This window comes from Dipodomys spectabilis, unplaced genomic scaffold (assembly GCF_019054845.1).
Source record: "Dipodomys spectabilis isolate Male_0828 unplaced genomic scaffold, ASM1905484v1 ptg000163l, whole genome shotgun sequence".
NCBI lineage: Eukaryota > Metazoa > Chordata > Mammalia > Rodentia > Heteromyidae > Dipodomys > Dipodomys spectabilis.
Window position 1 is genome coordinate 6,537,074 of NW_024870840.1, and position 120,907 is coordinate 6,657,980.

General features: G+C 41.5%; 1 long non-coding RNA gene and 1 pseudogene across 1 annotated transcript; both read right to left on the bottom strand.

Moving 5' to 3' along the window:
* Nucleotides 1–31,516: 31,516 nt before the first annotated feature.
* LOC122119118 lies at nucleotides 31,517–104,734 on the bottom strand. Its single transcript, XR_006149509.1, has 3 exons — nucleotides 104,702–104,734; nucleotides 48,634–48,761; nucleotides 31,517–31,664 (listed from the first exon to the last, which is right to left on the bottom strand). It is a non-coding gene; the product is annotated as an uncharacterized LOC122119118 (long non-coding RNA).
* Nucleotides 51,997–52,503, bottom strand: LOC122119117 (annotated as a pseudogene).
* Nucleotides 104,735–120,907: the final 16,173 nt, after the last annotated feature.

The following is a 120,907-nucleotide window of genomic DNA, read 5'->3' on the forward strand; positions in this document are numbered from 1 at the left end:
CAATTCAGACATCTCAGATGGGCCATGCTAGCTCAGAGCTCCCATGTGGGACTAGGTAGGGACTCTAGTACTATCATATGACAAGTCCCCATGCATGCAAATCTGATTCTTTCCATGTGATCCAACTGCTGAGGCTCTACCTGAACAAGTCACTGAATGATCTAGACAAAGTGGAGATGAGGGGGACCAGCCTTACCCATGTGCCCCACAATGACAGAAGGTTGGCTGGAATAGGTCTTAAGACATAACTGTACTGTTTGCTATATAATGCAACATGCTCAGTGATTTAAAAAACAGAATGAGCAACAAACATTACTGTCTGATTGGTGTGATATTGATGTAGAGAAAGTGGGGAAGGGGGAAGCAACCCTCTACATCTAGAAATAATCACAACTAGATCTCAGTATTCTAAGCCTGTCTGACATGCATTGCCCCATCCTTTGCTTCTCCTGTTGGACAAGAGAAATCTCACCATCTACTAGCCTAAGACAAGCTTACTCTACACCATGATAAAAAAAAATTTTTTTAAGCAAAGCAAACTCAATTCTTCTTCTCTAGGCACAAAAACAAAGGTCACTTTGCCACCTGCTAGATCCTCAGTCATAAAACTACCTGGTTTTCTGATGGCATCCAATCTAAATCAAAGCTCCAATTTCTTTTTTTAATATATATATATATATATATATATATATATATATATATATTATTTTTTGGGTGGGTCCGGTCATGGGGCCTGAACTCTGGGTTTGGGCGCTGTCCCTCAGCTCTTCAGCTCAAAGTTAGTGCTCTACCACTTGAGCCACAACACCATTTCCGGCTTTTTTTCTTTTTGCTTATGTGGTACTGAGGAATCGAACCCAGGTCCTCATGCATGCAAGGCAAGCGCTCTACCACTGAGCCACCTTCCCAGCCCCCAAAGTTGTAAAGTTCGTTTTCAACATAGTGTCTTTTACATCTCATTATTACAATGGGTCAATCTGTATTCTTACTTCAGCTTTTTCTTATTTCCCTTCCCCTCCCCAAATTAGAAAAATGTATTTATAAGATGCAGGGCACCAGAATCAAATACAGTGAAAACAGGGGTTATACCATGGGGGTAGAACATGGAAGAGAAACAAAAAAAATCACATAGTATATTATAAGTACATTAAAAACAACAGCAACAAAGATAAAACCTCTTGTTGGGGTTCATTTCGCTTAGCATCATCTTACATGGTCATACAAAGCTCCAATTTTTTACAGCCTTCCCAAATCACCCCACCAAAACCTAAAACTTAGAGTAAGTTCCTAATTGTTGCTAATACAGTGTCTGCATTCATCAGGAGGAATGAAATAACCTCCTTTTGGTTCGGTGCTCCAGTGGCAAATGCTGAAGAGCACGGATGGCCCTTCAGGAGTGTTCGTGCAGAGAATAGTTGAGTGTACAAACACACATGCTGCTGCTCATGCTGGAGAGGCCTCATCTTTAAGAGGGATGGAGCTTTTCCAGGCAAAGCAAGATCAGAAAAAAAGTATTTCCAGGCAAAGGAAGTTATGTGTATTCAGTTAGCATCATAGGCATAAGGGTTGAGGGTCCATGGAGTTGGGGATGGGATAGACTAAATGAAGCTATGATCAAATGTGAAGATCTTTGCAGCTCACCATCCTATAGATTAAGAGGACAAAGAAGTAGGAGATAAAACTTCTAAATATGTAATCTAGTTGAAATTCACAGAGTAGCCAAAACTTGTATTTTTTTCTAAATTGTTTTTGTTTGGTTTGTGTGTGCTTCTCTTATTGGTTGTTTTTGAGGTTTTGTCTGTTTTGAGGAGGGATGATAGGAAAAGAAGGAAAGACTTGCTTTAACCTAAATCAAAACTGCATATTTGTGTTGTCCCAGTTTTTCCAACCTGGATGGACAACACTGAATCCTGAACACTGAATTCTGGGAAGACATTGTGGCTTTCTCTGCCTGACTTAGTAACTAGCACTTCGCAGCAGAATTCCTCTGTGCTCTTGAGAATGAAGAGCAAATTGGTTAGTCACTTCCTCTATAGATTGTAACTAAATAGCTTGTCATATGTTCCTCAACCAAATGAGTCTGCCAGATATCCTGACAGGGAATGCTAACATCTTCCCAATTCCTTGGAGGAAAGGAGTGACTGAAGTGTTGACGTCACAGGAGGCTTAATGCAGTCTCTCTGTGGGCCTTGGCCTGCTCCCACGGACATGTTGGCCTTTCTTTAACTCTCAGTTAGTGGTCCCTTCCTGACATTCTTCCTCAGGAAGTTACAGTTCTCATAGCTCCCAGACAACAGGACTCTGAGATCCCTCTTTCTGTGTCCAAGTCCTGCTTGTCTACACTAACCTTTCCACCCTATGGAGTTCCTGTTTCCTTCTGCTTGCTTTGCTGTGCCCTGCCACAAACACTGGCACATTTCATATTATCTTGGCTTGCCATGCTTTTGTGAGGACTGTGTTCATTAATTCAGGTCTCTTGCAAATAGAATGCATCAGAAAAAATGGACATAGGTTAAATGAGATGTCCCCACTCTTGCAAGTTCTCCAGAGTGCCACCCTAGACTCTTCCACCCTTATGCAGAGTTCTGTAAATACTTATTATATCTATGCTTTATCTCATATAAGTGGCAATATACTACAGAAGTATTATTTTTGTGCCTGTATTATAGATAGTACCATAAGGTTGTATCATTTTATTATATACTTTCTATTGGTTTTTCTATTGAGCTCTATTGTTAATATATGCAAAGCACATAGAAGAATATCATAGCCAGGCGCCAGTAATCCTAGCTACTCAGGAGGCTGAGATCTGAGGATCACAGTTCAAAGCCAGCCTGGGCAGGAAAGTCCATGAGACTCTTATCTCCAATAAACCACTAGAAAACCAGAAGTGGCACTGTGGCTCAAGCGGTAGAGCGCTTGCCTTGAGCTAAAGAGCTGAGGGATAGCTCCCAAGCACAGAGTTCAAGCCCCACAACCGACAAAAAAAAAAAAAAGAATATCATATACACACTAGCTATTTTTATTTGCATTATTATTAATATGCAGATTTATATCATTTCTTCTAATTAGATTACAGTAATCTTTCATGGATCATATAACATTTTGCTTATTCCTCTGTTGGTAGATATTTGGGTTATCCAATTGTTTTGCAATTATAAACAAGAATATCTTTAAACATGCCATGGTCATATTTTTTTCAGGAGTTGGTATTTTCTGGAGCTGGTGGCTCAGGCCTCCTAGCTATTCAGGAGGCTGAGATCTGAGTATTATGATTTGAAGCCAGCCCAGGCAGGAAAGTCTGTGACACTCTTATCTCCAATTAATCTCCAAAACTCCAAAAGCCAAGCTGTGGCTCAAATGTCATCCTTGAGTGAAAAGCCAGGAAAGGATGGGAGATCTTGCATTCAAGCTCCAGTGTCAACACCTGCACATGCATGAACACACACACACAATTGTTATTTATAATTGTTAGACATTGGACTTGCTCAGTTATGAAGAGATAATATATGTTTTGCTATAAGTTGTCAACTTGCACCCCAAAATGTCTGTCACCAGTACAAGAATTCCTGTTTTCCTACATTTTTGCCAACCACCACTGACTTTCCCAAAAAATTTTACATAAAAAATGAGCACCTTGGTTTCACTTGTACTTCTCTGTTTACCTATAAACAAGATTGGACTTTTTATACATATCTGCTGCCATGTACCACTGGGCCCAATGGCTGGGCATGGTGGAGCGTGCTTTGTTTATCCTATGTACAGTGGGAGCACAATGGCATGCACCTATCATTCTCAGCAACATGGGGAAGCAAGGATCGCAGCCCAGGCTACCTCAAACATAAAGCAAGACCCTACCTCAAATGGTACAGAATCTGCCTTACAAGTGTGAGTCTCTAGGCTCTTCCTTAGTCTTTTTATTCTCCTGTCGTTCTGGAACAAAGAGTAAAATCACCAAGTTCAATACACAAAGGCTATATTGCTTTCGGATGAATGCTGTAGCTACTTCGAAACCCGGGGCGGAGCTATGATTACAGACACACCTTTTGCCTCTCACCTCCTCAGCTGGGAGTCTCTGTGAGGAGATAACAGAGCAGCAGCATGTGATACAAAAGAAAACACAGAGGAAAAGAAAAAAAGTATGAAATTCTAAGCTTTGCAGGAAATGCTTCATAAAAGCTTCATCTTACTAAATATGAACAGCTTTTGTTTGGAATGGTTTGTGTTTCTAATTTTATTACACGAAAGGAGCTCTTTTTTTTTTCCTCTCTGCCAGATACTTGATTCTTTTGTGAAACGAATGAAACAAAGTTAGTTTCATTTCAGATACAAAGTCACATAAATGCCTCTGTTATAAGATGAAGAAAATTGATTACCTCAATTGCAAATAAGATAGTTTTGTTTTTAAAAAGCTAGTCCTAAGGAAGCCTTGAGCAGAGAAATTCCAGACCATTCTGAGAGAGGTTAAGAAGTGTGGCATGCTGGTGATGATGATGTTACACATTCATACACATTAACCCCCCCTTTCTTTTTCAGCCTACAGATGTCAGGAGTTAATACTTGTTTTTGACTCAGTCACATGCAAATGTGTTCCTCTGTGAGCTGTTCACTGCCAGCATCCTCTTGAACCTTTGATGGCACTCAGCTCCACGAATGACGCCAGAAACAAGAATCAGGATCCCTTTTAGGACTTCAGAATGACTCACTGGGTAACTTCAGTCTGGTAACAATAGAAAAATGACTCAGTTACTCTGTCTGTGAAACTGGGGCAGTAATGCTGGCTGACTGCCTCACCAAGATGAGACCTGGGCCAGGCCTTTGAGATGATCAGGGCCTCTGGAGTATGGGTGGTACTTGGGGGAACATTAGGGTGGACACCCTGACCCAGAACTGAAGGAGGTCTCTGCGCCCTGGGTGTGGACAGTACATGAAACTGAATGAAGTCAACTTCTGTCACTTGTCTTTCTAGAGACTATCTTTCTACTGACATGGGTTACTCATAGGTTTAGAGCACAAATGGGGCACACAGTCTTTCTGAACCTTTCTTGTGCTCATTATCTTGTTCATTTGACCATATCATGCTTCTCATCCTCTAAAATTTCAAATTCCAGACTGTATGTTCATTAAAGGCAAGAATTATGTGTGAGGACTGGGGATATAGATCCTGTGGTAGAACACTGGCCTAGCTCATGCAAGTCCCTGAGTTGAGGGAAAAAGAGAGAGAGACAGAGACAGAGAGACAGAGACAGAGAAAGGAAGGGAGGAAGAAAGGGAGAAAGAGGGAAAAGAAGGATAGAAGAAAGGATAAAGAAAAGAAAGAAAAGAGAAAGAGAGGAAGAGAGGAGGGGAGGCAGGAAGGCAGGCACGCAGGCAGGCAAGAAGGAAGGCAGGAATCAGGAAGGAAGGAAGGAACGAAGGAAGGAAGGAAGGATTGAAGGTAGAAAGAAGGAAAAAGGAGAAGGGAAAAAAGAGAAAAAGGAAAGAATTATGATTGACAGATGTACGTATACATGTGTCTGCCTAGTAAGATGCCTGACACTCTCTATATATTTTATATTCATTTATTATATATTATTTTTATTTATTATTGTCTATTATTTAAATAATGTTTATTATATATTATTATATATTATTCATTTATACTATATAAGTATGTGGACATATATGTATGTATGTATGTATGTGTGTGTGTATATATATATATATATATATATATATATACATATTGTGTGGACTGAATAAATGAATTCTCACATGCAAGATAAACCACACATACACACTTTAAGTCCATATTTTTCCAGGACTGAAGACAAAAGGAGAGGATTTAAGCTGTATAGACACTTTGGCTGCTTTCATTCTTGTCTAGGTTATAGACAAATTTCAGTCACAGAAACTGAGAAACCTTATGATTTAAGTCTGGTTTTCAGCTCAGAAGAGGCCAAGGCACACTTCCTTCAGCCATCTGGAATCTGGTTTGATCTCACATCAACCACCTGCACCATGCAGTCCAAGCTGAATACAAGGATATCAAAGTCTATATCTGAGGTACATCGATGTCACTGTCAGTGACATATCTGCCCTGGACCCCAAGATCTGTCCTCCTACGTCTGTCTCCAAAACAGGTTAGAGATGGCATCACCAAGATAAAAGGCAACTAGATGCTCTGAGGATTACAGGGATAAATGACAATTTAGATCACTCAGGCCCCAAAGGAAGTGGCTCCTTCTGCCTCTTCCCTCATCATCAGAGTCCTCAAGGAACCACCAAGAGAAAAAAAAAAAAAAAAAAAGCAGAACAGCAGTGAACACAGTGAAAACAACATTAAAAAATTTAAACACAACAACAAATCTTAGTCAGATGCCAGGGACTCATGCCTGTCATCTTACCGATTGAGGAAGCTGAGATGTAAGGATCACAGTTCAAAGCCAGTCAAGAGCAGACAACTGCTTAAGATATAACTTCAATTAATGAGCAAAAGGCCAGAACTAGAGGCATAACTCGAGTGGTAGAGTGCCAACTGTTTGTGAAAACACTGAAAGACCAAGATCTTAAGCCCCAATACCCACACTCATGCACGTGCATGCACACACGTGCGCACGTGCGCACACACACACACACACACACACACACACACACACACACACACACACAAAATCATTGAAGATAAGAAAAACAATTCCTACAGGATTGACTTTTCCAGAACGCTGTGGCTACAAAATGCACATAGCATTCAATGGGATACTCATAGCATTCAATGGGATACAGCGTTTTTCATGAGATTTTCAACACTCCCCTATGAGTATGGCACAAATCTTTAGTAAGGTAACTTTCTAGAACCATTAAAGAGAGCTTGGGGGAGGGACTACAGGCTGCAGGCTGTTATGTGAATGGGGTGATGTCATCATAGATATTTTTATGGTTTGTAGATGAAGTAAATGCTTGATCCCCATCTGGGAGCATCAGTTTTGGAGGTTCTAGAAACTTTAGGAGGTAGGACTTAAAGGGAAGAAGTATGTTACTGTGAAAAGGTCCTTGTAGATATCCCTGTGTTCTATATCCTCTCTCTCTCTCTCTCCCATCCCCTCTCCATATTTCTACCTCTCCCTCTCCCCCTCTGCTTCCTGTTCACAATGAAGTGAAGAATTTCCTCTCCCACATGCTCCTGCCACCATGATGTTTTTCCCAAGTGCACACAACGAAAAAATCAAGGGACTGAACCCTTGGAAATGATAAACAACATAAATTTCTCCTTCTATAAGTTGGTTCTAGCTGGGCACCGGTGGCCCACGCCTGTAATCCTAGCTACTCAGAAGGCTGAGCTCTGAGGATCACAGTTCAAAGCCAGCCCAGGCAGGAAAGGCTGTGAGACTTATCTCCAATAAACCACTAGAAAACCAGAAGTGGCGCTGTGACTCAAGTGGTAGAGTGCTTGCCTTGAGCTGAAGAGAGCAGGGACAGCACCCAAGCCCAGAGTTCAAGCCCCATGACTGACAAAAACAAAAACAAAAAAACCTTGTTTCTTTCAAGTATTTTGGCCTCAGTGTTATGAAAAGTATCTAATAGACTGCATCAATAATGTTGCCATGGCATACCCAGCTAGTTAAAAAGTACTAGATCTGGTAGAGAGCTTGCCTTAGGCTAAAGAGAGCAGGGACAGCGCCCAGGCACGGAGTTCAAGCCCCACGACCGACCATGAAAAAAAAGTACTAGAGAAAATATTCTAATAAAATATCACCTACAAAAATAGCAATTAGTTGTCATCATCATTATTATTATAAGTGTACTTAAGAAAAACACATGTGGCATCATTCCCAAAATAGAAACCGAATAGAAGCCCAATAACTTATACCTTGAGCAAATCAATGTTTCTTTTAACAGATCCCTTAAGAATATCTGCCATCACGGGCTGGGAAGGTGGCTCAGTGGTAGAGCGCTTGCTTTGCATGCCTGAGGCCCTGGGTTCGATTCCTCAGCACCACATAAAAAAAAGCCGGAAGTGGCGCTGTGGCTCAAGTGGTAGAGTGCTAGCCTTGAGTTGAAGAGCTGAGGGACAGTGCCCTGGCCCAGAGTTCAGGCCCCACAACCAAACCCCCCCCAAAAAAAAAAATATCTGCCACCTAATAGAAATGGTTAATATAGCCGGGCGCTGGTGGCTCACATCTGTAATCCTAGCTACTCAGGAGGCTGAGATCTGAGGATCACGGTTCAAAGCCAGCCCGGGCAGGAGAGACTGTGAGACTCCTATCTCCAATAAAACCACACCAGAAAACCGGAAGTGGCACTGTAGCTCAAGTGGTAGAGCTCTCGCCTTGAGCTAAAGAGCTGAGGGACAGCGCCCAGGCCCAGAGTTCAAGCCCCATGGCCAACAAAAAAAAAAAAAAAAAAGAAATGGTTAATATAAATAATTATATTATTAGATGTTGCTGTGCTTCAAAATTTGATACTAAGAGCTTGCACTATAAAAAGTGTTGCTTAATCCATGTTAACTTGTCACAGGAATTTAATACCCCTCTGCCTGGTGCGTATCTATGTTCCCTGTGGAATTTCACTTCTATTAATAAGTTTGTTTACTGGACTACTTTTTTGCTCCCAACATTTTGTGTGGTCAGTTTAAAATCTGACACCAGTGGAATCAAGTCATTAAGTTCTCAACCTGCCTCACCACGTGCTAATTAAACTCCAAGGTGAGTGATCCTAGGATCCATCCATCCTTCACAAATTCATTCTTAAAAAGAAATCCCTTGTCCCTGAGATACATAACTTATTGTTGTTGGTTTTTTTTAAAGAGAGGTGGAATTTTTCTCCCCAGAAATTTCATGTGAAATTTCCCTTGAACTCTGAGTGTTCATTATATGGGCAGATGAGATTCCTGCTAAGTTAGTATATACAGAGGCTTAACAAGCCACAATACTACAGAAGACAAAGGGATTTTTTTACTCACTTATGAGGTTTTTTCTTAAAGGTTGATTCCTCAGATGCCTGTTTGTCTTATTGTTTTGTTGTTGGAGCAAGCCTTTTCTCTACAGCTAGCTCTCAAAGCCCAGCTTTTCTTCTTCTGCAGAATTAGAAAGAATTAGGCATTTTCTATTACGAGAAGTGGCCAAGGGCTCCAAAGACCTCACTACATCTCTAGTCTGGTGAGACCCTAAGTCTAGAAACAATGACAGCACTATCTCAGGTGTGTCTGCAAGGCTACCTGGAGTGTTTTCTGGGAGAAGACTCACAGGCTGTCAGATTTACAGAAAAATTCAAAGAACTGCCTAGTGAACAACCATAAATCTTTCATCTACATTAACCGGTAGTTAACATTTTTCATGTTCCAAAGAACACTTGCTTCCTCTTTCCATGTATGTCTCTACATACCTGTACACAAGGAGGTATGCGTGTATATATTTATTGAATCATTTGAAAGTTACAGAAATCATGATATTACAATCCTAAATACTTAAACTTCCATCTCCTTAAAATTCAAGGCTGTTGCCAGGTTCACACCAATAACTTTTGCTACTTGGGAGGCAGAAATTAGGAAGAATGCCATCTGAGGCCAGCCTGGGGAGGTGAGGGGAGCACAACTTCACAAGGTATCAGCTCAAGCAATGGCTTGGAACAGTGGCATGTATCTGTCATCCCAGCAAGTGTGGCGGCTGAGATCAGGAAGACTGAAATTCTAAGTCAGCCTGCGCAAAAACAGTGTTAGAAACCCCATCTCAACAGAGAGAAAAAAGCTGGTATAGTGACATACTCCTCATCCCAGTTACAGCAAGAAGCATAAATAGAATGATCATGGTCAAGACCAATGAGTACAAAAATCAAGATCTTATCTCAAAAATAATACAAAAGGGCTGGAGATGTGGGTCCAGCAATAAAGCCCCTACCTGGCAAACACAAATCCCTGAGCTCAAACTCCAGTACTACCAAACAAACAAACAAAAAAAGAAATGAAGGGTATTTCCCTACATCTCCAATTGTCCCATCATATATAATATCTATAATATATAGTTCAGTTTATTTCTCTTATGGAAAGGAACAGGAAGTGATCTATAGTCACTCAGAGTTCATGGGTTGCATTGAACTTCCATGTATCTTTTATTCTGTGTCTACTTGCTCCTAACCCTGCCTTTTTTGGGTTTTGCTTTGTTTTTTAAGTCTTTGAAGAGTCTAGGGCAGCTGTTATGTGAATGTGTCATATTCTTGGTATCTGATTGTTGCCTTGTGATTCAATTCCACTTAAGCAATTTTAAGCATTTTTCAGGAATGGTACATTAGGATGCTGTTCCCATGAACTTTGAACAAACTTGAGAACAAGCAAGTTACCAAGCCTCAGTGCTCAGATTCAAAAGAGGCAAAAAAAAACCAACCTATCATTTTAAAAATGGGTATTCAGTATATACTGCTTTTCACAGAAAGATGAGTTGTCCAGAGCAAAATGGAGCGTCCAAGATTAGTGTCTCAGATTATTAATAACTTGTGCATGATTGAAAGAGGCCCTTGTGATGCCAATTCTAACAACCTTTGTTGAATCATCAGAATTGAAATTTGGGCAGGGCCAGCTTCTGCCCTTGCAAAGTGGATAATTGCTAACTTGGTAGGACTTCAGGAATGCAAGAGGCCACCCTTCTCCACTCGGCTACACTGCCTCTATTGTGTGAGTGGTGGGACCCAGCTACTAGCATTACTCATCAGAGCCCTTCTTTAACGAATGCCTCCTATACATCCTGCCTCTTACCTGATGTTTTATCTGTTCCCTACAGCAACCTTACAAGATGAACATTATGTCCATTTATAGGTAGAAAACTGAAGCTTAGCAATGTACTACTCCATGGACCCAAAGGGCTAATGTGAGACTTATGAACTAAAATCTGTCTCAGGAACCAGAGTTCTAAGATATATATATATATATATACATATATATATATATATATATGTATATATATATACACACACACACACACACATATATATATATATGCTCCTCTCTTCCTTGGTCTCCCTCCATTTCTCAAGTGCCTCTTTTCTCTTCTTAGACCATCCGTTGTACTAGACATCTAAGAACTTCACTCTATGTCAACAGATCCTTCTAAAAATTATAACCATTATTTTTTTCTGCCATGTTTGTTTTGGGCTAGGCACCTTGTTGAATATTCTACACCTAATCTCACTGACTCTTCCCAGGAACTACATCAAGAAGATAGGCACTAACAATGTCCTGTGGTCACCCAGCTAGGAGATGACAGAATGAGGTCCTAAACTGTATCTGACCTCAGCCTGATCTCCTGACCATGATACTTCTCAGCCTGGTGGTAGGACTAATATGGCAACGACCAAGCCAGGAGCCTGGATCCCTACATGTAATAATGAAGGCTGAAGCATTGACTCACTAAGCTTTGAACTCCTTTGACCCCATGCTGCCAGCAGCATGGCCACAAAAGAGGCTGCCCATATATATCCCTCGTGGTCACTGACTCACTGAGGCCTGTGAACAAATCACTGCACAAAACTCCTCCCCAAAGGGAGACTTTGATCCTCCTGTCTTCAGAAAGAACCAAGAGCCAGGGTAAACAAGGCAACACAAGAATACACACAACAATGACTATATTTGTTATTTCTTCTATACAAACTCCTGGTGGTGGTTGAGTTTAATAAAAAGATGTTTCTCTGTAGATAAAAAGAGGAATTTTTCCAAACTAAAAAACAAAATACAGTATGACCATGACTGCTGCCCTTCAGCAAAGATGTCCTGAGAAACAGACAACAAAAATAAAATCACAACAACAACCCAGCTTGCTTGCTGGCATTTTCCTACCTCTTCTAATGATCAGGAGTTTCAGAAGGTAAGGAAGGTGGTCACTCTAGTGAACACCTCTTGGAGTACTTTCCTTCCCTGTGTCCTATCCTACAACTGTGGCTTACCCATGACTTCACCTCCCTGCCCACATTGGTGGGAGCAGGAACACATTTGTGCCTGTTAGGGGACCTTTCCTAATACTCTCCTACCAATTGAACCTTGGGAATACTTATTACTAGGCTCTGAACCTAGAACAAATGAAAATCCAGGAGGAAAAGCTAGTCTTTGCAAGGTGAAAGTAGAAAGCAGAACAAGGCAGACTGACAGAGAAATGAAATGAGAAACTCATCCTAACTATAAATCTCCGTACTGACCAGTGATCCTACTACATGTTGCTGGTATCTGCCTCCCTGTCCCCAAACTGTACATCTTGCTCTCTTCAAGCATGGGCCTTTCCATCCCCACTCAATCATCTTCTATTGCCTTCTCATTGACTTGCCACACCCTTTTGCCTGGATCATTCATGAACAGTTAGTATGCGCATGCCTAGCTTCAGAAACTAAAATTTCTCCCATTCCCATATATTCCTTCCCAGCCTCCACTTTGCTTCATCTACGTACTGCCTCCATTTTTTTCTTTTTCTTTTTTAAAATTTAATTGATAGTATAAAGATGATAGCCAGCACCTATGGCTCACACCTGTACCTAACTATTCAAGAGGCTAAGATCTGAGGATCATGGTTCAAAGCCAGCCTGGGCAGGAATGTTCGTGAGATGCTTATCTCCAATTAAAAAAAAAAGCCAGAAGTGAAGCTGTGGCTCAAAGTAGTAGAGCACTAGACTTGAAGAAAAAAAACTCACAGAGATCACCCAGGCCCTGAGTTCAAGCCCCACAACTGACAAAAAAAAATGATGATATACAGAGGTGTTACTGTTACATAAGTAAGATAAAAAAACTAATTTCTTTTTGGACAATGTCACCCCTTCCCTTTTCCTCCATCATCATCCACAAGTTGTATATTTTCAACATACTTTCTATTGAATACTACTGCTGTATTTGTTCACCTTTTTCCTTTTAATCTTATAGTCTCTCTTCTGCCTATATTTGCCACACTTCCTCCCCTATCACCCAACCAAAACTGCCCTCCTCTAGGTTCCTAATGTTATCTGTGTTTACCAAACCTAAATGTCACTCCCCTAGTCTTACTTGGCCTGGGCAACATTCTATACAGATGAGAATCACCTTGGCACAGTTTCCATGTTGTTCCTTTCTCCTGGCCTTCCTTACCCTCTGCTCTCTCGGTCTCCATCGTCTTTGCTGGATGTCTTACTCTCCTGTTCTCCAAATACTAAGGGAAAGGAAAATGCTATTTGAATGTGGTATGCGCTCCAAAGCTTTGTGTGCTGGAAGTGCTTAGTCCCAGTGTGGCGGTGTTAGAGATAGTGGAAACTTGAGGGAGGACTTAATGAAAGGTGATTAGGTCACAGGCTGCCACTCTTCAAAGGGATTAATGCTAGAGGTACAGAGTGAACAAGTGCTCAGGATAACAGGATGGCATAAAGCAAAGCCACCCCACTGCTATCACCAGTACCGGTGAACAGGAGCCTTCAGCAGGACCTGGCCGCCCTGCTTTGGGACCTCCAGAGCTATAAGATAAATGAACCTCTTTTCCTTATAAATACCCAACATCAACTATTTTGCTAGAGCAACACAAAATTCACAAGCACAGATAGTGATGTAGGAAAAGAAGGAAAGTAAATGCAATGAGGCATGGCAGAACTGTCTTCTTCTACGGGTTTCTTCAAAAGCCATATAAATAACTGCATCTCAGGACTGGCCATCCAAGAAGGACTGGCCATCCAAGAAGAACTGGCCAAAGTTTTTCTCCATGAGCTATTAACTCCTCATTTTTCAGGTGCTTCTACCTAAGCACTGAGCCTAACAGGCACTTCTCCTCTATAACTAATATCCCAAGGTAGAAAATAATAGCTGTGTAGTCAAGCAGTATTTGTCATGGTACACACACAGAAAGTCAATAGGAGCCAACACAGAGGCAAACGTAAGCAGGGCTGCTGAGTCAGCAGCCTGAGCACCCGGAGCGCTGCGTAAGAGACATCTAACACACAGCCTGTCCTCTCTATGCGACTCCAGACTTGCCTACTTGACATTTCTACATGAAGAGCTAATGGGCATGTGAAGTTTAACATGGCCAAAAGAGAATGTTTCTTCCTACTTCCCTCTATACATCCCCTCCACACACCTTCCCTATCTTGATCAATAACATCTTAAGCCAACCAGTTACCAACCTAACATTTCCTCCACTCACTAGTCTCTCTGTCCTGTTAACTCCAGCTACAAAATGTCTCCCCAATGTATCCACTTCTGTTTACGATGTCTAGTCTAACCTCCCCATATCACTAGATCTAAGGTAAATGAACTCCTGGGCCTCCCTAGCTGCCTGTTCCTCATTCCTCCACAAGGTACTCTCCACATAGCCAAAATGATCCTTTTAAAAGTCATTTAAAATATTCAAAAATATCCAAAAGTAATAGAAAGAATAGTAAACAAAGCCCTGTGTACCCACCATGAGAAAGTATGCAATCCTCCTCTCCCTCTGTTTCACTCTCCTCTTCCCCTCCCCCCTCCCTCTCCAGGGTCTGGCTACGAAGCTCAAGATAGCCTTCAACTTTCAATCCTCAATCCTCCTGTTTTGCCCTCCTGAGTTCTGGGATTACAGATGTGTGCCACCACACCCAGCTCCTGTTTCATCTCTAATTATGTAGTAAAATCTCAGATATCATTATCATTTGGTCTATAAATGGTATGGTTCTGCATAAGTTTGCATCTCTCAAAGGTAGGAACTTTTTAAAAGTCATTCTCAAGAAAAGTGCAGTAAAAGAAGATAATTTTTTGAAGTCACAAACATACAACATTGCAGACTGACATCTAAAAGAGTAAAGCAGGTAATCACTTCTTTGATGAAAGCCTTCCAGTGGCTTCTAATCATACTCTGAATAAAGCCAGACTCCTTAAGATCTGACCTTACATGGCCTCTATGTCTCTGGTCCCATTCCCAAAAAGTTCTTTCCTGTCCGTTGCCAGACTGGCCTCCTGTCTGTTCCTCAAACGCTCCCAGCTCCTTCCCTCTGGGGAGCCCTGCTCTAGTTGTTCTCTATCTAGAAGGCTCTTCCCAGTCATCTTCTGTGCTTGGCTCCTTCTCCTCATTCAGGTCTCAGCTTACATGAAGCTACCTCTTCCCACCAGTCTCAAGTAGCCATCCAGCCCTTACCACCTCCTATTCCAACTCTCTCCCTTTTGCCTGTGACCTTTCTAGTGTGTGCTGGACAGTTTGACACTTATTGTCAAGCATGACTGTTAATAACCCCTCAATCACTTTCAAAAGTGGGCAGTAGGGCTTGCTGTGTAGCACAGTGGTACTGTACTTTTCTAGTCTTCATTGGGTCCTAGGTTTGACCCTCTATGTCACACAGATTGTAATGGTCAATCTCTTTAAAGGATATTAGTTTCATTTGTTCAGCTTTAGTCAAAGGCATGTTGTTTTTTTACCTCTTTTAAGAAAATATAAGCTCCTGGGCTTGGAATGTAACTTAGTGGTAGAGTGCTTGCCTAGCATGCATGAAGCCCTGGGTTCAATTCCTCAGTATCACATAAACAGAAAAAGCTGGAAGTGGCCCTGTGGTTCAAGTGGTAGATTGCTAGCCTTGAGCAAAAGCAGCCCAGGGACAGTGCCCTGGGCCTCCTGAATTCAAGCCCCAAGACAGGAAGGAAGGAAGGAAGGAAGGAAGGAAGAAAGGATGGAAGGAAGGAAGGAAGACTTCTGATACTTTCATATAAGTATTTGATATATATATATTTTTTTTTTTTTTTTTTTTTTTTTGGTCAGTTGTAGGGCCTGAACTCTGGGCCTGGGCACTGTCTCTCAGCTCTTCAGCTCAAGGCTAGCACTCTGCCACTTGAGCCACAACACCACTTCCAGGTTTTTCCGCTTATGTGGTGCTAAGGAATCAAACCCAGGGCCTCATGCATGCAAGGCAAGCACTCTACCACTGAGCCACCTTCCCAGCCCGATATATCTTTAAAAAAAAAAAGTCAGTTGTGGGGCTTGAACTCAGGGTTTGGACTCAGGGCCTTGGTGCTCAAGACTAGCACTCTACTACTTGAACTACAGCCCCACTTCTAGTTTTTGAGTGGTTAATTGGAGATAAAGTCTGTATAGGGACTTTTCTGCCCAGGCTAGCATCGAACTGTGATCCTGAGTAGTTAGGGTTACAGGCATGATACACTGGCACCCAATCAAGCAAATTTTTAAAGTATTTCGTTCTTTAAATGAGACGCACATGGGAAGTTTCTGTGTGACAAAGTTATGGTGACACCCTTCTGTCACTCTTCCTTATCCTATTGCCACTGTTTTCAGAGCTGTCGATCAAACCCAAATCCTCACACACAGTATGTGTGCTCTACTTCTGAGCCACACTCCTAGCCATAAACCAGGCAACTCATAGCCATAACCAGGCAATTCTCAGCAACTCATGAGTTCCTTTAAGAAAATGTTCAACTTCCCCTTCATATTATACTTTATTTCCAATGAATTGTTTTCTCTAACAAGAAAAAGGAAACTATTATTGCAGCTATTCTTCTAGAACAAGTAAAATTTTGTCTTTTTATTAACTATAAGCCACTAATCAGAGCAGCATTACAAACAAGCAATCCGAATAAAAGTTAGACTGCAAGTAGTGTCTGCCTACCAAATAAAAGGTAATTATTTATGCTCCATGATCCACACTAAGTATCAGTAATAACTGCCATACAGTTTTAGATCATGAATATGCCTGGATCCATTTTTACAAAAACATCACAGTGGAAGATATAGGTATATAACAATAAATCCTTGAAGTAAGATTCAGGTTGTTTTGTTTTTTGTTAATCAAACATGTAATGCACGTGTACTGTTATGGCCATTTCATTTCAGGAAATCCATGCTGTGTATGTGTGTGTGTGTGTGTGTGTGTGTGTGTGTGTGTGTGTGTGTGTGTGTGTGTGTGTGTGTGTGTGTGTGTGTGTGTGGTGTGTGTGTGTGTGGTGTGTGTGTGTGGTGTGTGTGTGGGTGTGTGGGTGTGTGTGTGTGGTGTGTGTGGGTGTGTGGGTGTGTGTGTGTGGTTGGTCATGGGGTTTGACCTCTGGGTCTGGGCCCTGTCCCTGAGCTCTTCAGCTCAAGGTGAGCACAATATCACGGACTTTCCTGCCTGGGCTGGCTCTGAACTGCAATCCTCAGATCTCAGACTCCTGAGTAGCTAGGATTACAGATGTGAGCCACTGACTCCTGGCAATCATGCTTTAAATAGTCACTGTCAAATAATAGCCATTCTATAAGTAAGAGTTGATGCATTTCATTTAAACAAAACAATCTAAAGAATTTTGGGGGATGGGGAATAGGGGCTGGGAATTGTCTCTGAACTTCAGAGAACAGATATTGCTAGGAATGTGGATTGACAGGCCCATAACAAGGAGAAAATTGCCAAATAACCATAATAGTCTTTGAACAAAGAATGAGGCAGTCAATCATGAAAAGAGATGAAGTTTGGCCAAGAAAATGTGACCTGGGTCACTTCTCCTCCAATCTCCTATCTACGATTGTTCCCTAACTCTCTCTCTCTCTCTCACACACACACACACACACACACACACACACACACACACACACACAATGAGTTTTAATAAATCAGAGAAGACAGAAGCTACCAGCACTGGATACAGGCCCTGGCTTCCTTTAGGTAGCCTATTCCCATGAGGTACAAATGTCATTCTGTGACAGAGATTCATTCATTCTTGGAAGATGTATTGTCCTGAACTATGCTAGGATTTGGGAAACAAATGTGAGTAAAATGGACAAAATCTCTTCCTCCAGGGGTCTTACAGTCTGTAGAACCCTTAGAAATATGAATGCCTACACTTTCTCTTTTACTTTATATTCAGGGACAGCATTACATGTACACTCTGGGCCATCAAAAGGCCTGAGTTCAAGTCTTGACTTCACAGCTTAGCAGCTATGTAAACTCAGATTATTCTGTCTCTCTGTACCTGTGTTTCCTCTTGGACAAAATTAGGTTAAATACAGTGTCTCATGGAATTGTTGGGAGGGTTAAATGATTCAAAGCAATTAGATTAGTACCTGACACACACTAAATGATATGTGAACGTCTGCCATTTCTATTATCACTATATCAAGAATGGGGTTGGCTGAGAAGTCCTGGATTTGGAATGCATAGTCAATGAGTTTTAGGCACCCGAACATTCTTAAACACAGTTCCTGTTAGCCAGCATCTTCCCCTCACATCCCCTTGCAAAAAAAAAAAAAACAAACAAACAAAAAACTGACTGGAATAATGAGGTTTCTTATCTGAAGAAACTGAATTTCTCCAGAGAAAGGAACTCCACAGAACAGCTTTTAGAAGTCTCCTAGCATTCAAACCAACTCCCTGATAAGTATCCTATAAAATAAATATATTCAGAGTATAAAGCATTCCCATTCCACCTTCGAGAATCTCATGCTGAGTTATGAATGAAAAGCTAGATGTGGACAGCCTTTAATAATAGAGAGAGACAGCAAGAAACCAAATAGACAATGGCTCTCCACAGGACAAAGAATATACAGGAAACTGAGGAAAAACTTGTAGTCCCTGAATGATTATGGAAGATATCACCTTTACAAAACAAGATAAAAATATATACAGAAAAGGAAAATAAAAAGCAGAGAACCAAAAAAAATTACTGAGAAGTTAAAAATGAAGTTGAAAATTCAATGAAACAGTTGGAAAATGAAGTAAAAAAGCATACATTCATCAATCCTGTCCCCTTTCCTCAATAGTAGCATTAAAATCTATGTTCTTTTTCTTTTTCTTTTTTTTTGTGCTAGTTCTGGGTCTTGTTCTTCAGGCTTGGGCACTGTCCTTGATCTTTTTTGCTTAAGGCTAGTGCTCTACCACTTGAGCCACATCTCCACTTCTGATTTTTTTGCTGGCTAATTGGAGAATAAAGTTTAATGAATTTTCCTGCCCAGGTTGGCTTTAAACCACAATCCTCAGATCTCAGCCTCCTGATTACCTAGAATTACAGGCATGAGCTTCCAGCTCCCTGCTAAAAGCCTATATTCTTACCTCATTTTCCTTCCATGTCCCATGCTCTAGGCTACAAGGAAGGGAGTTTGACACTAGAAACATTGGTTTCTCAAAGCTGCTGGTATGTGAAATGGGAAAATATCCAATGAGTAAAGGAAAGAATGAGTGCTGGCAAAAGGGATCCCAATATTGTCCTTGCCAACCCTGGCTCAATTTCCATGGCCCTCACCCCAGAAACTCTTGCCCCTATGCATGGACAGGATGCTTGGCAAAGGTTTTAAGTCTATGAACACTGGCCTTGGATTCCACAGGTTGGTTATGTGTCCAGGCTCTGCCATGAAGCTTCCAAAGAGCCAAGTCATATCCATGAGACCATCTACTGGTTTGCAAACTTCTTGTCACCACTAGTCAAAAGGAACGGGTCTTTGCCAATGTTGTTGGTCTGAGAAAATAAGGCATGAAATAATAATGAATAAATCATGAATTACTATTAACATATAATAATAATAATGCATGTTATTGTAAGTTTTAATACATAAAATGTGAATATAAAACAAATGATAAAAATGGGTATTATGAGCAAGGAACACCTGAAGTTTCAGCTACTTAGGAGGTCAAGTAGGAAGCTATATGATCTCAGAAGTTCAAGACCAGACTGGGCAAAACAGTAAGACTATCTCAAATAGAAAACAAAACAGGAATTTATAAAAAATAAAATAAACTATGTAAAGGATCTAAAATATCTAGTAGAAGTTTTATTTTTCTGTTTGGCTGAGACCAAACACATGACACAAACAACTTCAAGGAGGCAGAATTTAGTTTGGCTCATTGTCTTGGAGGGTTGTCATTGTTTGGCCTCCTGTGCTTGAGAAAATATCATAGGATTAGGAACATGTGATGGAAGAGCTTCTTTACCACATGGCAAACAGGAAGCAGAGAGAAAGAAGGAGGGGAATGAGAACCAGGTATAACCTTCAAAGGCATGTCGACAATGACACATCCTCCAATGACACCTCACTTCCTAAACTTTATAGGACCTCCCAAAATAGCTCTAACCGATGGAACTAAGTGTTCAACACATGAGCCTTTGGTAAAATTTCACATTCAAAAGCATTTTTTCATAACAGAATGTTTGAAAGAGAAAACAAAAAGGATAACATAATCAAATGTTATAAGAAGATTTTTCCAAAGTTTAAATTTTAGTTCATAAAACCAAATACCACAAAATGACATCATGAAATTCCAGAACAACAGACATAAAGAAAAGAAATACAATCCTTACCTCACATCAAACCCCAAAAGTGATACCAGACTAATTCAAGATTTAAAAGCAAATGTCAAAACCTGAATTATTTTTAAGAATGTAGCATATCTGCTAGGCACCGGTGGCTCACGCCTATAATCCTAGCTACTCTGGAGGCTGAGATCTGAGGATCGCAGTGCAAAGCCAGTCTAGGCAGGAGCATCTGTGAGACTCTTACTCCAATTAACCACCAGAAAACCAGAAGTTACACTGTCTCAAGTGGTAGAGCACTAGCCTTGAGCTGAAGAGGTCAGGGACAGTACCAGGCTCAGAGTTCAAGACCCACAACCAACAAAAGAAAAAAAAAAAAAAGAATGTAGCATATCTTTACTTGGGATAGTTATTTTTTAAATACAACACCAAATGAATCATTTACAAAGAAAATGAATAATGCATTTGACCACATAAAGTTTAAAACTACCATTAATCAGAGGAGGTCCCCTAAAAGGCTACCTGATTGTCCCTGTTTCTTCTGTCCTCTTCTCATATTCCATCACACTGACTTTCAGCCTATGTGTGTGTGGCTATGGTGTGGCTATGGGCTTGGGATAGCATACTATCCAATGAAATGCAACCTTTGGGACTTCTGAAAGATATATGTATAGCACTATCAGTATCCAAGATACGTGAACCATTGGCTTTGAGCCCTGAATGAAAGTAGTTACAAGAGAGAACTGGCTCTCATTTGTAGTAAAGGGCACTACACTGAAGTCACCCAGTTTTTGTTTGTTTGTTTGTTTTGGGTCCGGTCATGGGGCCTGAACTCTGGGCCTGGGCGCTGTCCCTCAGGTCTTCAGCTTAAGGCTAGCGCTCTACCACTTAAGCTACAGCGCCATTTCCAGCTTTTTTTTTTCTTTTTGCTTATGTGGTGCTGAGGAATCGAACCCAGGGCCTCTGGCATGCAAGGCATGCGCTCTACCACTGAGCCACCTTCCCAGCCACCCAGTTTTTGTAATACACTAGTTGGCCATAAGCAAGTTATCTCATCTTTCTATCCTTTATTTTCATCAGTATAATATGAAATATAGCAAGGGCTATCACATGCAGATATTGTAAAGTTTCAATGATATATAACAAATGTTTAAACATCTTGATGTTTTGGTTAGGATTGAATTCACAACATGAATGACACAACGAGAGGGAAAACAAAGTACTAAAATGACTTTGTCACTAGTTAGGTGCCTAGTACACAGTAGGTATTCAAAAACATTAAACAACAAATGGATAAATATTAAAGTAAGTATTAAGGACAATGCTGTGTAGTCTAAAGTCATCAGAACAGACATGAGACTTTCAGTGTTATTCAGCAATTTTGTTCAGCATTTCTCAGCCCCACTCATATTTATTATCACTTTGAAAGTTTAGAAAATACCAATAACTAAAGTCCAACTGAAATCAATTACACCAGAAACCCTGAGATGAGAAGCAATTATTTAGCATTCTTTTTGTTTGTTTGTTTTTAGTACAGGGGATATTCTCAGTGGATAAGCGCTTGCCTGGCATGCATGAGACTCCTAGGTTCCATCTCTAGCACTGTTCAAAAAACAAAACAAAAACCACAAGCAATTCTGTAATGCATCATGACTCCTTTCCACTTTTCCATTGTAACCATTCTCGAAATCCTTCTTCAGGCCTCCATCTCTATTCCTTGGAGAATCTTTGGTAAATGCCTATTTGTCACCTCTCTACCTTATAACAGTACCCTTTCCTGCTCTTTCCATTTCAAAAAAAACATAAGTGTCCTCAGATTCCTTCATTATTCCATTCTGACTAGCAACTTCCCATTTTTCCACTACTGTAGTATTGCTATAGACTCAATGACACATCTGCATACTCTCCAACTAGAACTCCCCACAGCCAGATTCATTCATCTTTTCAGTCCTTCTATGCAGAATGGGGACAATATGTTCCCACAGACATCAGGGAAGAAAAGCCAATGCTCAGTACATGGTAGATGGAGTATGTATCTGTCTGTCTGTCTGTGTCCGTGTCTGTATGTGTCTGTGTACGTCTGTGTCTGTGTCTCTGTCTCTGTTACTAGGAAGTGAAGCTGGGGTCTTGATCATGCCAAGAAAGCACTCTGGAGGATGAGTTATACCCTCAGCTTCTTAAATGTCACTGAGTGGGCAAAAAGGATCTTTATCAAGACCGCCAAGGACCAAAGTAGAAAAAAGAAGGGCGGGAATTTTGGCAGCCTTAGACACTAAAAATTAGCATTTAACTGTTCATAGAACTTTCTAGGAACAGCCAACCATAAATTCAACAACATATATGTATCATGACTACTTCACATTAAAACTCTCATGATTGCAGATCAAATAGTGCTAGTTTTTCCCCCCAGCCAGTCCTGAGGCTTGAACTCTGGGCCTGGGTGCTGTTCCTGAGCTCCTTTTGCTCAAGGCTAGTGCTCTTTCACTTGAGCCACAGTGCTACTTCTGCCTTTTTCTGTGATTAATTGGAGATAACGAGTCTCACAGACTTTCCTGCCCAGGCTGGCTTTGAATTGCAATCCTCAGATCTCGGCCTCCTGAGTAGCTAGGATGAGAGGGTAGTGGCATGAGCCACGGGCCCCTAGCCTGTAAGTAGAAATTTAAAGTGATAAAAATGGATAAAAATTTTTAGGGAGAGCTTTAGAAAGTGCTTTCTGAAGTTCAAGAGTTAATAGAAATTCAGAAAAATACTGCTGAGAGAAAAAGAGAAACTAAGAGATAATTAAGTTCATACACAACGTATTTTCCAATGAGGAGTGAATATTGAAAATTCCTTAGCCAGGAAGCCGTTCCTCAGTGTCTACATTTATAAACTAGAGATGATGATATATCTTCCCTATAGAATTGTTGTGGTGATTAAATGTGTCAAAAGTTATGAAGTGCTTAAAACAGTGTCTGACATATAAGTAGACACTAAAAGTATTTCATATAAAGTATTTTTATAAATGTTACTGCTTTCAGTCCTTCATCAGGGTAGAAAAGGGAGATGGGGTGGGAGAAGACGGGGAACATACGAGGTGCCAGGCACTGTTCATAGACATCTGACTTGAATCTTTCCTACAAAACTATAAATTGGACAAGACTGTGCCCATTTTATTAAGGAGGACACAGAGGCTCTAAACCACACACTTCAGGAATACTTTCATTCTACAGTAACACCAGTGCATTTGCCCTCAGACAAGCTCTCTTTGCTTCCCAAAATATTAAGCCCACTGACATAGTCCCATAATAGGGTGCTAGAGGTCTTTAAAGCTATTCACTGGTAGAGCACTAGCCTTGAGCTGAAGAGCTGAGGGACAGCGTCCAGGCCCAGAGTTCAGGGTCCACGACCGGACCCTCCCCCACACACACATCAAAAAAAAGCTATTCACGCGTGCAAAATGGCATCGTAATAAAAATGTGAAAATCACCCTCTGTCCTCTCATTGCCAAAGAAAGTAATTACAGATCTTTCAATTTTTCACCACAGATGGCATTTTCCCAGCATTTAGTTACAACCCCTTCTCTCCATAGGCCTGAATCTCAGAGCAGGCTAGGAGAAACTGTCTTGCTTGTGTCCATCAACCCACATGTCCGGCCCTCTTTCCCTGTTTCTTTGTGGCAGCTATACAAATAGAAGCAAGATTGTCTAATGTTGGTTTTCTCAAAGAAGCAATTTGCCATTTTGTCTTTGTTTACTTGCCTTTTGTCTTTGTTTACTATTTTACTGATGATAAGTTTTTTTTTAATATTGATGTACATCTACATCTCTACATAGGCTAAATTTTGCACTGCTTGGTGTACAATTTTAGACAGTTGTACACAATTACATAACCACCACTGGGAAGATTTGGAGCATTTCAATTATTTCAAAAGGCTTCCTTACAGGCCTTTGTGGTCAGCTCCTTTCCTCACCTTCACCCTTGACAGCCACACATTTCCTGCCTTTCTAGCTTGCCTCTTCCAGAATGTCATATAAATAGGATCATGTGGCATGTAGCTTTTTCAGTCTAGACTCAGGTCTGGAGGTACCATTTGTAGCTCTGAAGGACTGACCTGATTGGCTGAGCACTGGTGCTAATGCAGTCAGGAATCAGTAAATTCCTGAAAGAAGAGGGTCAGGGGGCAAGGGAGGAAGAGAGATGCCCTGGTGCCCATCAGGGAGACTCAATATGAACTGAGGACTGATTCTGCTGCAACATCCGGATTCCTCGTGTGTTTGGATCAATAGAAAGCTTTTTACCTGGGAAAGGCTTAGAGCAAGGAATCGGCTCCCAAGGTGCTTCTGAAAAGGCAACAGATTAACTTTGCAAAAGCCTCCACAAAGGATTTAAAAAATAGTTCCATACCTAAAAAGGGGGGCAAAGATGAGGTTCTATCCTAATAAACTACATCTAAGTGTTAAGGACAACGTTAGAAAGACAGAAGTCTAACTTCTATTTCATGCAAACATTCATATGCATTATGAGTTACAATTATATCATATAAACTATAGTTATATAATTTATTGTGATATGAGGACTATAATTGTATATTATAAAAATATAATTAAAGCATTTTTTGGGGGGGGGGGTTCAGTCGTGGGGCCTGAACTCTGGGCCTGGGCGCTGTCCCTCAGCTCTTCAGCTCAAGGCTAGCGCTCTACCACTTGAGCCACAGCGCCATTTCCAGCTTTTTTCTTTTTGCTTATGTGGTGCTGAGGAATCAAACCCAGGGCCTCAGGCATGCAAGGCAAGCGCTCTACCACTGAGCCACCTTCCCAGCCCCTAATTAAAGCATTTATATGTATGTAAGTATATGTGCAATCACTGGCTTTTAACCCTGAACAAAAAGTTCAAAATAATCCTGAAATTTCTGAGTCTATACTAACTTTCTTTCTATCTTTTCTTTCTTTCTTTCTTTCTTTTGTTGTTGTTGTTGTTGTTGTTGTTGTTGTCAGTTGTGGGGATTGAACTCTGGGCCTGGGCGCTGTCCCTCAGCTCTTCAGCTCAAGGCGAGCGCTCTACCACTTGAGCTACAGCGCCACTTCCGGTTTTCTGGTGGTTCATTGGAGATAGGAGTCTCACAGTCTCTCCTGCCCGGGCTGGCTTTGAACTGAGATCCTCAGATCTCAGCCTCCTGAGTAGCTAGGATTATAGGCGTGAGCCACCAGCGCCCGGCTTGAACTAGGATCCTTAAATATCAGCCTCCTGAAGATTACAGGCATGAGCCATCAGTGCTAGCTTGTACCAACTTTCTTGACTTGAGGATATATTATCATTTTGAAGTACCAAGCATCTCAGAAATTAAAAAAAAAAAAAGACAACTACAAACTATTCAATCTTTTTGGAAGGAACATAAGTAGTCTATTTTCACTTCCCTTTTCTTAGGTCAAAATATACTGTAATACAATAAGGGCAGCTTCCCATTGGCACAGACAATGCCAAATTGCTGATGCCCTAGTAAGGTACTACCTGTCTTGACCTCTTCAGCTTTTCTGCTTTCCACATCACTTTAGAGTCTGTACTTAATGACCGGCATTTCCATATGGCAAGCCCCACACTGTGGCATTCTGTGCAAGATGACTGCTTCAGAAAACACATCCGCAGAAGTCATCAGTTCTAATGAGTAGATTAACCCAGAGCGGCCACAGAGTGATCCGCCAAAGGTACAGTTGACAAAGTCTTCATCAGTCAGTGCTGATATAAATACCATCCTCCTCCTCAAGGGATCGTTTGCAATGTGTCCCTCCAAGCTAAATCAGTACACTAATTGCAACATCAGTTATGGGCCCTTTTGGTGATGAGAGGGACAAAGATACAAGGATGTTCTTAGGCAAAGCTATTTATACATGCCTCAAGGTCCTTAATTATCGTCAGGAAGGGAAATGGGAAGAGGCAGCAAGTTGACAAGACTGAAAATTGAATCTTCCCACTGCCTGCTGTACAATTCAAGCAAGAGAAAAGGCCCTCCAGGTGCTTGGTTTCCAAAAGGAAAAAGTAGAAAACATGAAATTCTGTGCAAGTACTAACTTCTCCGTGGACAAATAATATTTCACTGTTAATGATCCTTTTTACAGTGTGTATCTTATATCATTCAAGACTCAAGGGCTGGGAAGGTGGCTCAGTGGTAGAGTGCTTGCCTTGCATGCCTGAGGCCCTGGCTTCGATTCCTCAGCACCACATAAACAGAAAGAAAAAAAAAGCCTGAAATGGCGCTGTGGCTCAAGTGGTAGAGTGCTAGCCTTGAGCTGAAGAGCTGAGGGACAGCACCCAGGCCCAGAGTTCAGGCCCCATGACCGGACCCCAAAAAAAAAAAAAAAAAAAGACTTCAACAGATTAAGACTAAACGAAAATTCAAGTTTGATAGGCCCGAAATTTTAATAAGATGTTTCAATAAAAATTCTTTTGATCCTTAAGAGTAGGAAAAAAGTCATGGAATAGAAAACTAGTTACTTAGAAGTTTTCTCAATTATAAAATCCAGACTTTGACCCATAAAAACTTCCTGTAGGGCTTGGTGATGTCTGCTGTAATCTCAGCTATTCAGGAAGCAAAGGCATGGAAGTGGCGCTGTGGCTCAAGTGGTAGAGCGCTCCCCTTGAGCTGAAGAGCTGAGGGACAGCGCCCAGGCCCAGAGTTCAGGCCCCACGACCGACAAAAAAAAAAAAAACTATACAGGAAGCAAAGGCAGGAGGATTCTAGTCCACGACCATCCCTGGCAAAAGCATAAAACCGTATCTGAAAACTAACTGGAAGCAAAACGTCTGGAAGTATGGTTCAAGTGGTAGACCACTTGCCCAGCAAGGTAAGAGCTCTGAACTCATCCTTAGTATCATAACAAATAACTTGGAATATAACATTCAATTATTAATTTTACATATTCATAAAGTGGTATGCTATATTCCAGAAGATTCAAAATATGGTACAGGAAGAACATCAAATGTAACGCATCATTGGGAAGAAATCATTATAACAATAAGTGTATTTGTTCAGTGTCAGGGACTGTGTTAAGAACTCTATTAATAAATTCTTCCAGCTACTCAGTGCACCTAGGTTATAATCTATAAGGGTAATAAAAAAAAGAAGCTATTAGTAAATTCTAGCTCAAAAGACTAATCAAGTTTCATAATATTTAAGTAGATACAAATGTTCAACTAATTTCAATGCCTTCACCCTAAAACACTATTCTGCATGTTTGTGCCAACCACATAGCTAATCATCCTCATACTTCTATATCCATACTTAAAGCAGTCAGTCTTGCCGAGTGTGGTGACTCATACTTATAACCCAAGCTACTGGGGCGTCAGACATCAGAAGGACTGTGGTTCAAGGCCACAGACAAAACTTAGTGAGATTCCATGTCAACAAATATCTGATATAATGCTGGGATAAATAAGCATAAATAAGAGAATCATGGTCCAGGCTGACCTTGAGGGGGTGGGGGAATGTGAGTCTCCATTCAAAAAAATATGAAAATCAAAGCACTGTTCAGTTGTATAACACCTGCCTCACAGGTATGATGCCCTCCAGTACCACCAAAAAAAATTATCAAGAGCTAGTTTTTAAAAATAAAGAAATTCTGTCACATCTGACATCATGATTAAATCTTGAGTACATGATACAGAGTGAAAGAAGCCAGCAACCAAAGGACAAATACTCTGATTCCATTCATATGAGATACCAACAGGTGTCCAGTTCTTAAGGACAGAAAGTAAAATGGTGGTTCTAGAGCTTGAGAGGAGGAGAAATGGGAGATTCCTGTTTATTGAGTACAGAATTCCAGTTTTATGGGATGAGAAAGTTCTGAAGAAGGTTATATAATAATGTGAATATCACTGAATTATTCTTAAAAATAGAGTAGTATATTTTATATCACATACATTTTCCATTCAAAAAAAACTAAACTGAAAAGTTATTGCCATGTATGTAGTTTCTTCTATAGCTCAACTGTCTCTAAAATACATGCCAGGGTTGTCTTCTTTCCATTTCCTGGTCTTGACCCAGTTCAGTTCAGACCTTCAGGAGATCTGAACCATTACAATGGCTTCCAAAATTTGGCCATTCCTTTTCTTTTTATCTTTTTTCTTTTTTTTTGGCCATTCCTTTTCTTCCTCTATTCCCTTTCCTGTCTCCAGCATTGTTGTTTTCTTTTGTCCTTTCATTTAAAATAGCTTAATATACAGAAAATAATAACATATACTCAACACTCAGACTTGTAAATGCTATGTCTCATATCTTTTTTGTAATCAGTGTTGATCCTCCTCTTCTCCTCCCCTGGACATGAAAAGTAATCTAAAGTTTGTATATATCATTCTGTCCATAGTTTCACAGCATACACACATAGATTTATGGGTATGTTTACGAATGTGTTGTGTACATGTATGTATATATCTACATACATACATATACAATATATATGTAAAATATTGATGTGTGTGTTTAAAAAAGTCATCCATGAGAACTGACCATGTAAATGTGAGCAAGTGGCAGAGCAAGTACAAGGCCCTGAATTCAAACCCACCACAATTAACAAAATAAATAACATAAATGCTATCAAACGCTATATACCTAACTTCTTTAGCATGCTCCTTTCATTCAAAACTAAAGTAAGATTTGTCCATGTTGATATATACTGATCCAGCTCATTTATTTTAACTACAGATAGCACCATGATTTCTTTTTCCTCTTTCTCAACCACCACCATTCAGGTTGCTTTTAATTAGTTTTATAAACAATGAAAAATTCTTTCAAATAACTGAATTTCTCTAGGCTGGCTCACCTAGAAAGACAATCACTAGACCTTAGGATCAATGAGGAACACATATATACTTCTGCATGAGGAAATGTAGCTTCAAGAGAAAGATGTGGCTAGAAGCAGTTTGATGGCTGAGAGATTAATGCCTTAACCTCTTGACCTTCCCCTCCATGTCTTAACACAGCCACAGCAGTTTCAAACACTGTTTCCTCATATTGTATTCAAAACTAAGCAGTGGGAAAGGTGCCTGAAACCAGCAAACGTTCTCCTTCTCATTAGCTAGAAATGAGTTCTTAGGCCATCATCAGACATAAGAAGAAAGACAAAGTTATTATTTGGGTTGCCTATCCACTATAGTAGAATGCAGAGAAGGCACAAGGTTTTTTTTGTTTGTTTTTGTTTTGTTTTTTTGGTGGTCGTGGGGCTTGAACTCCAGGCCTGAGTGCTGTCCCTCAGCTCTTCAGCTCAAGGAGAGCGCTCTACCACTTGAGCTACAGCACCACTTCCAGTTTTCTGGTGGTTTATTGGAGATAAGAGTTTCACGGACTTTCCTGCCCAGGCTGGCTTTGAACCAAAATCCTCAGATCTCAGCCTCCTGAGCAGCTAGGATTACAGGCATGAGCCACCACCACCCGGCAAAGGCACACGTTTTTGAGAAGGGGTTTAGGATAGTCAATCAACATGCCTGCCCTATTACAAAGTTTGCTACATAGCACTGGTAGCTCATACCTGTAATCCCAGCTTCTTAAAATGCTAAGATCTGAGGATCGAGGTTCAAAGCCATTCTGGGCAGAAAACTCTATGAGATTCTTACCTCCAACTAGCCAGCAAAAAGCCAGAGAGGTAGAGGTGTGGCTCAAGAGGTAGAACACCAGCCTTGAGTAAAAATTCCAAGCAAAAAAGCACAAGGCCCTGAATTCAAGCACCACAGCTAGCCAAAACAAAAACAAAAACAAAAAAAAAAAAACCAGCAAACTCAGATACCCTCAAGCAATGTATAAGTTTCCATTTCCAAAATTTTCTTGATATTGTCATAATCCTGCTTGTCAATCTTAAAGGTTTGAAGTTGTATCCCTTATGTTTTACTCTGATTATTAGTGAAATCTAGGCTCTCTTACATATTGTTAGTCATTTCTGCTGTAACTTTGAAAATAGGCACATATCATCAGGCCCACCTTATTTCATTGAAAGTAGTATCAGGAACAATTTTGCCTAAATTATCCTGGATCTGTGATCCTCCTGATCTCAGCCACCACATAGCTGGGATGTGAGACCTGAACTATCTTGCCTAGTTATTGGTTGAAAAGGGATTTCAAAACTTTTTGTCAAGGCAGAACCTGAATCATGATCTAATCTCAGTCTCTGAAGTATATGGGATTACAGGCACGAGCCACTGTACCCAGCTCTATCGTGCAATTTCTAGATCATATTCTTTTGCTTCTAGCTATTTTTCAAGTGGGGCTTTGCCTTTATGCCTTTGTACTCTTTTTATTCCCTCTACTTGCTTAAAAATTTTAAATTATACTTTATTATTTTACCAATTACTCTTTATTGATGCTACTTAAATAAGAACCTAATATGAATCAACTCTTCTATTTCCTTTCAGGAAAAGAATACCTTGGCCGCTTAAAATGCTTTAATTCTAATCTCTCCTTTCGTTTTTCCATACTATTTTCCAATATTTCCTTGGTTTTAAATGCCCAAAATATTTTTATCTTAATAGACTACAAACATGTTTACCAATTTACTTTTTACTAGTCATTAGTAAATAATAGTTTGCTAACAAGGCGTTCTTCTTCAATGTGGAAAATTCCCAAACAAGCTCCTATATATAATCTTTCTATTCTCTGCTGAATATATTGATTCATATGTGCAATATTCTGTCCTTAAGCATTAGCAACTCATTCAAAGTAATTGTAAATTATAAATTGTAAGGAAAGCAAAGATATCTGCAGGCAGCTCAGTTATGACCTCCTTCTAGAAACACACTCAGAAAGGCTTAAAAATACTTATCCTACCCACTCTCCCTCACATCAGCCCGCCCTATCCTCCAACCTTACAATTCCACTGGATGCTGAAACCCCACTAACAGGCACCTCTCATATAGTCTTATTGTCTTTGATCATAATGGTTTTGTGGCATGTTTCTATCTCCTTCTGCCCTACTAAAAATAATTATCAATTTAACACTGAAATCTGAGCTCAGAGCTTAGTTGGAGTTTGAGAAAAATCAGTGTGAGTCCCAGCTCTAGTGTGAAACAACTTAGGGTGGGTCTCTCACACCTAAAATGTCAGTAAATGGTATTAATAATGAGTAGACAGTGGCTGCATTATTAGTCTTGCAGCATTTTCTCCTAGCACCAATAGGAGCAGGGGTATCACACTAGAGTTTTCTTTGCCTGATGTAATCTGATGTAGTCTAGATAGGTGTTTCTTGCTTGCCTTTGGTTGTGGTCAAACATCTCTGACTAAGAATGTTCTAGAAATGCCAAGAAAGATCATGCTGTTTCCCTGAGTTTCTGATGGCACAACTTAGTGATGAGTATGGTGCTGAGGGAGGGGAGCCAGCCTGCTGCCACACCCACCTTGGCAGGAAGAGTTACTGTCTTTGCTGATGCATTTTCATATCAACTGTGGCTCATCTCCAATAAATATCAAAGGTCTGTCCTTCTTTTCGTTGCTTGCCCTCGGCTTCATTCTTCACTTTATCCCCTCCGTCCTTCTTCTGGCACAATTTCCCTGCCAGGCAAAAGAAAACATTGACCGCTAAGATTTCTCTGTGGACACAGGGAGGCCAAATACCCAGTCAAGGGATTCAAACAGGTTTCTCTCAGGTGACAATGTCTGAGCTTCACAAGGAGATGTGAAGCAGGCAAGCTGCGAGCTGATATAAAAGAACAGCCTGCTCTTTACTGCTGGTTCCTGGATCCTAGTGACACCATAGCCAAAGGAGGTGCCTATAAATGACTTTTGCTAAAAGTACTAACTCTTCACTTGGGCCTGCAAATGCTCCTTCAGTTTGCTTCTGTGTTTGCTCGGAGCCATTTGCTCCTACAGTTACATAGCAAGTCACCTTCTAAGAACAGGCCAGACCGATAGACATCTTGGGACAAGAGTGGAATCTATTCCCTGGGCACCAACTTTTTGTTTTGTGTGTGTGTGTGTCCGGTCATGGGGCCTGAATTCTGGACCTGGGCGCTGTCCCTCAGCTCTTCACCTCAAGGCTAGCACTCTACCACTTGAGCCACAGTGCCACTTCCGGCTTTTTTTCTTTTTGCTTATGTGGTGCTGAGGAATCAAACCCAGGGCCCCATGCATGCAAGGCAAGTGCTCTACCACTGAGCCACCTTCCCAGTCCCCAACTTTTTTTTTCCTAGTGACAAAGCCAGCAAAGCCTTGCCTGACCAACCAGACCACATTGCCTGCATGGTTCAAAAGTTATGCATACTTTTGGCCCCTATCCAATCCTTTCTGTATTTATATGTGGAGCTCATGTCCGTAGCCCAAACTTGGGCTCAAGTGCTTACTTTGCCTCTTCCTTCCATGTGTCCATGTTGCATCATAAAGCTCCTATCTTTACCACCCCACATCCCTGTGTTTGGTGTTTTGGGGTGAGTATCAGACCTGACACATTGGAACCCCACTATAAAGAGCCATAAACAGTGGCACTTGATCTGTGCTGCCAACGAGGCAAAAACGGGACTGGGTCACAAGCACCCTGAGAAAGGTGGAGGCAGCTCAAACTTAGGGAAAGTTCTCTATCCCTGCAATGGTAAGTCCTGCCGTTCTTGTGGGAAGGTTAAATACATGCAGATTGTTCAACAAATTTAGAAGTTCTTGGGGTTTTATGAAATCCTCATGGCTGGCCAACGGTGATCAATTCAACCCTCAGCTGCTCTCCCCTCCCCAGAAATGGAGAAGGGGGAGCTGAAGGTTCCAATGCTCCAATCCCTGGGTTGGTTCCCTTGGCAACCAATCTTACTCTACAACTCTCCAAGTGCCTCTAGCCATCAGTCCTTTCATTAACCTCCCCAAACACATCATTTCCAAGAATCTAAGCATTTTAGAAGCTATATGCCAGGAAGTGGGGGCAGAAGCTAAATATCTATTTCTTACTGTGTCAAACCCACTTACATTTTCAAAGGCCTCAACAGTGTCATTTGCAAAGGTAGGAGGAATTGGGAAGTGGGGGAGCAGCATTCTAAACACAATTCCCCTCACTGTTATGACAAGTCTTTGCTATTTATTTTTAAACAACTGTACAAGAAAAGGAAATGAAATGCCCTCAGAGACTTTACAAAGTCCCATAAGTTTGTCTGGGGTTGGGGTGGTTTGGTTTGTGGAAAGCTGTTCTCACCGTCCAGAGCCGTGATGGACAAATGCTGTGACATGCCCTCAGTAACCCAGCAAGCCTTGGGCAGCCAACCTAGCTGAGGAGGAGCCAGCACTGTAGTCAAGGCTTCTAGTTTCTAAAAACAGAAATAGTATGGGGGTGGGGGGAGAGTTATAGGGATATTTTAACCGGTGCTAAGGAGATAAGGAGGATAGGGCCAACCCCAACCTCAATCCGGCCAGATTAAACCAGAGGAGAAGAGTAAATGGAACTTTAGGGGTACCAAGGCCAAGAAAAGAGAATGTCCTCCCTCCATTGTGAGTGTAGGAAGTGAGGAGGACACCCTAGCCACCTATTGGTCAGCCTCCTGTGTCCCTGGAAAAAGTGTAGGTTGCTAGCCACTGAGCTCAGCCCCCCATCCCAGGGAGCAATCCGATGTCATAACACCCCACTTTGTCCATGGGTTCACTCTCTGTGGTTTCAGTTACCCACAGTCATCCTTGGTCCAAAAATAATACATGGAAAATTCCAGAAATAAATGTCATAAGTTTTAAATAACTTTTATTACAATAGCCTGATACAACTGTGTAATTTTATTATCGTTGCTGTTAACTTCTTACTGTCCCTAGTTTATAAAGCTTGTTATATTGTACACATATATTATCGATTGGATAGGTATAAGCAAAAAACATACTATCTGAAGTCTGAAAGTCTTTCATCTTCTGTGGTTTAGGAGCACTACTATACCTATTACTAGTCCATCAATCAACAAAATCAGTTTTTCTCTTTGGTGCTGAGGATTAAACATAGAGCCTTACACATTCTAAGCAAGTACTCTACCACTAAACTCCACCCTCCCAAACTCCCCACATACTTCTTATTTTCCAGAAAGGAAATAGCATAGCACCATAGCAGTGAATTTACAACTTTACTAGCAGCCTTGCTGACCAGCACCATAAGAAGCAATCCCATCTGTTTTGTGGAGGACATCCAACTCAATATGAGATTTCTCTGCTTCCTACTAGATCAATCTATGCTTTGCCTAGTAGTAGCCAACATCATATAACAAACGACAGGTTAATCTGGGTGTGGTAGTACACACTCATAGTTTCAGCTTCTTCCCAGGCAGATGTAGGAGCATCTTGAGTTTGAAAACAGCTTGAGGCAAATTAACACAACCTTATCTCAAAAACAAAATTAAAAGGCTGAAGGACTAGGAACATAGCTCCATAGTCTGTTACATGCCTACCAAGCTTGAGGTCCTGGGTTCAATTCCCAGCAAAAATAAAATAAAATTAACATGGCAACTGCAGAACCTTCTAAACAAGATTAAAAAACTATTTGAATGGGCAGCTGGGTAGAAATGTAACTGGACAAAAGGGTATGATCTAGTGGGAGTGGGTCAAAAAAGGAAGGTGTGACTGCTGTGATTCTTTGTGGTCTCTATAGAGCATTCCTTATACCCAGATATGGACAGAATCCTCTGGAATGAGGGCCTTATGATCACCTATCCTACACAATGGCTCCAGTAATATTTCTAGGCTTTGTGGCTTACTTCAAGGGAAATGAGTTCTAGTTTCTATCATCATGGTGGTGATGAGAAATTCTAGTTTCTATGATTTACATTTAAGAGGAAGGAAAGAAAAAGAAAAAGGAGAAGAAGGTCAGAGAGAATGCTTAGTACTGAAAGGGCTTCAAAGCACCATACTTTGAAGTATCCTTTTCTGAGCCCCACCAGTTCAAAAGGAGGTTTTGCTAGCATGAGTCACTGCTGCTGGGTCACACGTCTTGCTGCTAAGATCTCTACCTAAAACACCTTCTTATGCCGGGTGCTAGTGGCTCACACTTGTAATCCTAGCTACTTGGGAGGATGAGATCTGAGGATCACAGTTCAAAGCCAGCCTGGGCAGGAAAGGCTGTGAGATTCTTATCTCCAATTAACCACCAGAAAACCAGAAGTGGTGGAGTAGCTCAAGTGGTAGAGCACTAGCCTTGAGTGAAGAGCTGAGGGACAGCGCCCAAGCCCAGAGTTCAAGCCCCACAACTGAAAAAAAAAAAAATGAGGATTAAAATTTTTTTAAGTATTCACTGGAGGTTAGAGGGCATGAAGCCTGAAGAGGTATCTCACAGAGAGGTTCTCTGAGGGTGACGGGTCTGGTCACAATTATACCAGTTACCAGCTGCCTTCAAACCCAAATCTGCCAAGTGACTATGGACAAGTTCTAAAAACCTAGAAGCCTCATGATCTTCTCCTCTAAAGAAAGATGTTATCTCTCCCAGGGGGGCTCAGGGGAGGAGTGAATAAAATCATACAATTTGATTTCAAACTGTTCTGTCAAATTCTGTATCATAATTTGTTAGACAGGTAAAATACATACTTTAATTCTGGGTTTTTTTAATACTTTAAAATTTTAACAAATTGGGCAATTATTTTGGATCTATCATCTGTTACCATAACTGGCTGCTGCTTATCATCCACACAACATCAAGACTTAAGACAAATGGACTGATGTCATCTGGAACTCTTCTTTTGAAGAGTTTCTTTTGACCATGGTTTATCTGGAATGGAGACATTGCTTTTTAAGAAAAAAAAAAATGTCATGAAGGTTGTCTAAAAATAAAGTGCATTTGAACTCAAAAAATTTTTAAATTAAAAAAAATAAAATTTTAGACCTCAATCTTTTTTTTTTTTGTCAGTCGTGGGGCTTGATCTCTGGGCTTGAGTGCTGTCCCTACGCTCTTCAGCTCAAGGCAAGCGCTCTACCACTTGAGCCACAGCACCACTTCCGGTTTTCGAGTGATTTATTGGAGATAAGAGCTGCACGGACTTTCCTGCCCCGGCTGGCTTTGAACTGCAATCCTCAGATCTCAGCCTCCTGAGTAGCTAGGATTACAGGCGTGAGCCACCAGCACCTGGCTAGACCTCAATCTTAATTGAACTTTTACTGTTGTGGCATAATAAGGAGTCCTGGGTTGGGATTACAAAAAAAGTAATTAACTGAGCAACCGAGTTACTCAATCCCTCTGTACCTCAGTTTTCCTTAGAGTTAACATTATGAATACTATAGGCTTTTCTCTTTCAAAACGTAAGACAATGAGAAGAGAAAGAGATCATATATTGCAAGATGCAATTGGTGAGAAAGATGTTACAGGTACTACTCAATGGTGGGCTTGTTTTTTGGTTTTGTTTTTTTTTTGGGGTCCGGTTGTGGGGCCTGAACTCTGGGCCTGGGCGCTGTCCCTCAGCTCTTCAGCTCAAGGCTAGCATTCTACCACTTGAGCCACAGTGCTACTGCCAGCTTTTTTCTTTTTGCTTATGTGGTGCTGAGGAATCAAACCTAGGACCTCAGGCATGCAAGGAAAGCGCTCTACCACTGAGCCACCTTCCCAGCCCTGGTGGGTTTGTTTTACTTCCTGCATTACAGACCTTCCAGGTCACAATCCAGACTGCAGTCTCAATTTCTCTTGCCACCCTAAGCATATGCCCAGAAGTATTTGGTTGGGGCAGATCATAGACATACTGATCATAGTCAAAGCCACCATTTATTGGATCTTCTGTGTGTCTAATCCTGTGCTGAACACTGCACAAATATTGTCTCACAACACTACATGGCAGGGGGCAATTACTTCCCATACGTAATTATTTACCATCACACAGCTGATAACCCGAGATTGTGTGCCAATACTGGGCTCACATAGTCAGTCAGTATCCTCTCACTGTCCTTTGTTGGATGCCCTTGGGAAAGGAACAAGGTAACTTGGATTTGATGATACCCAAGCCTGGCTCTTAAGTCTTCATGCTAACCTGCATGAAGGTGTCTTTCAAGCAAATTTAATTATTCCCCAATTCCCACCCTTACTCCTCTAAAATAATTGTGATTGCAAAATATTTGATGTAATTTAATCTCTCTTCCTTAACCTAAAGTTATTTTTTAAATATAAGTAACATGCTGTTTCCAGAATGAAATATTTTAATTCTAGAGTTAAAAAGAGTGACATAAAATATGTCACAGTAAGATAGAGAGAGACAGAGAGAGAGAGAAAGTTTTTAATGTCTCCTCTCACCCCTTAAAAAAGAAAAAGGAAAACAAAAAGCAACAGAGAGAATTTTTCCCAGGACCTGAGCTCAAGACATGGCTGATAGCAGAGCCTCACAAGCAGAGCCTGTGTCAGAAGAACAGAGCTGCTGCCAAGAAGCCAGGCCATTTCCCTGCACTGTTGGAATGAGGCCAGAGTGCTGATTGTAGCTTTTAGGAAGGACCTCTCAGGGTAAGATGCTCCCCACAGATAATAATCATGGCCTACAGGGATAACTAGGCCGTTACTTTATTTTACTTTATTTAGTTCTACATTTTTTGTTATTTTATTTTATTATTTTCGCTTTTAATGCTAAGGATAGAACCCAAGGTCTGGCACTTGCTGGGCAAGCTACACCCCAGCCAATAAATTTAACTTAAAGAGGAAAAGAGAAACAAAAATGGGAGGCAGGTGACCTTAAAGATTAAACCCTGTTTTTTACTAACCCTGTTTTTAACCCAAGACCAACCCTACAAGAATTCATTATAAGTCTGATCTTCAGGAAATCATGCAAGCTCTTCCACAGAAAGACCTGTGGGGCCCCAGAATGGTCTCAAGTCTTTGAGAAATGTCCACAGAAAAGGAGTAATTAGTGAAAAGAAAGAAACAGCACCCTGGAAGAGTGCCAATAACTCACCATAATTTGCTTGACCCAGGTCCCTGGAAATAAATGACTTTCTCTAATTCAAGAAGTTTCATAGCTGACAAACTGGGTTTATTTCCCTTAGATTCCTACGAATAGTTCTTCCACTAGCATATAGCAAGCAGTAAACTGGACCAGCTTTCCTGTCATTTGGGTCTGGAATCAAGTATTCCTGAGACCTTGACCAGTCATCTACCTGCCCTGAAGCTTTGCTCAAAGATGCAACTATGAACCATTATTGTTCCTACCTTGCCGGGTTGCTTGGAAGATGAGATACAATACAATGACCTTAGTGAAGTACCTTTCATACAACCATCACTCAATAAACAAAGGAAATATTAAAAGAAAGAATGAAAGAAACTGGCAAAGAGTCCAGGTGTACAGTTGCTAAGACATAGAGGTGCCACAGGCGACAGGTGATGAAACGTCAGTATTAAACCACATATATAGAGTCTCAAAAACAATCTTTGCTCTTCTCTACCCTTTAGGCCACACCTCCAGTCCTATTTCTCACTCATTTTGTTAAGTTATCTTTATTTCTCTGGACCTGGCTCCTTGTCTCCCTGAGGAGGACAATGAGCACACAACATCAGCAATCCAGAGGGGACACAGCTTTCTCAATAACCCAACAATCCCATTCAATGTCATAGGAAGCAGGGCTGGGAAAGGAGGGAGAATATAAGTTTGCCCAGAAAGTGAATCAATGCATGCCAGACTTTAGGACCACTTTATGGGACATGTAATCCATGGGACAAAATAAAGGGATTAACAGTGATACAGAGAACCAGGCATGGTAACTCACACCAGTAATTCCAGCGTTCAGGAGGCTGAGGCAAGAGGATCATTGAGATCAAGGCTAATCTGGGCTACCTAGTGGACTACAAGCCTTCTTAGGCTGCCTAGTGAGACCCTGTCTCAAGAAAACAAGACCAAAAAAAAATCAAAATGTAGTAATATAGGAAAAATAAAAATTTAAATAGAAGACTGGCTGACCCTGTTGGTTGCATTTGAACTATTTTGTAAAGCTTTGTTAAGGTGCAAGAAATGAGTGACACGTAATTTTTGCTGTCTAGAACTGATTTTAATTTACTCCCATTCTTTCAACTATAGGAAAAAAACAAACAACCATTTGCAATTGATTTCAATACTCCTTTACTCTTACAAATCTGTGCAGCTTAACTTTTCCTTTGGGTTGAATTAATCCCTCAAAACAAATGCCTTAATGCCTGTAGCTATGAATAAGAGCTTATTTAAAAATAGGGTCTTTACTGATGAACAAGTTACATAATTAAAGTGGACTTTGGTCCAAACAATATCCTTATAGAAAGGGAAAATTGGGGCACAGAAAAAAATGTGTACACACACACACAAAATCATTTGAAGAGAAAGTCTAGTCATTGGGGCATTCTCTTGAAAGGTTTATCGAGACTCTATCTCCTAGAAGAAAGTGTAAAAAAAGGCTACATGACATTAATCATTTGGTAATGATTTCTTGAAGATGACACTGACAGCACAGACAACAGAAGGAAAAAACATAAAAATTGGACTTGAGGAAAAGTTCAAATGTGTATGTATCAGAAAGTAAGGGATAGGGGCTGGGAAGGTGGCTCAGTGGTAGAGCACTTGCCTTGCATGCCTGAGGCCCTGGGTTCGATTCCTCAGCACCACATAAGCAAAAAGAAAAAAGCCGGAAGTGGCGCTGTGGCTCAAGTGGTAGAGTGCTAGCCTTGAGCTGAAGAGCTGAGGGACAGCGCCCAGGCCCAGGGTTCAGGCCCCACGACCGGACCCAAAAAAAAAAAAGTAAGGGATATAGCTCAAGAGAGTTTGTGTAGTAAGCTCAAAGCCCTGAATTCAAACTCCAGTCTTCTCTCCAAAAAAAAAAAAAGACAATATCAAACTGAACACAGCATATCTATAACCCCAGGTACTAGTAAATCTGAGGCCACAGGACCATAAGTTAGATGCCATCCTAGGTAACTTAGCAAGATCATGTCTCAAAAATACATATATACATACATATATACATACATACATACAAAATCAATACAATAAAATAAAAGGCAACCTACAGAATATAAAAAAGTATTTGCAAATCAGATATCTGATATGGTATTAATATCAGTAATAGTCATTAAAAAAATTTTTTTTCAGTTGTAGGGCTTGAATTCTGGGCTTGGGCACTATCCCTACTCTCTTCAGCTCAAGGCAAGTGCTCTACCACTTGAGCCACAGTGCCACCTCCAGTTTTCTGGTGGTTTATTGGAGATAAGAGTCTCATGGACTTTTCCTGACCGGGTTGGCTTTGAACCACGATCCTCAGATCTCAGCCTCCTGAGTAGCTAGGATTAGAGGCGTGAGCCACCAGTACCTGGCTCATTTTTAAATCTTTAAAACTCAGCAACAACTTGATTTTAAAGTGGACAAATTACTTGAATATACATTGTTCCAAAGAATATACACAAACGGCCAAAAAGCATATGAAAAAGTAACCAATAGCACCAATCCCCATGTAGTGATGGCTATTATACCAAAATGGTGCTGGTGAAGGAGATTTAGAGGAATCAGGAGCCTTGCTGTGGGGGCAGGAATATACAACTATACAGCCACTATGGAAAACAACTTGGTGGTTCCTCAAAGAATTCAAAAATGGGAATTACTAGATGATATATCAATTCTATTTCTGAGGACATACCCCAAAGATCTGAAACAAGCATCTTGAAGATAAACATGTTTATAAACTCATGTTTATAGTTGCATTAATCACTATGGCCAATGGTTCCACTGACAGATGAGCTGGCCAATAACAGCATAAGACCATGCAAGGAAATCCTTCTTTTTTTTGTTGTACTGGGATTTGAACTCAAGACCTCATGTTTGCTAGGCAGCTAAGTTTGCTACCACTCAAGCCATGCCACCAAGTCCTTTTTTTTTCTTTAGTTACATGTTAGATAAGATTTTGCGGGCTGGGAAGGTGGCTCAGTGGTAGAGCACTTGCCTTGCATGCCTGAGGCCCTGGGTTCGATTCCCCAGCACCACATAAGCAAAAAGAAAAAAGCCGGAAGTGGCACTATGGCTCAAGTGGTAGAGTGCTAGCCTTGAGCTGAAGAGCTCAGGGACAGTGCCCAGGCCTAGAGTTCAGGCACCCCGACTGGACCCCCCCCCCCAAAAAAAAAAAAAGATTTTGCATTTCAGTCCCCGGCCAGGCTTAGACAATGATTATTCTTCTTAGATCTCCCTTCCATTCTATCAATGCACCACCATATCCAGCTTGGTTTATTTTTTGTTTGTTCTCTCATTGTTGATGGTGGTGGTGGGGCTTGAACTCAGGGCCGGCGCTGTCTGTGAGCTTTTGTGCTCAAGGCTAGCACTCTGCACTTAAGAGTCACAGCTCTACTTCCAGTTTTCTGGTGGTTAATTGGAGATAACAGTCGCATGTACTTTCCTGACCTGGTTGGCTTCAAAACATGATCCTCAGATCTCAACCTCCTGAGTAGCTGGGATCAGAGGCATGAGCTACCAGTACCTGGCCATATCCAGCTTTTTAATTCAAATCAAACCTTGCTAACTTTTTGCCCTGGCTGACCTCAAACTATATTATTGAATTTGAGGTCTATCCCTGTCTCCAGCATAGCTGGGACAACAATATGCATGCCCATATAACAGAGTATTAGTACCCTTAAAGGGAAAGGAAACTCTGCTTCAGCAGATATTATACTAAGTGAGACAGACAAACAAATACCATATGAATCCATTTATATGAGCTACTTAAAGTAATGAAAAAATCACAGAAGCAGCCAGGTATGAGGGCAGACACCTATAATCCCATCAGCACTAGGGAGACAGAGGTAGGAGGATCTTAGTTCAAGGCTGCTCTGAGAGACACAGGGAATTCCAGGCCAACCTGAGCTACACAAGGAAACCCTTGTCCTGAAAAACAATGTTTTGGTTTTTTTAGAGACAGAAAGTAGAATAGTGGGCTGGAGAGAGCTGGGTGAGGAGAAATAAATATTCATTAAGTAATGAACCTATATTTATCATTTCAAATTTCAACACTTTTGTATTTTTTATTAATTATAATTTTTAATGTAGAAATATATGGAGTTCAGTATGATAATCCACTTTAATGACTAAACCAGGGGAGATGACATTTTTAAGTCTCCATTCACCTCCTTATATGTTGAGTAAGGCAGCAATACTGGAGGAACTAAATGAGATCATGTTTGGAAAGTACTTGCTATGGGTCAGGTGGCTTTGGAGACTATTCTCTTACTGTGCCTGCACTGCTGTTCTACCTCTCCAATAGTATTGAGTGTCCCTCTTACCACAGAGTGCAGTCATCAAAGTCTCCCCTCCACTAAAATCTCAGCTCCTCCTCTTCCTGCCATCAAAAGCAAGTGAGCTCCTTGGGGGCCCCCATTCCCTAGTGGAGTTCTACTCAAGTTAGCCCTGTCCCCCTCCCCAGGCTCTGAGCTCTTTGATGTTCACGTGGTCGCCTGTCAGAGCAGGAAGATAAAACCCCACTTGTTCCCTCTCTCTCCACAATAAGACCTTTGGCAACTTAGAGGAACTCAGATAAAAGGCTGGACCTTTTTTTCCCCCCTCTCTTTTCTTTTTTTTTTCTTCAGTAACAAATGGTAGTTTGTCTTTCCCAGCAGCTACTTCAGAGCCATACCAGCATCAAAGAACATGAAACTCAAGTCAGGGAGCTCTGTGCTGTCCCATGGGGAGTGCAGCTGGCTGTGGGGCACAGAAAGTGGAGATGAGAAAAGAGAACTGTGTGCAAAAAGCATCCCTTGGCTCACACACACACACACACACACACACACACACACACACACACACATTTGTTTCCTTAACATTTCCCTCGTGCCATTTCAAACTTGCAAAGAGACAAGACAAGATTGACAGGAAGGGACACAAAGGAAAGATAGTTTAATTTGCCTCTTGGGTAATGTTAAGCTATCCTAACACCTTCTAATCCAGATACTAGCAGCAGGAAGGCCCATGTGCGTCATGTGTCAGACTGGGACTTTCACATTCAATGTCAATCTGCCCTGAGTCCCTGTGACTGTACAAGAGGAGAGTGAAAATGGTTTGCTTTCATAATTGTGAGTCCTTTCTGTGTCCCATAGGCAAGCCCCCACGCTAAGTATGTGGCATGAAGTCAAAGGATATATAGGACCTCTCTCTATTTCGTAGGTGGGGACACTGAAGCTTGAAGATCTGAGGTCAGTTGTCCAGAGTCACAATCTAAAGGGTAAATGAAGGGCTTAATATATTTAATACATTCAGTATATGTTCTTAACCCAATAATGGATGACTTTGACAAATAGCAAGCAAGATACCCATGGTAAGGCATCTGCTACCAGTAGGGTGGTAACTCCAAAAAGATGTGTTAAAATTCTGTTAGTATTTTGGACTGTTACTTGATTTAGAAAAAAGAAAATTCAAATGAGGACTTATTGTGCTAGAATGAGTTCTAATCCGTGATTGGTACTTGTAGAAAGACAGGGAAATGTCGATACAGAACAATATCAAGGGAAGAAGGCTATGCGAATAAGGATGAAGAATCTGAGAATCTGTCATCAGACAAAGAACACCAGAGTTACTAGCAACTACCCAAAACCAGATGAGGCAATGAAAGAACTCTTTAGAACCTTCAAGAGAGCATGTGCCTATAAGACACTTTGGTTTTGAACTTCTGGATTCTAGAACCATGGGAAAATTAATTTATCATTTTGATTTTTGAGGCTATATATGCCCAGCTGGGCGTGGAACTCTCAATCCTTTTACCTCAGTTTCCTGAGGGCCAGCACTACAGGCATATACCACCCACATCCAGAATTGTTTCTGTTATTTTAAGCCACCAAGATTGTAATACTTTGTAATACTTTGTTAGTACAATCCTAGGAAATATAGTATCCATCTAATATCCATCTTTCTAAATTGAAAGAGAGAGAGATTGAGGTAGGGAATTAGAAGGCAAGACAAGTTTCAGACAAATAATACTGAGATTATCTCTAGTATATTGTCCTTTAGAATGGGTCAAGATGTTAAGCAAAGAAAAGGCAATGAGAGAATAGATGAGGAAGGTCACAAACTACGGAGCTTATTGAAGCAAAGGAATCACAAGAGAAAGAGTCAGAAGCAGATCTGGTAGATCAGTTCCTTTAAAGTGATGAGTTAAGAGAAGGTTCAAGTGTTCCCTACCAGTGAAGGAAGGGACCCAGAAAGAACTGGATTTGGGGATGCTACTGTAGTTTACCCTTCCGAAGAAGGAAGAGGAGAGGGGGGTGAAAGTGACCTTGCCTCACACTGCCCTGTACTCTCACAGTTCTGCAGGTGCTTACGTCAGACTCTTCTCCAGTTACTGTACTCCGGGTACAAGTTCTTCGCACTCACAAAGTGACTGTCCAGGAGGGTTGGGCTGAGGCCAGAGTGGCACCAAGGAATCTTATAGTTGCTTCAGCCTGGATTGCTCTTTAGTGTTGTTGGTAGTGGTGGTCGCTGTAATGCTTGAACTCAGGGCTGGGGCACTGTCCCTGTGCTTTTCTGCTCAAGGCTAGTGCTCTACCACTTTGAGGCACAGCGCCATTCAGGCTTTTTCTGTGATTAACTGGAGATAAGAGACTTATAGATTGTCCTGTCCCAACTGGCTTCAAACCATGATCCTCTGATCTCAGCCTCCTGAATAACTAGGATTGTAGGCATGAGCCAGTGCCCAGCTCTGTATTGCTCTTTACATTCCTGTCAGCCTGGACAGCGCCTCTTTCAACTTCTAGTCCATTTCAAATCAAGCTCACTGGGCCCATAACACTTTCCATACTCTATTTCTTATACTCTGTTTCTTTATACATCCATATACTCAGAACCATAATTCACTTTTTTATGTATTTGTACTGCTCACCCATGAGGCTGAGGAAGCATCTCCTTCTAGTCTGTGCCCTCTGTAGAGCCTGCTCCAATGTGGTTGAACACGAAACAGTTTTATTCTAGAGCTCAAGCAACAAAAAGTTTAAAATAGCAGAAAAAAAAAAAGAGGAAAGCAGAGAGGAAGAGCAGGTGAAGTATATGAATACACAATTTACACAATCAAAGAGACAAAAGTGACCATGACTATTAACCACATGGACTTAATTACATCAACTTTGATCAAAATCAGAGGAGTCCAAGCTGAAACTATGCCGAGAAAATGTGTTTCACCTTTGACACTGACACAAGTCTGACGACATGTTGTTTGGGTTGGGAATTGCTCACAGAAGTGAAAAATGACATGGCTCTAAGGGGGTCAGTTTGGCAGTGTCTACCAAAAGTCCAATTACATTTACCCTTGGCCCAGAAATCCCACTCTGGGGAATATCTGGAGGATGTCTGCAGAGATCCAGTGCAGGCAGAGGGTGATTCTGTGCCACCATTTGTAATAGTGAAAGGTTAGAAGTAATTCAAGGACCTTTGTTCCAAAGAACTAGGCAAATAACCTGCATAGAAGTGAGGACCAGGACAGGCACCCAGGGAGAGAGCAAGGCTTCTCAAGGCAGTGCTTTCCTATCGTATCAGTGTTTTTTTTTTTAATTAAATTGAATTTATTTTTAACTGATAGATAAAACAAAAATTGTACATAAGAATGAGGCACCATGGGACATTTCAGTATGCATATATATTGTAGAATACATTTTTAAGTCTGGCACCAACTTGGGTGAACATTCAAGATAATCACAAAAGTTAAAATTTTAAAGTAATATTTAAATTTATCACTTGATGAACCAATTTCCTGCCTTTTCCTAATAGCAAACCCTGGAAATAAATATCTCAATAAACTACTCAAAAGTTGCTCAGAAGCCATCTGAAAGAAGCATTCCATTGTCTTCCCTAGGGAACTTTGTATGCTTATGACATTAATCACTCAGTTTCCTCATTTTTTTCCCCTCAATTACCAGTGAAATTTGATTTATTTCCTACTTTCAGATTTTTCTATACATTTTCAAATACCTCTTCCCTAAACTCAGAATGTTCACATATCTTTGGTTTTGCTAGATTCCCCACACCACGCATCAAAACCTCATAAAAATCTCTCAATAAATACAACTTTCACATTTCTACTTAGAAACCTAGGTTGCCTCATTGGAGTGTAATGCCCTACACACAACCCAGGACCCAATATTTCATTGTAACTCAGAACAATCTTACAAAATAAGGACCATTATAAATCATTTTGGAGCCTGGAGATGCTAAGCATATTGCCCAAGGTTGAGTACTGAGTGAAGATGGACCAGTATGGAATTTTCAATATACTGACTTCAGTATATTGAACTCCTCACAAGCACTCCTCCAAGTCCTTTCTGGTCCATGGACCTTTCTCTTCTGCTTCTTACACTTCCATGTTTCTCATCCCTTCATCCACGCATTCATTCATTCATCTGTCAATATCCTTGTCTCCCTGCTATGTACCAGGAACCCATGCTAAGTGATGTGATGCAGATATTAGGACAATCTCTGACTTTAAGAAGCTTACAGTTCAAAAAGAACACATGTGTAAACAGACAACCCCATACACAGGATGTTCTAAAATATGCACCCTCCTATATATTTCTATTGTTTCTTCTCCTGTCCTCAGGAAGCAACCATTTGGGGTCCTATCTATTGTGATGGGACAATGAACTTTAGAAAAATTCCATGAAGATTATCATAGATAAAGTAAGTTCCCTAAACAGACTTACATATTAATCATTAATGATAACTAATTCTAATTATTTGGGTTGGTATCTGCTTTTCTGTAGCCTATAGTTTTCTGAATGTCATTTCACATTGAATCGTGAATAAGAGTATACTAATGTGTATTTTTACTTCTCTCCACATAATCCAGGTTGGAAACAAAACAGAAAGGAAACCTATCTGGTAATGCTTCTAAGAGAACAGTAAAGAATCCCTGAACAACCTTACCTATTGGCCTCAAATGTCCTCTTCCTTATCACAATCCAAAGGACTCACATTCCTTGCACCATTGTTCTGACTAAGCTAGAAAGGTTAGCCTACTAAATGGATATGCAATCTTGCCTGGGAACTACTGTCTTCGTAGCTGAAGGACTGCCCACCTTCCGTCCCCTAACAAAGCTAGTCACATAGGCTTGGGCTCCAAGACAACTTAGCACATCAACTTTCTCATCTGAGAACAGGGAAAAAGATGGATTCTATAAGGTATGACCCAAATCCAAACCTTCTTGGGTCACTCTTACAAGACAGATTTTCACATGCAGCTCAGGATCAAATTGTAATCTCTCTAGACCTCTGGTACCCATTCTACCACCCTAAGCCTGGCTACCAGTGCTACAGAGTAGCAGGAAGAAGAGGCCCTAGAATCTGACAAATGAGGGGCTCTGAATTAACAAGTGTCCCAGCTGCAGTCCCACAGGCTGAGCTGGGGTCATACTCTAGACTGAGGATGTAGATAAACACAGAAGGAAAATTCTGGGGGCTGGAAAGGTGGCTCAGTGGTAGAACGCTTGCCTTGCATGCATGAGGCCCTGGGTTCGATTCCTCAGCACCACATAAGCAAAAAAAAAAAAAAAAGGCAGAAGTGGCGCTGTGGCTCAAGTGGTAGAGCACTAGCCTTGAGCTGAAGAGCTGAGGGACAGCGCCCAAGCCAGAGTTCAAGCCCCACGACCGGACCCAAAAAATAATAATAAAATAAAGAAGGAAAATTCTGTAGGTAGAAGACAGTGTTCAAGTTCCCCCAGACAGAGATAGAACAAGTCCATACCAAACACCAGAAAGCAGTACCCAAGAAATTACTTTGAAAAAAGTTTGAACAAACACACCGGGGGTGGGGGGGAAGGGACACAGGAAGTCAAAATTTATATTTTATTTTTTAAAAATAGAAAATAAATGGGAGTAAGGATCAGATTTACCTAGACTGGCTTATACCTTTTCATGGTTTAGTATTTTGTTTTGTCTTAAATATAGAGAGGCAAGGTAAGAACAGACAACAGAAAAAAAATTCTACTTCTTCCCCATGCTAGGACCTCCCAAAGTTCTTAACCTGGTCTCCTCTATTAGATACCAAGAAGATTTCAATGGACATCTCCATAGACTGAGGATCAGAAACTGAAATGTCTACAGACATCAAAACCATTACCTAAGGTGCTACAAAGTGTTATTGGATAAATTGGCTTTTCCATTCTCAAACATCAGTTTAAAAAAGGATTTTCCCAATTGTCATACTCCATTTGGGCAATTATGACAAAATACCATAAACTGGTAGCTAACAATCAACATAAAATTATTTCTCACAGATTGTCTCAGGGTCTGGTTAGGTAAGACTTGCTTCCTGGTCCATGGATGGCCATTTCTTTTGCTATAACTTCATATGATGGAAGGGGTAAGGGAGCTACCTGGGATCTTTTTCATGAGGACATTAATCCAACTAAGGAGGGCTCCATCCTCCTGACCAAACCACTTCCAAAAAGGATGTGCTTTCTACATGCCATCACATTAGGGATTAAGTTTCAACATACAACTGAGGGTTGGGGGAGACACACTCAGACCATAGCATAAATGGTATATTTAAATAGTCTCTAAGTTACAGTTTAATTTTTAACTTTTACTTTCATCATCCATTACTAATAATGTCACCTAATACTTCCACAAAAAGTACTTACCAGGGTCCACACTGATCCATTTAATCCTCATGATAGCTCTTTGAAGTATCATCTTGAATGAAAGATACCAGAAACAGCACAGTTCTACATGATTGTACATGGGAGCTTCAGGGAAAGGCAGAGTAAACCTGTAGTTTAGAATCAGAACAATGGTTAGTCTTGAAAAGGGCAGGGAGTGATGAAAAAAAGGCCCAATAGAACTTTCTATGAGATAGAAATGTTAGATCTATCTTGGGTCATTCATTTCTCTATATGTAAAATATGTTTTGCTTTAAAAACTTGTTCCTACATTTGTCACAAATATCAAGCATGATCTATCTTTTATGCATTGTACTTCCATTTTTAGGACCATTTGGCAGAAATGTAAGTCTTTAGAATAATTTGGGGTCTTGGGGAGTTTTTGAGGTGTTGCTCATCTGGTCAAGATTCCACCACTGAATACTGGGTGCTGGTGGCTCATGGCTATAATCCTAGCTACTCAGGAGGCTGAGATCTGAGGATCATGGTTCCAAGCCAGCCTGGGCAGAAAAGTCCCCATGAGACTCTCCAATAAACTATTCAAAAACTGGAAGTGATGCTGTGGCTCAAGTGGTAGAGCGCTAGCCTTGAGCACAAAGAGGCTCAGGGACAGTGCCCCAGCCCTGAGGTCAAGCCCCATAATCAAAAAAAAAAAAAGATTCTACCACTGAGCCACTGAGCTACATCCTCAGTCCTTAGACCTACCAGGTTTTAAATCATCCATCTATGGTTTCAGTCAGAGGTTTCTAACATGATAATTCAAAGCCCTTCTTGCAGTCTTTCTAAAGAGTAATCAAAAGGAAAAAGGCAATGTTCTGATATATAACTTATTACTAGCGCTTGGCATTGTTCTGGCTTCTTCTTTTCATTGGTTGATTTAAATCTCATATAACATCTAAGAAGAAGGTTGGGACAGGCCAAGTAATGCATCAAGGTCACAGAGCTAATGAATGACATCACCAGGCCTTAACCCCAGATCCCTAGTCCACTCTCTTTCTCATAAACACACACACATACATACTCACACACACACACACACACACACACACACACACACACACACACACAATCCACATGCATACATGCATAAATATGTGCAAGTACACACATATGCATATGAAATACCCAAATCATGGATCTCCCATTGTTTATTATAAATCTGTGATGACAGTTCTTTCTGTGAGATCTGAAAACAAATTAAGTATTTCCAAAGAGCACATGGAAAGTTTTAAAGCATCACCTGATTCACCACCCTTGGCTCTCATTCTCAGATCCCTGTTTGCTTTGGAATCTAGAGACTGGAATAATCTACTCAAAGTAAACAAAGGAAGCATAGAACAGTTGTAGAACTTGCCAAAGGGCAAAGGCTAAGGGGGTTTATTCACTTTGTTTAGGTGTCAAAGCAAAATTCTCCATTATTCTGCACACTAAAGTGTGTCCACTTTAGAAGGGAAGTGCACACACACACACACACACATACACACACACACACACACACACACACACACACACACAGACTACAGTTCAAAGTTAAGAATGAAGAGTAATTAGCAGAAAATTCTCCATTATTCTGCACACTAAAGTGTGTCCACTTTAGAAGGGAAGTGCACACACACACACACACACACACACACACACACACACACACACGGACTACAGTTCAAAGTTAAGAATGAAGAGCAATTAGCAGAGGGAAGAAAGAAATGAGCTTGATCAGTTGCAACCCTGGGCTGCTCTTTCACATCATGGTTTCTTAGATTTTCTGCTCTCAATAGTGGTTTTTGACAGTGAAATTCTAAAGACACTGCATGTACCAAAGTCTAGTTGGTTTGTTAGAATCAAAGTCATATCCTCATCCCACCCACCCCCCCAAAAAAAACTATCCAGAAAGCTTCAAGTGACTCTCAGGTATATACTAAGATAAACGCACTAAAGAAATCTCTTACTAGTTAATGTCAAAACAATTCACTTCAACTTTTTCCTGGCAAGGCATAAAAAAGAACAATCTTGTATAGTACTAAGACAAAAATAAACTGAATGGCTGCTAAGGTTTCTAGGCCAGCAGTTGATTAATGGATGAATGAAAGGGGGAAAAAATGCTATCATTATTACAAAAGCAGGTTTCTCATCCATTATACATCCACAGTGCCATGCTCTGAATGGCACTTCACATCACACTCAAAATGCAGAATGCTGACCTTCAGGTATCTTGTCAACAAAACTGGAAATGAATTTCCAAGCTGTTTTCAAGCTCTAATCTTCTCCCTTTCCTCCCCCCCCCCCCACAAAAAAATAAAGGAGCTAGGACAATAATTCCCTTGGGAATTATTAGGTTATCAGCTGTAAGCTCAAGTTTTATTCCTTTCAATGGCTATGGAGTAAGGAAATAACAGTGTCAGCCCAGATCTTACAACCTTTTCAGTTCCAACCAGCAGTGAGTGTGAGTCCCAGCCCTGTTACATATGTCTGATAAATCTTGCTTTCCCCAACAGATCTAATGTAGCCATTTTCTTCCAAATGAGTAATAGGAGCACTGTAAGTGGATATCTTTTAGATTCTGGTGAAGCTGTCATGAGATTCAAAACTCCAGTTGCTATGGACAGATGGCTGTTCATATAATTTAAAATGGAGACACGATGCCAGGAACACACTAGAAATGAAGAACAGCTCAGAAGAAAAAAGTGTGAGTTTTTATAATGAGATTTTTGTAATGCAACTCCTTTCAAATTAGGTCATTCAAGACTAAGTGTTTTTTTTACTTTGGTCTTCCCCAGCAAAAAGAAGAAAAAAAAAAACAGCCAAGAACAAAAGGACTTCGAGGTAAAGGGACCTGGTACATAAAGTCTAAGTTTTCCATTGGAGATCACTTCACCCTAGCCAGGAAATAGGCAAGGATAACTCATTGTAACAGCTAGTAGTAACTGAAGCATAAGGTATGACCGACTGTTGTTTTATGTGTGTTAACTCATTTAATTCTATGAAGCACTGAGTGTTCAAAAGGCTGGGTCCTAGAGCTTGCTTGAGTTGAAAACTCTTTCTTCCATTTGCTAGCAGGGCATGCTCCTTTTCTGTACAATGATCACACAATGGTATCTTTCTCATCTAGCTTGCTTTGAGAATTAATAGCTAATGTTAAGCTCTTCAAAAAATTTTTTTTGCCTGTCATGGGGCTTACACTCAGGGCTGGGCACTGTCTCCGAGCTTCTTTTGCTCAAGGCTAATGCTCTACCACTTGAAACACAGTGCCACTTCAGGCCTTTTCTGCCTATGTGGCACTGAGGAATAAAACTGATATTCACTTGTTTTCCATTCTTTTTTTATATACAACAAATGATATTCATTTAAGAAGTTTTTTTTAATCAAAAGTTGTATATAAGATTATTTCACTCCTGCATCTTCTCAATTGTTTCTTCCTTGTATTTGTCCTTTTCCTTTCCTACTTGGCAGGATTTAACTTTCCGTTCCAGGATCTTTTTGCAGTCTTTGTCCAGTTTCAGCCTGGCGATTACCACCTTGCTGGTGTGAATGCCTATGTCGACAGTGGTGCCATTGGCCTTTTCCCGCTGTGCCCGCTCAATGTAGATGACATACTTCTTCCTGTAAACCTGGACCACTTTGCCAATCTGCTGGCCTTTATAATGTCCTCGTACAACCTGCACCTCATCATCCTTCTGGATGGGCATTGTACTTTTGTCTCAGGTCTTTGGAAAGAGGGGAATACATAATCTTCCTGCGAATGTGGGAAGGTGCATTGAAATGCCTTTTCCAGTTCTTGCTCTGGTCAGAAGTGACAAAGGGATTGAACTTCATTTTGGCCGCTCCTGCTTCAGCAATGGCAGAAAAGGGGAAGAGCTTGTTTTCCATTCTTATTGCCATTTTACAATTAGGAAACTGTGGTACTGAAAGTATTTGCTAAATATACAATTAATCTCTAACTAATGAACCAATAAATATCTGGCATTTTGTAAATATTTCATACATGGCAGTTATTTTTATTCTATAATAAACAGAGATCACAGGGTAAACAAACCATCCCTCTGTAATTTAAAATTGCACTTTGAGCTGGGCGGTGGTGGCTCACACCTGTAATCCTGGCTACTCAGGAGACTGAGATCAGAGAATTGAGGTTCAAAGCCAACCCCAGGTAAGAAAGTCTGTGAGACTCTTATTTCCAATAACCACCAGAAAACTGGAAGTGGCGCTGTGGCTTAAGTGGTAAAGTGCTAGCCTTGAGCAAAAAAGAAGCTCAGGGACAGTGCCCAGGCCCTGAGTTCAAGCCCCAGAACTGGCAAAAAAAAAAGAAAGAAAGAAAGAAAAAGAAAAAAAACAAAGATGGCTAGGTGCATGGTTCAAGTGGTAGAGGTATGAGCACAAGACTCTAAGTTCAAACCACTGTACTGTCAAAAAATCAGACTGTTCTATGAAAACAAAAAGAAAACTATGATCAAATCAAGATAAGAAAAGCTTTACAAACCAAACAGGAAGTCCATTAAAGAGATAGGACTTTGGAAAAAAAAGAGAGAGATAGAGAGATAGGACTTTGATATAATGTAGGCTGCCACTGAAGAATGTGAGATCTGGCATCGAGAACAAGTAGACAATGACACTGTGCCTGGGAAACTGAGGTTTTAGGCCCAGGCCCAAAGTCCACGAGTCACATGTTAGGTTCGGTCAAAATAGAGATATGGTGAAGGACCCAGAAAGGAGATTTGTTACACGGCAGCCGTGGGAAGACAGCACTTCAGTACATCTTCAACCACCTTCAACTATCTTCAAGGGTATGAGGAGTGTGAAAAGTAGACATATTTACAATAGTCTCCAGTTACAGTATGGCCTTGGTTCAAAGGCATGGCTGGTGGTCTATAGATTTTGGTTCTTCTCTAGAAGATGATAAGAAGGTTTTGCCTTTTTCAGGGACAATTTATTTTTTGTCATAAGATGTTTATCAGTGAATCCAGTCTTTCCTGATTGTAAAGTGACTGCTGCAGAGAATAGTTCAGATCAAAGGGCATAGATTCAAAGGAGAGGAAAGGCTATGTATGCAGCGCTTAATTTACAGGTCCAGCCAAAGCAGTTTTTAAATTGTTTCATATACCCATAGGCTGAGAATGAATGTGAAAATGCTATCTGATTTGTGTGTCATGGACATCCTAAATCTTCTATCAGTCATTAACCCCCATCTCGGGGCTGGGAAGGTGGCTCAGTGGTAGAGCGCTTGCCTTGCATGCCTGAGGCCCTGGGTTCGATTCCTCAGCACCACATAAGCAGAAAAAAAAAAGCGGGAAGTGGTGCTATGGCTCAAGTGGTAGCGTGCTAGCCTTGAGCTGAAGAACTGAGGGACAGCGCCCAGGCCCAGAGTTCAGGCCCCATGACCGGACCCAAAAAAAAAAAAATCTTCTCCCTTTCAAAGCCCACATTAGGGCTCACTTGATCTTATCTCCCAGGACATGAATTTAGTTATCTGAACTTGTGTCTTCTGCATAGTTCCTAAGATCTGAAATAAAGTTCTATGTAGCTTAGCTGAGTTTTGGTTAATGGACAGTTCAAATGGTCAAATGAGACAGATTGCCAAACCATAATCAAGCTGTTTCTGTCCCTGACTTCCTTTGTCTGTCCACAAAGGCCACCTGTGGTATTGTGGAGATGAGCTCTCTGAGCTTCTGCTAATTCTGAGGGTTGCCCAATCTGTAAACCATGCTGTGCTAAATCAAACTGTTTGACTTAATTTGTCTAAAGCTCCTGCTTTCGTAATTATATCTATTGTGAGGGTTAACTTCTACTTGATAGCAGTTTTCTACTTACTGTGTTAAAATTGTATTGTAAACTGCTTTGTTGAATGGCAACTCCTTTGTACAATTACTTAAAGATAAAAAATATTAAAAGTTTCAAAAAATCCTATTTCAGTAAGGCTAAGTTCTTTAAAGTAAACCAAACTTTAAAAGGTAGTATGAGGGCTGGGAATGTGGCTTAGTGGTAGAGTGATTGCTAACATGCATGAAGCCCTGGGTTCAATTCCTCAGTACAACATAAACAGAAAATGCTGGAAGTGGTGCTGTGTGGCTCAAGTGGTAGAGTGCTAGCCTTGAGCACAGAGAAAGGCTCAGGGACAGAGCCCAGGCCCTGAGTTCAAGCCCCAGGACTGGCAAAAAAAAAAAAAGATAGTATGAGTATTACATGGGTCTTTTAAGCTTCTGAAGACAACTGGAAAAATGTCTGGAAGTTGAAGAAGGAAGAGAAAAGTACTAAGGCCCCTTATCCCGGAATGTGGTCCAGGGAAGCAGATGGATTCAAGCAGGATTTAGGTGACACCTGAGAAAAGGGCTTATGCCCACAACACTATAACCTCATATTTGAGTGGCTTCAGGGCCGGCCCTAGAGCATGAGTACAAATGGGGGTGAAGAGAGAGAGAAGAATTGGGGGGAACAGGAGGAACAGGGGGCAGGTGGGGTGAACAGTACAGATAGAGATATCTGGGCATCAATACAACCATCCATCCACTATCTTCCCTACCTTTGGTCAAAATAGCATTTTGGGGCAAGCCAAACCAACTCAAAGTTTTCTGTAGACTCATTTTTCTCATGTACTAGAGAGAATCCAGCTGTAAAATGATCATCCTCAAAAACAAAAGGCTTAATATAATGAGTCTTCTTGTACTTTCTACTTCGCTCAGCCACTGTCACAGGTGGCTTCTGGAAATGAGACAAGAGACAATCCAGTAACTGTTTCTAGAAAAAGACACTGACATTCTGCTAATTTAAATCCGCTGCCTCTTTAAGCCAGGCATTGTGTTTCCTAAGCACAATCATGGCAGACAGCTGAGTGACACGCATGATATAGTCTCCTTATTGGCCAGAAGCAGTGCTTTCTTTCTCATCAAACTAAGCTTCAGGGAATGGAAAAAATGTTTATGGAATTGATTCTATACCATGCTTTTTCTCCTATTTTTCTGTAATCCCAGCATGTTCTTAGGATTTGGTCAAGTTAATTTCTAAGTAAAACCTTTTAAATTCTACTAATAACACTTATCCCTATTACTCCCCAGACACACAACACATCTGTGCCCAGGTTCCTCAAGAAGGACATCTTGGAAAGTTCCTCTCTCCTCTGAGGAGGGAGCAGGAGAAAGAGAATATAAGAAGCATACCAGTTTTTCCAAGAGCAGGGAAATGGGAGTATGATCGATCATAAGACAGGACCACTCAGGGTTACATAAAGCCTGGGACCCCAAAAAAAGGACATCAAATTCACACGCTGTGGGTAGAACACCAGCTGAAGAAAATAATTATAAGCCAGGGCCTATAGGGTCACAAGAGGTTCTGAAGGATAGGTTCAAATAAACACTGAACAAAGATTTGTTGATTGAATGGATAAATGCATAGTTAGCTAGCATGGGCAGGGCAGGCCCAAAAGAAAGAGGACAGTCAAGATAGTTGACCCCAGAAGCTTCTGGGGTTTGGGGGTTTTGTTTCATTTTTGTTTCGAAACAGGATCTCATTATGTAGCCCAGGCTGACATTAAACTCCAGATCTTCCTGCCTCAACCTCCCCAGTGCTGGGATTACAGATGTGTGCTATTATTCCAGCCAAAAGTTTACTCTCATGGTTTTCTAGCCTCATTCAAACAGAAGTCAGTAGACAGAGGATACATCCAGGGACCTTAAGAGCTCTGCTGTTCACAGCTGTAAACTAGACCAATGTGAAGTCCAGTACCCTTCTTCCTACAAATCACAATACAATGATATACACTCCTACACCTTGCTAAGATTAAAGGAGCTAAGTTCCACTAAGGGGAAGATAGTTGAGAATATGGTCCATAATAAATTCCATAACAGCCATTAAAAGTTAAGTTGTTGCCATAAATACCATCACAGTTTCAGGAAGCATCTATTGAGAGGTTAATACACACCTTGCAGTTCATGCAGGACAGGTGCCTGGTCCTTAAACTGGAGGATTATGGTTAGAGAGTATTGGGCAAACAAGCAGGAAAAATATCTGTCCAGGGCTAGGAAGGTAGCTCAGTGATAGAGCGCTTGCTTTGCATGCATGAGGCCCTGGGTTCGATTCCTCAGTACCACATAAGCAGAAAAAAGCTGGAGATGGTGCTGTGGCTCAAGTGGTAGAGTGCTAGCCTTGAGCTGAAGAGCTGTGGGACAGCACCCAGGCCCAGAGTTCAGGCTCCATGACTGGCAAAATATATAGAGAGACATATAGATATAGATATATATCTGTCCAACTCTTGGCTCAGCCTGTAAGTAACTCAAAGCAGAGAGCAATATATGAGAGGTAAGAAAGTTGTGAATTTGTAAAACTACAAACAGCATGGCATTTAGCAAATACACCAGGCAGGGGTGGCAAGACTTAAGGCTGATTCACAGGTAGTGTTTAGTACATTTGTGTGTACTGAATGGATGTGGGAGGCAAAAACCGATCAGAGAGGATCATATACCAGCCATGATGGTAAATGGATCTGTCTTGGAGGCCATAGAGAAGTACTGATGGGAGAGAACTTTACTCAGACTTATGTTATAGCTAGGTTCTATGCTGTATGAAAATTTAATCAATACAAGCAAAAAAAATTATATTTTTCTCTTTCTAGAGATGGAACCCAAGATTTTACACATGCTTGGTAAGCACCCAACTACCAAGCTGCACCCCCATCCCTTAAGTTAATTTTTTTAAACCTAAAGCTATTCCATTACTTTCTAATTACTTAAAGAAGTAACAAAAAAATTATTCTGTTCCTGCTCCTAACAGAGCTCATAAAATTTTTCATTGCTATAAAATGGATTGGAGTTTAAAGAGTCAAGAACTACTGCTCAACACTGCAGTATAATTTCTACCAGTTCAGGATATATTTCAAACCCTCTTGAGCAACTACAAGAATAAACCTGAGATGTGTGTGTGCATGTGCGCGCACGCACGCACACCAGTCCTGGGGTATGAACTCAGTTCCAGGGCACTGTCCCTAAGCTTTTGTACTCAGGGTAAGTGCTCTACTACTTGAAACCACAGCACCATTTCCAGCATTTTTGGTAGTTAATTGGAGATATGAGTCTTACAGACTTTCCTGCCTGGCCTAGATTTGAACTATGATCCTCATATCTCAGTCTCCTGAGTAGCTAAGTATTGCAGGCATGAGCCACCAATGTCTGGCAAATCTGAGATCTTTCAATTGTAAGGTTTGTGACAGAGGGTTCCACTTAGACTCAGACCCTCTTCACTGGGTGACTAACCTTTACAGGGACGTAGTTCATGACTGCAGGGACATGCTCAGTTGATGAGCTATTCTGTGATAGCTCAATGCTGTTTCCATTTGGCTTTAATCCTACAAAGATCAAGATGTAGCACAAGCAGGTTTGCTGGGATACACACGTGATGTATTCTCAGAAATGAAGCAAAACACATCTAACATCCTTTTCTGGCTTCCTAGGACTCCAGAACTTACTGTAACCTTAATGACAGCCAAAAGGAAGGTCTTTTCTCTTGACCCTTGGCTGACCTTTCTTGAATGTCCAAGAACTTTCTTCCTTCTCTTTCTGGCTATGGCCTACATTTTATTCCCTCTGGAGAGTCAGTCCTCAGCAAAAAGCTGAGTTCCAGCAGAATAAATGAAGCTGTGGAGATCTCACATGTGACTGGTAAGCACATGATGTATGGCTCAGATTATTAAAAAAGTCTATTTTTCAATTATATTCTAACTTAACAAATTTAAATGACAGGGCGAAGACATGGTTGAACTTAGAGGGCTCTTCTTAACAAACAGGAGTCCCTTGATTCAATACCTAATTCAAGGGTGTGGAGGGGAACCTCATTAAAATATATAGCACAATTATTTAGTGGAAAACTTCTGAATGTGTTTGAAATGACAGGTATACATACTGACTTTGTCAACTATAAATTTTATGAAATCCAAATATAGATCAAGTATGTCTAATGAAAAGTTTGTAGCCACATTGAGACAGGCTGAGATAGGCTGTTACCTACATGCTAATAACAAAAAAACAGTGCCGAAAAAGAACACAAATGTCTCAACGATGTTTATACTGATATGTTGAAATGATAATATTCTAGCTGTACTGGGTTAAATAAAATATGCTATTAAAAGTAATTTCAGTTTATTTTTACCTGTTTAATGTGGCCATTATTACTCACATTATTTCTATCAGGTGCTGATCTACATCACAGTATTACAGAAACTGAAGCCCCTACCAGCTGGTTCTGTGATTTCAAGCAATTTACTCAATTTCTTCAAACCTCCATAAACTCATCTGTAATAAAATCTTACTATCTTCTGAATAGTTATACAGTGGATTTTTCATGACCCAATGAAAAAACAAAAAAGCTGACCACAATACATTGGGAAAGTACAATTTTCCATACATGCTCAACCTTTTTGTTTTTTTCAATACTGAGGGTTGATCTTAGGACTCTACCATTAAGCCACACCCACTGTCCTACCAATGCTCACTTTCATTTTTCTTTTTATCATAATTATCTCAGACATCCACAATGATTAGCAAAATAATGCATCAAAACAAATGTTGGAAGCTAGTCGTGAGTAGCTCACACCTATAATCCTAGCTACTTAGGAGGCTGAGATCTGATGATTATGGTTCCAAGTCAGCCCAGGCAGAAAAATCCATGAGACTTTTATCTCTAATAAACTATTCAAAAAGAGCTAGAAATGGAGCTGTGGCCCAAGTGGTAGAGAGCTTACCTTGAGCAAAAAAAGCTCAGGACAGTGCCCAGGCCCTGAATTCAAGCCCCAGGACTGGCGCCAAAAATAAATAAATAAATGTTGGTTGCTTATGGATTGACACTGCTATGTCATTACCTCATAAAGTATTTTAGGGCTAGGGTGTCCAGGGCTCAAGAAGAGAGAAAGGAAAGAGGGAAGGGGGGAGAGATAGAGGGAATGAAGGAAGGAAGGAAGGAAGGAGGGAGGGAGGGAAGGAGGGAGGGAGGGAGGGAAGAAAATCAACAAAAATATATCTGTAAATAATCCTACCAATCAATAGGCATTTTCAGACTACTTCACCCAACAATAACAGAGTATCAATTATTTTCAAGCACCCATGGAACAAATACTAAGATTGACCACATAGTGAGCCATAAACCCAACTTGACAAAGTTTTTTAAAGCTGAAAATGTACACAGTATCTTCTCTTGCCACAGTAAGTAATAAAAGCAATAAAAAGTAATAAAATTAGAAACCAATAATAAAAAGATAAAAGGAAAAAATCTCTAAATACTTGGGAACAAGTACATTTCCAAAGACTCCATAGATCATAGAGGACATCGCAAGGAAAATGTAAAAATAATTAAATGTTGAATTGAATAAAAATAAAAAATCAGGGCTGGGAAGGTGGCTCAGTGGTAGAGAGCTTGCCTTGCATGCATGAGGCCCTGGGTTCAATTCCTCAGTACCACATAAGAAAAAAGAAAAAAGCCGGAAGTGGCGCTGTGGCTCAAGTGGTAGAGCGCTAGCCTTGAGCTGAAGAGCTGAGGGACAGCGCCCAGGCCCAGAGTTCAGGCCCCAAGACCGGACAGCAAAAAAAAAAAAAGAAAATACAAGGTACCAATATAAGGAATAAAATAGAAAATATTATAGTTATTGCAGGTATCACATGGGTAATAAAAGTAAAGCATGATGCGTGGTGATATAAACCTGTAGTCACAGGGAACCTGAAGCAGGAGAATCACTAGCTCTAGTTCATAGCAAGACCCTTATCACAGGGGGAAAAAAAAGGTAATAAATATCACACATATTTAACAATTTAGATAAAAAGGATCAATGTTACAAAAAAAAATTTTTAAGGAGCAATGCTTCAAAAAGCAAAATAAAGCCACAACTCAGCCAAGATGAAATTAACAGTTCGAGGAAACAGCGGTATAGTAGAGCACCAGGATTGACTAACTTGAATACTCCTGTAATTGTTAAAGAAACTGAACTCATAATTTTAAAACATCACAAAAGAAAGCTCCTAGTTACAATGATTTCATTGTCTATTTAATTATCGTCACTTGGCTGCCTTTTTTTGTTCTGAGACGTTAAAGGACTGTCCCCATTTGGGGAAGCTAAACCTGGCAGCTGCCTTTGCCAGGACACTTCCTAGTCACGCCCCTTTCACCAGACTCCTTTCCCTGGCCCTCAGCTGTCTGCTTATGTGGCTCTCTTGTCACTTCCACACTGAAGCCCAAAGTGGATGAGGGTCTGTGCCTTACTTACTTACTTGCCTTATATTATTATTGTGCCTTGTAGTATTATTGACTTATTTATTTTGAAACTGGGTCTCCACTATATTGTTCAATCTGGTCTTGAATTCTTTTTTTTTTTTTTTTAACTCAGGGCCTGAGTGCAGTCCCTGAGCTCTTTTGCTTAAGGCTAGCACTCTATTACTTTGAGCAACAGCTCCATTTCCAGTTTTTGAGTGGTTAATTGGAGATCAGAGTTTCACGGAGACTTTTCTGCCTGAACTGACTTCAAACCATGAACCTCAGATCTCAGCCTCCTGAATAGCTAGGATCACAGGCATAAACCACCGGCACCTGGTTTGGTCTTGAATTCTTGGGCTTAGCAATCCTCTGGCCTCAGCCTGCTGAGGAGCTAGAACTCCGTACACATACCACACCATCAGCAACAGCACCTCTGCAGCTGCCTTGTATGTTTTTCTGTGGCGCTTATTGCAGTTTTAGTTAATTATTTGCGATGATACATCTAAAGTCTGCCTCTCCCTCTAGTCTAAGATGCTATAAACCATAAACTATATTAGGACAGGAAACTGGATGGCTCAATTTAGTCTCTATCTCTGGCTTAGAGCCAAGAGCCATAAATCTAGACATCATTAGATCAATATTCACTGAGTACTCTAGTAGTGTTCTCCAGAGAGACAGAATCAACAGAATGTTTGTGTGTACTTGATTTTAATTCCTAATCAAAATATGTAACTTCTAATCAGTAACCTAAGTGAACTGACTTTTGTGTGTATGGGTTTGTGTGTTCTTGCACACACTCAACATGCACAAAAAGAGATTTGTTATAAGGAATTGGCCTATATGATTACAAAGACCAGTGAGACCTAGCACTTGCCTAGTGAGTCTGTAAGCTGGAACTTGGGAAAGTTGATGAGGTGGCTCCAGTCCAGGCCAAGACCCTGGGGGCACCAACCAATATTCAATCTGAAGGGAGGAAAATGCTGATATCCCAGTTCAAAACAGGTTGAATTCTCTGTTCTTTGTAGGATGGTTCCACTGAATTTGTCAGTGCCTCGAATGAAGCCCATACACATTGGGAGGACACCTGGTTTACTCAGTGCATGGATTTAAATTAATCTCCTCCAAAAACAACCTTACAAAATCACATAGAATAATGAGTCTGGAACCACATGCGTTATTCTTCTTTTCCTCCCCTGAGCAGACCCTTCCAACTCAAGCAAGTCAGTTCATGCTAACAGACATCTGCAGGTTGACAGCCCCATGAGCACCTTAGATATGTCCCAAAGCATCTGAATCCTGGCTGAACCCACCTTAGACTCAAGTCTGGGCATAATAGTGGATGATTATTTTTAACTTTTGTCCCTTTCTTTTTTGTAAGACAGTTCTCTCCATGTTGTTCAGGCTGGCCTCAAACTCCCTATCCTCTTGCCTCAGCCACCCAAGTACTGGAATTACAGGCATGTACCACTGCACTAATGAAGAGCTAATAAATTCAAATCCTCAAATTCTACTACTCTTGTTTACTTTCACACTTCATCTCTTCTAGGTTTTGTAAGTGCATAGATTTTATAAACACAATCCATAGACATACCACAATAAAATAGAATATTTCATTACTTTCAATCCTTGTATACTTATTGGATTTTCTCCAACTTTAGCTTTTCCTCTCCAACATGCTCACTTTCAAACACAGCAGATTTTTCTGAAAAAATTGGTAATTATCCATTCATCATAATAAACCATTTAAACCAAAAATATTTTTAAAAATTATTTCCCATGGCTGTACTCATTGACTTACCTTGTTGGTAAAACAAGCAACTTAATACAGGGAAGTTGTATTCACTATCAATTTGGGGAAAAAATTGTGGAAACTGATTCTTCCCTTTTAGAGAAAGTTCCAAATGCTATTCTCTATTCTCTTCTCTGTACATGACAAGGCAGAGCCAGGGCCTGGTTCTCTAATCATGGGGACAGATTGGCAAAGGTCACGCAAACTTCCTCACCTGCTCGAAGAGCAGGTCAACCGGACATCATGTAGCTTAAAGAACAGGTCGAAACAAGGAAACAATAAGAATCAGAAACAAAAGAACAATGGAAAGGTTGAACTACTGGCCTCCTCAACAAGATCTCTGCCCTCAGACTTTCCCTTCCCCATAGGCACGGCCACATGACATGGCTAAAACCACAGCATTAACCAATAGAACTGTTTCACTGTAATTTTGTTCCAATGAAATTTAAAACATTTTCAATTCTTTCGACCCTTGCTATAGACACACAAAAAATTCCTCAGGAAAAAATCCAGACACATAGTTTCTAACAGGCAGTAAATATTATACGCCAGTGTACATTTTTTCCTTCAAAATAATCCATATGAGAATTAAAGCAACAGCCCATTTAAAGAAAAATATTGTTGTGGGTAAGTTTCCCTAGGAAATAGAATCAGAGACAGGGAAATGTCTGTAAAAGGTTTACTGAGGAATCATCTTTGAACCAACATGTGTAAGGACATGAAAGATGTAACTTAGGGAGAGGAGGAATTTGGGGCTGTGCAGGAAAGCCTCCATTCATCTGTTGGGGTGCTCTTGGGCTGAGATAACCCTGCAAAAATGGCATGAAATAAGGCAAAGGAATTGGACTTTTCTGTCCCCGTATCATCTAGTAATAGGGTTTTAGTCAGAATTGGTCCTAGGAAAAGGGCATGGCCTTAGACAAAGTGGCATCTCATTACCAGTTTTGGGTAGCAAAACTGGCTACCAAAAATGGCTGACACAGCTATCAGCCATTCACACTCTTGCTTTGTTCTGAAGTGGGAGATCAAAATAGCATATCCCAATGGCTATTCTAAGTATGAATGACATGACCTTCCACTCTCCCCAGGGACATCTTCACAGAGACCCATGGGTAATAAAGACTACTTCCTTTGGAAAGGGCCATAGAACATTTTCTAACCAGAAGTAAGACTTCACATCACTGCTAAGGTAATGTAGCCTCTTAGGCTCACCCAAGACTGACCCATCTATCCTGTCTCAAATTAAAAGCAATAACAGGGCTGGGAATGTGGCTAGTGGTAAAGTACTTGCCCAGCATGCATGAAGCCCTGGGTTTGATTCCTCAGTACCACATAAACAGAAAAAGCAGGAAATGGTGCTATGGCTCAAGTGGTAGAGTGCTAGCCTTGAGCAAAAGAAGCTCAGGGACAGTTCCCAAGCTCTGAGTTCAAGCCCCAGGACTGGCAAAAAAAAAAAAAGGCAATCTAACAGAGAACATTATTCCAATTATGTACCCTTCTCTTGGTCCCTACCCAGCACTGACAATATTGTCCCAAACACCAGTAAATTGAAAGTAAAATGCATTTCATCCATGAGAGCCTGCTGGTTCACTACACATAACCCTCATGAGCGTTTTAATGGAGGTCAATAAGAGACTGGATGGAAAAAGCCAAGTTTATGCATAGTGTTTATGCCTGATTAGGCAGTCTTCCTGCTTTCTTTTTTTTTTTTCTTTTTCTTTTTTTTAGTCTTCTTGCTTGCTGCAGTCTAGAGACTCACCAGCGGGACTTTCTAATTGGAGAAAGATGGGGATGAGTAGGTAACTCAGTGACAGAGCACTTTCCTAGCAAGTAGTCTTGAAGCTCTGGGTTTGATTCTCAAAATAAGAACTCACTTGGAACTGAAAGAATGTCTGTCTCTCACACAAAATATTTATAAAACTATGCATCTCTTCATTTACAATTCATTCTTCTGCCCACTTAAGGCAAAATCATTTCACATAAACTTTTAAAGAAATATATAATACAAACTCCAGGCATAGACACAAGGAGAATGGAGTAAGGTATTACCTCTCTCGAGTACTTGGCAAAAGTGGACGGATAAGATTTTATTAGCTCTAAGATAATGACTTCAAAGGAAATCCTGTGAACCAAGTTCTCTGTCTGTCTGAAGTGATATTAGTGGCCACACTCCAGAAAAGATGGCTTGAAGGCACAACCTATTTTCAGGGCTCTCTCAATTCCCTTCTGGGCCCAGTTTCATTGAATTCGCATGCTAAACGTTGGCCATATTGCTAGGTATAAATCTCCAGGAGGGAAAGAATTTAATGATTTAAATACAGGTGAAACCCCAAGGGAAAGGGAGTAAACGCATTTAGGTGAAGGTTGAATTTCCTTGAGATATGAGTATAATACCCTTGTTTCCAGATTCTAGGTTCTTTTGGGCCTTCTAACCCATCTCTTCCAGACATTCCATCTAAGCATTTGCACAAGTAGATACAGTCCTAAGAAGTGGTATGTAAATGAGATGTTTGTAAAATATAATAATTATTTCCCATTGTCATTCAGATTTCATAATGATTTTTATCATTGATTGTAATCTCTCTTAGCAACAAGTGAGTCACTGGTAAAGTGAAGGATTCTTTTTGAAGAATTTTTGAAGAATAGAAATCACTCCATCTATTTTCTGTTTTCACTCAGAGGCATAAAAATGGCTTCTCCTCAATTCCAAAGCTCAAGAAGCTCAGAAGTCTGAACATTTTACCTTGTGGGCAGCTTCTAGCCTTGACTATGGCTCTCTATCCTGCTCAGTGCCCCACCCTGCCTGTGTTCATCTTCAAAGGCTGCCATGACAAAATGCTACAGGCTTAGTGGTTAAGCAACAGACATTTATTTCCTCACAGCTCTGTTGGCTTGAGTATAATCAGGGTATCAGAAGGACTGATTATTTCTGACACCTCTTCCTTGGCTTCTCAATATACAATGGTCATCTTCTCCCTGTATTCTCTGTACCTGTCTGTAACCCAAAGTCATGCTGGATGAGTGTCCATGCACAGTATCTCCTTAATCACCTTCTTAATAGCCTGTCTCTGAATATAGTCATATTTTGAGGTACTAGGAGTTAGAGCTTCAACTTATGGGAGACACAATTCAGCAATGCAATTCAAACACTGACAAAATAAAAAATTCAAAACCAGATATGTGCTGATAATTCCAGCACTCAAAAGGTTAGATCAACAGAACTGCATGTTCAAATCCTGGGCTACCAGTGAGATCCTGTCTCAAAAACAAAACAAAAGGGCTTGGAAGGTGACTCAGTGGTAGAGTGCTTGCCTTGCATGCATGAGGCCCTGGGTTCAATTCCTTAGTACCACATAAGCAGAAAAAGCCAGAATTAATGCTGTGGCTCATGCTGTGGCTCAGCCTTGAGCTGAATAGCTGAGGGACAGTGCCCAGGCCCAGAGTTCAGACCCATGACCGACAAAAAAAGAAACAGTGTTATACTCTGTGAATGTAAAATACCTTGAATCTACTTTAGTGATAGTGGTAGTGACAATGTTTCAGAGCTGATTTTCATGATGCAACATTAAGGCGGTTTCAAAGTTGACTGAGAAGCTAATTTTTAAAATGGTGGCAGGTACAACAACAGTAACTGAAAAAAAGAGTTGAGCTGTGTGGTGGTCACACAGGTAAGCAAGGAGCATAAACAGCTAACCTACTGTCAAAGCCACTTGGGGAGAAAAGCAGAACTAGTCCTCTCAGAGAATTAATTGATAGATGTCAGCCAGGAAGGAGCTGAGAGTCCAAAAACTTACTTGTCACACCAAAGCCAGCCAGGCAGGTATGTTTTGCTCCAATTTTAGTGAACTGCATCTTTCTTGCTTCTGGGTGTTGTTTGGTATAGCCCCCAACCCAGCCCCCTTCCTTGCATTAGGTCATCTTTGTCTACAAGGCCTTTTCCCTTACCGATTACTCCCAGACCTTTTAAAGTGTGCAGTAAAGAGAGGCTTTGAGGGCTACACATAAATTTCAACTATAAAGTTCCCTTTCTTTCCCCCTTCCTCTCAACAAGACACACTCAAGAATTCAGGTAGAACAGTAGGTAAGTTCAGGTTTTGTGGGTGGCCTCCTAGGTAAACTCTTTATTTAGTTCCCATGACATCGTCCTGTTAGGTCATGCACCAACTTTAGATTATAAGAGGCTGTGATTCATGTGCACATAGCATTCTCATCTCTGCCCTGTTGATTGACGGCCGGAACCCAGGGCAAGCTTCATTTGGCATAGATAAAGGGTTCCTTTAAGAAGTGCTCTACTAAGCTGGGAGATGTGCTGGTGATTAGTATGCACTGAGCCATGCCCTGTTCTCCTCTCCCATGTCATTAGCATTATCCTGCTTTACCGAGGAGCAACAGGGGTTAACTAACCTGTCCTAGTCCTGATGCTCCTTCACAAAGCAGGACCTAGACAGAATTCCCTCATTGTGATACCCACCCTCTCTCCTCTGCTTGGCCTAAAAAAGAGCCTGTTTCTTACCAGACACAGCAAAGATGACTCCAACTCCCATCATCCTTCCCCCTCTTTGGCATCTTCCCTTTCCTGTTTCTAAACAGAGAGGGAAAGTTCAATTCCTCATAGACTTTCCACTCTCTGGGGTCATTCAACCCTTCTAGATCACTGAGTATTGAACATTTACTTGGTGTTGTGCTTTGCCCTGGAAGCAGCAGCTCTGGGCCTCATGATCTGCAGGGAGGAGGAAGGGAAAAGGGAAGAGCCATTCATTCAAGTGGTCTGCTGTGGAGACTAGGTCCTGCAAGCAGATGTGGAAACAAAAGATACAAGGAGATTTCTTACAGACCATTGGGAGACCCCACCTCTGGGGACAGGAAGGCCATTCATTCACTGAACTAGTAGAATGTAATTATCTATCTTCTCCCAGAAAGCCACACTCCTCTCATTCATTTGTTCCTAAAGTCACAGGGGAGCCAAAGCACTTACTGACTACCCAGAAGAGAGAGAAGCGAGATGGAAGCTTTTTCCAAGGGGTTTGTAAGCTCATTCTGAAATCTCTGACGCATTGATTCAGTATGATTTAACTTACTGTTTTATGTGTTAACTTTATACTAGAAATTGAAAATATATCAAACTAAGGCACTGGCTGCTAATTGTAACATGAAAGATACAGAAATCAGAATTCTGGGCTCCAATACTTTGGATATTTGCCAACTGTGTGATCTTGGGCAGCCTACCTAAATGCTGTCTGTGTCCTTATCCATAAAATGGGGGTCACGAAAGTATCTGTCATGAAGAACTATCATAAAGATGAAATATGTTAATGTACATAATGCTGTTACGTCGGTGACCAGCACATTGTTGAAGGTCAGTAAACATTAGTTCCTCTTGTGCAACTATACCCCTGCTCCTATTAACCTCCTCTCTATCCATCCCCTGCACCACTCTGTCATCCCACTTCTTTTTTTTTTTTTTTGGGTCCGGTCGTGGGGCCTGAACTCTGGGCCTGGGCGCTGTCCCTCAGCTCTTCAGCTCAAGGCTAGTGCTCTACCACTTGAGCCACAGCGCCACTTCCGGCTTTTTTTCTTTTTGCTTATGTGGTACTGAGGATTCGAACCCAGGGCCTCAGGCATGCAAGGCAAGCTCTCTACCACTGAGCCACCTCCCCAGCCCTCATCCCACTTCTTAAGTGCCACCTGAAAGTCACAAGAACCAGGACTACTAACGAGGAATAACATTAATAACAGAACCTACTAAGTATCTACTGTGCATAGAATTGCAAATGTTTAATACTATCTATGCATCACAAGAGCTTCAGATCAGACACTAGACACATTGCTTTGATATCACAGGTCTGCATTTACTATGGGCTGTTGGATACCTCGTCGTGCTGTTTCTTCATCTGCAAAATGGGGTTGGCAAAGGCACCTAACTCATAGGGTTGTAGTGAGTATGTGTATAACACCTAGGAATAGCAGAAGGGGTTGTTATTATTCAAATTCACAATAACCTTTTTATATATTTTTATAGCTCAAGAAACAGAATAGTTTTGAACTAAACAGAACTGCTAGAGTATTCAAATTCAAGTGTGGAAGATTCCAGAGCTTTGGCTCTAATCAGCTTGTGGTGACCTTCAATCAAATTTATGGTAGAGGAAAACAAATATAGGCTAAAGCCCAGAGCCAAGGCCAACACCCACACTTGTTCACAAGCAACCTTCTGTCCCTCACCTTTGACCACTAAAATAGTCAATCCCAAACCAGCATGAAGTGAAAGGGGCGGGGCCTTTTGGTTGGGATAGCAACAGAAATGGGTCAAACAAACTCACCTAGGGTTAGAGTGGTATTGTTTACCACTCAAGAATAACACTGGGGCTGGGAAGGTGGCTCAGTGGTAGAGCACCTGCCTTGTATGCCTGAGGCCCTGGGTTCGCTTCCTCAGCACCACATAAGCAAAAAGAAAAGAGCCGGCAGTGGCGCTGTGGCTCAAGTGGTAGAGCGCTAGCCTTGAACTGAAGAGCTGAGAGACAGCGCCCAGGCCCAGAGTTCAGGCCCCACGACTGGACCCAAAAAAACCAAAAAAGAATAACACTGAAGGCCACTACAGTCAAAGAAAACAGAGATCCCAGCTTTCTAAGCAAATACTTCAGATCTCCACTAGATTCAAAGGGCACTGCTACACTGGCCTGCCTCTCCATGCACTGCTGGCCATAGCCCTCAAGCAACAAATTTCCAAAAGCCCAAAATTTCCCTACTTGCCGGAGGGAAAGAATGCCAGTGACTGACCCATTTAAGCCATTCCAGGAAGAAACTTCCCAGGGGATGACTGAGCATTAGAAGCTGGATCTGGCTCCTGACATCTTTATGACTCCTCTTTGACATTTTTGTCTCATAGTCTGAACTCCAAGTGCCATCTTCAAGACAACCTTGGGGTCCAGCCAGTTACCCAAAATGGAAGATATACCCATGGGAGACCAATTAGAATAGTAAATTTCTTAGGGACATAACTATTGATTTCATGATACATTGCTCAATAAGCTGACTTTAAACCCTAACAAAAGTCATTAGATATATCTCTGGTACATCTTGTCATTAAACATTGTACCTGATGTCTTGAAAACGAAGTGGTGGGTTTTAGGGGGCTTTTTTCCAATTTTATGTGCATGGATAAGTCAGTTCCTGTAATTTTGTTGTTACTGTTGTTTTGACCAGGCTGACCTCACACTAGCAATCCTCCTGCCTTAGCAATCCTTCTGCCTCAGTCTCCCATGCTAATGTAACTATGCTTCAGCATGCCTCGCTTTATAACTTTAATAATAAAGGAACTCTGAGTTAAATGGGGAAAAGAGAGAAAAATGAGGAGGAAGGGTAGGCTTTGCAAACAGGAATAGTTGCAACTAATCCCTGAGGTTGGCATAGTGGATATACTGTGGACATGGAATCAGATCAGAGCTCCTTCAGTCCTAAGTGACCTTGGGCAGGTTTTATGAGCTGCATTCTTTTGTCTGCAAAATGAAGATAAGAATATCCATTTCTAAAAGGATAAAACAGTGAATGGCAAGAGGCTAATCTATGTAAAGTTCAGTCTTGATTCAAAAATATTGCTTTTCTTTCTTCTGTACTCCATCTCCTCTTAGACATCTGCCTCCAAGACAAAGTCAGTTGCTCATCTTAACCCCCATCTCTACCCACTGTTGATTTGTTTAGAGCTTAGTCCATGATATATGCTTGGTAAACACTTGCTCTTTTGGAGATCCCAGAGATAGGAACCATGTCATCCCACATCTGCACAGTGCCTGGTACCTAGCCTACTCTAGGAAGTGTTATTAGCCTGTGTTTGTTTTCCTTTGTTACAAATCTGATTGAAGGTCACCTCAGTAACACTAACGGTAGTGCTAACCTCAACCATTGTGCAAGGTGTACCACATACTTATTTGACATCAGCAATCAGGCATGTAACACAAATTGGCTGAATTACAGCAACGATTATGGTAAGATCTGTGACAAACTGTGGCATATACACTTTTTTTTTTTTTTTGTCGGTCGTAGGGCCTGAACTCTGGGCCTGGGAGCTGTCCTTCAGCTCTTTAGCTCAAGACTAGCGCTCTACCACTTGAGATACAGCTCCACTTCTGGCTTTTTCTGCTTATGTGGTGCTGAGGAGTAGAGCTCAGTGCCTCATGCATGCAAGGCAAGCACTCTACCACTGAGCCAACTCCCAGCCCTCCATATATATATACATATACATATAAAATCTCATTTGATACTGCAGCAATCCTCTGGAGAAAGGACTGCTGAGTTCATTTTGCACTCATCTGACAAACTGAGGCTCACCTGTCATGAGTGGCTCACATTTATAATCCTAGCTACTCAGGAAGCTGAGACCTGAACATCTGAGGCCAGATTGGACAGAAAATGGGTACAAGTCCCCACCTCCAATTAACCAGCAAAAGGTTGGGCTGGAGGTGTGGTTCAAGTGGCAAAGTACCAGCTGTGAGGAGGAAAATGCCAAGTGAAAACTCCTCATGCCAGTAAAAGGAAGGAAGGGAAGAAAGGAAGGAAGCAAACAAGCAAGCATCTAAGCCTCAGATATAATGATTTGTCCAAATTTAAACAGAGGCAGTTAGTGGATTTGAATTGCTCAGGAAACTGAGGCAGGAAGATGGTTTGAGCCCAGAAGTTCAGGGACAACAAAGGCAACAAAGAAAGATCCTATCTCTTTAAGAAAAAAAAAAAAAAAAACAGGAAAAAAAAACCCTTTTAAATCTGTGTCAGGTTTATACTGCAGTGACGGTCATGGGTCAGAATCCATCTAGTGCTCTCTAGAACCAGGGAGACACGTGTCCTTGGCAACAGTGCCTTCCTTGCATGTAGAGGCGTATGTTTCATTCACCTCAGCCAGCAGCCTGGGGAGTTCCAGCAGAGACGTTCTAGGCAGCATGGTGAACTCTGCACCCCAACAATGAGGAAACAGACTCCTAATACCAATGTGGTGAATCTCTAAAAGGACTTGAGTTTATTGAGAGGAGAAAAACAAGATAAGAATCTTAGCAACTGGAGTAAACAAACATCTGATTTTCTTGCACCATTGTTATTTAGTAAAAATTAAATGAGAGCTGTATATCTGTAAATGTTCTAAGGAGTCTCGTTAATATAAAAAGAAACTGAAAAAAAATTAACAATACATTCCAGTTAACTGGACACATACAATATATTTTCAGCATGTAATCAATTTAAAAATACATTCATGGCTGGTTCCAGTAGCTTATGTCAGTAATTCTACCTACCCAGGAGAGGGTGATTAAGGTTCAAAGCCAGCCTGAGCAGGAAAGTCCATGAGACTCTTATCTTCAATTAATCACTAAAAGGCCAGAAGTGGAACTATGTCTCAAGTGGTAGAGTGCCAGTCTTGAACAAAAATGCTAAGGGGCAGGGGCAGGGAGGGGAGGCCTGGGAAGGTGGCTTAGTGGTAGAATGCTTGCCTAGTATGCATGAAGCCCTGGGTTCAATTCCTCAGTTACCACATAAACAGAAAAAAGCCATAAGAGGCGCTATGGCTCAAGTGGTAGAGTGCTAGCCTTGAGCAAAAGAAGCTCAAGGACAGCTCCCAGGCCTAGTTCAAGCCCCAGGACTGTCACCAAAAGAAAAACTAAAAATGCTAAGGGGCAGTGCACAGGCCCTAAGTTCAAGCCTCAGTTCAAGCGCGCGCGCGCACACACACAAACACACACACACACACACACACACACACACACACACACACACACACACACAATGAGCTATTTTACACTTATTTCATATAGTCTGAAATTCAAAGTGTATTTTATACCTACATCTCAACTCTGTTGCATACACTACATGGCTGCCATCTTGGCCAATGCAGATCTATCATAAATCTGCTAATGGTTTCTATTTCCAGCCTAATGGAACCAAGTAATGTGTACTCCCCAAGGTCACAAGGAGCCAACTCTACTAGTCCAATTTCAAGATCTGCTCTTTGGGGCCAACTTCAAACTTGGCCACCCTCTGGGGCAGCTATGTCACTTTCCAGCCAGTAGCTCTTTGACACCAATCCCAGGCTATTGTGTTTGGCTCCCTGTGTTTGCCTTTCAGGAGTGCAGTCCTCAGCATGTCCCCTTTCAAACGCTGATTATTCTGGTGTTGTCTTCAGTACTGCCACGACTGGCAGTGATTAGGGTAACATTTTTCATGTGCCTGAGTTCAGCAGGCAAATTACATAGCGTGAGTGGCATGGTGATTAATGGCTGTGTGTAAAGACTAAAATCGCTACATTTGCATGTCTCTGAATAATGGGATTCTTATCTCCATTATATGGCAATGAGGTAGAAATTGATAGCATTATTAACTGTTTACACAGTAAGCACAATTTTCTATTCTCTCTCTTTCTCACCCCCCTTTCTCTCTCCCTTTCTTTCCTCACTGGTTTCAAAGAATCCATAAGCTACCCCAACAATTTTCCCAAACCAAAAGTTCAGATTGAATTCATATTATCCATGAATCCAATATTATCTATGAATATTATATATGTATTCATTTTATTTATGAATCCAATCTAGCCTCTTGGATCCACAGGGAAGAATCTGCAGTTGTAGACAGTGAGATCTGTCCAAGGTCACACAGATAGAAAAAGGGATAGAACAGGACTCCAACAAAACTCATCCTTCCTCTGAAAAGGGCGCCTGGTTGAATCTTTGGAATGATGGAGCACGTCTTCCAGTATAATTACATATTATGCATTCTGGTCACATAAACATTTTTTTTCTGCTGCAAAGATGAAGAAACTAGCTGGAAATTGTGATAGAATTTGCTAAACACAAAGACTTTTTCAGTTGAGGGTAGAAATGAGCCCTAACTAAAAACAGAACCAACAAACACCAATTTTTGCAGCAATAAAGTAAATATGTGGAGAGATAGTCACCGTGATGGTAGGTTATAAAACAGGAAGGGAATTAAGTGTTTATGTGTGATTAAGTGTTTATGTGGCTCTGCTCCTAGCAGTGAAGCATTCATTCATCACTATGTAGCAGTGACAGTTTTGATCCAAAAGCAAGAGCAAGGAAAATTAATATCTAGAGAAGCTCTTAAAAAATAGATCATCAGTGCAGCAAACCAAAAATATATACCAGGGAAGGTCTCACTAGAAATACTGTAGTGTAGGGGGAGAAACTCTCTACAATTAAATTCTAACACATCAGTGCTTTAATGCTGTAGTAAACAATCATGACAGCATGAAGGTTAACGTCTGCATAAAAGAGGAGACTGAATGAGGGGATTTGTTGTGCAAATGATGGCATAAGCTTAACATTTATGAGAGCTAAACACATGCCTGACTAGCTTCAATGCCGCTGTCCATTAATAAATATGTTGGTGAAAATGGCCCAGAGTGGAACATTATTACTTAGTATGAACTCAAATGGACTGTTTGTGATGTATCTTTTTTTTTTTTTTGGGGGGGGGGGGGTTTGGGTCCGGTCGTGGGGCCTGAACTCGGGGCCTGGGCACTGTCCCTCAGCTCTTCAGCTTAAGGCTAGCGCACTACCGCTTGAGCCACAGCGCCACTTCTGGCTTTTTTCTTTCTGCTTATGTGGTGCTGAGGAATCGAACCCAGGGCCTCGAGCATGCAAGGCAAGCACTCTACCACTGAGCCACCTTCCCAGCCCTGTGATGTATCTTAAAAGTACCAAGTGCCTTAAAATTGCTGAAAGAGTGCATTATCACTGCATCCCGTTAATGATCAAACATCTTGTCCTAGCAATGGAAGCTGCAGGAGCTTCTGGGAAGCATAATGCATATGAAATTGGGTCATTTTCATTAGTGAGATAAAAGACTGAAATCTGCTAGGTGTCTCCAGTTAGACTTCAGGCCTTCCCCAGAACCCAGTCAACCTTCCCTCCTTAGAGTAAGTTACCACACTTTGACACATAACATCAGCACTTAGTATCTGAGTTGTTCAAGATGGGAAACTCAATAGACATGTTCCCAGCTACCTATTCAGCTGCCTAATGCGTGCTAGAAAGGTGTATCAGGCGTAGTGCGCAAATTCAAGAGAGAACAGGGTGACTCTGAGATCCTGTAGCTGCTGTTAGATAATACCACGTGACTTACAAAAGTAAGAGATCAACAGCAAATGGTAGAAGATCATTCAAAATGAGATAAAGGAAACCTGAATATTGAGAAGTTGAGGGAAACAGAACCACAAAATCTGTTGCAATTGTTTTAAGAAGGGAGATGGGAACAAAGGAAAGCAACGGAGGGATTGAGTTTAATACACTGCACACATGTGTGGAAATGACACAATGAAACCCCCCCTTGTGTAACAGATGGATTCTAAGATAGAAAGGAAAAGAGAAGGCAGACAGACAGGATAGGTAGGCAGACAGACAGATACCCCAGGCAAGTGGAAAGGCTTCATGTTGAGAACAAGTGACTTATGGCTGGAAAGCTATTGAATGAGGAGGAAGAGCAAGCCAATGAGGCACACTAGACCATGCACTTGCATGGAAAATACTCAGCAAATATCTGTTGAGTGAATGGATCGACAGGTACATGTCATCTAGACACTAGAAACTTGAATCTTCAAGTGAACTACATCAGGCAAATTGGACTGTGTACTCTCTGAGGGATTCATAGAATATGACTGGGAGCTATTCAAGGCAATCCATAATAAACTCCAAGTGTTGAAAAAAAAAAAAATGTTGGGGTGAGGAACTAAACGCAGGCTGACATCTTATGGGGCAGGTTCCTGACAGCCGGATGTGGATGAAGCTTGAATCATGTACAGGAATGAATTAGATAGAACAGGGAAGGAAGAGCACTCTAGGAAAACCAGTCTGGATCATGTTAATCCAATGGAACTACTATATTTCTAGAACATTATGTAAATCCATGTAAGTCCATACAGGCAAGACAGGGCAGGATTCAGTCACATAACAGAGCACAGAAATTGGGTCAAAATGTCTTTACTGTCAGCTCAAGTTGTCTTCTTGAACGAGGACCTACTTTTAGCTTATTTTATAGTACAATTGACAAGAGCCAGCTCCATGAGGCATGCTCTAACTCTCTCACTTTCTGGAAGCTTACTAGCTTGCTATTCTGGTTGTGGTGGTTTCATTCCTTTTTGGTACTATGTTAATTAAAACCATTTGGAAGCTGTCCAAGAGAATCCAACCTCTTATTATAAGGTCTGTAAATTATGAGTCACAGCCCCACCACCCACCCAACAGGCCCAGCCGGAAACCAGGCTGTCATTGTTACTCATTATCTTTTCCTCTCATTACCCCCACCTTTGGTGTAATACATGAAATTGCTCAAAGCTAACTTAATTACCTCAAAAATCTGTCTTTTCTGATTCTTGCTCATTACCATTGCATTTTGCGGACCCCTGTCTTTTCTTGTCTATGTACAACCTTTTATGATATGTCTCCAGTTCTTTCTTTTTTCTTTCTTTTCTTTCTTTTTGTGCCAGTGCTGCAGTGTGAACTCAGGACCTGGGTGCTGTCTCTTAGCTTTCTATGTTCAAGGTTAGTGCTCTACCACTCAAGCCACAGCTCCTGTTCTGCTTTTAGTGGTTAACTGGAGATAGAGACTCGTGGACTTTCCTGCCTGGCTGGCTTCAAATTGAGACCTTTATAACTCAGCTTCCTGAGTAGCTAGGATTATACACATAAGCCACCAGCCCCAGGATTGATCTGTCTATCTATCTATCTATCTATCTATCTATCTATTTATTTATAATACTGCTGGAGATCAAATTCAGGGTCTCTGACATTCGGGGCAAGAACTGTGCTGCTGACTTAGATGCTCTGCTCATCATCTAGTTTTTCTTTCCTTTTTTTTTGGGGGGGGGTGGGGTCAGTCATGGGGCCTGAACTCTGGCCCTGGGTGCTGTCCCTCAGCTCTTCAGCTCAAGGCGAATGCTCTACCACTTGAGCCACAGTGCCACTTCTGGTTTTCTGAGTGGTTTATTGTAGATAAGAGTCTCTCGGACTTTCTTGCCTCGGCTGGCTTTGAACTGCAATTCTCAGATCTCAGCCTCCTGAGTAGCTGGGATTACAGGCGTGAGCCACCAGTGCCTGTCTTTCATCCAGTTCTTTTTAAATATCCATTTCCAGTCCCCACAACCTCTGTGACAATACTCTATAGATACATTCTTTACAATTTGCCTTTGTGATTTTCCAGCCTCATCTTCCTTCATGCTTTTTAAACTTCAGGAGTTCCTAAAAATAGATCATGTCCAAATCTCCTAAGGTCCTATGTGCTGGAGGCCTCCATTCCTTTGGGGGTACAGTTCCCATGCTCAGAACATGCCTGCCCAGCCCTCTACAGACCCCTCTCATTCACATGTTAAGACTCAGCTCAGGGTTGGAGGTTTGGTCAAGTGGGAGTCATGAGCAAGAGAAGCTGAGAGCACAAGGCCAAATCAAGTCCTGGTACTGGTGTACACACACACACACACACACACACACACACACACACACACACACAAAACCTCAACTTAAATGGCACATATTCTGTGAAGATTTCTCTGATCTCTGTGAGCAAGACAGAATTTTAGATCTCAAAAAAAATTTTTCTATTTAAGCATTTCTTACCTTGCCGTTATTAATGTAGACACAATCCCATCTTTCATGAACTACATACTAGCCACATTTATACTCCATCAGTAAATGTTTGTCAATCACAGTGACTACCTTATCTGTGGCTTCAATTTATCTTCAACTACCTATGGTCACCTTTTGCTTGAAAATGTTAAATGAAGGGCTGGGAAGGTGGCTCAGTGGTAGAGTGCTTGCCTTGCATGCATGAGGCCCTGAGTTTGATTCCTCAGCACCATATAAGCAGAAAAACCCAGAAGTGGCGCTGTGGCTCAAATGGTAGAGTGCTAGCCTTGAGCCTGAGAGACAGTGTTCAGGCCCAGAATTCAGGCCCCATGATTGGCAAAAACAAAAACAAAAAACAAATGGGACTGGAAGTTAGCTCAGTGGTAGAGCACTTGCCTTGCATGCATGAGGCCCTGAGTTCAATTCCTCAGCAACACATAAGCAAAAAAAAAAAAGCCAGAAGTGGCGCTGTGGCTCAAGTGGTAGAGCACTAGCCTTGAGCTGAAGAGCTGAGGGACAGCGCCCAGGCCCAGAGTTCAAGCCCCACAACCGGACCCCAAAAAAAAAAAAAAATGAAAAATTGTGGAGCTTGAACACTGGGCCTGGGTGCGGTCCCTCAGCTCTTCAGCTCAAGGCTAGCATTCTACCACTTGGACCACAGTGCCACTTCCGGTTTTCTGAATGGTTTATTGGAGATAAGAGTCTCAAGCCTTTCCTGACCAGGCTGGCTTTGAACTGCAATCCTCAGATCTCAGCCTCCTAAGTAGCTAGGATTACAGGCGTGAGCCACCAGCACCTGTCTTAAAAGAACTTTTATTATAGTACAGTGTGACATTTGTTCCATTTCATTATTTGTTATCATTAATCCCTTACTGAACCCAATTTATAAATTAAACATTATTATAGGTATGTTGGCATAGGAAAAAGACCATCAGATATAATATGTGGCTTGATACTCTCCACTACTTCAGTATCCAGAGAACATTTTGAAACATATCCCCTCAGATAAGGGGAGAGGATTCTATTGACTAAGTAAATTCATAAACTATTTTTATATTTTAAGAGAATATCATGAATATATATATATGGTTGGTTTTCCAGGAAAGAAAATAAAACTGGACAGAGAAGTCATTGGCCCAACTTCCTACTGAGATGCAATAAAGCCTGAGGTTCCTCTGGAACCTTTGCCCCTTGTTTAACAGGGCAAACCAGACACCATGGCCCGGCTTCCTTAGCTGTCTGTGGCAATGAGTACATGGCCATAGAATGATATTTTCTATGCATGACTATCCCAGCTTCCTTGGCCACTGACCAACAGGAAGTTCCCTGTGGAAGTCTGGATGTGTATACCACTCTGTGACTCATAAACATCCCAGACACTTGGCTCAAAGCACTCGTGGCATAATGAGAGGTAAGAGACCACAATTCTGAGCATGTGACATAAAGCAATGACAACAAGTTCTTACTGTTATTTTGAAACTCGGATTCCAAGTGTGAAGGACAAAACATTCTCAGCATCTTAAACAATGAGATTCAACTCAAGAATGAACAGTTTGCTAGTAATTTTGCAGGACAGTCAGTAGCTAGATTTTGTATGAACTATGTTTTAAGTAATATTCTAGAGCATTTCATGTGTAATACCTTAGCTGGCCTCACAACCCTACCTCATCTATTACCACCACCCCACTCCATCCTCTTTCAGCCTCACCTCTGCCAAACTGAGTGTGTTTCCTTGCCATCAGCATCTCCAGCTTCAGGAACACATGGTGCTCCCTCTTCCAGGATGCCACTCCCCTCCTCCTTTCCCCACAGCCAACATCTGTTTGCCTTTCAGGTTCCAGCTTTGGCTTCGCACTCCCTGGAGGAGGGAAGATCTTTGACTACCTCGCCTGCACTGAGTGCCCTTCTCTGTGTAAGGTTTCAGAATATATCCCAGCTTCTCTATTATGAACCTATTATATGTAGAAAAATCATTTACATGGTGACCTCTCTCCATGAACTCCATGTAATCACGATGATTATCTGTCACCTAGAAAAAATGTCTGATATACTAAAGACCTGATGGAAGCAAGAATTTTAAAACAAAAAGGTTGAATACATGTTTACCATGGTTCCTAGACTGCCCACTTTGAAGAAAAGGTCAAAAGAATCTGTAAGATATCATCAAAAAACAATGCCTTTGGGGACTGGGAAGGTGGCTCAGTGGTAGAGCACTTGCCTTGCATGCCTGAGGCCCTGGGTTCGATTCCTCAGCACCACATAAGCAAAAAGAAAAAACAAAAAAGCCGGAAGTGGCGCTGTGGCTCAAGTGGTAGAGCGCTAGCCTTGAGCTGAAGAGCTGAGGGACAGCGCCCAGGCCCAGAGTTCAGGCCCCACAACCGGACCCCCAAAAAAAAAATGCTTTTGGGACATCTCCCCTAGCAAATTAAAGAGGGCCTGGAATTCTCTAGCTATGATAAGAGGCCCCAAGACCAAATACCAATGCTCTATGAAGATATCCTTCCTAATTTTCAGTTCTGAACCTAAGTATCGGTTATCAGATGCCATTGAATATAGCTCAGGCTCAGCAGGGAACTTAGTCTTGATGCATTTTCCAAAATGTCTGGGTGTGGTCCAGCTTTGGGCTTACTAACATGTTAATTTTCATCTTATTTTCATAAAGAATCTTCCATCATTATTGAACTAGGCAAACAAGCTTTTCATGATTCTTGATGAGTCCTCTCTTACTCCAGCCATCTCCCAGAAGGATAAATACGTAAAGAAAATTTGTCCAGAAAGCTGAAATCTGAGAAACATGCTGTGTGTAATGTTACATATTTTCCTGAGAGAAAAAAAAAGTAGGAAGTACAGTATATGAGATTTGAGGGTGGCAATTCTTAATATTCCAGGAGCCTATGAGGCCATGAAGGGAGTGTGCGAATATACAAGTATCAAAAAATGTTATAGTGGGGCCGGGCGCTGGTGGCTCACGCCTGTAATCCTAGCTACTCAGGAGGCTGAGATCCGAGGATCGCGGTTCAAAGCCAGCCCGGGCAGGAGAGACCATGAGACTCCTATCTCCAATAAACCACCAGAAAACCGGAAGTGGCACTGTAGCTCAAGTGGTAGAGCGCTTGCCTTGAGCTGAAGAGCTGAGGGACAGCACCCAGGCCCAGAGTTCAAGCCCCACGACTGACCAAAAAAAACAAAAACAAAAACAAAAAATGTTATAGTGGAAAAATGATTGGAAAAATTCAAAAGAATGGTAATTTGTGGCAGAAAAATTATACAAACTTAAAATGTTGTTTTGTTTTATTCAGTCGTGGAACTTGAACTCAGGGCCTAGGTGCTGTCCCTGAGCTTCTCACGCAAGACTAGTGCTCTACCACTTTGAGCCACTTCCTGTTTTCTCATGGTTAATTGGAGACAAGAGTCTCATGGGCTTTCCTGCTATAGCTGGCTTCAAACTGTGATCCTCAGATCTCAGCCTCCTGAGTAGCTAGGATTACAGGTATGAGTCACCAGCGCCCAGCTTGGGTTTTGTTTGTTGGGGTTTTTTTGTTTTGTTTTTGGGGGGTGAGGTTGTTTGTTTTTTTGTTTTGTTTTTTGAGACAGGGTCTTACTAAGTTACCTAAGCTAGCTTTGAACTTCAATCCTTCCTCCCAAGTGCTAGGTTTATAGATGACACAGTACTCAGTGACAAATATTTATTAGGACAGTCCCATTCATCATTGAGGTACCACTTCTGGTATTTTTGTCCTACAATTGCAGAGTTGACTAGTATAACAGACACTATCTTGCCCATAGAGATTAAGACTATCAGAAAAAGGTTTATGAGGACTGGAATTATAACTGGAGTACCAGAGCACTCATCTAGCAAGTTCGAGACATGAGTTCAACTTCTGTTACTAAAAGAAAAAACAAAAAGGCTATAATATTCACTATCCAACCATCTTTATCCTTCGAGTTACATAGTGTGATGAGTACCAACTATCCAATTAATTGGCAAAGATAAAGATAGGACAAGTGGCATCTACCCAAAATGTGGACCATGCACCATTGCCTCCATAACAACGTAAATACAGAAAATGAGGGTAAGTCTTAGAAATTAGCCAGGTGCTGGTGGGTCACGCCTGTAATCCTAGCTACTCAGGAGGCTGAGATCTGAGGATCACAGTTCAAAGCCAACCCGGGGAAGAAAGTCCGTGAAACTTTTATCTCCAATAAACCACCAGAAAACTGGAAGTAGTGCTGTGGTCCAAGTGGTAGAATGCTAGCCTTGAGCTGAAGAGCTGAGGGACAGCAATCAGGCCCAGAGTTCAAGCTCCAAGACCGACAAAAAAGAAAAGAAATGAGAAATTGGCAGAATAATTTTATATCCATCTAATACTTAGAAAACAAGATTTGTATTTTATGTCTTTGAGATTTCTTATTTCATTCCTCTAGCAATTAATTTTTATTGTATAGTAAAGCAAACCAATGAACATATTACCTCACATACCCAACTGTTTTGTAATAAAATTTAAATCTTCTGTTATTTAAAATTTTAAATCTTCTGTTAACAATTTTCAAGAACATCATACATTCTTTTTTTTTTTTTTTTTTTTTGGTTTTCAGGTAAGGGGTAGGTTTATTCAGTAGACCTGCTGGGACCAGGCAAGGTTGGCACTCCACGTGGTTTTGAAAGGCCTGGGAATGAGAGAGCTGGGAAAGAGAGGAAAGAGCTAGAAAAGAGCAGAGAGAGGGGTAAGAACAGTAGCACTCACGTGGTATTCAGGTACCTGCTGGGACCAGGCAAGGTTGGCACTCCACGTGGCTGGGAAAGGCCTGGGAAGGAGAGAGAGCTGGGAAAGAGAGGAAAGAGCTAGAAAAGAGCAGAGAGAGGGGTAAGAACAGTAGCACTCACGTGGTATTCAGGTAAGGGGTAGGTTTATTCAGTGGACCTGCTGGGACCAGGCAAGGTTGGCACTCCATGTGGCTGGGAAAGAGAGAGGGAAGAGCTAGAGCAGAGAGAGAGCTAGAAAAGAAGAGCAAGAGCGAGAGCTAGAAAAGAACAGAGCGAGAAAAAGAGCACATCATACATTCTTATTAACTACGGTCACCATGCAACTTGTTTTGTTTTGTCTTGTCAGTCATGGGGCTTGAACTCTGGGCCTGGGCACTGTCCCTCAGCTCTTTAGCTCAAGGCTTGCGCTCTACCACATGAGCCACAGCGCCACTCCCACCTTTCTCTGCCTATGTGGTAGAGGAATCAAACCCAGGGCCTCATGTATGCAAGGCTCTACCACCGAGCCACCTTCCCAGTTTTTATTTATCTTATCTAATTGAAATGTTTATTATCTAACTATCTCCCCAGCCACTGGTAATACCAAGCCTAAAAGGAAGTAAGCCTCTCCAAGTCCCTAGGGAGGGTAAAGATCAGGAGTTCAGGGCCATCCTGGACTATATAGTAAGGTATAATCTTAGAAAAAAAATCTAAAAGAATACAATGTTCACAAACTAAGTTTCCAGAAAGTCAAACAATGATAGATATTAATGCTACAAAGGAAGTTACAGACTCAAAGGCTTATAGTACCTAAGTAGGTCGTGTAGTAGACAAAAGACAGTCTTCTAGGGCCTGACAAGAACAACAAAGGATAAGTTCATCAAACAAGAGAAGTAGACATTCAGCACAAGCTGGCTGTCCAACAGGTATATGTGGCCTGGTATGCCTCATTGGTTCTTTGTTATTGTTTGGCTTTGTTTTGAGAGAAGATCTCTCTATGTATCCCAGTCTGGCCTATCTGTGTCTCTTGAGTGCTGGGATTATAGGTATATACCACTATGTCATAGCAGCTACAGTTTTACACTACCATCAACAGTTCCCAAGGATTCCATCTTCTCTACATCCTTTCTAACACTTATTTGCCATTTATTTGAGAATAGGTATCCTAACATGAAGCGGTTTCCCATGCTGAGGTTTTGTTTTTGTTGGTGATGGTAGTAGTAGTTGATTGCTGTTTGTTTTTTGGAGGGAGGACTGAGTCTTGACTCTAGTATGATCCCAGGAAACTCTCTATATAGCCCAGGCTGACCTCAAACATATTTTCCTTCTTCAAGCCTCCTAGTCCTGGGATTATTACCACCTTGTTGTGGTTTTGATTTGCATTTATTTAGAAACTACAGTAGTCCACCATTTATGTTTCTTCTCTGGAGGAGTATATATTGAAATCCTTTTTTTTTTTTTGTCAGTCATAGGGCATGAGCTCTGGGCCTGGGCGCTGTCCCGCAGCTCTTCAGCTCTACCACTTGAGCCCCAATGCCACTTCCGGCTTTTTCTGCTTATGTGGTGCTGAGGAATCGAACCCAGGGCCTCATGCATGCAAGGCAAACACTCTACCGCTGAGCTACCTTCACAGTCCATGAAATCCTTCTTTTATATGATTGTGTTTTACTGCGGTTTAGTCCACTTTAAAATAATAGACCCTGGGCTGGGAAGGTGGCTCAGTGATAGAGTGTTTGCCTTGCATGCATGAGACCCTGGGTTCGATTCCCCAGCACCACATAAACGAAAAGAAAAAAAAGCCAGAAGTAGCACTTGGCTCAAGTGGTAGAGCGCTAGCCTTGAGCTGAAGAGCTGAGGGACAGTGCCAAGGCCCACAGTTCAGGCCCCACAGCCAATAACAACAACAATAATAATAATTAATAAAATAATAGACCTTAAATTTTACAAAACATATGTTTCTAAGCAAACAGATGAAGTATATACTTTCATGCCCAATATGGTGACATACAACGGTAACTGTAGCCCTCAGGAGGCTGAGGTAGGAGGATCATGAGTTTGAGGCCAGCCTAGACTACATAGTGAGTAATTTTAAATTATTGTCAAATTAAAATCACAGTATATACAATACAGTCTCTGGCCCAGAGACTCCCAATAAGTGACAGGATCTGGGTGGAACCATCACCTTGGAGGCAAGTAAACAGAGACCTAGATCATAAAGTCACGTTGCAGTTGCACATGGAGGCTGGAACAGTGTTTGACCTGAGGTCAGCTAAGTCATGGCACATGTGTTAGAATACATATCACATCCAATACCTCAGATGTGTAAGAAGTGTCAACTTACCAAAACTTTGTAATGGATTTGGTGACTCGTGGGGGGAATCAGAAACTTCCTTTACCCACTGCCCCCTTTTCTGTCTAGAGGTAGAAATGCACAGCCAGTGATCTATTCAATGTCAGTTAACAATGGACAAAGAGAAGCTCATCTACTCTGCGAGTCACTGCTTGGAGGTCCCTGCCTTCTACATAGACTACTGCTCCCTACCCCCAACGCCACTTCTCTTTGATGCTATTTATGAGCTGGAATGTGACTCTTGGCTAGGAAGGGCCGAGCGCATAGAGAGGACAAGAATAGGATATTATAGCTGTATTTTTGCCTGGTACTGGCATGTAGAGAATATATGGCAGAGAGAACTTGGTAAAGGTTCTCATCTGGGAAGAGACAAGGTCTCTAGGGAGACAAAGAGAAACTTTCTTGGGAAGAAATGGTGAATGTCAAGCTATCTAGTTTAGAAAAAGGGATGGACTTTCTTCTGGGAACGATTCACAGGACTCTGATTACTCAAGGAAAGGAGTATTTCTGGCCCTAATTTTGCTGTGTGCCTTTAGGCACAACTCTGGATTTCTACTGTAGTTGTCTTTTCTTAATGTTTGGGGGAGGGAGATTACAGAGAGAGTACATGAAGAGGGTTTCTTTTCTTGTTGACTGTGGTGTCCAATCGCTCCATGAATCACACATCTATGCATCCTTGTTTGTTTCAACTCTGGCCAATTGGTGTGCTAAGACTCTGGGGACTATTGGAATAGAAGCAGCCAGAGTCACAGTGCATTGAAGGACCTCACTAAAACACATTTATCCCACGAGACCACCTGAAATTTTTGGTCATGTGGAATAAACCAAACAGCTGGTAAGGGCAAGCTCAGGGCCTGTATTCTATCACTTGAGCCAAGCCTCAGCACTTATGCTAGGTCTTGTTTTTGTTTGTTTGTTTGCTGAGTTTTGTTTTGTTTGAGATAAAGTCTCTTTGTTAGTCAAAGCTGGCCTGGGACTTATTATGTGGCCCATATTAATGTCAAACTCAGAATTCTCCTTTCTTACCCTACCAAATGTTGGGATTACAAGAGTAAGCCACCACACCAGAATTCAGGTATGTGAGTAATTTTGGAAAATGCTTAATGTAACAAATAAAATGATCCAGGAAGGAGCACCATTAGGGATGAGGGCATAACTCAGTGGTAGAGTACTTGGCTACCACAGATGAGGCCCTGGATTTGATACCCAGTACCATATTGGGGGGAGGGGGGAGCTTTTTTAAATTGTGAATTTCATATTTATTATAAAAAATTATGACATGTCCATTGGTACATCAAGCTTTAATATTACTCTAGGTATATAAATGGTATAATGGGCTCTATATAGTCATGCTGACTGCAGCAGCAACAGGGAACATAGAATGTACCTGCAAACATAAGAGGTCTAACTAGGAGAGAAAAGAACCAGGCTAGGATGCAGTGGGGTAGAGACATTTAGTCTCCCCACTAATGGCTTCAAAGGGTAAACTTTTGTTGTTGTTGCTGCTGTTGATCATGAGGTTTGAACTCAGGGCTTGAGCACTGTCCCTAAGCTTTTTCCGCTCAAGGCTAGCACTCTAACACTTGGGGGGCCACTTCCAATTTTCTGGTGGTTAATTGGAGATAAGAGTCTCATGGATTTTCCTGCCCAGACTGGCTTGGAACCACAGCCCTCAGATTTCAGCCTCCTGAGTAGCTACAGTTACAGCCGCGAGCCACAGTGTCCAGCTGAAAGTGGTAGCTTTTGTTGTTTGTTTGTTTTGTTTTTGTTTTGTTTTTGTTTTTTGTGGTCGGTGGGTCCTGAACTCTAGGCCTGGGCACTGTCCCTCAGCTCTTCACCTCAAGGCTAGTGCTCTACCACTTGAGCCACAGCATCACTTCCGGCTTTTTCTGCTTATGTGGTGCTGAGGTCAAACCCAGGGCCTCATGCATGCAAGGGAAGCACTCTACCACTGATCCACCTTCCCAGCCCAAATGGTAGCTTTTTTTTTTTTTTTTTTTTTTTTTGGTCGGCCGTGGGGCTTGAACTCTGGGCCTGGGCGCTGTCCCTCTCAGCTCTTCAGCTCAAGGCGAGCGCTCTACCACTTGAGCTACAGTGCCACTTCCCCAAATGGTAGCTTTTTAACTTACAATTTTGCATTGCCAGATATATTATCAAAATTTAGCCAGAAGTAAGACTTTAACTCTTGGTTTAGGGCAAAAACCAGGTCTCACACATCTTTGGATTGCCAAGCATCTATCTAAAGTCCGGCCTGCAGCAATGCCTCAGGGCCCTGAGTTAAACCTTGCTGGCATTTATTTGAATGCTGATGGAACCTGGTGTGTCCAGGACTTAGGGATAGGGGCATCAGGACCTTGCCCTCAAGACATGCATGGCCTTAGGAGTTTCACATCTTGCTAGAAGCTTTCCTTTGCCCAGTCCCTCCTGTATGCTCCCTAACAGCATCTATCTCCAAATCCATACTTATCATAGGGCAAGTTATCAAGTCCCCAAGTCAACACTTAGCACAGGATGCCCTTGTTACCCAGTCCACACTTCCAACAGGGTGTTCTGTTCCCCTACTCACACTTAAACTAACATACTCTAGGTACATGTATAGATTTCTTTTTTTGTTTGTTTGTTTGTTTGTTTTTTGCCGGTCATGGGGCCTGAACTCTGGGTCTGGGCACTGTCCCTCAGCTCTTCAGCTCAAGGCTAGTGCTCTACCACTGGAGCCACAGCGCCACTTCCGGCTTTTTCTGTTTATGTGGTGCTGAGGAATCGAACCCAGGGCCTCATGCTTGCAAGGCATGCACTCTACCGCTGAGCTACCTTCCCAGCCCACATGTATGGATTTCTTGAGTCCAGGGCTGTGTATTACTCATCTTTGTGACCTCAGAGCCTAGAACAGATACCTGACTCAGACAGTGTTTTTCAAATGCTCACTAATCAACAAATGCATGCCTCCTCTCATTTTCAGTAAGGCAAGCCCTGGAGACTCAGAATGGAGTATGCAGCGTTGCTCTCTGAGTCTACTCTCAGGTGAACTAGCTGCTTAGTAATTGCCCATTTACTAACCTGATTGTCTTACAAAGCTATAAGTCTCCTAAGAGCAAGGGCATACTGTAGTACCCCAACACAGTAACAGTAGGAATTCCATAAATGTTTGCTAGATAGAGAATGAAGAAGTGAACCATGAATAAAAGATGTAAAATGGTACAGAATTAGAATGATCAACTCCTAAAGAGTGAATAAAATTGTTCTGCTATATTGGTCTGTGATTAGAGATGGTGATTGTACTTCTTAGAGTTCAACCATACCAGAGAACAGACAGAAATCTGTCAACAGTGTAATCATATGGTTTCTAGTATCTGGTCATGACTTGATCACAGTTCACCCAATCTTCTTTGGGTTAGTGGGTCTGCCTGTACTCCAAAAGACACTGCTTTACTGCCAGATCCCCAATGAGGGATACAGCTCCATCTGACCATCTGTTGTGTGTTTCTGTTCCCTGGCTAAGCTGCAAGCTTACAGAGATGTAACGGAAATTCTTCCCACTCCCACATACGTACTTTGGACTTGTTGTGATAATCTTGAAATTTAATTAAATATCATAGAAACTGAAGAAATAGGAAGGTACTACAAGAGCTACTTTTTCTATAGCAACTAAGTTGAATAGTTTGGGGAAAGTTGAAACAAATTATTAATAAAACTGCCAGATTCATTGTGAAAATTGGAAAATGGCTGGGCATGGTGGAGGCCCAGGAGGTGGAGGTAGGATGATCATAAGTTGAAAACAGCCCAGGTAAAATTTGCCAGGCCCTACCTCAAAAGCAAAATGAAAATAAAAGGTCTGGCAACATTGTTTAAGTGGTAAAGTGAAGCATTAAGCCCTGGGTTCAATCCTCAGTACCACAATAAATAAATAAATAAGAAAAAAAAAGGAAAAGGAAATGTGAATAACACTTAATGAAAAGTTTGTACAAAAGAAAAAAAAAAAGTTTGTACAAAAGAGACAGTAGAACCTGAATTAACAAGTCTACATAGAAACAAAGAAGCAAACATTGAGGCCCAAACCAAAAATGGGCAAATGAATTTATATTATATGCCATGAACTGTGTACGAATATTTAAGGCCTAAGAGCTCTGCCTGTGTTTAGTTTTCTGCCTGGGTTTAGTTTCTCTGCCTGGCTTTAGTTTTCAGCATATATGCACATACGGACGGTAGGCTATTTAATCTTTCTCAGGAATTCTGTTTGTTTCAATTTACTGATTCCTGGTCTATGAACTAGACAGAGATTTTTTTTGTTTTGTTTTGTTTTGTTTTTTTTACTATTTATGGGTTCCTTTTATAATCCAGTTTAAAAAAAAAAAAAAAAAGAATCCATTTAGAGCTCTGAAATCTCAACCTCCTGGTGGCTTCTCCTAATGATGATGATTCTAGCCCCTTATTTCCATCTTGCCATTTTCTTCCACATTCTGAGTAACGTAAGAAAGGCTAACCAATTGCAAGGCATCTAGATGACTCTTAGCATATCTTTCTAAAAGGAAGTTTTACTCTAACATTGCAATGAAAACATATTTCCAGAAAGGGAAAATGAGGAACTGACTGATTGAATGCCTTCTAAGAATAGGTGCTGGGCTGGGAATGTGGCTTAGTGGTAGAGTACTTGCCTAGATGCATGAAGCCCTGGGTTCGATTCCTCAGTACCACATACACAGAAAAAGCCAGAGGTTGCACTGTAGCTCTAGTGGTAGAGCACTAGCCTTGAGCAGGCTCAGAGACAGTGCCCAGGGCCTGAGTTCAAGCCCCAGGACTGGGAAAAAAAAAAAAGAATAGGTGCTTTTCCTATCTAATCCCCTATACTCTTCACAAACACCCTGTGAGTTCCAGCTCAATGTCCCCATTTTGTAGATGAGAAAAATGCCTCTGATAATTTGACTTTCAAATGTGATACTCCTTTTTTTTTTCCACTTCAAAAGTAGATTTGTATAGTGGCTTTCCAAGATATTTCAGCCACTTCAAAAAATATTTTTGGGGGCTGGGAAGGTGGCTCAGTGGTAGAGCGCTTGCCTTGTATGCATGAGGCCCTGGGTTCAATTCCTCAGCACCACATAAGCAAAAAGAAAAAAGCCAGAAGTGGCACTGAGGCTCATGTGGTAGAGCGTTAGCCTTGAGCTGAAGAGCTGAGGGACAGCGCCCAGGCCCAGAGTTCAGGCCTCACGACTAGACCCAAAAAAAACAAAACAAAAAGAAAATACTTTTGTTGTTATTGTTGTTTTGTTTTATTAATGGCACATGTCCAATCTGAGAGACTCCCCTGAGTTCCTCAACACTGGCTGAAGCTGCAGAGGTCCTATCAAAAGCTCCTGTACAATGCTGTACTATGTCACAGGTCCTAGCTGTTCTAGAAATTCTCCAGGCCCTTCCTCTAATCTCTCTCTCTCTTTTTCTCTCTTTCTCCTCTTCTCTCATGGGTTGAATTGATACTCCCTAGAAATATAGAAATCCGTGATTATAATCCTATTTGGGAATAAGATTTTTTTTTTTTCAGTCAGTCATGGGGCCTGAACTGTGGGCGTGGGCACTGTCCCTCAGCACTTCAGCTCAAGGCTAGCAATCTACCACTTGAACCACAGTGCCACCTCTGGCTTTTTCTGCTTATATAGTGCTGAGGAATCGAACCCAGGGTCTCATGCATGCAAGGCAAGCACTCTACCATTGAGCCACCTTCCCCACCCTGGGAATAAGGTCTTTATAAACGACAATGTGAACTCATTTTGGTGAGCCCTAATTCAATGAATAGTCACTGGAGAAAGAAAAAGGGCCAGGCAGACCATGACTGTTCCTGATAAAGAGGAGGAGAGAAATCCTCAACTCAGCTTCCTAATTTCCATGTATATCACAGGAACCTGAAATCTACAATGAAAAGCATTCCAAGGGGTTTCACAAAAAAAGGAAAATTTGCCAGGTAAAGTTCAGCAAGGGTTTCCTCAGTAAAGCAAGGAGAAATGGAAAGGGAGAAAGGAAAAGCACCCCTCTGACATACAGGAGGTGGGACCAGGACACTGAAAATGGCAGCCTCCATCCCAGGTATATTTATATCTTCTAGATTCTTTAACATAAACATGCAGTCAATGGGTTTAGGGTAGCTCTAAATCTGTTTTGATGTTATTTCCCAAACATGGAGACCATGGCTTTAGGAAGTAGTTATACAGTCAAGAGCTTTGTAGGCCTCTGCTTCTTATAACTCTCAGGATTCTTCTCTGGCCAAAGACTTGCTTTCCTATTCTTAGACTAAATTACTCATCTAGAGAGACTACAACTCATCATCAAAGGAAAGGAGTATGGTGGAAGTGTAGGAGTTTTTTTTTTAAGGATTAATTAATTTTACTTCTCTAAAAGAAAGATTATGCAGCAGTCAACATTTCAATTACTTAAGTGTGGCTTTTCTTTATAATTTAGAATGCTAGGCAAGGGGCAGTGGGGGTAGGCAAAGATTTCTGTTACCAAGGACAACTCTCCATGGAGTGAGTGGTCAATATTATAGTGTGATATTTTATCCATATATAAATCTCTTAGTGATTTAATTTAGTCTTTGTTCCTGACTGGCTTGGTTTCAGATGTTCTCTGATTTCCTTGTCATCTTGTCCTATCTATCTTGCCTTCAGAAATCTGGACACACAGACTGACACAATGTGAAGCCACAGGGAAGAAATTATCCTCAAGCTAAGGGCATCAGAAGCTGAGACAGAGATTCTCCCTCGCCCTACTAAGAAGGAACAACCTTGATTTCAGACTTCCACCTCCAAAACTGTTAGACAATGAATGAATTTCTGTTGCATAAGCCATCTAGTCTGTGGTACTTTTGATATACCAGCCTCAGACCCCCTAATTATCTCCCTGTCATCCTTTTTCCCAAGTAGTCTGAATCCAATTGTTTTTTTAGACTTGCTTGAGGACTCAGGCTCTCTTGGCCTGGTTGTGATGCCCCTTAGAAATGGGATCTCTCAATCTGCCCTCCCTTGGGGAAAGCTAGCAAGCCAAGCTCCCAACACAACCAAGTGTGACGCTAGTCCAGCCAACCAGGCTCCTATAGGAAAGAGAACGACTGGATAGTATTTGAACAATCATGCAGGGTTTGGTTTTGTCTCCATTTAGTTATTTGTTTTTAATCCACTAAACAGAATTGCAATATGAAGTACACATATTATCTAGAATGTCCCTTTTTCACAGAGCTAGAGATCTTATCCAACAAAGCCTTTCCCTGAAATCATCAAATTCAGAAAACTAAAGCTGCAAATAACAAGTTTTGTGTTGTTGTTGCTTTGTTTGTGGGTCGTGGGTCTTGGACTCTGGGCTTGGGTGCTGTTCCTGTGCTCTTCAGCTCAAGGCTGTATTCTACCATTTGAGCCACAGTGCCACTTTCACAAGTTTTAATCACAAAATTCTCCATTGTCATCTGAACCCCATATCTGACATTCTAACTACAGTTGGGAGTGAGACATAAATTGCTGTGAACATGTCATGGTGACTGGGGTTTAGTATTAATCATTTATCATTTGACTGAAGGAGAACAATTTTAATGAATTTTTAAGCACATCACATTTCCTGGGCTTAGCTCTTTTATTTTTAAAATTATTACTAGCATAAAGTAATTGCACAAAGGAGTTTAGTGTGATATTTATAACACACATGATACAATTTGATCAAATTTACTCCATTCATCCTTAGTTCTTTTAAATGAGGCCATAGAGTAACAGCTCTTTCAGTTACCCAAACTGTATTATATTTTATCTCATTCTGTTCATTTATTCATTATAAGTTTTTATTTTTATTTATTTATTTATTTTTGCCAGTCCTAGGCCTTGAACTCAGAGCCTATGCACTATCCCTGAGCTTCTTTTGCTCAAGGCTAGCAATCTACCACTTGAACCACAGGGCCACTTCTGGCTTTTCCTGTTTATGTGGTACTGAGGAATCAAACCAAGGGCTTCAAGCATGCTAGGCAAGCACTCTACCACTCTGCCACATACTCAGCCTTATTATAAGTTTTGTTGTTTTTTTTTAAGATAAGGTCTTACCATGTAGCTCAGACTGGCCTTGAACTCACTATGTAGACCCATGATCCTCCTGCCTCTGCCTTCTGAGTGCTGAGACTACTGTTGCGCACTACCACAGAACGTTCCAGCCAACCAATATTAATCAAGTACCTGCCAAGTAGCAAACACTGTACCAGACACAGTGGCAAGTAAGATAAAGTCCCTCTCCTCCTAGAGCTTATGTTAGTCTGAGAGGTAGATACTAAACAAAAACATATATAATTCTAGGTCACAGTAAGTAAAACTGGAGAAAATAAAGCTGCAATACCTGATCTTTTCTTAAGGTAGCAATCTCATAGTCATGAAAGGTCATATGTCTGCCTTAATGCTGGCTCATAGCTGACATTTGATAAAGGCTACTGGATTGATGCATTCACAGATAAGCAAATGGACTGATGGACAGATCGAATTTAACATTTATTCTTAGTGGGGCACACCACGGGCTCATTTTGGTAATCCTGACTACTCAATGGGCTGAGATCTGAGGATCACATTTCAAAGCCATCCAGAGCAGGAAAGTCCATGAGAGTATCTATATAGTTAACCAGGAAAAAGGTAGAAGTGGAACTGTAGCTCAAGTGGTACAGGACTAACTAGACTTGAGCATGAAAGTTCAGGCACAGTGCCAACCAAGGCTCTGAGTTCAAGTCCCAGGACTGGCATCAAAAGAAAAAGAATCTCATTCTAGATTCCTATTACCCTTCAATGAAAATTCATTGGTTTAAATATACTTAGCCTCTTGTGTGTCAGACACAGTGATAGACTCTGGGAAGATGAGTAAAAGAATCCTTGCCCGCCAAGAGCTGGTGGGTCACGCCTATAATCCTAGCTACTCAGGAGGCTGAGATCTGAGGATCACAGTTCAAAGCCAGGCCAAGTAGTAAAGTCTGTGAGACTCTTATCTCCAATAAACTGCCAGAAAACCAGAAGTGGCTCTGTAGCTCAAGTGGTAGAGCACTAGCCTTGAGCTGAAGAGCTGAGAGACTGTGCCCAGGCCTAGAGTTTAAGCCCCAAGACCAACCAAAAAAAAAGAATCCTTGCCCTTAGGGAGTTCATATGCATACTTATAAAGAAATCATGACCATCTCATAGAAGTGTTCATGTCCTGCTCTGTGCTTAATTGGTGGTAAGTGGTGGGCACAAGAAAACAGCCCCACAAAAAGTTAAAATTTGGGCTGTCTCTTGAAAGACTTACCTGAAGACAAGAAGTCTGGAAGACTGAAGACACAGACGTCTAGAGACCATCTAGACATCTAGACTTCTTAATCTTTCTTTTAATTATTATGTTGTTCAGGCTAGCCTCAAATTTCTGATCATCCTGCCTCAGTCTCCCCAAAAAGCAGTGATTACAGGCATACTCTATACCTGGTTTGTCAAGACACTATTTTTTTTTTGGGGGGGGGGGGGTCTGGTCGTGGGGCCTGAACTCTGGGCCTGGGCGCTGTCCCTCAGCTCTTCAGCTCAAGGCTAGCGCTCGCTCTACCACTTGAGCCACAGCTTTTTTCTTTTTGCTTATGTGATGCTGAGGAATCGAACCCAGGGCCTCAGGCATGCAAGGCAAGCGCTCTACCACTGAGCCACCTTCCCAGCCCCTCAAGACACTATTTTGCTACACAGAATGGATTGTCTTTCAAAACAATTGATCTCTTTTCTTCTTTTTTTGTCGGTTGTGGGGCTTGAACTCTGGGCCTGGGCGTTGTCCTTCAGCTCTTCAGCTCAAGGCGAGCACTCTACCACTTGAGCTACAACGCCACTTCCAGTTTTCTGGTGGTTTATTGGAGATAGGAGTCTCACAGTCTTTCCTGCCCGGGCTGGCTTTGAACCGTGATCCTCAGATCTCAGCCTCCTGAGTAGCTAGGATTATAGGCGTGAGCCACCAGCGCCCGGCATCTTTTCTTCTTTTCTTATTTCCTTCCTTCCAATTTTTATTATGCTTGCCAGGCTAACCTCAAATTTGTGATCCTCCTGCCTCAGCCTCCCAAGTAGCAGGGATTGCAGATGTACACTATACCTGGTTTACTAAGATACTGTTTTGCTACACAGGTGGGAGGAATGGAGATGAGGTAAAAAGTAGGGGAACTGTCAAATACTGACCCACCTCATCTGCATATTTCCCTTCTGTCTCTGGGTTCATCTGATGAGCTGTTTCAGACTATTTTTTAAAGGTCAGTGGAAGTTGAATGATTAGGAGCTCTGGAAGTAGTTAATCAAGTTGTTGCTTAGGAAACTCATTTGGCACAAAAGTGTCCTTTTCCACCCCTGGCTTTGTTTCTGCTCTGAGGTGTCAAGTTGCCTGTCCTGCAGTGACTGGGAACCTAAGAAGACTGCACATGAAGCTGCTCAAGTGCGGTGCTTTGTCAGTTTGTCTGTCCACAATGTGCTAATCCCAGGTTCACATCTCCTGTGCTTCCACACACTGTTACAAACCTGCTCTGCTGGTTTCTTCTGGCTTCTTCCAGAAACAGGAACCATGAAACCCTTTTGGACTGAGGACAGGGCTCTTCCTGTCTATGGTGCTGCCCACAAAATGCCGTGTGTCCTCCGCTCCCCGTCCCTCACCGTTCCTCTGCTGAGTGGTGAGGGGAGGGACAGGGAAGAGTTAATTGACTAAAGCACGCCCAGATTTAATTATGACTCATATTTATAAATAAGACTACTTTTTCCAATCTAAAAGATGTATATGCCCTGTAGAAAATATGGAAATTAGAGAATAGACAAAGAATAAGACTCAAACGACCATAACATGTAAAGAACACTATTATTATATTTTGAAGCATTTCCTTACAGTCTTTTTTTTAACCAGTCTTGGGGCTTGAACTCAGGACCTGGCACTGTCCCTCAGCTTCTTTTGCTCAAGGCTAATATTCTACCACTTGAGCCATAGCGCCACTTCCAGCTTTTTCTGTTTATGTGGTACTGAAGAATTAAACCCAGGACTTCATGGATGCAAGGCAATCACTATAGCATTAAGCCACCTTCACAACCCTTCTTCAAGTCTTCTGTTTGTTTGGGTTTGAGAGTGAGTGTGTGTGTGTGTGTGTGTGTGTGTGTGTGTGTGTGTGTGTGTGTGTGTGTGTGTGTGTGTGTGTGTGTGTTCACAAATGACAATTTGGGGGCTTGAACTCAGGGCCCAGATGATATCCTTAGCTTTTACCACTCAAGGCTGGTGTTCTACCTCTTAAGCCACAGCTCCACTTACAACATTTTTTTGGTTGTTAACTGAGGTAAGAGTCTCATGAATTTTCCTTTCCAGGCTTGGCTTCAAACTGCGATCCTCAGTTCTCAGCTAAGATTACAGGCATGATCCACCAACTACATGCTCAATCTGGGTTGTCAAACCCAGGGTCTCACACATACTTGGGAAGTGTTCTACCACTGAGCTATACTCTCAACCCACAAACAGACTTTAAAAAAAAAAAAGATTTGTATTAGCATCTATTAGTTGAACAAAGAGGTTTCACTGTTTCTCCATCCATACATCCATATCCTATCAAACTCACCTATCTCTCACCCCGCTGCTCCTCCCTTCATCTCCAATCTCTCCTCTCTCTTTTCTCCTCTCCCCCCTCCCCGCCCCCATCCTTTTTAATGGCATATTAGGCATGTTAGGGATTGACCGTATGGCCTTACACTTGTTCTGATTACTTGTTTAGCTAGAATTCTACCACTTGAGCCGTATCTCCAGTCCTGCTTTTAGCTGGTTATTTTGGAGATAGAGTTTCAAGAATTTTCCTGCCTAGGCTGGCCTCATACCATGATCCTTTGGATCTCAGCTTCTTGGATAGCTAAACTTACAAAAGTGAGCCACCAGCACACAGCTTGATTGGTTATTTTTGAAATAGGATCTCCCTTTTTGCTCAGGCCAGCCTGGACTTGTGCTGTCCCATGGTGCTGGGTTACTGGAGATGACAGGCCCATGCTGCAGCCATTAGTTGATATCGCCTCCTGTGAACTCTTATACAGGGGCCAGCTTTGAACCACAATCCCCTGATCTCCATCTCCCAAGTAGAGTTAGATGCTTAAGCCATTCTGCCTGGCAGCTGCTGTGTTTTGTTTAGCTTTGCTTTGTTTTGCTTTATTTTGCTGAGTGTTGAGGTCCAGTCTAGGACTTTACATGTACTAGGCAAGCACTCTCCCACTGAGCTTTAACCACAGCCTTGTTTTATAATGATTAAATTCCTGCCTTACAGAATTCAGGTTCACTGCTATGACGTCTTTGCCCAAATGTCATTTCCTGGGAAGCTTTTCTATGACAATTCTATTTACCTTTGCAGCTCTCATTTGGCTATTTTGCTCAAGGCTGGCTCTTACCACCTGAGCCACAACTCTACTTCCAGCTTTTTACTGAAGAATTGGAGATAAGAGTCTTTCAGAGCCAGGCGCCAGTGGCTCACGCCTGTAATCCTAGCTACTCAGGAGCCAGTGACTTGAGGATCACGGTTCAAAGCCAGCCCCAGCAGGAAAGTCTGTGAGACTCTTATCTCCAGTAAACCACCCAAAAATTGGAAGTGGCACTGTGGCTCAAGTGGTAGAGTGCTAGCTAGCCTTGAGCTGAAGAGCTGAGAGATAGCGCCCAGGCCCAGGGTTCAAACCCTACAACCACTAAAAATAAAAAAATAAAAGAGTCTCTCAGGCTTATCTGCATGGGCTGACTTCAAACCTTGATCTTCAAATCTAAGCCTAATGAGAAGTGAGGGTTACAGGCATGAACTACCATTAATTCTTTTTCACACATATCACCACCTCGCTTAAAAAGGAAAAACATTTACTAATCCTACTAGAAACATACCATGACAAGGTTGTTCCTTCCTTTCTTCCTTCCTTCCTTCCGTCACCAGGTATTTAACAAAGCACTTCCAGGTGTCTAGAATTATACTTAGACTGATAAAAGTATGAGACCGCTCTCCAGAGCTTCCATTTGAACTAGAAACATCAAATGGTAAAGCAGCCCTATAGAGCAGGGTATAATTTTGAACACTAAAGTAAATGAGGCAGGAGGAAATAGGTGTGTCCCTGAGGAAGGGAAGTTACCAGTCTGTCTCCAGTGAGGGTAGAGCAGTAAGAGGTAGATGTGGTTTAAAGGCAGGCTAGAACTTGGCGGAAGAATTCAAGGTCGAAATGTTTGGTTCATTCCTAAGCAGTGCAGATTTCTGAGCAAGAGAATGACAAGATAAAAAACAATTTATGAAGATTAGTCTGGTGGGTAAAAAGGAAACATGACATACGGATGATAAGACAAATGTAACACTGCTACACCAATCTGAGAGGTCAGCTGGGCCTAAAATGAGGACAAATCACAAACCAGGAGGAAACAAATGAGGATGTATGGGAAAGGTGGAAGATGGTGAAATGAAGGTGATTAAAAAAAAAACACCACTGGCTCAAAACCAAGGCCTTAGCCTCAAATCCAGCAGTTCTCAAAACAAAATGTTTGCAATCACCCAGCATTAAAGAGGAACTCCTACATGGGTTGCTGGAGACTCAGAGGTTTGCTGCCTAAATTGGGTAGTGGGGGAAGAGACACAGAAAGTCCAAGGTATCTTTGGTTGGGTAGCTCCATTCAAACTTAAACCAATTTAAAGAACCAACTAAAGAGGAATAAAAATGAGAAGAAGAGAAGGAGAAAATGGGAATTACTATTTTAGGTAAATTCCATATGGCTTAGGCTCTTAATTTACTTAAAGCAGATGGTTGGGCCCAGAACCGATTCATTTATTACCATCCTGCCATTCAGAGCCCGAGCTTTCCTTCGGTTCCTAGGCAACTCTGAAGGGAAATGTCAGACTGCATGAAATTTCCTGGCTAGATCACGCAAGCCATGGACATCCCACTGAAAATGCTTCATTTCCTCAAAATCACATCTTCTCCATCCCAGCTGCCAGCTCTGCTCTCCCGAGCCGGTGGCAGACTCCTGGTCCCGCCTGCTGCCGGGCAGTATGGCAAGAGTTCGAGGAATTAGGACCAAAATAAAAGAACTGGGGAGGATTTAGCAGAAAGCCTTAAAATTTTGTGTGTTAGATTCCTCCTGTCTGTGCTGTGTACTTCCCAAATTCTTCTTTAAAGGAAGGAAGACAGCCAAGCATTGTAAAAAGAAGCATTTAAACTCCTAGAACAATTAAGCAGCCACCTTTTGAGTTATCAAACTCTATCGAGCAAAGTAGTAAGCTTGAGATAACAGGAGAGGGTTGAAATTCTTTGAGAGAATCAGGAGTAGGCTGACAGACACTCTGGAGATGGAAGTTTAAGGATTTAATGAAGGTAATCAGTAGCCATTTGGGAGGGGAAGCCATTTAGGAACTATTCTGTCCCCCACCTCTGTCCACATAGATAAGTAAATAGCACTGCTATTTACAATTCGTGTATCTATCACAATGTCAGAAAATGATTTATCAAAAAATCTGAATGGGGCTAGGCACTCTGTGGCTTATATCTGTAATTCCAGCTAACTCAGGAGGCTGAGATCTGAGGATCACAGTTCAAACAAAGCCCGGCAGGAAAGTTCATGAGACTTTAATCTCCAATTAACTGGAAACTGGAAATGGCTTTGTGACTCAAAGTGGTAGAGGCTATCCTGAGTACAAGCCCCAAGTTCAAGCCCCTGATGGGACGGACGGACGGACGGGGGAGTGGAACACAACAATATTAACCAAGAAATTGGGCGTGGTGGTTGGTGATGTGTGCCTGTGATGGCCTAATCCAGTCCCAGCAAAAAGTGAGAGCTTATTTAAAAATTTCACCTACAGGAAAAAAAAGAAAAAAGAAAAGGCTGGAAATGTGGCTCAAGTGGCACAATGTTTGCCTAGAAAGTAAATTAGTGGCCCTGAGTTCAAGTCCTGGTACTAGTAGTGCCAAAAAGTGTATAAGTATAGTCACTAAGTGGGGAGCACTTGACTAGCAAGCATGTGGCCTTGAATTCAACCTTAGTACTACAGGATGGAAGGAAGGGAGGGAAGAAAAAGAGGGAGACAGGACAGAGGGAAAGAAGGAGAAAAGGCAAAAGGGAGAGAGGGAAGGACAGAGGGAGGGAAGAAAAAATTAAAATAACAGGCCTGTGTCTGAATATAAGTACCAAATATAAACAAGAGGGACAACAGGGGAAACTGTTAACCCCCAGGAACTGTGAGAAGATGGCAGAGGGAATTCTAGATCTTCTTTGGAGATCCGATAAACACAGCTCTGAACCACACAACTTCCATAATGGGAATACGTCCTTAGGAAGGGCTGATGGAAGGACAAATCATGCAGATGGCCTTCTGTTGACACTCTGAAAAAATGGGCTTGGATGGGAAGGCTGGTGAGTGGCAGCTCATCTACTCTCAGTTCAACTCTACAAACCTTGACTTGTACTTCTTTAGTGTCAGGGTAGACCAAGATCTAGGGAAAGATAAAAAAATTGAAAAGACAGCCAGGCGCTGGTGGTTCAAACCTGTAATGTTCGCTACTGAGGAGGGTGAGATCTAAGGATTGTGGTTTGAAGCTAGCCCAGGAAGGAAAGTCCATGAGACTCTCATCTACAATTAATCACAGAAAAAGCTGGAAGTGGAGTTGTGGCTCAAGTGGTAGAGTGCCAGCCTTGAGCACAAAAGCTCAGGGGCAGCACCCAGGCCCTGAGTTTAAGGTCTACAAGAAAAGTTCAAAAGATAAAACAATGGCTACTTTCAGTGAGTTTCCACCTTGCAGTGTATCCCAACAGAAAATGAGGCCAACGTGGGCCAGTGAGCCTCAGCACACTTCATAATGCACCTCTCCACCACCACCACCACTCTGCAGACCCGGCAGTAATAATTAACCTGTGCCAAAGATCCAGGCTGACATGAGGTGTCTGTTTATCAAGATGTCTAGCCCAGCAAGTAAAATCCCATAATAAGCAATAAACCCATTTCCTTTTCCTTTTTTCCTCTTCCTCAGCAGAGAGAAAGGGACGGGGGAGAGAGGGAGGAAGAGATGGAGAGATCCCTGACTCGCAAGGGCATTCATCCAACTCTTTTTTGAAGTCCACCAGGGCTTCACATATACTGGGAAGCCTCCACACTCTTTCCAGCCCCAGCCCCAGCTCTGCATTTCAAACTGGCCTCAACTGTCAAGTAGAAAAAGATCTCAGCAGAAAAGCTACAAGAAGTTTTCTGTTGGTCTGTCTGGCTTTAGCCTATAGGGTCCCACACAAGTGCTTGACCACTTAAACAATGCCCCTAGCCCTGTGTTTTGTTTTTGAGATAATCATCTCATTAACTATAACCAGTGTAGCCACAAACACACAATCTTGCTGCCTTCACTGGAACTACAGGCATGTGCTAACACCACCTACCCGGATCCTTACCACTTTATATCTTACCCACCTTCCACCCCCAACCTCAACACAAAGACCAGAATTCTGAAATCTAACTCACATGTTAATGTTACAAAGCTGTTTCAACCCTGAATAAGTCAGTCAGAGTCCTCTTCTAACCTATCTGCCCAGATTCAGAACCACTTCTAAAGTTCACAAAAGCAATCACAGCAGTGACCTGCCCCTCCCACCCCACCCCTGCCAAAAAATGTGCCACCTTTGCATTTCTTCACCTAAAACAACAACAAAAACCTGACTGTCTGGAGTCAGAATTCATTCATTTTTTTTCCCAACAAATATTTACTCAGCCCCTACTGTGTGCTCTGGAACATTTTCTTCTCCCTAGATGCCTGGGCTACCTTGAAAATCACTAATTCCTCCCTTGCTGAGCCGATCCTCAGCCAGGGTCCTACCTCTGCTGTGCAGAACTGCCAACCTGCTCCTTCACAATGAACTGCTCTGCTCTCCTCCAGCCTTTCTCTCCTTCCTCCTGGCTTTCTCTCCATCATCCCTTCACCATTCAGCTACTCTTGCTGCTTGTTCTTCCCCAACATCCTGTCCCCAATGTCTGATACTGGCTAACCCACACTGTTACGGCCCCTGAAAAGAAAGGGTGGGCAGAATTTATTAACTGAGGGAATCCAACTAGTGACCAGTGCAGCTTATCAACTCCTATAAAATAATCATAGGAACAGTAATAGTTATTACTTAAAATTGAGATGATGAGGCTGGGAAGGTAGCGCTGGTCTTGAATGCTTGAGGCCCTGGGTTCGAATCCTCAGCACCACATAAGCAGAAAAAAAAGCCAGAAGTGGCGCTGTGGCTGAAGTGGTAGAGTGCTAGCCTTGAGCTGAAGAGCTGAGGGATAGCACCCAGACCCAGAGTTCAGGCCCCACAACCAGACCCAAAAACAAAACAAAACAAACAAGAAAATTGAGATGATGGACCCACCGCAGCAATTAGGAATGATTGCATCATGATGGGGGTGAGGGGACTGTCATTGGGTGGCAGAAGAAGCACAATCATAGCAAGTACAAGTTTCAGCACCGTAACACACAAAAAAAAGAAGAGTCAAGTCAAGCGCTGGTGGCTCACGCCTACAATCCTAGCTACTTGAGAGGCTGAGATCTAAGGATCTCAGTTCGAAGCCAGCCAAGGCAGGAAAGTCCATGAGACTCTCACCTCCAATAAACTCAGAAAAGGCCAGAAGTGGCACAGTGGCTCAAGTGGTAGAGCGCTAGTCCTAAGCAGAAGGTGAACTGGCAGAAAAAAAGAAACGAGGATAAAAAACGGTCATCATGATGGAGGATGGAATCTGGAGATAAAATCTTCAGGAGATGAGGGTGTGTGGTGGTTAAGGTAGTAAAGCCTGGTGGAGACCATCTGGTAACAGGAGATGAGGCACAGGAGGAAAAATGGGTTGGAGAATGTAGGGTGGATACAACTCCCTCCCCTCCAAGGAGAGAAGCACTGAAAGGGGCCAGTGTTCCTGCAGAAGCAAATCTCTGCTGTAGCAAGCAGGTACCAAGAACACTCAAGCCCTAGGCTACACCAAGAATGCTGCTGAGGTCACTGTGGAAAGGTTTCAGAAGTTAGGAAGGTGGAACATGGGGTCAAAAAAGGGGATATTCAAGGCCACATTGGAGTCAGAATCGAAAAAATGAGAGAGAGAACCCAGAAGAGCAGCAGGGCTGAGCCAACAGAAGGACTTCATGGGATTAGACCTGAGAGTATTAGAATAGGAAATAAAATTTGCATGTTATCATTATGTATAGTATTCTCTTTTTTTGCATGCTGGTCCTTGGGCTTGAATTCAGGGTCTAAGCACTGCTCCTGAGTTGTTTTTTTTGTTGTTGTTTTTTGTTTTTTGTTGAGTTTTTGTTTTGTTTTGTTTTTTGCCAGACCTGGGGCTTGAACTCAAAGCTTCTTTTGCTCAAGGATAACACTCTACCATGAGCCACAGCACCACTTCCAGCTTTTTCTGTTTATACGGTCCTGAGGAATTGAATCCAGGGCTTCATGCAAGCTAGACAAGCACTCTACCACTAAGCCACATTCCCAACCCCCTCCTGAGATTTTTTTTTTACTCCTGGCTAGTGCTTTACCACTTGAGCTACAGCTCCACTTCTGGATTGTACTTTATTGGAGATGAGTCTCATGGACTTTCTGCCCAGGCTGGCTTGAAACTGTGTTCATGAAATCTTAGCCTCCTGAGTAGCTAGCATTACAGGCATGAACCACCAGCACCTGGTTTGTATAGTACTCTTGAATCAGGTCCCTTATAAACATATTGTTCTTTTATTGGCATACATTAGCTGTACATTGTGATATCTTTATAGATGTATCTAATATATTTGGATCCTGTCCATCCCTCATATTATTCTTTCTTATAGGTCAAAATTATGAGCTTGTATACTTTTATCCTGTTAAGTAAAATAATGTAGTTCCTAACTGCAGTTCAATCAAACTAAATTTTGTGCATAATATATTCATGTTAAAATGAAACTGAATAGGACCTATAAAGTAGGTAGTAACATACTGATATTGTTATAGACCTACCACACCCAGAATCTAGCCAAGAACTTGGCCCTAAGTAACCACCAAACAGTTGTTGAATGCAGGAGTGAATGAATTTGATAAACATGTAATGCTCCTCTGTCGTTTTCCTAGAGGAATACTGGTTCTTTCCCTCCTACTTCCCATTCCTGTTCTTGTTCATATGGCTGCACTTGTCCCTTCTTCCCATTGGCTCCTGAGGTTCTGAATCTATATTCAAGCACCAGTAAAAGCTACTATTGTGAGTTTCCAAGATCTATGTTCAGGAAATGCCTTTAAGTTTTCCTTTTGTTTCCTGTGATTTTAGGTAGTAGCTCCCAAATGACAAAAATTAAAGCAAACAATTAACACATAAAGGAAAACTGTTACATTTCTTCATAACTATGGCTTTAGAGCTGCATTTCTTGCAAAATGTTTTCCCTGTCTTTTTCCTAGATCCTTTAATGCTCACTTTATCTAAGTCATAATTCTCCATCTTCTCCCACACCCTGATTCCATACACCATTTACAAAACGATGTGGTACAAAGGTTTGCTGCTTCAAAACAAGGATATATTTACTTTCCTCAAATTCATTTCATCCAGGTCTAAACACCCAAATACTGACCAAAGGACATGGGAAGCTGCAAGAGGACCTAAACTACACCTCATATATAATCGTTTATAATGTTTTGCAGCAAAGAACTCTATGTCTGTGTTTCTGTGGATCTGGAAATGCAGCCCTAGAGGATAAGAAATGTCTCCTAATTTCAGTAAGGCTTACTTTGGCAAGTAGTTAGAAATAAACCAAAAATAAGACGCAAGCTAATTTCTGCTGTTTAAAAACAATATAGCCTTTAATCGAATCAGAGATTGGTTTCAAAAGAAATGTCATTCTCCTTCATTGAATCTCATCTAAAAGAATCACTGGAGAACACAGAGTAGGAGTTAGGCTCAAACCAAATAAAAGAATCTATGAGAAACACAATAAGTAGCACACCTGAAACTAGTTTTTACCCTCTGCTTTGTGTGAAATTCAATAACAGAGCAAGCAAACAAGTGAAGCAAACAATGAAAATGGCACATGGGGTTTTTCTCAATCACTATAAACTGCACACTCTTAAAAAGACTTTGACACTGCAGTTGCCTCTAGTCATGTTTACTGTTCTTCCAGCACTGGTTCTGACCTTAAAAATGCTCTCTATTGGAGCCTCCTATCACTGAACCCAGTCTTGAACTCTTTTATTTAAAAAAAAAATTACCTCTCCTCTGAAATAATATTCTTGCTCGTATGAAGACCTGTCAAAAAAATCTTAACAAATGCTTAAGAAACTAATATAGTATTTACATGTTTTAGAAATAATTTTGAGATAGAAGTATAATTCATAGACAGAGCACTTACCTGGCATGGGGAAGACCTTGGGATTGATTCCCAGCACTGTAAAATAACAAAAAATAAAGACTTTATTCAGTCTACTGTGATCTTCTAAAGCAGAAAATTTTTTTTTTTTTTTTTTTTTGGTCGGTCGTGGGGCTTGAACTCTGGGCCTGGGCGCTGTCCCTCAGCTCTTCAGCTCAAGGCGAGCTCTCTACCACTTGAGCTACAGTGCCACTTCCGGTTTTCTGGTGGTTTATTGAAGATAGGAGTCTCACAGTCTCTCCTGCCCGGGCTGGCTTTGAACTGCGATCCTCAGATCTCAGCCTCCTGAGTAGCTAGGATTACAGGCGTGAGCCACCAGCGCCCGGCTTTAAAGCAGAAAAATTTTAAAAAGCATGGTATCTAATCGCTTTAATGTAACTGCTAATATACTGCTTAAGAATAACAACACACGCTACAACAAAAAGGAATGAACCTCATTATGAGTGGGACTAGAAAAGATTGTGCTCTGGGAAGTGAATGTATTTAGGCCATGAGGAATCCTAGACCTTCCAGGCCGGATGGGCCACCATAAGGTCAATGAATTAAACACCAGGAATTTGAGAGAGCAGATGAGTTAGAAGAAAGAGTTTATAAAGTTGTTTTCAGTAATAGCCTCTTACATGGAATGAGGAAGTCAGATTCATTATATATTTGAAAATATAAACAACCATATTCAAAGTGTCTAATCTAGGGCTGGGAAGGTGGCTCAGTGGTAGAGTGCTTGCCTTGCATGCATGAGACCCTGGGTTTGATTCCTCAGTACCACATAAGCAGAAAAAGCCAGAAGTGGCCTTGTGGCTCAAGTAGTAGAGTGCTAGCCTTGAGTTGAAGAGCTGAGGGACAGTGCTCAGGCCCAGAGTTAAAGCCCCATGGGGCTGGGATGGTGGCTCAGTGGTAGAGCACTTGCCTTGCATGCCTGAGGCCCTGGATTCAATTCCTCAGCACCACATAAGCAAAAAGAAAAGAGCCGGAAGTGGCGCTGTGGCTCAAGTGGTAGAGCACTAGCCTTGAGCTGAATAGCTGAAGGACAGCACCCAGGCCCAGAGTTCAGGCCCCATGACCGGATCCCTCAAAGTGTAATACAAAACAAGGTAGACAATGAGTCATAGAGTGGTGGCATCTTCTATTCTATCCTATACTTTCCTGTTAGTATTATAGATAATAATAACCATAATAGCAGCAACCCAGCCTGGTAGTCAATGTAATACTCAGGTAGTCCTGTATACTAGCCAATGACGAAGAATCTTTCATTTATTGTTTAAATAACCTACAAGATGGACAGTGTCATTACCCTCACTTTACAAACCAGGAAACAAACAGAGATTAAATAACTAGCTGAAAGCCACATAGCAAGGACAAAGGAGCTAGATTTAAGACTCAGAAGGGCCTACTACTCCAAAAACTGAGTTCTAACCTGTTGTCTATGTGCTTGAATCTTCTTAAGTAGTTCTGTGGACATTTGAAAAGGATAATTTAATTAACATTCTCATATGAAAAACAGTGTCCTAATTATTTAGGAAGGTAGTTTCCTATCATGTTTGTAGCTCTTTGGATTTTTTCCCCTGTGGATCTTTAAGTATTAATTTTATACTTTGAAAGCACTTATTAGGTTTATAAAATGTTTCTTGATTAAACAAAAAAAATGTTTTCAGTTGGGCACTGGTAGCTCACACCTGTAATCCTAGCTACTCAGGAAGCTGAGATCTCAGGATCACACTTTAAAGCCAGCCCCGGCAGGAAAGTCGGTGAGACTCTTATCTCCAATAAACCACCAGAAAACCGGAAGTGGCACTGTGGCTCAACTTGACATGGCTTGAGCTGAAGAGCTCAGGAACAGCAGCCCAGACCCACAGTTCAAGCCCCATGACCAACAACAACAACAACAACAAAGAATGTTATCACTAAAACAACATTATTAACTTTTTGTTATTAATGATGAACATTTTTTTTGGCAGTATTTGGATTTAGCTCCACAGCCTGGAAATCTCATTTATTCCTCCTGTCTTGTCCTCCCAAAGGCTGGCTTACATTCATGCACCATCACACTTGGTTCTGTCAAGGCTTTTAATTAACTCCCACAATTCTACAAATAAGAAACTGAGCTATCCCAAGTTCAATGAGCCATCACTAAAACATTAATGGCTTCTTATTTCTTCTAAATAAATAAATAAATACACACATGGTTCTGTTTAAAATGCTAGAAACTCCAGCTACTCAAGAGAAAGTAAAAGGATCTTTTTCTTGAGCCAAAGCATGAGACCTTACTGGAAAAAGAAACTAACACACAACAGAAAAGGTCCCTGGCTCAAATGCTATATAGTAAACATGAGGCTTTAAATACAATCCCCAATGACACCAAAATAATAAAGTCAGACAAAAGAGATAAATAAAAAAGGAAATAAATTGAAAGAATGGTATCAGCCCATGCAGGGATTCAACACAAATCAGGATGCTTTCAAACCTCCCTAATTTTATTTCTAGGCAATAAGTAATTGCTTGGACACTGACTATCTGACTTTCACTTAATTAGTCATAAAATATCACAGGTATGTTCCAATTTAAAGATATCCTTCACAAACAAATTTCTATTTAGAAATGTAGATATAGCCAAATGTATTGGTGCATGTACAAAATTCCAGCACTAGGGAAGCTGAGGCGGGGGATCTCAAGCTCAAGACCAGTAGGGCAACATTGCAAGATTCTGTCTCAAAAAAATAAAATAGCCAGGTGCCAGTGGCTTATGCCTGTGATCCATAGCTACTTGGGATGCTGAGATCTGAGGATCACAGTTCAAAAAGTCCTTGAGATTCTAATCTCCAATTAATCACCAGAAATCCAAAGTGGTGCTGTGGTTCAGTGATAGAACACTAGCCTTGAGTGAAAGAGCTCAGGGACAGAGCCCAGGCCCTGAGTTCAAGCCCCACAAGCAACAACAATAACAACAACAAAAATGCCAAGCACAATAATTCAAGCCTGTTAGCCTTGCTACTTGGGAGGTAAAGACCAGAAGATTGGAGTTCAAGGCCAGCCCACACATAAAAGTTTACAAGACTCTATTTCAACCAATAGCTAGGTATAGTGGCCTGAATCTGCATTTGAAGCTATCCTATCTTGGAAATTATCAATGCAGAAAGGAGCTGGTGAAGTGGTTCAGGTGGTAGAACACTTGCTTATTAGTAAGTGTAAATTTCTCAGTCCAAAACCCAGTACCACTCAAAGCCTGGAGGCTGTCCCTGAGCTTTTGTACTCAGGGCTAGCTCTCTACCACTTGATCCACAGCTCCACTTCTGGCTTTTTTTGTTATTTTATTGGAGATAAAGAGTTTCATGGAGCCAGGCACCAGTGGCTCATGCCTCTAATCCTAGCCACTTAGGAGGCTGAGATCTGAGGATTGCAGTTCAAAGCCAGCCTGGGCAGAAAAGTCCGTAAGACTCTTATCTCCAATTAACCACCAGAAAACCAGAAGTGGTGTTATGGATCAAATGGCAGAGCACTCGCCTTGAGCTCAAGAGCTCATGGACAGCACCCAGGCCCAGAGTTCAAGCCCAATGACTGACAAAAAAAAAAAAAAAATTTTTTTTAAAATAAAGAAAAAAGAGTCTTCATGGACTTTCCTGCCTCTGCTGTCTTCGAACCTTGATCCTCAGACCTCAGCCTCCTAAGTAGCTAGTATTACAGCCATGAGCCACCAACACCCAGCTCAATATATACTTTTTAAAAAATAAAATAAACCTGGTCATCAAAAACTAAATTTCTGTTTTTCCCTCAAGCAGAAGCAAAGGGTTTTTTTCAAAGTAATAGGGAATAAAAGCATTACCTAAAAAGCAAAAACTATTCAAACATCAAGATAAATAGAATAAGGACATGGGGTAAAAATAACAACGACAGAAAATTCAGCTTGTGCATTATATTATTTTTATCCTTCTATCTTTAATAGGATCACTTGTTTCCGTGACCAGTTTATTGATTATTTGGAGAGTTTATTTTTTAAAGACAAGACCATTTGTTTCCATTGTAAAACTATGAAATGTAACTTTCTTCAGAAGAAGTATTCACCTTCAATAACAACAGAGGAAATACAGAATTAAATCAAATACCATGTTTGAAGTATAAAGTTGACTAAGATCAAAGACTCCTTTGTATTTATACGTATTGGTCATTAAGTAAAGAAAACAAGCTTACGAGGTGTTTTGGAAATACTAAGAAATAAACTTGCCAGGCACCAGTGGCTCACACCTGTAATCCTAGCTACTCAGGAGGTTGAGAACTGAGGATCACAGTTTGAAGCCAGCTCCATCAGAAAAGTCCCCATGAGACTTTTACTCCAATTAACCATTCAAAAACCAGAACTGGAGCTGTGGCTCAAAGTGGTAGAGTGCTAACCCTGAGCAAAAGAACTCAGGGACAGTGCCCAAGCCCTGAGTTCAAGCCCCACAACTGGCAAAAAGAAAGAGGGGAGGGAGAGGAAAGAAAAACAGAAGAAACTTAAGGTAGTTTTTCTGGGTGTTATTTAGGAACAGCCCTTAATCACATTAAGGGATTATGTAACACAGCAATTTCAGTTTTAAGGATGTAATTCATAAAAACAAGCCTCATATATAAAGTCTTACTAAAATTATTTTTATTTTATTAGTATAAATTACTAGTAAGGCCAGGCGCCAGTGGCTCATGCCTGTAATCCTAGCTACTCAGGAGGCTGAGATCTGAGGATCACAGTTCAAAAGCCAGCCCAGGCAGGAAAGTCCACGAGGCTCTTATCTCTAATGAAAACCACTAGAAAACTGGAAGTAGTGCTGTGGCTTAAGCGGTAGAATACTTGCCTTGAGATGAAGAGCACAGGGATAGCTCCCAAGCCCAGAGTTCAAGCCCCACAACCAACAAAAATAAAATAAAATAGTATGGGCTTCATCAGAAACAAACAAACAAAAAAAGAATTTGATGAGAGACAGTCTTACCATGTAGTCTGAGCTGGCCTCAAACACAAAATTCTCCTGCCTTTGCCTCCAAAGTACTGAGCTAAAAATGATATTTATAAAAGTATTATTTGCAGTAAGAAGAAAGGAAAAAGAGTAGAGAAAGGAAGAAATAAAAGGAAACAAAGCACTGGGAATATGGCTTAGTGGTTGTGCTTGTCTAGCATGCATGAAGCCCCTCAATTTCACATAAACAGAAAAGGCCGGAAGTGGCACCCTGGCTCAAGTGGTAGAGTGCTACCCTTGAGCAAAAGAAGCTCAGGGACAGTGCCCAGGCCCTGGGTTCAAGCCCCAGGACTGACAAAAGGAAAAAGAAAACAAAAGAGAAAACACAATCTCTACCAATAGGAACTAGTTAAATAAATAATGAGAAAATTTATTTTTCCATTGAGTGATGTCATGGATAAATATTGAAATGAAACTTGTTCACATTTATTATTAAGTTTAAAAATTAGATTATAGTTAGGCACTAAAGTCTCACACCTGTAATTCTAGCTACTCAGAAGGAAAATATCTGAAGGAATGTTGTTACCGTCCGGACTGGACAGAAAATTCTCTAGACTCCATCACAAAATAACCAGTAAAAAAGCAGGGCTGGAGGCATGTCTCAAGTGGTAGAGTATCAGCAGTGCAAACAAGCTGAGCAAGTGCAAGGCCCTGATTTAACTCCTGTTAACACACACGTGTACACACACATACACACACACACACACACACACACACACACACACACACACACACAAACCACCTCACTAAGGATTAGGTAAAGCACTTGCTTAGCATATGAATGATCTTAGTTCAAAGTCTGCTATTTCCTCCTTTAAAAAAACAAACAGGGGCTGGGAAGGTGGCTCAGTGGTAGAGTGCTTGCCTTGCATGCATGAGGCCCTGGGTTCGATTCCTCAGCACCACATAAGCAAAAAGAAAAAGGCCGGAAGTGGCGCTGTGGCTCAAGTGGTAGAGCGCTAGCCTTGAGCTGAAGAGCTGAGGGACAGCGCCCAGGCCCAGAGTTCAGGCCCCACGACCGGACCCCCAAAAAAAAATAAAAATAAAAATAAAATAAAAAACAAACAAACAAACAAAAAAAACAGCCAGGCGCCTGTAATCCTAGCTACTCTGGAGGCTGAGATCACGGTTCAAAGCCAGCCCAGGGAGGAAAATCTATGAGACTCTTATCTCCAATTAGCCACCAGAAACACTGGCAATGGCACTGTGGCTCAAGTGGTAGGGTGCTAGCCTTGAGCTGAAGAGCTCAGGGATAGCGCCCAGGCCCAGAGTTCAAGTCCCATGACCAACAAAAACAACTTACTTAATCAAAATATTTACTTAACAGCTTTGCACTCCACTTTACGTAAATTATATCTCAATTTCTTATTGGGGGTGGGGAGCGTTGTACTAGGTTTGAACTCATGTCAAAGCTCTGTGCTTATAGAACTTTGGTCCAGTAGATTTGTAGATTTTATCTTCTAAGTTTTACCTTTGATTGTGCCGCCAAAAAGTCACCAGCTCCATTTTCCACCTTTTTGACCAGACTTTCTGAATTGTAAATTCAGTTATGTTACCGCTTATTCTCATCTTTCCTTAGCTCTCCAATATCTATGAAGGTATCTTGAGACAATTTCTAATGCTCACACAACCAGGCAGGCAAGTGTGCAAAGTCTTCAGTCTTATCCAGCAAAGTAGGAGGCTATCTGGACCTGAAGAAGACTGGTCTCACCTATTCAATTCTGACATTCAATTCTGAAACTACCCAGTAACATTTTCTGAAGTCACACTGACCTCCTGCTCTCATTTTAATACTAAGGTCCAAAATGCATAGCCAGGGCTGGGAAGGCGGCTCAGTGGTAGAGCGCTTGCCTTGCATGCCTGAGGCCCTGGGTTTGATTCCTCAGCACCACATAAGCAAAAAGAAAAAAGCCAGAAGTGGCGCTGTGGCTCAAGTGGTAGAGTGTTAGCCTTGAGCTGAAGAGCTGAGGGACAGCACCCAGGCCCAGAGTTCAGGCCCCACGACCAGACCAAAAAAAAAAAAATGCATAGCCAGTGGAAGTGTGTGGTATAGCTAAGACCAGCCATTCTGGCCTTCCCTTCAGGTATACCCCCACATAGCTTTCATTTTCCTGAGCCTTCTCCTTCACACAGGGGTACACGTGAACTTGATCTTTCCTGCCTGGGTCTTTCTCCTTTCCTTGCTTTGTTAGGAAATTCATTTCAACACCTCTGCCAGCCTCTCCCTGAGAAGAATTGTACTTTGAATATACATCTGTCATTGCTCTTCTTTCTCAGCCTGCAAATATTTATTTTTTTTCCCTACAAATAGTACTTAAGAGGTTTGTCTTCTGACTGAAAAAAAATTGTTTTTTAAGTTAAAAAAACAAAATAGTTGGGTGTCAGTGGCTCACTCAGGAGGCTGAGATTTGAGGATCACAGTTCAAAACCAGCCCAGTCAGTAAAGTCCAAGAGATTCTTCAATTAACCACCAGAAAATCAGAAGTGGCACTGTGGCTCAAGTGGTAGAGCACTTGCCTTGAGCTGAAGAGCTCAGGGGCAGCGCCCAGGCCCCCACAACTGACAAAAAAAAAGCAACAAACAAACAAACAAACACAGAGTACTAAATTTTCTAGAAACAATTTTAAGTCAGACTGGAATCATTGTTTACGTGATAAAATATAATTTTTACTTGTGTGTTTGTATATCCTTGGACAACTAACATTTTAGAATCGCCTCCACGTGCCTCATCTACACTTCACCCATTAAAATTACTGAGCATCTATTACAACGATCTTATGCCAAAAGAGCTGCTTTAGGCCTTGATCATGTTGACAAAAGGTTAATGGAGTAACATTAATCATTATGAAGTTTTAGTTGTCAAAAAAAAGAGCGAAGAAGAAAGGAAGAAAGAAGCTTTTGTGTGCTCCAGTTCCTTAAAAAGAGAGAGATCGTTCTAGGAAATAAAAGAGAGTGAGGTGACTCTACCCTCACAGCGGGCTGCCACTTCCGTGGCTGACGTGGTTGGTTGCAGTGCCACATGAGATAGCTCTACTTCGCACAACTTGTCTGAGGGGCCTCTACCTGCAGAGAGGGAGGTAAAGAAAAAAAGAATCTTTCTTCTGCCTTTAAGGTTGACCTGTCCCATTTGTTCCTTCCTTCTTGTTCGTTGATTTAGGTCACCAGGAAGATAGAGACATAAAATAGGAAGTTGGGAAGAGAAGAGAGAGTGAACCATGTAGGGGAAGGCATTTGTAGGCCTTTCAAGACATCTAAGGCAGTCGAGAGGGGAAGGCACATGAATGGGACCACAAAACTACAGTCACCACACCACTTCCTATATGGTTCACTAGACGTTGAGCACTAGGTCTAACTTTAACTTCAGTGGGTTAGAGTGAAGTCATTCTTTATACACTAGTTCTTTTCAGGATATTATAGTTTTTATTATCATTGCTAGAATTAGAAGTAATCTCATTTTTAGAATTATGGAAGTAACTTAATCATATCTCATTGGGAAAAACACCCACACAAATAAGGTTGTATTCTAACAACAACAACAACAAAAAAATGAGTATAATGTACCATGTGGTCTTTTTGTTTCTTTGTATGTTCCTCCCCATGTTTTCACTGTATTTGATGTCGGTGCCCTGCATCTTGTGTACACACTTCTCTAATTTGGGGAGGGGAAGGGAAAAAACAAAATGCTTAAATAGGGATACAGGTTGACGCATTGTAACAATGAGATGTACAAGATACTATGTTGAAAAAAGAATTTTACAGTTTAGGTGAGGTGGGGGGGAGTGTAGTTGTGGAGGTGGGAGGGAAGGGATGGTAGGAGAAAAACAGAAGAGGAGGTAACAATGCTTGATAGGAAATGTACTTGTTACTTGCTCATGTATTCATGTAACTGTAACCCCTCTATACAGTATTTTTACAATAAAAAACATATTGAAAAATAAAAAATGGGTATGTTTGTGATTGAAAACTTTGAAAAATATGAGGAGAAATAGACCAATACCCCCAAAAAATATTATTGGATATAATTTTCAGTTCTTAAATTAGGATTTTTACACGATTGTTATTGTACTATAGTTACAACTTTTTTTTTTTTGTCGGTAATGGGGCCTGAACTCTGGGCCTGAACACTGTCCCTCGGCTCTTCAGCTCAAGGCTAGCGCCCTACCACTTGAGCCAAAGCGCCACTTCCAGCTTTTTCTGCTTATGTGGTACTGAGTAATCAAACCCAGGGCCTCATGCATGCAAGGCAAGTGCTCTACCACTGAACCACCTTCCCAGCCCTAGTTACAACTTTTTATACTTAAAAAAACTACCTTTGTAATGAGCCTTTGGCTTGTTTTGCCATTCGTGGGGCCTGAACACTGGACGTAGGCGCTGTCCCTCAGTTCTTCAGCTCAAGGCTAGTGCTCTCTTCCACTTGAGCCACAGTGCCACTTCTGGCTTTTTCTGCTTATGTGGTGCTGAGTAAGTGAACCCAGGGCCTCATGCAAGACAAGCGCTCTACCACTGAGCCACCTTTCCAGCCCTTTGGCTCATTTTTATAAACTACTTTAAGTTTTTATAGCTATAGAGTACTCTCTAAAGTAGAAATGTTGTAATTTTTCTATTTTTCTGCTAATAGGCATTTAGCTTTTTAGAATAATGCAGCGTTTTTGGGGTTTTTTTTTGTTTTTTTGTGGGTTGTGGGGCCTAAACTCTGGGCCTGGGTGCTGTTCCCCAGCTCTTCAGCTATAGACCAGCACTGAGACCAACCTGAGCCACAGCCCCACTTCCGGCTCTTTCTGATTATGTGGTGCTGAGGAATCGAACTCAGGGCCTCATGCATGAAAGGTAAGCACTCTACCACTGAGCCACCTTCCCAGCCCCAGAATAATGCAGATTTTTAACCTGTTGAAAACTCTCAGCACCAGCAGTGAATAAATAAGAACTCTTCATATAGGCAGTGAGATTTTCTTGGTTGACTTCAGCTAAAGAAAACACATACAATATCACTGAATTATGGACGAAACCAGAAATTCCTCTGAAATTTCCTCAAGAATGACATATTCCTCAAGCTTTGCTGCCTTGAATACTGGACTAGTTTTAGAAAGGAGAAGGGATTAGTGTTAACTAAGAAGAATACATGCATAAGAGTTGGTACAGCCAGGGGCCAATGGTTTAAGTCTGTAATCCTAGCTATTCAGGAGGCTGAGATCTGAGGACTGTGGTTTAAAGCCAGCCCTTGCAAGGAAGTCCATGAGACTCCCATCTCCAATAAACTACTCAGAAAAGGCTGGAAGTGGTGCTGTGGCTCAAGTGGTAGAGCGCTAGCTTTAACAGAAGGAGCCCAGGGACAGCACCCAGGCCCAGAGTCCAAGCAGAAGTGGGGGGGGGGGGGGTTTGAGGGGGCACAAAGTTGGTACAAAGGCATGAAGTTAAGATAAAGGAAAAAAAAAAGAGCCTTTCAAAGGAATCTGCCATTTTCCTCCACTTTGATGGTACTGGGATTCTGATAAGCTGGCTGTAAATCCCCTGGTAAGAAAAATGCTTTCTTACAAAACTAACTGAAACAACCATTTGCTGACAGTAATCTCCTGCCTGCTTTTTGTCTTTCTACCAAATCCTTCATCTTGATCTTGTCTCAGATAATTGGCAGAGCTGGCTTTAAGTAAGGAAGAGCCCTTGAAAAGTGATGCTGGGTTCAGTCTTCCTAAAACCCCATTTCCTGGGACTTGTGCAGTAACTTCAGGGGAAACAGAAAGTTCTCTCATTATACTTCATTCCATTTTCCCTTTAATTATTTTTCTTCTTAGAAATTTATTTTTAAATTTTCAATTCATTCTATGTGTTCTGGCCAAAATGTTTCCAATTATCTCTCAGCACAGTTGGTCTTCACTAACCCCTGGGCAATGGGAAGGGCAGAAATTATTACCTCTAGCTCAGAGAGAAGAAAATAGATGAAGAGAGTAATGTCACTACCGCCAGATGCTGGGTGTCCTGCCTTTTGGCCCAGTGTGCTGCCCCCTGCCATATTAGACTCTCTGTGGTTTTGACAGATGGCATTGCTAGAGGATCTGTGGACACATGGCTGGTGCTGCTGTGACCAGCTATCTCAAAATAGCCCTTGCTTCAGTTTCACACTTAGCATATAAACTCTGAGTAATTATGTCGGTAAGGTCTGCTCAGGGCCATGCAGGCCCTGGCCTCCCCACCTCCTGCATAAGTCTCTGCCCAGTATCTGCATTACCTAGAAAACTGGCACACCTGGAGGCAGTCACCTCCCCCTCCGAGGTCACATCGGGGGCCACTCCTCCCCTTCCCCTACTCCCCTCCTGTGCCTCCCATCAGACTGTGGGTCCCAGGCCCTGAGGTCACATCCACATCCAGTATGCCCACACCCTCCCTCACCTGGCTGCACCTTCTCCCGCCCCTTCCCTACTTAACCTAGGTGGAACACTGGCTTGCCCTTTTTGGCCTGTGTGCCTCCACCAAGCACAGCAGGGCAGCAATTCGGTAATAATAAAACTTTTCTACCTGCCTGAATACCTGGTGGTATTCTCTTCATCCACTAACCTAATTAAATCTACCTGTTTAGTTTACCTTACAATCTCAAGCATATGTCAATGAAGTTTATCTTAAGGCATCTCCAGGTTTCTCTATATGTGGATTTTTAACATTTTGTATCTAAGTCCACCAAGAAGTAGGAACAAAACCAAGTTTTATCATTCACCCCCCCCAAGTATTTTTGATCTTTAATAAAATAACATTTTAAGACCTATGGATGTGGCTGGGAATGTGTCTTAGTGGTAGCTAAACCCTGGGTTTGGTTCCTCAATAATACATAAACAGAAAAATCGGAAGTGGCACAGTGGCTCAAGTGGTAGAGTGCTAGCCTTGATCAAAAGAAGCTCAGGGCCGGGCGCTGGTGGCTCACACCTGTAATCCTAGTTACTCAGGAGGCTGAGATCTGAGGATTGCAGTTCAAACCCAGCCCAGGCACAAAAGACCGTGAGACTCTTATCTCCAATAAAGTACCAGAAAGGTGAAAGTAGGGCTGTGGCTCAATTGGTAGAGCGCTTGCCTTGAGCTAAAGAGCTGAGGGACAGCGCCCAAGCCCTGAATTCAAGCCCCAGGAATGGCAAAAAAAAAAAACCAACAACTGTGAATATGCCTGAAATGGCAAACAAATGAGAAATGCAAAGGTCTCTTAAAATGTGGACCAAGCTACAATTTGTGTGGTTTAAATTAAATATCTTAACATTACCATATTTTGTCAAGTAAGGTAAGGATATTTTTCAAATATAACTACATGTAAAAAAGCTCAGCACAAAAACTTACCTGGGTAAAATGCACCTGCATATGGTATTTTCCTCTTTAACTAAGTTGACATTTTTGCTAAGCTGGAATGTTGGAAAACTCCTGGTGTTTTCAATAACTGTACATGCAACTGAAAAAGACATTCACCACATTATCATACTTTATTCTATTACTGATTTCTCTCCCTCCTGCCTCTTTTTTGGTGGTACTGAGGATTGAACCCATCACATCCTTTTTGAGAGTTCCAACACTTGATCTACAGCTTGTTTTTCCCTGGGTGGCCTTGGTTGATCTTCTATCCTCCTACCTCTAACTCCTGATTAGTTGGAATTCTAGGTATGTGCCACCATACCTCTCCCCTTTCTAAAGTATAGCCCTAGACCATTCTTGAACCAGACTGGTCTCAATTTTGCCTTTAAAATGGAAAGGAAAAGTGGGGCTGGGAAGGTGGCTCAGTGGTAGAGTGCTTGCCTTGCATGTATGAGGCCCTGGGTTCGATTCTTCAGCACCACTTAAGTAGAAAAGGCCAGAAGTGGCGCTATGGCTTGAGTGGTAGAGCACTAGCCTTGAGCTGAAGAGGTGAGGGACAGTGCCCAGGCCCAGAGTTCAGGCCCCATGACTGGCCAAAACAAAACAAAACAAAAATGATCTGCTAGTAAAATGGAAAGGAAAAGTGATATTGAAAGCTGTGGAAGAGCTGGGAAGGTGGCTCAGTAGTAGAGCGCTTGCCTTGCATTCATGAGGCCGTGGGTTTGATTCCTCAGCACCACATAAGCAAAAAGAAAAAAGCCAGAAGTGGCGCTGTGGCTCAAGTGGTAGAGCGAGCGCTAGCCTTGAGCTGAAGAGCTGAGGGACAGCACCCAGGCCCAGAGTTCAGGCTACACAACCGGACCCCCCAAAAAAAGAAAAGAAAAAGAAAAAAAAGAAAACTGTGGATGAGCACGTGCGCGCACTTGTGTGTGTGTGTGTGTGCGCTATTATTGAAGAGTAGTTTCCCAGAACATTCAGCCAGCCTACTAATATGCTTACAATTCTTGGCTGACAGTCTATTTTGTACTTTAGTGTATGCAACTATGTTGCCTTGTATTATGTTTCCCCAAAAGAATTTATCTTGAAGGAGAATGTATCTTGAAGTTAAGAACTGTCTTTTGACTTGTTTTCTCCACAGTATTCAATGTGTGACAAAGAAGTGTGTATGTGTGCGTGCGGGCACACGGATACACATACACCTATATTGCGTGCTGTCCCTAAGCTTTTTTGCTCAAGGGTAGTAACTCTTACCATTTGAGCCACAAGTCCACTTCTAGCTTTTTGGTGGTTAGTTGGAGATATAAATCTCATAGACTTTTCTGCTTGGGATAGCTTCAGATCTCAGCTTCCTGAATAGCCAGGATTACAACTAGAGCCACTAGTGCCTGGCCCCTTCAGCTTCTAGAAAGAAGGGAGAAAGAAATGCAGAATCAAACCAGTAAACAGGTATGGTTCTTTTCTATTTCTAATCAAAGAAACATATTTCTGAATTTCAGAGTCTAATACTTCTGAGTGTACAGACTTGCATTCTAACAGCATGAGAAGATTCACTTTCATGCCTAAATGAAATTTAGAACATCTCTTCTTTTTTCTATTTCCTCTTGCTGACTTTTCTAACGACCCCAACTTAAATTTTTAGATAGTTTAATTGAAAGAAATTTCTAAGATTTGCAAAGTACACACCCATATTCATGCACCTTATCCTGTATCTCAACTTCAATAATGATGCTTGCCCCCAACATCCTACATTATTTTGAAGGAAATCAAAGACATTGTAGTACTCTAGCTACAAATATTTTTAGTACATATCTCTAGTACATATCCCCCTTTTTAAATGTTACCTCCAAGCAGCAACAGTAACTTAATATTTTCAAATAGGGGCTAAGAATGTGGTAGACTGACTGCTAGCATGCATGAGGCCTTGGGTTTGATTCCTTGGTGCCACATAAACATAAAATAAACAAAACTCTGTGTGTGTGTGTGTGTGTGTGTGTGTGTGTGTGTGTGTGTGTGTGTGTGTGTGTGGTGTGTTGTGTGTATCCTGGGGCTGGGAATGTGGCTTAGTAATAGAGTGCTTGGCTAGCATGCATGAAGCCTCGAATTTAATTCTTCAGTACCACATAAACAGAAAACACTGAAGTGGTGCTGTAGCTCAAGTGGTAGAGTGTCAGCCTTGAGCAAAAGGAGCTCAGGGACAGTGACCAGGCCCTGAGTTCAAGCCTCATGACTGGCAAAAAGAAAAGGGAAAAATTATAGATAGATAGATATCCTCAAATAATCAACAGTAATATTTAGAACCAAATGATGTTTTTCCATTTGTCAGTATATTAAAACAAGGTGCGGAGATTGCAATTGAATAATCTCGGGCGGGGGGGGGGGGGGGGGGAGATTTTTTTTTTTTGCCTTTATTGTCAAATGAAAAAAATGAAGAATTGTTACAATCAAATTTCCCTCTCTAAATGACACAGCAGTTCAAAATACAGGCCTGAAGAAGCTAGCAAAAATGTGGAGTCATGCCTCTGCCAAGAGATAACTCACGGTCCTATACCTTTCTCTGAATGATAAAGTTGAAAAGGAGAGCCAAAATTCTCAGTAAACATCTTCAGCACCTCAGAGAACTGTTCGTAAAAAAAAAAAAAAAAAAAAAAAAACATGCTTGAGAAATGCAATGTTCCACAGTGAATTTGAACTGAAAACATAGGAAAAAGCTTGTAAATAAAAATTATTATTATTTATTCCAATAAAAAAACAGTGCTAATAAACAGTGAAACCAGTAAGTCTGCACCTCTTTAAATACCAGTTGGACTCCATCATTTTTTAAAAGAATTTTTAATCCTAGAATTTCAATTTAAGATCTTTCATTTTCAAAGCATATCTATTTTCATCTGTTTTCCTGGAAAAAGAAAAATAAAGGGGCTGGGAAGGTGGCTCAGTGGTAGAGTACTTGCCTTGCATGCCTGAGGCCCTGGGTTCGATTCCTCAGCACCACATAAGCAAAAAGAAAAAAGCCGGAAGGGTAGAGCGCTAGCCTTGAGCTGAAGAGCTGAGGGACAGCGCCCAGACCCAGAGTTATGGCCCCACGACCAGACCCAAAAAAAAAAAAAAAGAAAGATGCTTTGGAGTAAATGGAATTGTAATCCAGACTTCCCCTTCTATTTCCCCCTTCAAGAGGTTCTCCACAGAAATCTCTACCAAGTTCCTTTTTTTCATTTTAAAATGAAAAGAAACTTCTGAGTTAGAATGTAACACATGCAAACTAATAATTATCACGCAATAAAAACAGCAGGCTACACTCACAATAACCCATGCAGGATTTAAATTTCTGAACTGCAGAGAGCTGTGCTGGGGTTTTTCTAACCTATACAATGTGGACAATAAAAAGTAGCTTTGCCTGGCCAGTGTCATCATGTCTGTAATTCTAGCTACTGAGGAGGTTGAGACTTGAGAATCACAGTTCAAAGCCAGCCCATTCCGGAAAGTCTGTGAGACTCTAATCTCCAATTAACCACCTAAAAATTGGAAGTGGATCTGTGCCTCAAAGTGTTAAGAGTGCTAGCTAGCCTTGGGCAAAAAAAGTTGAGGCCTAAGGCCCTGAGTTCAAGCCCCATGACAAAAGAAAAAAAAAAAGTAGCTGCTTTCTTGGCTTTGGTGATACAGGCCTGTAACCCCAGCATTCAAGGAGGCTGAGATAGAAGGATTTACAGTTTAAGGCCAGTCTGGGTTTAGTAAAGTTAAAGCCAGCCTGGACTGTGAGTATAAAAAAACCCATAACAGCAAAAAAGTAGCGGCCTCTTAAGAGCCCTTGACAGGATCATTTAAATGACATCACACAAAACACTCAGGACTGTTATCATTAGAAAGCCATAAGAAGGGGATGATTTGTCAT